General features: G+C 47.1%; 4 protein-coding genes across 7 annotated transcripts; 1 reads left to right on the forward strand and 3 right to left on the reverse strand.

Annotated features, from left to right (window-relative positions):
• Positions 1–2,670: 2,670 nt before the first annotated feature.
• On the reverse strand, positions 2,671–23,613 carry ATG14 (autophagy related 14). Its single transcript, XM_028728292.2, has 10 exons — positions 23,313–23,613; positions 17,363–17,425; positions 17,179–17,221; positions 15,843–15,924; positions 14,388–14,625; positions 11,592–11,821; positions 10,070–10,187; positions 8,173–8,263; positions 7,966–8,051; positions 2,671–6,032 (listed from the first exon to the last, which is right to left on the reverse strand). The coding sequence occupies exons 1-10, from the start codon at positions 23,588–23,590 to the stop codon at positions 5,723–5,725; spliced, it is 1,539 nt and encodes a 512-aa protein (XP_028584125.2). The 5' UTR covers positions 23,591–23,613; the 3' UTR covers positions 2,671–5,722.
• A 3,619-nt stretch (positions 23,614–27,232) lies between these two features.
• TBPL2 (TATA-box binding protein like 2) lies at positions 27,233–42,704 on the reverse strand. The gene is made up of 8 exons (XM_028728411.2): positions 42,677–42,704; positions 40,803–40,864; positions 36,218–36,624; positions 34,507–34,594; positions 33,804–33,895; positions 30,487–30,654; positions 29,338–29,432; positions 27,233–27,655 (listed from the first exon to the last, which is right to left on the reverse strand). The coding sequence occupies exons 1-8, from the start codon at positions 42,702–42,704 to the stop codon at positions 27,576–27,578; spliced, it is 1,020 nt and encodes a 339-aa protein (XP_028584244.2). The 3' UTR covers positions 27,233–27,575.
• Positions 42,705–45,478: 2,774 nt separating this feature from the next.
• On the reverse strand, positions 45,479–69,225 carry ACTR10 (actin related protein 10). The gene is made up of 13 exons (XM_028728473.2): positions 69,036–69,225; positions 66,719–66,791; positions 65,621–65,703; positions 64,009–64,117; positions 62,338–62,445; positions 61,001–61,068; positions 60,115–60,194; positions 58,258–58,293; positions 48,679–48,758; positions 48,506–48,579; positions 47,973–48,054; positions 47,389–47,590; positions 45,479–46,024 (listed from the first exon to the last, which is right to left on the reverse strand). Exons 1-13 carry the CDS (start codon positions 69,110–69,112, stop codon positions 45,843–45,845), a joined length of 1,254 nt encoding a protein of 417 aa, XP_028584306.2. The 5' UTR covers positions 69,113–69,225; the 3' UTR covers positions 45,479–45,842.
• A 7,223-nt stretch (positions 69,226–76,448) lies between these two features.
• ARMH4 (armadillo like helical domain containing 4) lies at positions 76,449–139,805 on the forward strand. 4 transcript variants are annotated; one of them, XM_028728570.2, is made up of 8 exons: positions 76,461–76,622; positions 86,846–88,166; positions 92,915–93,139; positions 107,538–107,762; positions 117,121–117,408; positions 129,926–129,957; positions 133,907–134,041; positions 135,168–139,805. In XM_028728570.2, exons 1-8 carry the CDS (start codon positions 76,608–76,610, stop codon positions 135,234–135,236), a joined length of 2,310 nt encoding a protein of 769 aa, XP_028584403.2. In that variant the 5' UTR covers positions 76,461–76,607; the 3' UTR covers positions 135,237–139,805. The 4 variants fall into 4 exon arrangements, 3 of the variants coding, with proteins under 3 accessions (XP_077774033.1, XP_077773975.1, XP_028584403.2); XM_077917849.1 differs by lacking the exon at positions 92,915–93,139 and having other exon boundaries at positions 76,458–76,622; XR_013390541.1 differs by lacking the exons at positions 117,121–117,408; positions 129,926–129,957; positions 133,907–134,041; positions 135,168–139,805 and adding exons at positions 109,027–109,960; positions 110,008–112,238 and having other exon boundaries at positions 76,449–76,622.
• The last annotated feature ends 2,584 nt before the right edge of the window (positions 139,806–142,389 follow it).

Below are 142,389 nucleotides of genomic sequence, written 5' to 3' on the forward strand. Positions count from 1 at the left end.
ACAATCTGTTTTGCCAGTTGAAAAGCACCTCAGGCAGCAGAGAGCCAATCTTCCAGTAGCAATGACACATCTGATGTAGATTTGCCCCTATCCTGGCTGGGGCTGATGGGAGTCGTAGCTCAACACATCTGGGAAAACCTATTTTGCATAGGCAGCCCCTGCAGGAGAGCACCTGTTTTCTTTGTACCCAGAGACCAGTACCATCATTCCATCTTTGAATTAGTGAATTTCAAAGCTTAACCACGTGCCGTGTGAAGTAGTCCCTTTTCCCCCTGTCCTGAAACTTCCAGCGTCTGGGGATTCCTCCCTGGAAGGAGACCCAGATGTGAAACAGCAGAAACTACCTCCAGGATCAGAGGCAACAGTTCTCTGGGACCTCAGCTGAAGATACCAGGGATTAACCCCAGGACCTTCTGCTTGGAGAGCTACAGCCAGTCCGATTGGTGGAAAAATCACATACACCTGCCCTTGCAGGTGAGAGCAGAATAAAACCATGAGATCAATAAATGGGTGGGGCTGCTTGACAACAGTAGTGACAAGAGAATTTTCCCTCTACACTGCAGGCTTTAGGGAAAAGGTGCGATTTGCCATTGACTTGGGAGGGGAGACAGAATTCCTGTGCGCTTGAGAGGGGCACATTCCACAAGTAGGCAGATCTTTCCCCATTTTGCTGCATCGCATAAAGGTAAAGGGACCCCTGGCCATTAGGTCCAGTCATGGCTGTCAGGTTTGGAACTTAACAGGTTAAGAAGTTCCCAGGATGCCTCAATTCTGACGTCAGCTTCTAGAAGCTGGGAGGAGTTTGGGAGGAGTTTTCCTCTTCTCCTCTGGTCTTTGAGGGAAAAAGACGTAGCCTGTAATGGCTGAAAGGAGCCCAGGAGATCTCTGGGGGAATGTCGGAATAAAGAGCTGAAATGGACAAACCTCGGACTCTGTGTGTTTGTCTGGAAGCTAAGTGAAGGACGTGACAGTTTATCACCGCTGTGTTTATCTCTGCTAAGGTGTGACTGGAGCTACCGGACGACGTAGCTGAATGGCGCAGCTGAGGGAAGCGCGCCGGACCGGGCTGCCATAAAAGCTAATTGAGGACCAATAAATCAATTAGCTGGGGTCCCAAATTACCAATTTCGCAACAATGGCTGACTCTGGGGTTGCAGCGCTCATCTCACTTTACTGGCCGAGGGAGCCGGCGTACAGCTTCCGGGTCATGTGGCCAGCATGACTAAGCCGCTTCTGGCGAACCAGAGCAGCGCACGGAAATGCCGTTTACCTTCCCCCCGGAGTGGTACCTATTTATCTACTTGCACTTTGAGGTGCTTTCAAACTGCTAGGTTGGCAGGAGCTGGGACCGAACAACGGGAGCTCACCCCATCTCGGGGATTCGAACCGCCGACCTTCTGATCGGCAAGTCCTAGGCTCTGTGGTTTAACCCACAGCGCCACCCTTGTCCCATTGAGTTGCATATGGTCTCCCAAGTTAGCCACAGAGGCATAAGGAGCTCTGATGGGACTTGACTTGGGTTATCAGAGCATAGATTTTCAACCTTTTTGAGTCCACGGCTCCCTTGACCCAACTACATTCTTTCTGGGCACCCCTGTGGGGCTCATGAGCCCAGTTACGTCACCCCTTGCCGGCAGAGCTGGCAGCCTCTCACCCTTTTTCAGACAACCTTGTGGAGTGTCCCCTCAGCTTCTCCCCTCCGGGCAGCTGCTGCTGCCCCAAAGAGAGGTGCCTCCTCATACTGCCCCATAGCAGCCTGGGAAGAGAAGGCGCCCAGCCTTAGTGGCCCAACAGAGACTGGCCAAAGGTGGGAGGCAGCAGTGACAGCGGCAGGGCTGCTGCAACAAACAGCTGTGCAAGCATTAAGAGGAGGGAGGGAAGAAAAGAGGGATGATAATAATAATATATTATTTATACTCTGCCCATCTGGCTGGGTTTCCCCAGCCACTCTGGGCGGCTTCCAACACAATATTAAAATACAGTGGTCTGTTAAACATTAAAAGCTTCCCTAAACAGGGCTGCCTTCAGATGTCTTCTAAAAGTCTGGTAGTTGTTTTTCTCTTTGACATCTGATGGGAGGGCGTTCCACACGGCGGGTGCCACCACCAAGAAGGCCCTCTGCCTGGTTCAATGTACCTTGGCTTCTCGCAGTGAGGGAATCGCCAGAAGGCCCTCAGAGCTGGACCTCAGTGTCCGGGCAGAACAATGGGGGTGGAGATGCTTCTACTGGACTGAGGCCGTTTAGGGCTTTAAAGGTCAGCATCAACACTTTCAATTGTGCTCAGAAATGTACTGGGAGCCAGTGGAGGTCTTTCAAGACTGGTGTTATGTGGTCTTGGCGGCTGCTCCCAGTCACCAGTCTAGCTGCCGCATTCTGAATTAGTTGCAGTTCCCGGGTCACCTTCAAAGGTAGCCCCACATAGATGCCAGTGTTGCCCGCAGCCCCCCTGACCATCACTCAAGGCACCCCAGAGTGCCACAGCACACTGGCTGAAAACTACTGTATTAGGGGTCACTTTTGTGTTCATAGCAGACACCCAGATGTATACAACACACAATACTGTCATCTTTGTAGTGTTCCTTAGAATTTTAGAAAACCTACGAGGATTCACAGAACTAGCCTCTCCCAAGTCAGAATGAATGGAACAATAAAAACCAAACCAGCCAACCTTAGGAAAACTCCTGTTAAAAGATTTATTGCAATAATACAATAAATTTTTAGAAAAACACACGCATCTGTTAGGTTACAACCCTACCTAGTGGGGCAAGTGGCGCAAGGTTTGCTGGAAAGGCAGCCAGGGGTTGGGGACCCTCAAACGTAAATCCCCCTCGGAGGGTGGAGAGCACTCATTTCAGAAGCTTCGCTCGGTATCTTTTGAGGCCACTGACCCCAAATGCGCAGCCTTGCCTCTGTGGCGCCACAACTATGACCCGCAAGATGCTCAGGCGGTTGTCTTCAGCCACAACAGTCCGCTAATGGGGAGCCTCTCTGCTCCTCGCCATTCAAGCAGAACACAATCACACCTCAATTGCACTAAAGTTTTGGGCACACACTCCCGGTTTCTCCACATAGCTATATATGTGTAAAAACATTTTTTTATATATGTGTGTGTATCTATATATACATATAAAACAAAAACCAACCGGAAAAAAACCATTGTTACAAAAAAAAAAAAGTGTTTCTGGAAAGGATTTGACACCCGAACATATTACAATCCTTGGGGCGCACCTTTGTGAATTCAGAGTGGATGCTACACTACGGCGCTAGAGAGGCATCATTTTAAGACAAAGAAATCAGGATTGACAAAAGGTTTGTGGTTTACTGGCATTTCCTATTAAGAGGGTTTCCCCTCTCTTCTTTTTTAAACAAACCATAAATAAGCAGCAGAATGGATGATGGGGCAGGGAAGGGAACATACGAGTTATATTTACAAGGGGGAAAGGGCCCAGCAGCTATGAGCCCAGCATTGAGCAGCCTAACTCCTTTGCAACTAATAAAGTGCCTTCTTTCACAGGACCTCCTTCCACACATATCGTTTCGAACACAGGAGAGACTCGCAGGGCAGTGTCCCACGCTGAGCATCCTTTGAGGCAAAGACAAGTGAGACCTGCACCACCCGGTTTCCCTCCGGTCTCTCGTAGCTGGACAAAACCTCACCGGGAGCCTGCGATGATGGAGCAGGCTGGATTACATTGCTGCTGTTCTTCTGCGTTAAGTCTTCGCGGGCTGGGAAATCCCGCCCGACGGGTTTAAAACTGGAAACACTGAACCGGTGGGATCTTTGGTTTATTAACAGAAATGCGCAGAACCCCACCTCCCGCGGGTACGTCTGCCACGCAAGGTTCCCCACGCCACCAACTTACACTCAACTCCAGGCCAAAGTGGGACAGGCAGAGAAACAGAGCAGAAACGCATCACAGAATCGAAACACCCAAGAGCCAAATATTCAGCACCAGCGGCTGGAACCCTCTCCTGAAGAACTGCGTAAAAGTGCAGAAATGCCCACCATCCCAGGCCTGTTATCACAGAGGAGGAAGCCTTTTGGCTGGCACGATCTTGGTCTCGGCATGTGTGCTACTCCACAGAAGCGGATGCCCGTAGGACTGCACCACGTGCACTCTGAATCATGGCAGGAAGCATCCTTGGGCTCACACTGCTGGGAGTGGCATGGGCAGGGAGGCTGCCTGCCTGCCTGGCACCTCTCCCCCAAGGTGCACACTTGGCACTTTAGGCCGCGGTGGGGTTGCAAGAGAGCAAGGGCAGCAATAGAAACCCACAGCCAACGTCTCCCTTTATTGTTCTGTAACGCATTGGGGGTTGGTACATCGTGCCACTAGATGCTGGACTTCAGTGTTCTCCAGTGAACTCAGGCCCAAATTTCCATGGGGGCGTGGGGGCACATGTCCCCTCCCCACCTGCCCTGCCTGACTTGCACCTTTTGCTCACTCATTCCTTGCCGAGTCTTGGCCTCCATGCACACAGGGCCTACGCTGTCTCTTATACACGGAGAGATGGATTTGCATGCTCCGAATCTCCACCCACTAAGTGCCTGAACCAGGACTGCTTTTCTCTAGGGGGCTGAACAAGGAAAGGGTGCATTGTCAAAAGCCTAATTCACGCCCCCACCCCAATTGCCAAAAGCCTGCCTAGTCAGAATATCAACCCAGGCTGAGGTCCGAGGGGCACTGTGCTATATCCAACTGGAAGCCGAACTGGATGCAAGAACCAGGAGGATTTCATGGGGTTTTTGACCAAGGAGGAACACAAGCCCCATTGCTCTCAAGCATGAGGAGCACAGGAAAAACAAGCCACATGGAACGTGGACCAAACTTCAAAACGAAAGTGCGGCTCCTTTGCACACAAAGAGGATTTGTGACGAGACAAACCTTATTGTAGCAGTAGAATTGCTCTGTATTGGCAAGTTATTACAGTCCAGGCTTTCTTTGGTGTCGGGCAGCCAGAGCATGAAGCCAGGGAACTGCAACTGGATCCATAAGAGCGTGCGCGCGCACACGCACACGCTCACACAAAGGCGGCATGACCTAACATCTATTTTCTACCCTTTAAAAATAAATAACCTATTGATATTGAAGAAACATGATGGTTTTCTGTATTAAAATTATGGCAACGGAGATCAGAGACCGCACAGAAATGCAGCAATCTGCACATCTTGCCAGAAGGCTCTACAAATGTGCATTTTGTGCTGCAAATTTTCTCCCCTGTGCACACTTTTAGAATAAACACACACACACAAACGTAACCCAAGAACCCTGCTGGGAACTAATCACAGGGGATGTGGTGGCCACAATAGTTTTCTCTTTCAGTCTTCATGCTTCAAGATATTTGCCAGGCCACATAACCCCAGATCTATCTCCTTTTTTTGTTTAAGGGACTAAACTAAAAAAGAAACTGAAGTTAACAGACAGGATCCTCCTCCTTTCACCCTCAGCGGAACACGTGGGACTCGGAAGACGCACAGAGTTCCGTTTTCAGGTGTCCAAAATGCGTGTCGAGAGAAAACAAGATGCAAGGTGACTGTCGCGCAGTCAAGCTTGGGCAGATTGAAAGCATCTTCCGGAGGGGAGAGCGTGTTACGCAATCAGAAGTCTGACCCTTGATGTTCCAGGCACTACTTAGCAGAATTGGGAAGGTTTACTACAGTGATGGTGGGCGGGATGTGGGACAGGAACTCCCCCCTGCCACAGAGGTCCGAGTGTCGCCCTAGCGATGTCCAGTGTACGCTTTGAACCAGGAGGTAACGGAGGCCGCAGCCGAGGAGATCATGCCTCCGGCGCTGCTGCTGGCGATGGGCTCCCGCGAGGCCAGCGTGCTCTGGCTCTGAAGCATCTCCACCGTCTGCGAGGGGATGTCGCAGAACCGGGGGCTGGGCAGGTTCTCCCAGTCCGTCCCCAGGTCCGTCTCTTCGTCGCTGACACGCTCGTCGCCGCTCTCGTCCGTTTCGCCGGCGCCGCTGGGGTCCACAAACTCCATCGAGTCCTCCAGGTCGGCGCTGATCTCGAACGGCCCGGACCTGCGGTCAGAAAAACGGACTCGGCTTACGGGGAAAACGACTCGCAAATTGGGACCGGCAAGAGGAACGAAGATACCTTTTGCAGGAGAATGGCAGAGCTTTGCTACACTTACAAACTCTCCAGAAGAACAAGGTTTAAACCGGGCACCCCCAAACTCGGCCCTCCAATGGGACTACAATTCCCATCATCCCTGACCACTGGTCCTGTTAGCTAGGAATGATGGGAGTTGTAGTCCCAAAACAGCTGGAGGGCTGAGTTCGGGGGTGCCTGGGTTTCAACTGACTGGTGGATCACTTAATAATAATGCTGTAAGCTGTGGTGTAGGGACAGAAATCCAGGTTCTCATAATATTTGGGAAGGTCTCCAGCGAAATTTGAAGAACACAAGTAAGGGAAAGGGTGTCACAGTCTAACCCTTTGAGGCCAGGATTGGAGCTGAAGAGAAACCAAAGGAACTAAGCTTGCTGGGGAAAGGCCCTAACCCCTCTCTACCATGGTGAACCACAGACACACTCTCATATTAAGGATACATTGCAGTCTGGCCAAAGGACCCAAGGGGGCTGGGGAGCAGGGCTGCAGAGGAGGCCTGGCCTGGGAACAGGGTGAGAGATATAGACTTGGATGGCTACATTCAGCCCCCAGGCCTGAAATTCGTCTCCCCTTCAGGTAGAAGGTCCGGCTCAGCTTGTGGATGCCAATTTCCCTCCAAGCCACAGAGGGTTGCTGCCAGCCAGAGCGGATTCTCCTAGGCTATGTGGACCGCTGCTCCAGTTCAGTATAAGGCAGTTTTAGTTGCTGAATTTGGCTCTCTGTTCAGTTGTCATGGTCATATTTCATAGCTCAGGGAAAGCTGAATTAGGAAAGGAGGCCCTGAGGGAGCAGAGGGAGGGAGGAGGTATCCTGGTGGCACAGGGATGGGGAATAATAATAATAATAATAATAATAATAATAATAATAATAATAATTTATTATTTATACCTTGCCCATCTGGCTGGGCCTCCCTAGCCACTCTGGGCAGCTTCCAAAAATATATATATTAAAATACTGTAATACATCAAACATTAAAAGAACGATGAGGGCGGAGACGCTCCTTCAGATATACAGTGGTACCTCGCAAGACGAATGCCTCGCAAGACGAAAAACTCGCAAGACGAAAGGGTTTTTTTTTTTTTTTTAGTTGTTTCGCAAGACGAATTTCCTTATGGGCTTGCTTCGCAAGACGAAAACGTCTTGCAAGTTTGTTTTCAATGCATTCCTATGGGAAACCGTGCTTTGCAAGACGAAAAATTCGCAAGACGAAAAAACTCGCAGAACGAATTAATTTCATCTTGCGAGGCACCACTGTACTGGACCGAGGCCGTTTAGGGCTTTAAAGGTCAGCACCAACACTTTAAATTGTGCTCGGAAACGTACTGGGAGCCAATGTAGTTCTTTCAAGACCGGTGTTATATGGTCTCGGCAACCGCTCCCAGTCACCAGTCTAGCTGCCGCATTCTGGATTAGTTGTAGTTTCCGGGTCACCTTCAAAGGTAGCCCCATGTAGAGCGCATTGCAGTAGTCCAAGCGGGAGATAACCAGAGCATGCACCACTCTGGCGAGACAGTCCGCAGGCAGGTGGGGTCTCATCCTGCGTACCAGATGGAGCTGGTAAACAGCTGCCCTGGACACAGATTTGACCTGTGCCTCCATGGACAGCTGTGAGTCCAGAATGACTCCCAGGCTCTGCACCTGGTCCTTCAGGGGCACAGTTACCCCATTCAGGACCAGGGAATCCTCCACACCTGCCCGCCTCCTGTCCCCCCAAAATAGTACTTCTGTCTTGTCAGGATTCAACCACAAGGCTGTGCCAGGCTTAGAAGTGGCACAGAAAGGGGACAAGGAGGGCGAGGTGGTGATGGCAGGGCGCAAAAAGAGGCTGGAAGCTGCCTCTTACCTTCCCAAATGTTCTGTCTCGGGGCTGACCAGGTACATCAGGTTCCTGAGTGTATGCAGAGGATGCAGGAGGTCTAAGTTTACGTGCTGGAAGAGGAAGAAAGCAGAACATCCATCAGGCAAAATGTGCTGAGACGAGGAAGGGAAAGTGTGAAGCCACACGAGAGGTTAAAAAAGAAAAGAAAAAGAAAAATTGCATTCACTGTACCTGAGAAAAGCAAAGGTAAAGGATATTGGCGTTCAGCTTTTTCACTGCCCACGTGAACTTCCTCCTGCTGAGGTTTTCCCCGCAGAACTCACTGCAAGACACGTTAAAAACACATGCACAAACTGAAGGGAGAGCTCTCAATGAAAGGATCCTCTCCTGTTTCACCGCCTTCCGCAACGCTAGCAAATCAAGCAAATCTTGGCAAAACGATGGCTTTTATTCGGCCAGTTGGCAGGAAAGGGAAAAGCGTGCATCTTGCCCATCTCCATTTCTGGAAGGAGGAAAAACTAACTGTTCGGGCATTTCTTCTATGCAGAAATAATAATAATAATGATGATGATGATGATGATGATGATGATGATAAATTTATTTATACCCCGCCCATCTGGCTGGGTTTCTCCAGCCTGGTAGGCTTCCAACAGAATATTAAAATACAATAACCTATTAAACATTAAAAGCTTCCCTAAACAGGGCTGCCTTCAGATGTCTTCTAAAAGTCTGGTAGTTGTTTCTTTGACATCTGGCGGGAAGGCATTCCACAGGGCGGGTGCCACTACCAAGAAGGCTCTCTGCCTGGTTCCCTGTAGCTTTGCTTCTCGCAGCGAGGGAACCGCCAGAGGGCCCTCGGCGCTGGACCTCAGGGTCTGGGCAGAACGATGGGGGTGGAGATGCTCCTTCAGGTATAGTGGGACGAGGCCGTTTAGGGCCTTCAAGGCCAGCACTAACACTTTGAATTGTGCTCGGAAACGTACTGGGAGCCAATGTAGGTCTTTCAAGACTGGTGTTATATGGTCTTGGCGGCCGCTCCCAGTCACCAGTCTAGTTGCCGCATTCTGGAAGGAATCCCTTCGAGAGGGGAAGGGTTAAGTCAAAGCTGCAGACCATGCCACCCAACCTGTATGCATTCACCTCTCTCTCCCTCTCTCTCTCTCTCTCTCTCTCTGTGTGTGTGTGTGTAGGTCCTGTTCAGTAAGCAGAGACCCATGACCGGGGTTTCCCAAACTGGAGTGGCCAGCTGGTTTTTTTGGACTACAACTCCCATCATCCTTAGCTAACATGAGCAGTGGTCAGGGATGATGGGAGTTGTAGTCCAAAAACAGCCGGAATCCCAGGTTTGGGAAATGCTGCACAAGAGGTCCCTCCCTATACCTAGAGGACGAACCCGGGAGCAGCTATTGGGGCTTTCTGTTTTCTGCGGGAGACTTATCAAATGCACAAAGAAAAGGTGAAATCCACGCTGCTCTCAAATATCTCCATTTTTGGCTTCCTCTCCGGTGCTACCACACGGGCCTTGGGGAGCTCAAAGTGCTTCACGAATACTCCCTTGCAATTGTTACAACGTGCAATTGTACGGCGAGTCCAGCTGTTCAGCTGCATTGGATCTACCCTGCAGAAAACGGGGTCTTTCCGAAACATTGCACACAGAAGAAAATCCCAGAGTGTAAACTGGGGTTCAGGGACTCGGGTGGCGCTGTGGGTTAAACCACAGAGCCTAGGACTTGCCGATCAGAAGGTCGGCGGTTCGAATCCCCGTGACGGGGTGAGCTCCCGGTGCTCGGTCCCTGCTCCTGCCAACCTAGCAGTTCAAAAGCACGTCAAAGTGCAAGTAGATAAATAGGTACCGCTGCAGTGGGAAGGTAAAAGGCGTTTCCGTGCGCTGCTCTGGTTCGCCAGAAGTGGCTTAGTCCTGCTGGCCACATGACCTGGAAGCTGTACGCCGGTTCCCTCGGCCAATAAAGCGAGATGAGCACCGCAACCCCAGAGTCGGCCACGACTGGACCTAACGGTCAGGGGTCCCTTTACCTTTAAACTGGGGTTCATGCACTTATAGACCTGGTGCTCAAAACACACGATGCCCCCCTCGCGCTGCCCGCCGGGTTATTCCAAGACAACTTGCCTGTTGTACAGCTTCTTGGGAAGGTTAACGTCAAGTATATGCGACAAAATGTTGACAAGCTGAGTTGCATAGCACAGGGCAGCACTGATGGTGTAAGCAGGGTTGTTATGTTCCATGTCTGGAAGGGAAACAACAACAACGGGGCCCCCCATCAGTAGGTTGTAAAAGGGCTCTCCCCCCAGGAGTATCAACTATATACATCTCCCCAGGAAACAGCCCCATCAAGAAGGGAGCCTTAGATTCCAGTGTAGCATAATAGTTAGGGTGCCGAACTAGGACCTGGGAGATCAGGGTTCAAATCACTGCTTGGCCATGAAGCTCAATTTTGGGCCAATAACTGCCTCTCAGCTCAGCCTGGCTTGCAGGGGTGTTGTGGGGATTAGAGAGGAGGGGGAGAACCACGTAGGCTGCTTTGAGCTCCTTGGGAGAAAAGGGTAGGGTATGAATGCAATAAACGAATACAGTGGTACCTTGGTTCTCAAACACCTTGGAACCCAAACACTGAAAACCCAGAAGTAAGTGTTCTGGTTTGCGAACTTTTTTCGGAAGCCGAATGTGCCTTGTTTTGAGTGTCATGCTTCTGTTTTGAGTGTTATGCTGAGATCTGTTTTGCTATTTATTTTGAATTTTGTGGCTTTTTTTGTTTTTGTGGCTGTGTGGAACCCAATTCAGCTACTGATTGATTGTGTGACTGCAGTACATTGTTTATTGCTTTCATTTTATGGATCAATGGTCTCATCAGATAGTAAAATTCATGTTAAATTGCATTTTTAGGGGTTGTTTTTAAAAGTCTGAAACGGATTAATCCATTTTGCATTACTTTCTATGGGAAAGCGTGTCTTGGTTTTGGAACGCTTTGGTTTTGGAACGGACTTCCGGAAGGGATTAAGTTTGAGAACCAAGGTACCACTGTACGGAGGGGTAGAGATGTCAGGGAAGCACATAACCTGCACATAACTTCAACTCACTTTGTCCATGGCTGTGATGTGAACCCTGAATTCTGCCCAGCTCTATCTCAGGGCCCCTAGGACTTTTGCTTCCACACACCCACGGACAGGACACAAACAAAAATTAAAACTGTTTCACGAAAGGGTGTATGAATTATTTATCTTCTCTGAACCCCGAGTCACAAATCCCAAACCCCAGTTGACATTTTTGCTGCCGTTCCGGCTTCTGAGAGTTCTGCAGGCGAGGGATTTGCCGGCATGTTGTCACAACCACGCTGCCAAGAAATTTGCTCTGCCTTTTTTTTTTTCCAACCAGGAAAAAAAGGAAAAGGAAAGAAAGTCAAGATTCTTAGGGAGTTTAATTCTCTGCCTGTGCTCGACAGCTTTGTGTGGCTGCAGAATCGCAACCGACGGGGGAGTCCTGCTGACACACTCCCAGGCTTCCCCAAATTCAGTCTAAGTTATGTGCTCTGCGTTGATGTTAACCACATAATCTGAGTGAAGGAATGAGCAGAGGCTTACTCCCAGTGAGTTTAACTTCAGCCCGGCCACAGGCTCTGTGGAATTTTTTTTACCTGGCCCTTGAGTGGTCTTCTTCTCTTCCACCCAGTTGTAGTAAGCAGAATAATCTCCGTTGTTGGGAAGGGTGATCCAAGGCCCCGCGATGCCTATGCTGGTGTCTCCGTTGTGGTCGTCACACACCCATCGCCCGGACAGGTAGGTGGTCCTCCTGGCTTCCGCAAGCTTGCTCACAGTGCTAGAAGTCATGGCGTTGTCGCTCTCGGACGACATGTCTGCGGGGTCCCTGGAATAAAGGCAAGATGCTGAATGGCGGTCTCTAAGGAAGGATATAGGGACGCGGGTGGCGCTGTGGGTTAAACCACAGAGCCTAGGGCTTGCCGATCAGAAGGTCGGCGGTTCGAATCCCTGCGACGGGGTGAGCTCCCGTTGCTCGGTCCCTGCTCCTGCCAACCTAGCAGTTCGAAAGTGCATCAAAGTGCAAGTAGATAAATAGGTACCACTCCGGCGGGAAGGTAAATGGCATTTCTGTGCGCTGCTCTGGTTCGCCAGAAGTGGTTTAGTCATGCTGGCCACATGACCCGGAAGCTGTACAGCCAATAAAGCTGTACAGCCACATGACCCGGAAGCTGTACGCCGGCTCCCTTGGCCAATAAAGCGAGATGAGCACCGCAACCCCAGAGTCAGCCACGACTGGACCTAATGGTCAGGGGTCCCTTTACCTTTTAAGGAAGGATATAGCCACCCCCACTAGCAGCTGCTACTGGTGTCCCCTCTGTGAACTGGGGCAAACTGTGCTCAAGGGGCTCAGAAACTGTGCAGAAAGTACAGAAATAAATGAACTCCTTGGGACATCGTCCCAGGAGTCCAGCTTTTCCTCTAAAAAGCAGGAAAAGAAAACATTGTGGCTAAAATTAAGCACTTTGCTTTCAGTGGAAGAAATAAATCCATGCTAACATCATCTCCCTTAGGCAGAAAGTGATTAAAATTTAACATTTAAGGAATTAGCTTCGGTCAAAGAAAAGCTGAAAACAGGCGTAAGACAAACAGGTGTTGAGGCTGCAACCCCAAGCAAACTAATTATCCCCACCCAACCAGCCACCTAGAAGCCACCCTTTAGACCACGCAGGGTAAAATGGAGGAAAATTAAGAACCACGCATGTCCCCTTGAGCAGGATAAGCCTATATGGGATAGCTCAGTCGGCAGAGCATGGGACTCAAGCCCTGCACTGAACAAACAGATTCCTGCACTGCAGGGAGTTAAGACTAGAAAGCCCTTGTGGTCCTTTCCAACTCTACAATTTTTTATTATTATAATACAGTCGTAACTTGGAAGTCGAATGGAATCCGTTCCAGCAGCCCGTTTGAATTCCGAAACATTCAGAAACCAAGGCGTAGCTTCCGATTGGTTGATGGTTGTGCAGGCGTGCCAGAAACAATAGCAGAAGCTGCACCGGACATTCAGCTTCCAAAAAGACGTTCGGAAACCGGAACACTCACTTCCGTTTTTTGATCGTTTGGGAGCTGGAACGTTCTGTTGGGACATTGCCTACGTGCTTCTGTGCAGCTTGGCAGAGTGAGCAATTAGTAAGTTGGCCGAAGGCCAGGGAGACTGAGCAGGGGGAGTTTCTGCCTGGAGATATGGGAGCCTTGGATACAGCTCTACTGTTGGAGGAGGTCGCCCATATAGACAGAATGACCCATGACTTCTCTCTGTGTGTAGGAGTGTCTTGGAGTGAGTTGAAGTTTTGTTGAGAGAGAGTTAAGATCCCTATCTGTAACTCGTATATAGTAACTTGTGAGTCTGCTGCTGTACACAATAAATCTCTAAGAAACCAAGTTACTAGTAGGCAGCATTTTGTTCCTGATCATCCTGCCAACTTGCAAACAAACGTTTCCAGAAAGTCTGCGTACGTTCTGCAATTTTCAACACCTTCAACTCCCAAGGCGTTCGGGAGCTGGGGTATGACTGTAATAATATTATTGCCTGTATGCAGCCCATCTATCTGGGTTGCCCCAGTCAGAATTCTTTGATCCTAGGATAGAAAGTAGTGATGTATGGAAGTGAGAGCTGGACCATCAAGAACGCTGATCGCCGAAGAATGGATGCTTTTGAATTCTGGTGTTGCAGGAGACTCTTGAGAGTCCCATGGACTGCAAGAAGATCAAACCTATCCATTCTTAAGGAAATCAGCCCTGAGTGCTCACTGGAAGGACAGATCCTGAAGCTGAGGTTCCAAGACTTTGGCCACCTCATGAGAAGAGAAGACTCCCTGGAAAAGACCCTGATGTTGGGAAAGATGGAGGGTACAAGGAGAAGGGGACGACAGAGGACGAGATGGTTGGACAGTGTTCTCGAAGCTACCAGCATGAGTTTGACCAAACTGCGGGAGGCAGTGGAAGACAGGAGTGCCTGGCGTGCTCTGGTCCAGGGGGTCACGAAGAGTCGGACATGACTAAACGACTAAACAACAACAAAGATAGAAATGTAGTAACTTTTTAAAAATGAAGCTGTAACTCCCACTGCGGCTCAAAGGGACTTTCACCCAAGTAAACGTGATTCTGGTTTGGGTACAAACTGGGTGACGTCAGGAGAGGGTAAGGACCATTTCAACACAACCCCTTGTCCCCATATTCCCATGGCCTTCCAGTTGCCACCAGGTTTCCTGCCCACAGCTTTGCAGCCAGATGAGCATGGATCTAAGTAACAAAATTATTATTACTACTAAACCCCACAAAAGAGCACATGTATGCCTCTCGCCTGCTGCATCTTGCAGACCGAGGAAGTGAGCACTGCCACCCAAGCGGGCAGCTCACCCCACTGGCTCGGCAGCTGCCCCTTCCTTCCCTACCTCATGCCAATCTTCACCTCCTCGATAGGGAAGATGACGGAGGTGAGTTCCAGGACATGCGAGCGCCGGAGCCCTGCAAGGTGCTCGTGCTGGCTCCTCAGGTCGTAGTTCCTTTTCTCCACCAGCTCTCCCAGCTTGCGGTTGTGCCTCTGGATCTTCTCCTTCTTCTCCTGATGCCGCTGTGCCCTGCGGTAGAGCTTCTGGTTCTCGTCCTTAATTCGGAGAAGCCACTCGGAGTCTGGGGCAGAGTAAAGGCAATGGTTAGCTTTCGGGGTGGAACCGTCGTTTCTTCAAACTGGTGCTGCAACCGGCTCATTCTTTCGATCAGAGATGGCCAGTCCTAGGCAATAGCTTTGATTTATAGCTTCAACTTTCCCAGCTGTTAACTTGTGATTAATGAAAATGGGTTAGTTACATTGTTCTAGCAGGGGGGACACAGGTGGCGCTGTGGGTTAAACCACAGAGCCTAGCCAATCAGAAGGTCGGCGGTTCGCATCCCCGCGACGGGACGGGGGGAGCTCCCATTGTTCAGTCCCTGCTCCTGCCAACCTAGCAGTTTGAAAGCATGTCAAAGTGCAAGTAGATAAATAGGTACCTCTCCAGCGGGAAGGTAAATGGCGTTTCTGTGGGCTGCTCGGGTTCGCCAGAAGCGGCTTAGTCATGCTGGCCACATGACCTGGAAGCTGTACGCCGGCTCCCTCGGCCAATAAAGCGAGATGAGTGCTGCAACCCCAGAGTTGGCCACGACTGGACCTAATGGTCAGGGGTCCGTTTACCTTTACATTGTTTCCCCAACTTGCTTCCCCAGCTGTTGTTGGACTACAGCTCCCATCATCCCTGACCACTGGTCCTGCTAGCTAGGGATGATGGGAGTTGCAGTCCAACAACTGATGGGGACCCACTGCTCTGATGGTTATAACTGGTTGCTTGAACCACTTTATGCCAACTGAAAGGGCCCCCTCAAACGTGCCCAATGCTATTCCGCTACTGCGGATTGCAGGGGAAGACTGACAAACGAAGGCCAAACTTTCTTTCGGGGAAGTTGCCCGCCATTACTGATCTTATCATCAAAGAAGCCCAGATAAGCTTCTGGGAAATGCTAAGGTCACATAGCATGCTTTGCAAAGCCGTTCAGCTATGGGAACAGGAGTGCCCCAGATAGAGTCTGCCAACGCTTCTACTGAGGAAGAAGAGGAGGAGTTTGGATTTGATATCCCCCTTTATCACTAAGCTAAGGAGTCTCAAAGTGGCCAACAATTTCCTTTCCCTTCCTCCCCCACAACAAACACTCTGTGAGATGAGTGAGGCTGAGGGACTTCAGAGAAGTGTGACTGGCCCAAGGTCACCCAGCAGCTGCATGTGGAGGAGCGGAGACGCGAACCCGGTTCACCAGATTACGAGACTACCGCTCCTAACAACTACACCACGCTGGCTCCCAGCACGAGCATCACTTACTTCGTGCCATTTCTTCGTTTTCCTTGCAGATCGTTTGCTTCAGCTGCTCAACCCTCATTTTGCAGGACATTATTTTCCACCTCTGAAAGAAACAGAGCAAGTAGAGGAGCTGCCCCCAAATCCACCACCTCAACAGCCTTAATCAACCTATCAGTTTCGTTTCAGGGCCCAAAGGAGCAGCACCTATGATAGGGCTATTTATTATCCCCTGAACTGCACATTGCAATGTTTTCAATCAAGAGGCTTCTAGGTATAAACATTAAATTACTGTGACCCAGAGTAATCCTGGGGCTGGCTGAGTGTGGTAATTCAGTGCGAGAACAGCACTTTTCGCTTTCCCCAAAGGCGTTATTATTTTAGAGACAAGTGAGACAACAGATAAATCTATTCTCTCAACCAAATTCGCCTTCAGCAAAAAAGTTATAGGTCTTGCTTATCTGCAAGCTATTTGGGCACTGCCTTGGAAACAGAAAGACTGGATGGAGGCTAGAACAGACAGACACTTTTACAGCTTCAGAATAAAAAAGAAATTCCAGCCAAAGTAGCTGTAATTAAGTTCTGTCTTTCTTCCAATGAACTCAAACCATTGCACATGGTCCTCTTCCAGTTCCTGCTTTCTCCTTGAATCAGCCCTGAGAGGTAGGTTAAGCTGGGAACGAGTTTGACTGACCCAAGGTCACCCAACTGGGCTTCTTGGCTGAGTCGGTATTTGAACTCAGGTCTCTCGTGTCCTAGTCCTACACTTTAAACGCTACATTGCACTGGTGGAAGCATAGGATAAAAGCAACTCTCCTTTAAGGGTACCCGATCACCCCTTTTAAAATGTAGGTTTACTTTGGCAACTGGTAGAGCATGAGCCTCTTAAACTCAGGGCCACGGGTTCAAGCCTCAAGTTGGGCAGAAAGATTCCTGGACTGCAAGGGGTAGGACTAAATGACCCTCGAGGTCCCTTTCAACTCGAGAATTACAGGACACTGTGCTCTGTAATAGGTTTGTGTTTATCCTTCTCTGAAATCATTATTAAATGCCCCAAAGGGAGCTGAGGTTTAGGGATCAACCTTACAGGGTTGTTGCATGGCTTACCAAGATAATGTGGATGTTGTGCTTCGAACACTTGGGAGGGAGGAAATGTTATATAAATGCAAAATATTACTACTGGACTGAAGCTGGTGCCCCACGGTACAACCCCACACTCCCCTGGGTATGCATGCACAAGAGACCCACAAGGGCAGGGCTGATATGCGGTTCCTTCTCATGTGAAGAAAACAGCGCGGGTCTACACTGAAAAGTGGCCACTGCACTTCAATGTGAACTGGAAGACTTCCACAGGACTCACCAGCTGGTCAGTTATCCATTTCCCCTCCATAGCTTTTAACAACCTACAAGAAGGGGAGCGGAAGGAGCAGAAGATTAGCTGGCAACCAGAACCACGCTTTCAGCAAACATCAGAGGTTCGAAAGACGATCTGCCTGTGCTTTAAGCCAACCAAAGCAGGTAAAAGAAACTGAACTGGGACTTACTGGGACTGGAATTCGTGCTGCTTGTTTCTAAGGTGCTTCAATCTCTCCTTCTTTTCAGAAAACCTGGAAAAGAAAGAAGTTCAAAGTTGTGGAAGGTGAAGATCTACTGTTTGATGGACCAGCCTATGTGTTTGTTTTTTAAATATCCATACAGCACTATGAAATTTAGGTGCTTTATATACCTTTATATACCTAAGGGACACGTGTGGCGCTGTGGGTTAAACCACAGAGCCTAGGACGTGCCGATCAGAAGATTGGTGGTTCGAATCCCCACAACGGGGTGAGCTCCTGTTGTTCGGTCCCTGCTCCTGCCAACCTAGCAGTTCAAAAGCACGTCAAAGTGCAAGTAGATAAATAGGTACCGCTTCAGCGGAAAGGTAAATGGCGTTTCCGTGCGCTGCTCTGGTTCGCCAGAAGCGGCTTAGTCATGCTGGCCACATGACCCGGAAGCTGTACACCGGCTCCCTCAGCCGATAAAGCGAGATGAGTGCCGCAACCCCAGAGTCGGTCACGACTGGACCTAATGGTCAGGGGTCCCTTTACCTTTACCATATACCTTAGCAATAGCAGAGCACCAACCTCATCAACTGAAGGAGTAAAAAGATGGATGCAACAATTTCAGACATTTTAATCAGTGTTAGGAAACTCCCAAGTGCCAGGCACATTTTGCGACTGGCACGGTTCCACTTGTGACCACGTGGAGATCTCTGGACGGAAGGTTCTGCGACTGACATCTCCATCTGGCTGAACACTCCAGCTTTCTTAAGCAGGTAAGCAAAAGAGCTTGTTTGTTGCGCTGGTCTCCCACCTTTTTCTCCAAGGAGTACATGGTTCACCCTCTTCCTCAGTTAACCCCAACAACGACCCTGCGAGGTAGGTCAGGAGGTTGCGACTGGCTCCAAGGTCACCCAGTGAGCTTCACGGCTGAGTGGGGATTTGAACCCTGACCTCCCAGGCCCTAGTCCAAGCACTATACCACCCTGGCTTCCTACAGTACTTCTACTATTCGGCAGTTATATATATTAAGTAGGTAAACAAATATGAGGAAAGCAAAATGTCACTTAGGGAAGGATCTGAAATATTTTCCTTGATGCTTGAATTTGTTTTATTCTGAATTGTTTTATTGGATGTTTTAATGTGTTGTAAAGCGGTATAGAAATGAAAAGAAGAATAGTAGTAGTAATAATATAGAAAAGGCACCTAGATATTCTGTTGTGGCGACCATAGCCATGGTTTAAGGTTCCATTTGGTGATTAGCTTATATATCTGAGTTTCTAACACTGTTTAGAGTGTTTTGGGCACAGCTGTTCGGCTTAACTTAGACCAGGAGTTTGATGAGGGGCAGCTTATGTTTCACTGGAAGACTGCCAGCCAACTTCTGACAGGTCACCTCAAGGCTGACCGTGGCCTGAACCTGCCAGATAGTCCTCATGTTCTTGAGAAGGACCAGGATAAGATATGTGCTATATCATTCAATGCACCACCCATGGGATTCTGGCCAAAATAGTAACACCACAAGACTGCGGTCAGGCCACACATGACCTAAAAAAGTGATGAGCTGTTAAGCCAGCCACATATAATATAATCATTTGGAAAGAGATGTGCACTCAAAGGTATACTGATGGCAACTATTGGTTAAACAATTTTGCACCCTTCTTCCCTTCTGTTTCTTTATAACATTGGTATACTGTATTTAAATTTATTAAGTGGTATTGTGTTTTCATCAACAGTAATTTCTGCTCATTCTTGGGAAGAAGGTCCCAAATTCCTACAATTTCCCTATCCTACAGCATCCCCCCCAGCCCCCCCCCCCACAGTCAACAGGAACAGAAGGGGGGGGGCACAGAGGGGAAAAGGAGAGAGGCAGGGAAGCCTGAGAATTGAGCCGCACACCTTGACAAAAGCATAAAAACAAACATAGCAAACATAGCCAAAGAAATAAAATACAAAAAGCAGTAACCAATCTAAAATGTAAAACAGAACTAAAGGAGCCAGGTATAAATTAGAGGAAAAGCCTATGCAAGTTTACGCAGAAACAAGCTTCACTATGTTCAGATTGCACAATCCTACACAGTGTAGTAATGCCCAATGAACCTACCAGGGCTTACTTTGGAGTAAACTTGCATAGGAGCACATTTAAACATTTTTCCGGTTTCCAAAAGATGCTGAACATTTTCCAGTACAGTGGTACCTCGGGTTAAGAACTTAATTCATTCTGGAGGCCTGTTCTTAACCTGAAACTGTTCTTAACCTGAGGTACCACTTTAGCTAACGGGGCCTCCAGCTGCCGCCGCACCACGATTTCTGTTCTCATCCTGAAGTCAAGTTCTTAACCCGAGGTACTATTTCTGGGTTAGCGGAGTCTGTATCCTGAAGCGTCTGTAACCTGAGGTACCATTGTAAATGCAAAGTAAGAAACACAAAACACTTATTGAAATTCATTTCTTTTTTTAAAAAAGAAATCTTCCACTACTAACAGCCCATTCTGCTGCTTCTCATGCCAGACAGAAACAAGTCACAATCCCTGGCTTAATTTTAAATCTGAAATTGAAACAGGAAATGTGATTTGTTTCATCCTCAAGGAAACCACAATCTGTAGCCAAAATCTGTTCTGAAGGGCACCAGATTGGCAAAGACTGCTTTAGCTATTATGTTACGCTATTTTTGCTAGCTCCTGGAAATAAGTATTTCCACCCCACCCCCCGCAATGTACAGTGGTACCTTGGGTTACAGACGCTTCAGGTTACAGACTCCGCTAACTCAGAAATAGTACCTCGGGTTAAGAACTTTGCTTCAGGATGAGAACAGAAATTGTGTGGCAGTGGCAGCGGGAGGCCCCATTAGCTAAACTGGTACCTCAGGTTAAGAACAGTTTCAGGTTAAGAACAGATCTCCAGAACGAATTAAGTTCTTAACCCGAGGTACCACTGTACTTCTCAAAACTATGACACAATGCTCAAAACACCCTGCACAAAACAAGGAGCAGGTTGCCTTTGTTTTCACTAACGGCAGGACTTCCTGCCAAACCGTGACTCATCACCGACAATTAAATGTTAACCAAGCTCGAACTTCTTAACAAACAAAGTGTTGGAAGAACGTTTCCTGAAACAAACACTGCATTTCAGCATGAAGCATAATTCAGGAGCAGACTAACAATGAGGAAATATAAATCCTATTGAGATCCAAGTGACTCAAACTTCTGTGAAGTTAAGAGTTGAGAAGCGGGAGTTACGACAGCTATGCTATGTACTATTTCGCTCTTGTGACTTCTTCCTGTTTACAAAAACTGTGAATCACCCATGACATATGTGAAATCATAAATATGATTTATTTTAATCATACACACACTCTCTCTCTCTCTCTCTAAAGGAACAGGTAGGTAACTTGGGGTGCTCCTGGATCCACTGCTGTCGCTTGAAACCCAGGTGGTCTCGGTGGCAGAGAGTGCTTTCTGCCACCCTTGGCTGCTGGCCCAGCTGGGCCCTTATCTGGACACAGCCTAACTTCTGTGGCCTAAGCTCTGGTAACCTCTAAGTTAGATTACTGCAAAGTGTTAAATGTGGGGCTGCCTCTGAAGACGGTTCAGGAACTTCAACTGGTGCAAAATTCAACGGCCAGGTTGCTCACCAGAGCGAGAGGAGCTGAGCATATTACACCGATCCTGGCCTGGACTGCCAATTAGTTTCTGAGTCCTAATCAAAGTGCTGGTGCTGACCTATAAAGCCTTAAATGGCTCAGGACCTCATCAAGGGCCCTTCTCTATGTCCGCCGCCCCCTTCTCAAGAGGTTCAGAGGGCAACAACATGAGAACATGTCTTTTCTGCGGTGTCCCTGTTTGTGGAATGCTCTCCCAGAGAAGCTCACCTGGTGCCATCATTACATGTCTTTAGGCGCGAGTCTTTCCCAGCCCTACCTGAAAATGCCAAGGATTTTATCCTGGGACCTTCTGCATGCAAAGAAGATGCTCTTCCACTTATCTACTATGGCCTATCAAGGAGGGTGTTGGGACTACAGAGCTAACAAAAAAACCCTTGAATTCTATGATACAATATCTGGTCTTGTGTCTTGCTTAAGATGCAAGGCAGAAAGTCAGCTACAGTTCCTACCATTTAGAAGAGAAAGGTTTGATACTCAACCTGACAGCTTGCTTAAATTAACAAATGTGTATGGTCACCCACGGTCATGTAAAGAGCCGTTTGTCCCTGTTACGGCACTGGAGGAATCAAACACCGGGGCAAGTACTGCCAGAAGAATCGGGAAACAATACCACCACCCTGAAGAGGACTTTATGCTGCCAGACCAGGCTGGGTTTCCTTCAGTGCTAGCAACGTAAGAACAGTACCACTGGATCTGACTGAGTGCATCCTGTTTCACACCGGGGCAAGCCAGATCCCTTTCAGAAGCTGGCCGTGAAGATCATGGACCACTCCCCCAAGGTTTGCCCCCGCTCCCACCAACAGATGCCCACAGGTACACTGAACCACCACAGGTAAGCTGTAAGTTGCCCTGGGCACGAGAAAGCAACTAACAAAATTTAATACACAATGACAAGTTTACAAGACAGGAGTCTTGGACTCATAAATCACAGAACTGGAAGGGACCCCGAGGGTCGACAAGTCCAAGCAACTGCAATGTCGGTATCCTGCCCACCAGTATCCCTGGGTGGGCTGGAACCAGCAGCCTCCTGGTTGACAGCCAGACACGCCAGCCCCTGAGTGGCTGGCGAGGTCTATTACCTTGACCTCAAGGGGCAGTGTCCACCTGTCAGCACCGAGCCGCAGGAGTGCCTTTGAGCATGTGCAGAAAGCCGGAGCCACTTATAGACAGTGGTACCTCGGGTTAAGTACTTAATTCATTCCAGAGGTCTGTTCTTAACCTGAAGCTGTTCTTATCCTGAAGCACTTTAGCTAATGGGGCCTCCCGCTGCCGCCGGAGCACGATTTCTGTTCTCATCCTGAAGCAAAGTTGTTAACCCGAGGTATTATTTCTGGGTAGCTATACTTTTCCCAGTAGTGATGTATGGAAGTGAGAGCTGGACCATAAAGAAGGCTGATCACCGAAGAATTGATGCTTTTGAATTCTGGTGCTGGAGGAGACTCTAGAGAGTCCCATGGACTGCAAGAAGATCAAACCTCTCCATTCTGAAGGAAATCAGCCCTGAGTGCTCACTGGAAGGACAGATCCTGAAGCTGAGGCTCCAATACTTTGGCCACCTCATGAGAAGAGAAGACTCCCTGGGAAAGACCCTGATGTTGGGAAAGATGGAGGGCACAAGGAGAAGGGGACGACAGAGGATGAGATGGTTGGATAGTGTTCTCCAAGCTACCAGCATGAGTTTGACCAAACTGCGAGAGGCAGTGGAAGACAGAAGTGCCTGGCGTGCTCTGGTCCAGGGGGTCATGAAGAGTCGGACACAACTAAACGACTAAACAACACTATTTCTGGGTTAGCGGAGTCTGTAACCTGAAGCGTCTGTAACCAGAGGTACCACTGTACAGTGGTAACTCAGGTTAAGTATTTAATTCGTTCCGGAGATCTGTTCTTAACCTGAAACTGTTCTTAACCTGAAGCACCACTTTAGCTAATGGGGCCTCCTGCTGCTGCCGTGCCGCCGGAGCCCAATTTCTGTTCTCATCCTGAAGCAAAGTTCTTAACCCGAGGGACTATTTCTGGGTTAGCGGAGTCTGTAACCTGAAACGTCTGTAACCTGAAGCGTCTGTAACCCGAGGTACCACTGTATACACTTTCTTTATCCTGGATAAAGCCTTAACCGCAACCGGGCCCCCACCTGGGAGGCTGAGGTGAAAGGGGGGCTGCCGAATTTCCGGCTTGAGGAGCCCCCTGAGGAGAAGCGCAGCCAAGGGGCCCAGAGACCCCGGGGAAGGGGGGAGGGAAGGGGAAGAGGAGGGAGGGGAAGGGCCTGTCCGCCCTCCTCCTCCGAGGCACCCACCGCTCCGAGTCCCGGCCGTCGAAGAAGACGAAGTCCCCCCCGCGGACGCACTTGGCGCAGGTGAGGCGGCGCCGCGTGGTGTTGCAGAGGGGGCAGCGCTCCACCGCCACGTACAGGCCCTCGGCCCGGGACTCCGACTCGGCCCCGGCCTCCGCTCCCTCGGCACTGGCGGCGGCGGGGGCCACGACCCCGGAGGGCGGCGGGGGCGGCGGGCGCTGCTGTTGCCGCCGCGGGCGCTGCGCCGGGCCCGTCCAGCCGCCGCCCCTGGGAGACGCCATGTTTGCCGACGGGCTCGCGGCGCCCGGCGGTCACGTGGGACTTTGTTTTCAATCCGGGGCATGATGGGAAACAAAACAACCAGCGGAGGGAGGGAGGGAGGGGACGCACGCGGGGGCGGGGCTTCAAGGGGAAAGGAGCGGCGGTGACGCATTACGCAGAGGCGGGGTGTCACGGGGGAAGCGGCTCTCATTGGCTAATCCCAGACGGGCCTACGGGCGGAGTTTAAAGGGGAAGGAAAGGTGGTGACGCATTACGCAGAGGCGGGGTGCAATGGAGGAAGCGGCTCCCCTATTGGCTAATCCCAGACGGGCCTACGGGCGGAGCTAAAGGGGAAGGAAAGGTGGTGACGCTCTGAGGAGGCGGGGGTTGATGCGGGAGAGCGGTTCCTATTGGCTGCCTCGCATCCCAATCCCAGGCAGGTGTGGGAGCGCAGCTAAAAGAGGAAGGAATGGAGGTGACGTATTTTAAGGGGCGGGGATGAATGGGGGCGGTGTTTGATGGGGAAGCGGTTTCTATTGGCTGCCTCCCTGCCCAATCCAAGGCCGACTCCGTTTCCGCTGGATTTCATTCTTACCCTCCAAGGATTTGGGAGTATTTTCACTTTTACTTATTGGGTTATTATTATTACTATTACTATTATTATTTATTGTATTTTAGTGTTTTGTTCGAAGCCGCCCAGAGTGGCTGGGGAAACCCAGCCAGATGGGCGGGGTATAAATAAATAAATTATTATTATTATTATTATTATTATTATTATTATTATTATTTCTCTGCGCATTTTTTTTTTGCATAGGGTTTAAAGGTTGCCGGCTGCCGAAAGGAGAAGCTGCCTTTGGAACCGCGGAAAATTAAATTTATGTGATTATGAAAGTTAAATATAAACTCAACGGCAGGCAAGGAGTTAAAAGGTTCGCGTTGGTTCGCCTTTGAAGCCGAATTTGTGAAATTCGCACTTGCAGGGACAACAGGAAAACCAAAAGGCAGCCATTCCATAGACAAAGGAGATGGTGTTGGACTTTCGGAGGAAGAGAGGAGAACTAGCCCCGCTGTACAAAGGGGAGGGCTGTGTGGAGAGAGTCTCTTCCTTTGAATTCCTAGGAGTTTATCTCAGTGAAGACCTTACTTGGAAAATCAATACAACCCAGGTGGTTAAGAAAGTCCAACAGAGACTCCATCTCCTCAGAGTATTGTGAAAGAATGATGTCAATCAACATTTGATGATCTCCTTCTACCGGTCCACAATAGAAAATGTCCTTTCATACTGCATCACGGTGTGGTATGCTGGTTTGACATCAACTGATAGGAAGTGCCTACAGAGGGTGGGGAGTGCAGCACAAGATATTATGGGCTGGATGAAATAGCGGAAGAACATTGCCTCAGGAGAGTGAGGAAACTTCTCAGGGATGATTCACACCCTGGCCGGCACTTTCTTGATCTCCTGCTCTCAGGCAGAAGATATAGAAGCATGATTAGTCGTACCAACAGGGTAAAGAACAGCTTCTATCCGTGGGCTGTTAGGCTGCTGAATGAAAAGATAACAACAGGGCAACTGACTTTCGGGTTTGGTGGGTGTGCGTCAGTAAACGAGGGGAATTAAGACTAAGAGAGCTGAGTGAGGGGTGCTTGTGTAATCTCACTGTATACAAGTTGTACAAGTGACAATAAAGTATTTCGATTTCAATTCTCTGACATCTGCAGTCATCCGGATTTTACCATGTACAGTGGTACCCCGCAAGACGAATGCCTCGCAAGACGGAAAACCCGCAAGACGAAAGGGTTTTCTGTTTTGGAGGCGCTTCGCAAGACGAATTTCCCTATGGGCTTGCATCGCAAGACGAAAGCCCATAGGGAAATGCTGGCGGTCGGGAGCAAAGACTTTCGCCCACAGCCGGCCTTCAGAAGAGGACCTCTTCTGAAGGCCGGCGGGGGGCAAAAGTCTTTGCTCCCCCCCGCCTGCCTTCCCCCCGCCTGCCGGGGCGATCTTAAAATGCTGGCGGGCGGGAGCGAAGCGTTCGCTGCCGACCCCCAGCATTTTAAAATCTCCAAGGGACAGCAGAGAAGTCTCTGTCCCGGGGAGGTTTTAAAATGCTGGGGGTCGGGAGCGAAGCGCTGCCGACCCCCAGCATTTTAAAATCTCCCCGTGTCCCGGGAAGGTTTTAAAATGCTGGGGGTCGGGAGCGAAGCGCTGCCGACCCCCAGCATTTTAAAATCTCCCCGTGTCCCGGGGAGGTTTTAAAATGCTGGGGTCGGGAGCGAAGCGCTGCCGACCCCCTGCATTTTAAAATCTCCCCGTGTCCCGGGAAGGTTTTAAAATGCTGGGGGTCGGGAGCGAAGCGCTGCCGACCCCCTGCATTTTAAAATCTCCCCGTGTCCCGGGAAGGTTTTAAAATGCTGGGGGTCGGGAGCGAAGCGCTGCCGACCCCCAGCATTTTAAAATCTCCCCGTGTCCCGGGGAGGTTTTAAAATGCTGGGGGTCGGGAGCGAAGCGCTGCCGACCCCCCTGCATTTTAAAATCTCCCCGTGTCCCGGGAAGGTTTTAAAATGCTGGGGGTCGGCAGCCCGACCCCCAGCATTTTAAAATCTTCCCGGGACACGGGGAGATTTTAAAATGCTGGGGGTCGGCAGCGCTTCGCTCCCGACCCCCAGCATTTTAAAACGCTGTTCCGAAGGGGGGGGGGTGGGGACACCTGCCCCAGCCGCCCCACTTCGGAAAGCTGTTCCGAAGCGGGGAGGGAGGGCGGGGACATCTGCCCCAGCCGCCCCGCTTCGGAAAGCTGTTCCGAAGCGGGGAGGGGGGGCGGGGACACCTGCCCCAGCCGCCCCGCTTCGGAAAGCTGTTCCGAAGCGGGGAGGGAGGGCGGGGACATCTGCCCCAGCCGCCCCACTTCGGAAAGCTGTTCCGAAGTGGGGAGGGGGGGCGGGGACACCTGCCCCAGCCGCCCCACTTCGGAAAGCTGTTCCGAAGCGGGGGGGCGGGAACACCTTCTGAAGGCGGGCGGGGGCGAAAGTCTTTGTCCCCCCTGCCTGCCTTCCCAGGGGCTTTTAAATCGCCTCGGAGAGCGGAGAAGTCCTCCGCTGTCCCGGGGTTTTTTAAAATGCTGGGGGTGGGAAGAAAAGCCCTTGTTCCCCCCCCCCAGCCTTCAGAAGAGGTCCGGGGACAGACTGTCCCCGGACCTGGTCTGAAGGCGGTTTCCCTAGGAATGCATTAATTGATTTTCAATGCATTCCTATGGGAAACCGTGCATCGCAAGACGAAAAAACCGCAAGACGAAGAGACTTGCGGAACGAATTAATTTCGTCTTGCGAGGCACCACTGTAGTTTCCCAACCAACGTTGTCAGCAATATGCTAATGACACACACCTCTGCCTCTCCTTTATAGGACTAAATGCTCCGTTTTCTCTTTCCCTGCCTCTTTCCTTGCAACAGTGGTGTGGACAGACATATTTAAGACCGTGTTCATGGAAGACAAAGATACTCAGCTATGAGTGATCGCCAAAGAAAAAGACGACCTACTGAACTGATGCGCTAGAACCAGACCAGTCGAATGGGTCTCCTCTAAGACTAACATGCAACTTCAGCCAATGTGGCTAGACTACATATTGTTTAACGAATAATTAAAAAAAACAACCCAACCCAGTACTTTAATAGTGTGATTTATCTTTATTTTAGACAAAAACACATTTTAAAAACGGGGAACATTTCGATTTCAACAGTATTCCAAGACGCTAACCCGTTCCCTAAAGCATTCTTACAGAACTAGTTTTTCTATTTCATATCTCTTTTATCACATTTCACACTGTTCAAAATTCATACCCTTTTTTCTATAAGGAATTCACAAGAAGAAGAATACAATGAAACAGACTGACGGCATCAAACTAACAGAGGATTAGAGGTATTTGACTGTCAACAGTCAATCTGTGTGTTTGAGAATTTTGTACTTGATGCTAAAACTCACCTAAACTATACAATTTATCAGAAGAAAATTAAGAAGCTTTCTTAAAGCCCTTGAGGATTGGATAGATGTTTTCAAATGCTTCATATATTTCAGAACGGTATTTGGCACCTAGGAAAAATGGTTTTGAAATGAGCATTAATAACATTCATAAGAAATGAAATGAAGTTAGGAGCAATGCCCTAAAAATGTTCTCTGCCAGGAGAGTAAAGTTGAAGGGGAAAATGGGGGGAAATTTTCCATAGCACAGCCCTTTTGAACTCCGTTATCAGAGTGGGGTGGTTTTCAATCACCTCCACTAGACTGGTTGAAAAGCCTACCATAGTAGATGACACCTTCCTTCCTTGTCAGTTCCTGGCTTATAATGTTAATTACCATGTCAGTTTGGACAAACTGTTTTTCTAGCTCAGCATCTTGCACCTGGCCTGACCTGAGACAAATCTATCTTACATTTATTTTCCCTAGTTGCCACCACAGCATTCCGATTGGGTTCGTTTTTCTTAAACCTGTCATCTATCCATTTCAATGAGAAATCAGTAGTTTTTTATTAAGAATTTACACTGTTCACTTTCCCCCTAAAACAGCTATCCTGTTTCCCGCTTCTCACATGTGGTATGTATACACACACACACACACACACACACACACACTTATCCTATCACCATTATGTATCTTGTAATGTACGCTAGAGGTGCCTGGCGTGCTCTGGTCCAACAATAACAATGTACATATTATATATTATGTTGTTGTTGTTTAGTCGTTTAGTCGTGTCCAACTCTTCGTGACCCCATGGACCAGAGCACGCCAGGCACTCCTGTCTTCCACTGCCTCCCGCAGTTTGGTCAGACTCATGTTACATAATTTTACATAATATATAATAAAATATTACATAATAAAATAAAATTACATAAAATTATATATTATGTAAAATACGATACATATTATGTATTTACATACAGCGGGTGGCGCTGTGGTCTAAACCACTGAGTCTTGGGCTTGCCGATCGGAAGGTCGGCAGTTCGAATCCCCGTGATGGGGTGAGCTCCTGTTGCTCTGTCCCAGCTCCTGTCAACATAGCAGTTCGAAAGCACATCAAAGTGCAAGTAGATAAATAGGTACTGCTTCAGCGGGAAGGTAAACAGCGTATCTGTGTGCTGCTCTGGTTTTGCCAGAAGTGGCTTAGTCAAGCTGGTCACATGACCCGGAAAAACTGTCTGCAGACAAACGCCGACTCCCTCGGCCAGTAAAGCGAGATGAGCGCTACAACCCCAGAGTTGTTCACTGCTGGACTGTCAGGGGTCCTTTACCTTTACCTTTAATATTTTTGCAGGATTCAGAAAAGGACCTTAAATTCTTTTCTTCCTTATAGTTTTAGGGCAGAAGTGATGCTTAAAATGCTTTTCACATTTCACACACCAGTAAACCAATATCATCACACTACACTGATCTGGGTGTAAAGCTCAGCAGTTGGGCTCTCTCTCTCTCTCCTGCATAAACTTTCACAAGCAATGCATTCCAAGCATAAAAAAATAAAATGAAACTGTTCTTAGGCTGCAGTCCAATACCACTAACCTATGCATAAGCCCTGCTGAATTCAGTGGGACTTCTGAATAGATAGGTATCACACGGTGCAATTTTAGTAGAACAAATGTAAGATGTCTGATTTTACAGCTCCCATACGTTTCAGCAGGGCTCACGCTGGAGATGTTTCCGACAGATTGTGCCTATAGACTTTTCCTCCCCTTCACATTCAAACTCCTAGGTCGATAGTTTGTGCTGTATATATCACTTACCAGTTAATACAACTTTTCCAGACACAAAGATAAGCAATACAATCCGTGGTTTGACCATTCGATAAATGAGGCCAGGAAACAGTTCTGGTTCATAGCTGTTTAAGAAAGAATTAAAATGCATGAAGTTAGAAAGTCATTTGACATTGTATGTGACTAATGGGAGAGTTTTATGTGACTTTGGGGTTTAATGCATCAGAGGGGAGGGGTGAGATATCAAAAGAGCATCTACCCTCTTTGAAAGGAAAAGGGAGGAAGCAGCTTCTGAAAAGGTCATGAGGGACACAGGTAGTCCAGGTTAGCAGAGCCAGCAAGCATCAGTGTGGAATTACGTGAGAGGATACAATATCAACACCAGGCTATGATCATATGACCGCTTACTCAAAATCAATTGCACGCCGCAATGATACAAGCCTCCATTCACAAGCAGTGTAAATGGGGCTACGTGGGGCTACCTTTGAAGGTGACCCAGAAACTACAACTAATCCAGAATGCGGCAGCTAGACTGGTGACTGGGAGCGACCGCTGGGACCACATAACACTGGTCTTGAAAGACCTACACTGGCTCCCAGTACGTTTCCGAGCACAACTCAAAGTGTTGGTGTTGACCTTTAAAGCCCGAAACGGCTTCGGCCCAATATACCTGAAGGAGCGTCTCCACCCCTATCGTTCTGCCCGGACGCTGAGGTCCAGCTCCAAGGGCCTTCTGGCGGTTCCCTCCCTGCAAGAACCAAAGCTACAGGGAACCAGGCAGAGGGCCTTCTCGGTGGTGGCACCCGCCCTGTGGAACGCCCTCCCGCCAGATGTCAAAGAGATAAACAACTACCTGACATTCAGAATACATCTTAAGGCAGCCCTGTTTGGGGAAGTTTTTAATGTGTGACATCTTAGTGTATTTTTGGGCCTTTGTGGAAGCTGCCCAGAGTGGCTGGGGAAACCCAGCCAGATGGGCAGGGTACAAATAATAAATTATTATTATTATTATTATTATTATTATTATTATTAAGCAGCAGAGGACTAGAACGTGATCTTGCCCCGAGGGCAAAGTGCTCCTTGGTTTGCAACACCCACAAGCTATTTCCAGCATCTCCCCCAAAACAGGAAGAGCAAATGTTCTGCTTTCCTTTCCAACAGCGGCATGGATAGACGTACCTACTGAACTGCTGATGCGTGAGAACCAGGCCTTCGAGCCGGATGGGAAATCTCACATCGCAGCTGCCCACCATGTTCTGTATTTTGAAATCCAGGAACTTAGCAGGGAACCCAAGCTTCTGCACCACACGGGCGTATTTCCGGGCCGCCAGCCGCGACTGTTCTTCGCTGCAGGTTCACACACACAAAAAAGGGGGGGGGCAGAAATCCAGCCACCAAAGGTTTGAGGCATAGCTGTCAACTTACAGATTTGAAAATAAGGGACCAGCAGCCTTGAAAATAAGGGATCAGCAGCCTCGAAAATAAGGGATCAGCAGCCAAAATAAGGGATTTTAGTCAGCCAGCAGCCAAACGAAGCCTCAAGCGGTGGTTCCCATGGCGCAGCAACCCGGCAAAGGGGATGCAGCAAGGAAAACCACCGTCACCTCTCCGCTGGGAAGTGCTGAGCAAAGGCGAGTCCCCAGGCAACGCGGCTGATTTGATTGGCACAAGGCATGCAAGCTCCACCCCCCAGTCGTTCTTAGACTCCTTATTGGGTGAGCAACGCAGCCAACCAACACAGTTGGAGCCTCCCTCCTCCCTAGCCAGCAGGGAGGGAGAGGAGCTGCTTCCTTTGAAACCCGGGAAATTTAAGGGACATCATCAATAAGGGACAGCAGCGGGACACGGCGCTGGGAAAAGGGACTGTCCCGCCAAATAAGGGACGCTTGACAGCTATGGTTTGAGGAGGGCTATAGGTTGGTCTGTGCTTGGCAATGGTTCCATCAGGTTACAGCAGAAGGGAGAGAAGCCAAACAGGAGCATCATCTGCTTGGCTGAGAAGCCAGCTCTATCAGGCTTCCCCTCCAACAGCTGTCATTGGACAGTGCACCTTCCATCAGGCTGCTGCAGAGGGAATCAAGGGAGCAGGGCCGCCCCATTGACTCTGCTGACAGACTGCAACTTTTGACTTCTCTCCTTGAGCCATTTCCCATCCCAGCTGGTCTAGTGGCCTGAGTTTGCTCCCTGCTCCCCGTTAAGTGGGGTTACCTTTGAAGGTGACCCGGAAACTGCAATCAATCCAGAATGTGGCAGCTGGACTGGTGACTAGGAGCGGACGCCGGGACCACATAACACCAGTCCTATCTGCATTGGCTCCCAGAACATTTCCAAGCACAATTCAAAGTGTTGGTGCTGACCTTTAAAGCCCTAAATGGCCTCGGTCCTGTATACCTGAAGGAGTGTCTCCACACCCATCGTTCAGATCACTGAGATCCAGCGCCAAGGGCCTTCTGGCCCTTCCCTTACTGTGAGAAGCCAAGTTACAGGGAACCAGAGAGAGGGCCTTCTTGGTAGTGGTGCCCGCCCTGTGGAATGCCCTTCCTTCAGATGTGAAGGAAATAAGCAGCTATCTTCTCTTTAAAAGACATCTGAAGGCAGCCCTGTTCAGGGAAGTTTTTAATACTTAATGCTGTATTGTTTTTAACACTTGATTGGGAGCCGCCCAGAGTGGCTGGGGAAACTCAGCCAGATGGGCGGGGTATAAATAATAAATTATTCTTATTCTCATTCTTATTCTTATTCTTATTCTTAGGAATTATTTAAATCAAAATGAAAAATAACTCTGTATATGAATTGTTGCAGCTGCAACTTTGGAAAATTCAATTGAAGCTAAGCAAGAGGAACAGAGAGCCTAAGAGATGATAATCAACTTAGAATGTCTCTCTGCAAGCTTGCACGTGGAGTGTTAACTTAGATCACATGAGAAAGGTATTGGGTTGCAAATCTCCATTTTGTGTGAGTTGGTCTTTGCTCTCTCCCTGGAAGCAGCTAGAGAGAAAGGTGTGCAATTGATTCTCTCCAGAAACGCAGCTTCAGAGTATAATACAGGCTATGGGAGAGGCAGAGCTTTGTTTTCAGCTCTGGGTGAAGTAATTTCATGTTTCTAAGATGTTTAACCTTTGCGTGGACAAGCGTATGATACTATGCAATAATTTGGGTGTAACATTACTGTTGCAAGTCTGTTTTGCAACAAGTTCTATTGCTAAAGCTTTTGAACCGTATTTTTGGACTGGACAATTCTTATTTCAAGAAGGGTCCATTTTTATTCACCCTACTGCTTCCAAATGCACAATATCAATAATGCCCCCCCCCCAATAAATCTCTTTTCCTTTTGGCTCATTTCCTTTATATTGTGGTCCTGAGGGCAGAGACAGGCTTGTTAGTGACATTTGCAAGGTACTCTGGGAGCCTTTTTCAACCACACTGCGAGGTAAAATTGCTTACAAGCAAACAAAATGATTCCCACATTATTCCTGTTGTTCCTATTTATTTATCTGTCAGGACAGACCCTATTTCTTGGTACTTGTTCAGAGCACTTGGAAAGTTATAACTGGGGCCTGAGAATTGGGGTGTTGCAATCATGTCTCTGTTTTCTTCTGTGAATTGTGCAATGTAAACATTATTCAAATCAAACGAATCTGTATGTGCTGACTTTCAACCATTTATTACAGGCTTTCTGCTATCCTTTGGGAGGGGCAGAGAACTATGTGAGCAGTGAAAAGCCCCCCCCCCCTCTAACCATTGTATATCCTACTAATCGCAACCCGGCCTCCAGTATTTCACTTGCATCACCCACAACACTTCCAACCCTTATATTACAGGGTCAGATTTAAGGTGCTGGTTTTGACCTTTAAAGCCCTTCACGGCCTAGGACCCTCGTACCTATGGGACCGCCTCTCCCGGTATTCCCCACAGAGAGCCTCAAGGTCCATAAATAGCAACACCCTAGTGGTACCGGGCCCTAAGGAAGTCAGATTAGCCTCAACCAGAGCCAGGGCCTTTTCAACACTGGCCCCGGCCTGGTGGAACGCTCTGCCTCATGAGACCAGGGCCCTGCGGGATCTGATCTCTTTCCGCAGGGCCTGTAAGACAGAATTGTTCCGCCTGGCCTTGGCTTGGAGCCAATTTAATTCCCTCCCCCTCTTTCTTTTTCCTTTCTCCTCCTGTGATGAGGCTGCATTTTAATATGTTAATGTTTCAATATTTTAATGTTGTATTTTAATCTTGTTTTTAAGTTGTATTCATTTCAACTTGTTTTTATTATTGCTTGTTAGCCACCCTGAGCCCGGCCTTGGCTGGGGAGGGCGGGGTATAAATAAAAATTATTATTATTATTATTATTATTATTATTATTATTATTATTATTTTCAGAGTCACATGGCTAGGCAAAACATATTTAAAAGGAAGGAGAGAAAGAAAGCTAAGATTTGCAGAAAGCTCAATCCTGCCCGCCATGTCAGTGCCCCGTTTATTCTGGGTTCATAGCAAAGCCCTACCTTTTCGCTCCTGTGCAGACCATTTTGCCGGAACTAAATATGAGGGCTGTTGTCCTGGGTTCTCGAATTCGCATGATCACAGCAGCAAACCTCTGAAGTTCAGGAAAAAAACAGATTACCACCTTGCGAATCTGTTTTAGACAAGTGCCTCTGGCAGTATCTTACGAAATACAGAGATTCGACCCGACAGGTGCACTCTGCGCATGCTCATCCTTCTCATTTCTTGCAATGGAGGAATCTACACGACCTGTTTTCCACAACCCCTTTCTATTATTACATTTATATGCCACCTGTTCTAGCAAGGAGTTCAAGGCTGTGTACAAGGTCGTATTCCTCCCCAGTTCATCCTCACAAGAAACCTGTGACGTAGGCTAGGCTGAGAGATAGTGACTGGCTTAAGGTCACCCAATGAGCTTCATGGCTGGGTGGGGATTCGAACCGTGGTCTCTCAAAGTCATAGTTCAACATTCTAGAATTGGATGAGACCATGACGGTCGTGTACTCCAACCTTCTGCAATGCAGCAATCTTTTGCCCAACGTGGGGTTCAAACTCATAACCCTGAGCTTAAGAGTCTCATGCTCTACCGACTGAGCTACCCCAGCATCTCCGTCTCTAGAGTCCACCAAGTCTGAGCCCAACCAGAATCTCAAAGGGGAACAATTTCTCAGAGGCATGGCACCAAACAGCTTCTCTGGGGCTTACCTTTGGATTGAATTCTGCATTCCTTGCTTGAAGGGCGATGTTCTTGAGGTCCAGCTTACAAGCCAAGTTTACAGTGGCCACTATATTCCTAGGAGAACAAGGGAGAAACATTGCACATTTAGGATTTCATTTACGAGGGGATACAACAGACTGACAAAGGTGCCTTTAGTGCTTAGAAGTGGCGTGGATATGTTCATGGGATGCATCACAGCAAATCTGCCATTCTTTTCAGTACTGAGCCATAAATTGAATGTCCATCATACTCCTCCTCCTCCTCCTCCTCCTCTTCTTATTTCTAGATGGAATTGGTTCAGGGAAATCAACCAACATCTGTTGGGATTGCATAAATTTTACCTTGCTAGTTTGGGAACATTTACACGATACAGTGGTACCTTGGTTTAAGAAAAATCTGGTTTAAGAACAATTCGGTTTATAAACTCTGCAAAACCGGAAATAGTGTCTTGATTTGAGAACTTTACCTCGGTCTAAGAACAGAAGCCGAACGGTGGATGGGGAACCGGCGGCGGGAGGCCTCATTAGGGAAAGTGCGCCCCGGTTTAAGAACGGTTTCAGTTTAAGAACGGACCTCCGGAACGGATTAAGTTCGTAAACCGAGGTACCACCGTACATTCAAAGCACGTCCAACGCACATTTTAAACATAGTACCTGAGAGTTAAAGATAAGCAAACACGAGCGAAGAGAATGTGTTGCCATTGCTTAGCAACCTGGAGGCAGGCTCCCACTTACTCAGGGAGAAGGCACCCAAGTGGCTAGTAGTAGTAGTAGTAGTAGTAGCAGTAGTAGTAGTAGTAGTAGTAATAGTAATACCCTGCCTTTTTCCCTGATGGGGACAAAAGGTGGCTTCAGATAAAAATAAGAACCACCAAAAACATAGAAAAATAACAATTAAAAAAAACAATTAATGATTTGCTGGATAAAAGCAACCATGGTAAAGGTAAAGGTAAAGGGACCCCTGACCATTAGGTCCAGTCGTGACCAACTCTGGGGTTGCGGCGCTCATCTCGCTTTAGTGGCCGAGGGAGCCGGCGTACAGCTTCCGGGTCATGTGGCCAGCATGACTAAGCTGCTTCTGGCGAACCAGAGCAGCAACGGAAACACCGTTTACCGTCCCGCCGGAGCGGTACCTATTTATCTACTTGCACTTTGACATGCTTTCGAACTGCTAGGTTGGCAGGAGCAGGGACAGAGCAATGGGAGCTCACTCTGTCGCAGGGATTCGAACCGCTGACCTTCTGATCAGCAAGTCCTAGGCTCTGTGGTTTAACCCACAGTGCCACCCGCATCCCAAAAGCAACCATATTTCAATCTATTGATTTTGTACTTAATACACATATAAGTTTAACCCACCAGGGGGCACTATTTGTGTAGAAAGCTAACTAGAACTTGTTGAAACAAAATAAAAAAATTCCCTCCAGTAGCACCTTAGAGACCAACTAAGTTTGTTATTGGTATGAGCTTTCCTGTGCTTGTTGGTAAGCCTCTGTGTTTAAGTTAACTCCACCCCTTAAAAGCTGAGCCATTTGTTGTTTGCTGTTCTCTCCAGACGAGATGTCTGCTATTTCTCTCCTATCTCCACTCAGCCCATAAAGAGTTCCTGCATAAATAAAGCCTTTGAACTCTACAAATTACACGAGTGACTTTCAATCTAAGTCACCCAAGCTTCAAGGCGTTCTAACAGGAATGAACCTACTGCAACTGTGGGACGATGCCAGAAGAACCTTCTGAAGCAGAGGCCATGGGGGTCATCAGGTTCATGGGAAGACAGGTCCCAGAGGCATCGGGCATCCCAGAAGAATCGGGCGATGGTTGAGTTGCGTTTTCATCCCTCTCTCGGGACAGGCCATTACCATTCAGGAAGATACCACTGTCTTGCGATCCTGACTGAGAGCCGTGCTGCTCTCCCAATGCCATTGCACGGCCCTCATATTTGTTATCCGGGCTTAAATAGTCAGGCAGGAAGCTGAGGTCAATCGAGAAGTTGTGGGTCTGGTCAGGCGGAGAATGGAACGATGCCCCCTGGTAGGAGGAAGGAGGCAAGTCTGCCGCAAAGGGGCTCATGGGAGCAGACACTTGCGGGCTGGACGGTGGAAAGTTATCCTATCACAACACGGGAGAGAGAAAAAACAGTCACCACACTTCTGCGTTAATAGGACATAAGAAGAGGCTGCTGGACCCATCTAGTCCAGCATCCTGTTCTCACAGTGGCTTGCCTGTGGGAAACCAGCAGGCAGGATTCGAACACAAGAGCATCTCTCCACTTCTGTGGGTTCCAGCAACTGGGATTCAGAAGCTTTGCTGCAACTGTGGAGGCAGAGCCGAGCCATTGTGACTAGCAGTTGCCAAAAGCCCTTCGCTATAGGTAAAGGGTAAAGGGACCCCTGACCATTAGGTCCAGTCATGGCCGACTCTGGGGTTGCGGCGCTCATCTCGCTTTATTGGCTAAGGGAGCCGGCGTACAGCTTCCGGGTCATGTGGCCAGCATGACTAAGCCGCTTCTGGAGAACCAGAGCAGCGCACGGAAACGCCGTTTACCTTCCCGCTGGAGAGGTACCTATTTATCTACTTGCACTTTGACGTGCTTTCGAACTGCTAGGTTGACAGGAGCAGGGACAGAGCAACGGGAGCTCACCCCGTCGCAGGGATTCGAACCGCCGACCTTCTGATCAGCAAGCCCTAGGCTCTGTGGTGCAACCCACAGCGCCACCCGCGTCCCGCCCTTCGCTATAAATTGGTCCAATTCTCTTTCAGGGCCATCTAGATTGGCATCCATCACTGCCTCTTGTGGCAATGAGTTCCATAGTTTAACTGTGTACTGCGTGTTTTCTTTGATCTGTCCTGAATTTCCCCACCATTCTGCTTCACTTGAGGTCCATGGGTTCTATCTAGTGTTAGGAGCAGGGGAAACCTTTCCTCTACGCCAGATCCCCCCAAAATAATACGTTCAAAGTACTCTGCACCAACAGAGGACCACAATTCGAGCAAAGCCATGGCTTTTTCCTCACAGGGCCATGTTTACTGGATAGAACCCACTGTTGGTGGATCTCAACCAAACCTCTCTGCTACCGGCTGCTTAGTCCGTGTAGTCCAGGATGACAACTCAGGAACATAACTTGCCAAACAGTAACTTGATTTGTATTTGCTTTTATTATATACAGAGTATAGCACAGCTTGGGGGCCGCGGGTGGCGCTGTGGGTTAAAGCCTCAGCGCCTAGGACTTGCCGATCATCAGGTCGGCGGTTCGAATCCCCGCGGCGGGGTGCGCTCCCGTTGTTCGGTCCCAGCGCCTGCCAACCTAGCAGTTCAAGAGCACCCCCGGGTGCAAGTAGATAAATAGGGACCGCTTACTAGCGGGAAGGTAAACGGCGTTTCCGTGTGCTGCGCTGGCTTGCCAGATGCAGCTTGTCACGCTGGCCACGTGACCCGGAAGTGTCTGCGGACAGCGCTGGCCCCCGGCTTATAGAGTGAGATGGGCGCACAACCCCAGAGTCTGTCAAGACTGGCCTGTACGGGCAGGGGTACCTTTACCTTTACCTATAGCACAGCTTTGTACAAGTTACTGTATGCACAGACTCAATTACTCTACACACCAACCTCTGAACTCTGAGATAGGAATTTTGAGGTCTTAGATATATGGTAATGTTCATAAATGTACCAACCAAGCACGTACATAGATCAGCACAGGAAGACCGACCTGGAACCATTTTGACTCCTAAACTGAGCAAATGTTTTCTCTGCAAGGTCAAAGTGGGAAACCTCCCCATTGTCTCTTTCCTCACAAATCCTGTCTTAAGGGCACATTTAAGATATGAATAGGGTGCGAGCCTGTGATATGGCCCAGGAACTAAGTATTTATCATTACAAAAGACTGGCCAGGCTCCCCAGGCAATCCAATCAAGTAATCTGCCAGACAGGAGAAAAACAACATTCAAATTTCTGTTTAGACTGCCTTTCCTGTGATGTATGTATGATGTTTCTGGAGGTGGTCTTGATCTACAGGGTGGCAATTTCAAAAGTCTTTATAAGGCCTTGCATGCCATTTTTCGTTGTCCCTCCTCCTCTCCTGCAGGTGAGGGGAGCACCCTGTTGCAACAGTTCAATAAAGATCAAGCTTACTAGCTGCTTTGCTTCTCAATATTCTCTGGTTGGCCTCTGTTATTCTCTCCTACCAATAGGGAACCTATGTAAGGACTCTATATGGGCTCTTGGATACCCCATAAGGGAAAAGGGGAATTTTTGTTTACAACAACTCCAACACCAAACTACTGTGTCATGCTGCTTATAAGGGAAAACTTTTAGCCAATCACCACCTGTTGCTAGCATAGCTGTCAACGTTTCCCTTTTTTAAGGGAAATTCCCTTATTCCGAATAGGATTTCCTTTAAAAAAAGGGAAAAGTTGATAGCTATGGTTGCTAGGCTTCCCTGTCTCCAAGCAGACTTCCTCACTTACTCTGGCTTCACTTGGCTTCTTGCCAACTCACTAATTGTCCGCTTCAAAGCTGCTGTTTCTCACAAACCTCAACACCCACAGCTACTGGGCATGTATTCAGATTCTGGGCATTTATTCCGATTTGATTGCGGGGAGGTTAGATGGTGTTGTGTCAAAGCAAGCGCTATCCCACACATTCCGGCACACTTTCCCTTCTTAGAACGTCCACCAAGACTCAGACTCAGCTCGCTATCTGCAATTTGGGAATACGGTAATTAGATTTGCCCACCTTACTTAGTCATGTTCATAGCTTAGTGGTGCAGCACATACTTTGAATGTCAAAAGTCCCAGGTCCAATCCCTGATGGATGACTGGGGCAAACTCTTTTATTATTATTATTATTATTATTATTATTATTATTATTATTATTATTTATTGCAAAACATACAACACAAACAGAAAAAAACAATACCACAATGACAACATTAGTTGGCTACACATCACCTAACATCACACATATTTTTGACTTCCGAATCCCCTCATTGTGCTTTCTAAATATTCTTAACCTATACGCACTTCCTAGTATATCTATTACACCTCAGGAACAATTTTTTACATTTATAATTCTCTTTAATATTCAAGACTCAATCTATACCTGTCAGGAGAATTGCCTTTTCACAATACTGTTTTAAATATTCTTTCAATATTGTCCGTTCTTTGCTCACTTTCTGATTTGAGTTTCCTCTTATTCTCCCAGTCATTTTCGCAAGTTCCAGGTATTCTATCGTCTTCACAGTGGCGTAGCGTGGGGGGTGCAGGGGGGGCCGGCTGCACCGGGCGCAACATCTGGGGTTAGGGCAAATCCACAGGTTAGGGGGTGCAAATCCACGGGTTAGGGGGCGCAAATTACTTGCCTTGCCCCGGGTGCTGACAACCCACGCTACGCCACTGCGTCTTCACCTGCCAGTCAAGCTTTGTAGGAATTAAGTCACTTTTCCAATTTTTTGTTACCAGAGTTCTGGCCGCTGTGGTTGCATACATAAAGATTGTTCTAAAGTTTTTTTGTATTTCAGTGGACATAATGCCCAACAGAAAGCCTTCTGGTTGTTTTTTTAAAGGAGAATTTAAAGATATTTTTAAGTTCGTTGTATATTGTGTCCCAAAATTCTCGTATCCTCACAGATCCCGCCTGGGACTGGGACAAACACCTTGCCTTAAACCCTGCTACCTTCTGGGCCACATGAACCAATAGGCTGAATCAATATAAGGTATACAGTGGTGCCTCGCAAGACGAAATTAATTCGTTCAGCGAGTTTTGTCGTCTTGCGATTTTTTTCGTCTTGCGAAGCACGGTGTCGGGAAAGTTTTGGAAAAGCTTCAAAAATCACCAAAGTCTTTAAAAACCTCAAAAAAGGCTACCACACCTCGTTCTATGAGTTGCTCCTCGAAGTCAAGTCGCAACTGTATTAATGGTGTTAAGAAAAAGGAAACAAACTTGCAAGACGTTTCCGTCTTGCGAAGCAAGCCCATAGGGAAAATCGTCTTGCGAAGCAGCTCAAAAAACAAAAAACCCTTTCGTCTTGCGAGTTTTTTGTCTTGCGAGGCATTCGTCTTGCGAGGTACCACTGTATTCCTATGTTCCTAAATGCTAAGCAATAGGAGCAGAACAGAAATAATATGATCAGAATCCATCAAAATAAATGTGGAAACAGCACACTTGCTCTACTTGTTCCAATAGCGTGACTGGGAGTTTTGCTAGTTCCACAGTAAAAAGCGGATAGCCACCTTTTACTAAGGCCTGCAGGTATTCCTTGACTCTGATTAAGCCCCAATATCCTTCATTTTACCTGGCCTGTACACTGGTCCAGGTAGTTTTCCAGGGATAAATCCTCATCCATGCTTGGTTTCCCTATTCCACAGAAGAGCAGGTCAACAGTTTCCAGTTATAGTATCGATGGAGAAAGAAGCTGGAAAGTGCTGTAGCAACCTAGAGATCATCTCTCCAGCTGGTGATGTTGGGAGTAAATGACTACAGGTGAGTTGAATTAAGAAACCCCCTTAATTGGAGAAAAGGGAATCAGGTGGTGTAAGAAAGCCTGAGCAGCTATTCACTGGGAGATTTCTCCTGACTGCTCTCTAGATCTGTTGGTATATACAGGAAAATCTCACAGGCTTACCCAAGCAAAGCTGTGCTGGTCATACTATAACACCTGACTTCCATTTGACGGTGTGCAACAAGAACTTGAGTCACACAAAGGCTTCGAAATTAAACTGGCTTCAAAAGACGCAACTTTCCCCAGTGTAGCCTGGGAATTGTAGTTCAATGAGCCCCTTTACATCACTGCAACAACCTCCAGCATTTCTCCACGGGGAGCCAAATAGCTAAAACAGGCATGAAAATAGCTTGTCTGTGAAAAAACGTGTCTGCTCAGAGGCTGGTTCATGGGCATTTGCTAATGTGTTTGGGTATAAAAGCATGCATCTCAGCACATGTATGTTCATGTACGCTACTACAGCAGCAAAAATGTTAATTGCCTCCAAAGTGGAAAGAAGCAGAAGTCCCAGCAAAGGAAGAATGGATACAAAAACTTATGGAATATGCAGAAATGGCGAAATTTGCTGGAAGAGTAAGAAATCAAGATACAGCGGTACCTCAGGTTACATACGCTTCAGGTTACATACGCTTCAGGTTACAGACTCCGCTAACCCAGAAATAGTACCTCGGGTTAAGAACTTTGCTTCAGGGTGAGAACAGAAATCGTGCTCCGGCGGCGCAGCGGCAGCAGGAGGCCCCATTAGCTGAAGTGGTGCTTCAGGTTAAGAACAGTTTCAGGTTAAGTACAGACCTCCGGAACGAATTAAGTACTTAACCCGAGGTACCACTGTAACAGTTTTTTAAATAAAAGAATGGAAATGGTTGAATATTTCCAGATAAAATGATTGTAAAATTAGTGAAATGTATAAAATCAGTGAAATGTATGAAGTTGGAAAGTATAAATAAAAAAATATTTTAAAAAAGCATGCATCTCAGCGGCAGGATCATTTTGGACATGGCCTGCTGGAGAACAAGGAGAGGCTTTGTCTTGGGTCACATCCACACCAGAAACAGGCAGCCCTGTTTAGGGAAAGTTTTTAGTATTTGATGAATTATTGTATTTTAATCTTTTGTTGGAAGCCGCCCAGAGTGGGCGGGGTATAAAAAAAGCCAGATGGGTGGGGTATAAAAAATAAATTTATTATTATTATTATTATTATTATTATTATTATTATTATTATTATTTTCAAGAACATGGCTCCTCCCCAAGTGCTCGGAGCTGTAGTTCACACCCCTCACTGAGCTACAATTCCCAGCACCCTTCACAAACTAGTTCCCAGCCCTGTGCTTTGGGTGTATGGCTTTGCCTGCCTTTCCTCTGTTCCTCTGGAGATCTTTGAAGGTGATGAAGATAGCCAGCTAAAGCTGTGGTACCAGTTGGAAGACTGATCGTCTCCCAGAGCACTTCAACAGAAGGAAAAGAGCTTAGGAAGACACCCACAAAGCATTAAACATGTGGCATGTCAGGTTAGCAGAACCCAAGCGCAGAGGTCGAGTCTCCTTTTCAGCACGGTGCAGGCTGAATAGAGACGTCTTGGGATTTGTTGGGGTTAAATGTGTTCAAAAGTAACAGACCATCAAGCTGGACTTCCATTTTAATCTGTGGTGGTGAACGTAGGAAGGTACCTTCCACCGAGTTACACCATAGGCACATGGTCACCTTCTCACCAAGCTGCTTGGCAATAGTCTTGTAGCCCAGTCCAGCCTTGTGCAGGTCTACAATCTTGTCCCCCTGACATCCTTGGACGGCTCTTTGGTCTTGGTCATGGTGGCTACTTTGGAATCTGCTGGATTGATTGCTTCTGTCGACAGGTGTCTTTTGTACAGGTACTGTTAACGAGCTGGGATTACAGGTAAGACCTCTCCCTTACAGCAGGTGCTTCTAATCTCAGTTTGGAACTTGCTGCCAAGGAGTGTGGTGGAGTCCCCTTCTTTGGAGGTCTTTAAGCAGAGGCTTGACAACCATGTCAGGAGTGCTCTGATGGTGTTTCCTGCTTGGCAGGGGGTTGGACTCGATGGCCCTTGTGGTCTATTCCAACTCTATGATTCTATGATTTGTTACATACAGTGAAGATACCAGGTAGCCTGACATCTGGCTGGTCGATAGGGGATCAAATATTTATTTCACTCATTATAATGCACATCAATCTCTGACTTTTGTCTTCTGGGTTTCTGGGTTCCCCCCCCCCCCCTGTTGTTATTCTGTCTCTTTTGTGTGCATGCACACTTCTTCAGAACAAACTTAGTTGGTCTCTAAGGTGCTACTGGACAATTTTCAAGTTTTTTTTATTTATTCAAACTCTTGGACTACACCGAAATGGCAAAACTGACCAGAAAACTCAGGAACCACGAAGACCAAAACTTCAATAAAGAATGGGAAAAATTTATAATTTATCTTGGAGACCAAGCAGATGAAAACATTAGCAGAATTGCAGGAACACTTGTAATGTAGCAAGTACTATGGAGATAATGGAGTTATATAAAATATGGACAATTGAAAAAATATGCAGTAGAACAGGTTAAAAATAGGACCTATGGAGGGGAAGGTGAGAAGTCCAGAGATTTGGAGAAATCTCTAAATGTGGATGTGCTGTATATGGTTGTATTGTTATAATTTTATACTTGTAAAATCAAATAAATATAATTTTTAAAGAACATTTGCACATGCTAATTTATACATAGGTGCATATATGGAAATAAGTTATGATATACACAGAAACACATCTCACCCTAGCCAGGAAGACGGCGATGTGTGATGTGTGTGTCTGCTCAATCTGTTGTCTAGGTGCTCACTGTTGATGGGCAATTTCCAAGGTCCCTGCCCTATTCCCTTATTCTTTATATTTAAACTATTCTTTATCTTTGAACTGGACTTTGACCAGAGCTTCCTTTGAGCAGAGGATGTCTTCAAATCAAGGATTTCCATCTGTAAAGTAGGGCACATGGCCACCCAACCTAGCAAGAAAAGGATGGTTACAAGGGCCCTAAGGAGGTCAGACTATCCTCCACCAGGGCCAGGGCCTTCTCAGTGATGGCTCCGACCTGGTGGAATGCTCTGTCCCACGAGACCAGGGCCCTGCAGGATTTAATCTCCTTCCATCAGGCCTGTAAGACAGAGCTATTCCGCCTGGCCTTTAATTTTAATTCAGCCTGATCTTTTATTTCCCTTCCCTTCCCTCCCCCTCCCCTTTTATGAAGATCACCCGCTCTGAGACCCCACAGCTAATTCTCCCCGGCCTCCTCGCTGGCCCAAGTAGGACCAATTCAGCCAGCTAGCCCTGGGGATTATCTAATTGATTTTTATTGTTATTCATGTTTTTATACTGTATTTTATGCTGATTTTATAATTAAGTGTCTTAAATTTGTTGTTAGCCGCCCTGAGCCTGGTTTTTGAACTGGGAAGGGCGGGGTATAAATAAAAAATTATTATTATTACAACAACAATGGTTGCCTCAATCCAAAAGGTCCCTCAGGTAACTCTGAGGTGACTGTCAGCAGGCAGAGATCACTATGAGGGACTTTGGTAGTGAGCAAGTGAAAAAAGACAGTACTGTTTGATATAAAGAGAGTGTTTTCTGGTACCTTAAAGACTAACAAATGTACTATGGTGTAAGCTTTTGAGGACTCAAGACCATTTCATCCGATACAGAGGTGTAAGATTTCACTTCAAGCCTTTGGCAAAGTAGGCCTGAGAACACAAAAAAGACTCCAAAAGGGGGGGAACTTCCAGAGGGATAGAAGTGTTAATCTGTGCAGGAAAAGCAAAGTCTTGTAGCATCTTTAACCAATTTATTATGGTGTAAGCTTTGGGATGCCTGCTTCTTGGGAGAAAAGCAATGATGAACCTAGACAGCATCTTAAAAAGTAGAGACATCACCTTGTCAAAAAAGGTCCGTATAGTTAAAGCTATGGTTTTCCCAGTAGTGATGTATGGAAGTGAGAGCTGGACCATAAAGAAGGCTGATCGCTGAAGAATGGATGCTTTTGAATTCTGGTGCTGGAGGAGACTCTTGAGAGTCCCATGGACTGCAAGAAGATCCAACCTCTCCATTCTGAAGGAAATCAGCCCTGAGTGCTCACTGGAAGGACAGATCCTGAAGCTGAGGCTCCAATACTTTGGCCACCTCATGAGAAGAGAAGACTCCCTGGAAAAGACCCTGATGTTGGGAAAGATGGAGGGCACAAGGAGAAGGGGACGACAGAGGACGAGATGGTGGGACAGTGTTCTCGAAGCTACCAGCATGAATTTGACCAAACTGCGGGAGGCATTGGAAGACAAGAGTGCCTGGCGTGCTCTGGTCCATGGGGTCACGAAGAGTCGGTCACAACTAAACGACTAAACAACAACAACAAAGCTTTGGGAAACAAGAGTCAGCTGCACGAAAGCTTACTCTAGGAGGATGGGTGGAGAAAACACACACGCACAAATACTGATAAATTGCACATTTTAATGAACTACTGTAAAATAAAACGTTACATTGAGTTTGGCCGAGAACACTGGAAGTGTGGTTTCAGGTTCTGACAAGTTTTAGAATGCTTTAAATAACAGCAAAGGTTGAAAGCTCAGGCCCTTGTAATGACTGTACATATAAATAAACATTATCACTGGGGTATCATCTTAAGTTGGGGAAGCGGAAGTGGCTGATAGCTTGTCTACTGCTCCAGAATTGGACCCTGGCTGGCTTGCTTGAATGTGTGCTTCCAGCTCCATCACAGTCCATCCTCAGGAGAAGGGAAGAAGGGAGGGAGGAAGTGCCACAATGCAAACAAGACCCATGTCTCAGCCAGACTCCTACTTCTCTGTGGAAAAGGCCCTTTTCATCAGGGGCGGGGGTGTTTTCCCAACATCAAACATCATTTCCAATGGAGGATTATTGAGGCAGCACCAGTCAGGGATGCGGCCTGTCTGGTTGTAGTATTCTTTCGACACAGAACGACTGCCCAGGATGTCTTGGAGGGCTCCAAAGATTGCTCCTGTAACACGGAACAGAAAGCAGGAATTAGAGACTCTTGGGACAAGAAGCATTTGTTTCATTGGGCTTCATTCGAACTTGGGCAATGCAGCACCTCTGGATCGATCTTCGTATGGACTCAGGGCTGGAGTTGTTGCTGTTGTTGTTGTAGTTGTTATTATTAATTGAATTTATATACCGCCCTAAACCCGGAGGTCTCAGGGGTCTCACATAATAATAATAATAATAATAATAATAATAATAATAATAATAATAATAATAATAATAATAATTTATTATTTATACCCTGCCCATCTAGCTGGGTTTCCCCAGCCACTCTGGGCGGCTTCCAACAGAACACTAAAATACAATAACATATTAAACATTAAAAGCTTCCCTAAACAGGGCTGCCTTCAGATGTCTTTTAAAAGTTTGGTAGTTATTTTTCTCTTTGACATCTGGTGGGAGGGCATTCCACAGGGCGGGTGCCACTACCGAGAAGGCCCTCTGTCTGGTTCCCTGTAACCTGGCTTCTCGTAGCGAGGGAGCCGCCAGAAGGCCCTCGGAGCTGGACCTTAATGTCCGGGCAGAACAATGGGGGTGGAGACACTCCTTCAGGTATACTGGACTGAGGCAGTTAAAGGTCAGCACCAACACTTTGAATTGTGCTCGGAAACGTACACACAACGTAAAAGATCACAATGTATAAAATCAAAGTAAAAACAATAACCCAATTGTTGGGATGCAGCCAACGAAACAGGGGGAATTTGCCAGCCCCCAGCTGGCCCCAGATCACCGACCGGTAAGCTGGGCGGATCTCCAGTCCTTGGATCAGCATGAAACTGCGACCCACAGCTTCAGAAGCCTTCAGAAGCTGGAGCACCCACACTCAGCAGAGTAAATAACACTGCGCAACAGAAGTGGCAGGAGACGGCTGCGTGAGCATATTTACAAGCTGTTTATTCATCGTACATCAGGACGAAAGGAAAAACATGTCTTCTCCCCTTCATTTCCAAGCAATAGCTATACACAAAATGGAAGTTCCCAGCAAGCTGTGCTGGAGTGTAAACAGACATGTGACATACAACAATCCACACATCTGTTCTTAAAGTGGAAAAAGAATATCCTAACACCCATAATGCCCCCCCCCAAAAAAAAACAGAGCCACATTTTAAAAGGGTACAGGATGTTGATCAGCTCAACCAAAGGCCTGGTTAAAAAGGAATGTTTTTGCCTGGCGCCTAAAGGTGTATAATGAAGGCACCAGGCAGACTTCCCTGGGGAGAGCATCCCACAGACAGGGAGCCACTGCAGAGGAGGCCCCGTTCTCGAGTTGTGAGCCCCTCAAAGAATCCCAAAGTTAACTCACAGATGTCTCAGACTTACCTCCTAACCAGGCCACGCAGTTGGGCTTGGCTGGTGGCGTGTGCACTCGGAAGGTCTTGGATGCCAGCGTCTCCTTATACTTGGGCTTCTCCACCAGGTGCCTGATCTCTGCCATTAATCTGTGCAGGAATCCTGGCAACATGGCGGTGCCGCCAATCACCAGCAAGTTCTCAGCCAGCTGCTTCCTGGTGTCTATCGGGCACTGGCAGAGAAAGGAGGGAGAGAAAATGATTCACTCAGGCCACGGGCTCAACAAGGGCTGGTGTGCAGCTTGCAGGTTCACCACAATGTCCCTGTGTGTTTAGCGATATAGTGATCTGGGGGGGGGGGGGGGCAGGGAGGGAAAGTGGGCAGCAGATGGCAGGGAGTGGAGCAGATCAACCAGAGGATTGGCAGACAACATGACTGAAACTGCGTGGCTGCCAGGAGGTTCACTGTAGCTTTGCTAAGGAAGCTTATCTTCTGCTCCTGGACAGAAGGGCCAGCTAGTTTGCAGGGTGAGTGCGCTCTGTATGGTGGGGGTGCGAGATTCATCCCTGGCGGAGTGGGAGGAACCAAGAGAAGAAAATTGCCAACCACGGTACCTCAACCAGTGAATCCAGGATCAAAGTGGCCACCGATTTTTCTTCGTTGTCCTGCTCAAAGAGTATTTCGACGACAGAATCCCTGTTGGAAAGAAGCAAACGGAGGCTTTGAGTAATCCAGACTTAGAACAAGGGATCAGAAGACGCCACCCAACTCCTCCCAGCTGAAAAACCGAAGGGGCAAAATTGACATTAGGACACCCCCACAGGGCAAAGTTTGTTGCTCCTTCTGTTTGGCTATGCGGGATTACAAGGCTGCCGGCTGAGCCGTCAGGGATGACAATGTTTTGGATAGCAGCCGCCACATTTGCACAGCAGGGGGTTGGACTCAATGGCCCTTGTGGTCTATTCCAACTCTATGATTCTATGATTCTAAGTCAAAAGAGAGCGGCGTTTTTCTATCTCTCTCTCGTACTACTAGAACACAGGATAAAACTACCGTATTTTTCACTCCATAAGGCGCACCGGACCATAAGGCACACCTAGTTTTTAGAGGGGGAAATCAAGAGAAAAAAATTTATTTTTTATCTAACCTGATTGCTCCGTTCACGTGCAAAATCTTCTCCCCGTCCAACGGATAGTCCACGTCTGGAGGTGGAGTGGGGCGCTGCAATAGAAGAGAGGCTGTCAGAAGGCGAAAAGCGAAAGAGAAGGCAATCAAGTTCATTCTTATTGAATGGGGAAATCCAGCTCCTTCCTCACATACCTCAGCGCTGCCGTCGAGGTTGAATTTCGCCGCCTGGATTTTCAGCCCCCGCTGGAGGTCGCTCACGAAACAGGTGCGAACTTTGGAGACGAGCAGAAATGGTTTCAGAACTGTTCTCAGCCTAACAGTCTATACCAGTGGCTCTCAACCTGTGGTTCCTCAGTTGTTGGACTACAACTCACAACTCCCATCATCCCTGAGCTCTGGCCTTGCTAGCTAGGGATGATGGGAGTTGTAGTCCAACAACATCTGGGGACCCACAGGTTGAGAACTGCTGGTCTATACAGTCCTTTTAATGGGCGTACGGATGGGAGGTTGCCTGCTCTTAGCATGTCGCTTGAGGACCAGGTGGCCTCACTGTTGCAATGTGCCTTCCATCAGCTTCGGCAGGTGGCCCAGCTGTGCTCATATCTGGAGAGGGATAGCTTAACTTCTGTTGTCTATGCTCTGTATCCTCTAGGCTGGATTACTGCAATGCATTTATATATGGGGCTGCCTCTGAAGATTCTTCAGAAACTTCAGCTAGCACAGAATTCAGCAGTCAGGTTACTCACTGGAGCAGGCCGGTTTGAGCATATTACACTGAGCAGGGTGGAAAAAAACCAATGATTTTATATATATATATATATATATATATATATATATATATATATGCAGGTTTTGGTGTCCTCGGGTATCTTCCCGTGTAAAAGTTGGGGTGTCTAGGCGACGTTTCGACGAGGTCTCACTCGTCATCTTCAGGCAGGTGCTTTCGGCTTCTTGTTACTGGAACAGAGCAGGATCTCAGTGTTTGAGTTCCTATAAATACTGTTGAGGAGGTGTGGCCTCCAATGTTTTGGGCAGAGAGGAAGTTCCTAGGCTAGTGTGCCTTTTCTTCTTTTGTTCCTTAATTGCTTGAGGGATATCTTGAGTGATTTCTTGAGTGATATCCTGAGTACCACTTAGGTGGGTCATTAGGTGTGGATTAGTTGCTAAAGCCTTTGTGTCTTGACCTCTTGAACTTTGTGAAGAGTTTTTCTGAGAAGATGGGTGTACTACATTTAGTTGTGCTCTGGCTTGGCTTCGTGTATAGGGGCGAGCTGTGGTTTTGTGGCCTGTGCCAGCCAGATCTGTGTAGGGATTGCAGGGGGGTGCAGCATCCGGAGGTGCCACCATGGTTTGGCTACTGGATGGTGTCTGTAATTTATCTGTGGAGAGGGTCTGGGTTTGGGTCTGGTGTGGTTGATTGGTGATGGCGTTCTGTGTGCCTCTGGATCTGGTGTCAGTTTTTGTGGGGAGGGCTAATTTCCAGATGTCTGGAAATTACAAATTACGACACCTTTGTAATTTGGCCACACGGGAAGGAAAAACTGGACAGCTTCCTCACACATCTCAACAGCCTACACCCCAAAATACAATTCACTATGGAAATAGAAGCCAACAACCAACTCCCCTTTCTTGACGTCCTAATCTACAAAAAACCTGATGGCTCCCTAGGACACACTATCTACCGGAAAAAAACACACACCAACCGCTACTTACATGCACAATCACACCACCACCCTGCACAAATAAACTCCGTAGCCAAGACTCTCATCTCCAGAACCAAACGCCTGGCTGACAAAGACCACTTGACAACTGAGTTACAGAATCTCTCAAATGTGTTAATTGCCAATGGATACCAGCAAAACAGGGTTACGAAGCTAATCCAAAAAGAAACACCCCCCAAAAACCAAGACACAGAAGAAAACAATGGCATGGCCCTCCTTCCTTATATCAAGGGCACTACAGATAAAATTAGCAAAATCCTCCATAAACACAATATCAAAACAGCCTTTTGCGCCAACCAAAAAATAGCCAATATCCTCAGAAACCCCAAGGATAAAATCCAGTTGGAAAACCAAGGGGTCTATGAAATACCCTGCAAAGTCTGCCCAGCCACGTACATTGGACAAACAAACAGACGAATAAATGCACGTATCGCAGAACACAAGAATGCCGTCAAAAAAGAAGAAAAAACTTCCTCTCTCTTCCAACACATGAAAGAAACAGGACACGAAATTAATTTTGCAGATTCCAAATTGCTCTCTAACATGGAACATCACCACAAGAGAATAATCATGGAAGCCATCGAGATAGAGAAACACCCTCACAACATGAACAAGCGTGACGACACATCCCGCTTGCCAGACATCTGGAAATTAGCCCTCCCCACAAAAACTGACACCAGATCCAGAGGCACACAGAACGCCATCACCAATCAACCACACCAGACCCAAACCCAGACCCTCTCCACAGATAAATTACAGACACCATCCAGTAGCCAAACCATGGTGGCACCTCCGGATGCTGCACCCCCCTGCAATCCCTACACAGATCTGGCTGGCACAGGCCACAAAACCACAGCTCGCCCCTATACACGAAGCCAAGCCAGAGCACAACTAAATGTAGTACACCCATCTTCTCAGAAAAACTCTTCACAAAGTTCAAGAGGTCAAGACACAAAGGCTTTAGCAACTAATCCACACCTAATGACCCACCTAAGTGGTACTCAGGATATCACTCAAGAAATCACTCAAGATATCCCTCAAGCAATTAAGGAACAAAAGAAGAAAAGGCACACTAGCCTAGGAACTTCCTCTCTGCCCAAAACATTGGAGGCCACACCTCCTCAACAGTATTTATAGGAACTCAAACACTGAGATCCTGCTCTGTTCCAGTAACAAGAAGCCGAAAGCACCTGCCTGAAGATGACGAGTGAGACCTCGTCGAAACGTCGCCTAGACACCCCAACTTTTACACGGGAAGATACCCGAGGACACCAAAACCTGCATTCCTGTACCCGTGAAAATCTACGAAAGCAAATATCTCACCTCTACGGGGAGGAAACCTTCCAGCTGACAAGAACCTACGAGAAACTAGAAATCCGAAGAGCCACCATCTTATGTGATCTCTTGTTCCTACGCAACTGCCGAGACAACAACTTAATTCCCACAAGCTTCCAACTTAAATTCCACTCTAAAACCCAAGCTACCGAAAGGATCCTGAAACGAACTGAACTATCCCTAATCAGAAACGAACTACACAAGAAAAGATACCTACTAAACCAAACCAACAAAGATCTGCTCACTCTTCACCTCAAACTCTGTAACAAAATCCACCCTGCACTCTGGGACAAATGCAAACAACTAGCCGTCTGGAGAGCTGAAACGGAGACCTCACATAAGACAGACACACATACCAACAAACTCCACAAACTAGAGAAACGCCAGAAGCCCAGCCACCCTCCACAACAACCCATGAAACAAACAGTACATAACATATCAGACAGGATCCTCACCTCAACTGAAACCAAAGTACTCTCCAAAGGTTTCAACTTTGCAGTCGCCCCGAGACGCATCCCCACGGAAAACATCATATGCGGAGTCGAAGCTAGCCTAACCAAAATCAACCCAGATGAAGCCAATAAAATCAGACTTGAAGTCACCAACATCCTCTGCTCCAGCAAACCACCCAGAAGCAATTTACACAAAGAAGAACAGAAAGCACTCACCAACCTGAGGAAAGACAACAACATAATCATTCTCCCAGCAGACAAAGGTAATGCCACTGTTGTGATGAACACATCGGACTACCAAGCAAAACTATCAAATCTACTCCAAGACCCTACCTACCAACCTATAAAAACAGATCCCACCACCTACCTGGAAAAAACCACCAAATCCAAAATAAAAGCCTCTCCTATCAGTGAAGAAATCCAGCTAAGAATCATCCCCAGAGAAAAATCATCCAGATGCCCCAAACTCTACGGCCTCCCCAAGATACACAAAGAAGGAACACCACTCAGACCAATAGTCAGCTCCATAGGCTCACCTCTACAAAATCTCGCTAAATTTCTTGCCAAGCAACTCCAGCCCTATGCAGAATCCATCTCTTCACACGTTCCAAACTCCTTCCAGTTCATAGAAACAATAAAGAAGCAAAACCTACATCCCAATGACCTACTTGTGAGCTTCGATGTTGTATCTCTCTTCACACAAGTGCCCATTAATGAAGCCTTGACAGCCATTCAAAACAAATACAATCCCCCCGAATACATCTTGGACCTGACCAACCACTGCCTAACCAACACGTACTTCATCCACAATGGACAAAGATACAAACAGATAGAAGGAGCACCTATGGGATCACCCCTCTCACCGGTCATCGCAAACCTGTACATGGAACACTTTGAAACCAATGCTTTAGACAAGTCAGAACACAAACCCAAACTTTGGCTCAGATATGTTGACGACACCTTTGTAATTTGGCCACACGGGAAGGAAAAACCGGACAGCTTCCTCACACATCTCAACAGCCTACACCCCAAAATACAATTCACTATGGAAATAGAAGCCAACAACCAACTCCCCTTTCTTGACGTCCTAATCTACAAAAAACCTGATGGCTCCCTAGGACACACTATCTACCGGAAAAAAACACACACCAACCGCTACTTACATGCACAATCACACCACCACCCTGCACAAATAAACTCCGTAGCCAAGACTCTCATCTCCAGAACCAAACGCCTGGCTGACAAAGACCACTTGACAACTGAGTTACAGAATCTCTCAAATGTGTTAATTGCCAATGGATACCAGCAAAACAGGGTTACGAAGCTAATCCAAAAAGAAACACCCCCCAAAAACCAAGACACAGAAGAAAACAATGGCATGGCCCTCCTTCCTTATATCAAGGGCACTACAGATAAAATTAGCAAAATCCTCCATAAACACAATATCAAAACAGCCTTTTGCGCCAACCAAAAAATAGCCAATATCCTCAGAAACCCCAAGGATAAAATCCAGTTGGAAAACCAAGGGGTCTATGAAATACCCTGCAAAGTCTGCCCAGCCACGTACATTGGACAAACAAACAGACGAATAAATGCACGTATCGCAGAACACAAGAATGCCGTCAAAAAAGAAGAAAAAACTTCCTCTCTCTTCCAACACATGAAAGAAACAGGACACGAAATTAATTTTGCAGATTCCAAATTGCTCTCTAACATGGAACATCACCACAAGAGAATAATCATGGAAGCCATCGAGATAGAGAAACACCCTCACAACATGAACAAGCGTGACGACACATCCCGCTTGCCAGACATCTGGAAATTAGCCCTCCCCACAAAAACTGACACCAGATCCAGAGGCACACAGAACGCCATCACCAATCAACCACACCAGACCCAAACCCAGACCCTCTCCACAGATAAATTACAGACACCATCCAGTAGCCAAACCATGGTGGCACCTCCGGATGCTGCACCCCCCTGCAATCCCTACACAGATCTGGCTGGCACAGGCCACAAAACCACAGCTCGCCCCTATACACGAAGCCAAGCCAGAGCACAACTAAATGTAGTACACCCATCTTCTCAGAAAAACTCTTCACAAAGTTCAAGAGGTCAAGACACAAAGGCTTTAGCAACTAATCCACACCTAATGACCCACCTAAGTGGTACTCAGGATATCACTCAAGAAATCACTCAAGATATCCCTCAAGCAATTAAGGAACAAAAGAAGAAAAGGCACACTAGCCTAGGAACTTCCTCTCTGCCCAAAACATTGGAGGCCACACCTCCTCAACAGTATTTATAGGAACTCAAACACTGAGATCCTGCTCTGTTCCAGTAACAAGAAGCCGAAAGCACCTGCCTGAAGATGACGAGTGAGACCTCGTCGAAACGTCAGCCACCCCAACTAGACACCCCAACTTTTACACGGGAAGATACCCGAGGACACCAAAACCTGCATTCCTGTACCCGTGAAAATCTACGAAAGCAAATATCTCACCTCTACGGGGAGGAAACCTTCCAGCTGACAAGAACCTACGAGAAACTAGAAATCCGAAGAGCCACCATCTTATGTGATCTCTTGTTCCTACGCAACTGCCGAGACAACAACTTAATTCCCACAAGCTTCCAACTTAAATTCCACTCTAAAACCCAAGCTACCGAAAGGATCCTGAAACGAACTGAACTATCCCTAATCAGAAACGAACTACACAAGAAAAGATACCTACTAAACCAAACCAACAAAGATCTGCTCACTCTTCACCTCAAACTCTGTAACAAAATCCACCCTGCACTCTGGGACAAATGCAAACAACTAGCCGTCTGGAGAGCTGAAACGGAGACCTCACATAAGACAGACACACATACCAACAAACTCCACAAACTAGAGAAACGCCAGAAGCCCAGCCACCCTCCACAACAACCCATGAAACAAACAGTACATAACATATCAGACAGGATCCTCACCTCAACTGAAACCAAAGTACTCTCCAAAGGTTTCAACTTTGCAGTCGCCCCGAGACGCATCCCCACGGAAAACATCATATGCGGAGTCGAAGCTAGCCTAACCAAAATCAACCCAGATGAAGCCAATAAAATCAGACTTGAAGTCACCAACATCCTCTGCTCCAGCAAACCACCCAGAAGCAATTTACACAAAGAAGAACAGAAAGCACTCACCAACCTGAGGAAAGACAACAACATAATCATTCTCCCAGCAGACAAAGGTAATGCCACTGTTGTGATGAACACATCGGACTACCAAGCAAAACTATCAAATCTACTCCAAGACCCTACCTACCAACCTATAAAAACAGATCCCACCACCTACCTGGAAAAAACCACCAAATCCAAAATAAAAGCCTCTCCTATCAGTGAAGAAATCCAGCTAAGAATCATCCCCAGAGAAAAATCATCCAGATGCCCCAAACTCTACGGCCTCCCCAAGATACACAAAGAAGGAACACCACTCAGACCAATAGTCAGCTCCATAGGCTCACCTCTACAAAATCTCGCTAAATTTCTCGCCAAGCAACTCCAGCCCTATGCAGAATCCATCTCTTCACACGTTCCAAACTCCTTCCAGTTCATAGAAACAATAAAGAAGCAAAACCTACATCCCAATGACCTACTTGTGAGCTTCGATGTTGTATCTCTCTTCACACAAGTGCCCATTAATGAAGCCTTGACAGCCATTCAAAACAAATACAATCCCCCCGAATACATCTTGGACCTGACCAACCACTGCCTAACCAACACGTACTTCATCCACAATGGACAAAGATACAAACAGATAGAAGGAGCACCTATGGGATCACCCCTCTCACCGGTCATCGCAAACCTGTACATGGAACACTTTGAAACCAATGCTTTAGACAAGTCAGAACACAAACCCAAACTTTGGCTCAGATATGTTGACGACACCTTTGTAATTTGGCCACACGGGAAGGAAAAACTGGACAGCTTCCTCACACATCTCAACAGCCTACACCCCAAAATACAATTCACTATGGAAATAGAAGCCAACAACCAACTCCCCTTTCTTGACGTCCTAATCTACAAAAAACCTGATGGCTCCCTAGGACACACTATCTACCGGAAAAAACCACACACCAACCGCTACTTACATGCACAATCACACCACCACCCTGCACAAATAAACTCCGTAGCCAAGACTCTCATCTCCAGAACCAAACGCCTGGCTGACAAAGACCACTTGACAACTGAGTTACAGAATCTCTCAAATGTGTTAATTGCCAATGGATACCAGCAAAACAGGGTTACGAAGCTAATCCAAAAAGAAACACCCCCCAAAAACCAAGACACAGAAGAAAACAATGGCATGGCCCTCCTTCCTTATATCAAGGGCACTACAGATAAAATTAGCAAAATCCTCCATAAACACAATATCAAAACAGCCTTTTGCGCCAACCAAAAAAATAGCCAATATCCTCAGAAACCCCAAGGATAAAATCCAGTTGGAAAACCAAGGGGTCTATGAAATACCCTGCAAAGTCTGCCCAGCCACGTACATTGGACAAACAAACAGACGAATAAATGCACGTATCGCAGAACACAAGAATGCCGTCAAAAAAGAAGAAAAAACTTCCTCTCTCTTCCAACACATGAAAGAAACAGGACACGAAATTAATTTTGCAGATTCCAAATTGCTCTCTAACATGGAACATCACCACAAGAGAATAATCATGGAAGCCATCGAGATAGAGAAACACCCTCACAACATGAACAAGCGTGACGACACATCCCGCTTGCCAGACATCTGGAAATTAGCCCTCCCCACAAAAACTGACACCAGATCCAGAGGCACACAGAACGCCATCACCAATCAACCACACCAGACCCAAACCCAGACCCTCTCCACAGATAAATTACAGACACCATCCAGTAGCCAAACCATGGTGGCACCTCCGGATGCTGCACCCCCCTGCAATCCCTACACAGATCTGGCTGGCACAGGCCACAAAACCACAGCTCGCCCCTATACACGAAGCCAAGCCAGAGCACAACTAAATGTAGTACACCCATCTTCTCAGAAAAACTCTTCACAAAGTTCAAGAGGTCAAGACACAAAGGCTTTAGCAACTAATCCACACCTAATGACCCACCTAAGTGGTACTCAGGATATCACTCAAGAAATCACTCAAGATATCCCTCAAGCAATTAAGGAACAAAAGAAGAAAAGGCACACTAGCCTAGGAACTTCCTCTCTGCCCAAAACATTGGAGGCCACACCTCCTCAACAGTATTTATAGGAACTCAAACACTGAGATCCTGCTCTGTTCCAGTAACAAGAAGCCGAAAGCACCTGCCTGAAGATGACGAGTGAGACCTCGTCGAAACGTCGCCTAGACACCCCAACTTTTACACGGGAAGATACCCGAGGACACCAAAACCTGCATTCCTGTACCCGTGAAAATCTACGAAAGCATATATATATATATATATATATATATATATATATATATATATATATATATATATAATGGATTTTTTAAAATTTAAATTGGATTTTTTAAAATTTAAATCGGATTTTTAAAATTTAAATTGGATTTTTAAAATTAAATGCTTTTGCAGGGAAAATCATTCTAAAGATAGTTTTCTATTTAAGTTACATTATAGTCCAAAGGCTATTCATCAGGAAATAAGGATTTGTTTTAAGTTTTTTATGTGTGCTAAAACTCAGTTGTTGTTGTTGTTTTAATTGTTTAACCACATCAGTTAACAAACATGGATACATATGCTATAATGTTATTGTTTTAGTTAAATAAATTATTTAAATAGTTATTAAGGAAATGATTACTTTTCTCCTTCGAATAAAGTACAGCAGAAAAGTTGTCCAAATACAGTTAACTTATTAAACCTCACAATAATTTCATAATTATCTGTCAATGCATTTCTAATAGTATAACCAAATCAGTAATTTTTGGTATGACTGTAAATACTACTCTGAAAAATTATTATTCAAAAAATGAAACCTTTATCTCGTTGTAAATATTAAGATTATACCAGCAAGAATGAGGCAATCTATTAAAATCAAGGCAATCCATTTTAGGAATGGTTTGCTCCCTCCACTGAAATGGAAGGTGGAAATTGCCTTGCGAAGTTTACAAATCTGCGCTCCCTTTCCTGGGAATAAGTCCCACTGAACTCAACCTTTCTCCAATCTATTTCATAGCTCCAAAGATGGGGATTTCTGGATGAAAGGAAAGCAAAGATTTGTATGAAGGCAGCCATCTTACCTTTGATGTCTTCTACAATGTCTTCTGGAACAGAACCTAAAATACAGGATTATGATGATGATGATGATGATGATTATACCCCACCCTTTTCCCTTACAGGGACTCAAGGCGGCTTACAGATAAAATAGGTTTTGCTCAAACAGCATCAACAGAACTGTAAGCACCCAAAGACAGAATGCACTTAGAATTTAGTACAAATAAGCGGAAGAATCCTTCAGAATAATCCAATTATTAAAAACACATACAGTGGTGCCTCGCAAGACGAAATTAATTCATTCCATGAGTTTTGCTGTCTTGCGATTTTTTTCGTCTTGCGAAGCACAGTGTCGGGAAAGTTTTGGAAAAGCTTCAAAAATCACCAAAGTCTTTAAAAACCTCAAAAAAGGCTACCACACCGCGTGCTATGAGTTGCTCCTCGAAGTCAAGTCGCAACTGTATTAACGGTGTTAAGAAAAAGGAAACAAACTTGCAAGACGTTTCCGTCTTGTGAAGCAAGCCCATAGGGAAAATCGTCTTGCGAAGCAGCTCAAAAAACAAAAAACCCTTTCGTCTTGCGATTTTTTTGTTGTCTTGCGAGGCATTCGTCTTGCGAGGTACCACTGTATTCTCTGCAGCAACAAGACAACTGCAGTGTGTGCAACTTTGCGCCTCATGCTGCAGACACCTGATAACAGCCCCCCCCCCCAATTATGCAGCAGAGCAGGAAATATTGTTGCTGAATATTGTCCTCAGGCCCAGTTTGAGGCTTCCCAGAGACCGCCATTGTGAGAAAAGGATTAGATGATCCTTTGGTCTGAAATAAGCAAGAGAAAAAGTCCAGAAGGGCTCTTTTATGTTTTCAACCAACATGCTCATGGTTGGAAACCAACAGATTCAGTAATGCATGTGGATCACTGCTTCTTAGGGGCAATAAAAATTCATGAACCATTTCTGACACTCCCTTTTCTAACTTGAAAAGGTTCGCTTTCTACTTTTCTTGTAGTAACAATAATCGGATGGGAGGTGGAAAATGAGCGAGGTCCCAACTAAAGAAGATTGGCAACTTAAGCCGATGGAATATGCACAGATTGCAGACTTAACATATACAGGTGCAACTCGAAAAATTAGAATATTGTGGGAAAGTTAATTTATTTCAGTAATTCAACTTAAAAGGTGAAACTAATATATGAGATAGACTCACGACATGCAAAGCGAGATATGCTTCTACTTCTCAGAGGTCCAATATTGCTCTATTTGCAATCCTTGTTTTGCTGATTTCACTTAATATTCTAATTTCCTGAGATAGTTAATTTGGGGTTTTCATCAGCTGTACGCCATGATCATCACAATTATAACAAATAAAGGCTTGACATATCTCACTTTGCATGTCATGAGTCTATCTCATATATTAGTCTCACCTTTTAAGTTGAATTACTGAAATAAATGAACTTTTCCACGATATTCTAATTTTGGGAGCTTTAGCTGTAGAATAAGAGAACAAGAAGAACACACGTTTAAAGAAGATTGTAAAACGTTTACTGTATATATGGAAAATAATTGTGTACAGATGAAAATGCTGGCAGCATTAAGATTAATTCAACAGTGTAAATAATTTTTGATGGATGTAATAATGGAAAATTGGTATAGTTTTTGTAAAATATGCAGGGATTTAAGATATGCAATCTGAACCACGGAAACAGAAGGGAAGTCATTGATATTTCAAGTATGTAAAATGTTTATCTGAAATTGTAAAACAGAAAATTTAATAAAAACTGTATTTTAAAAAAATTGAATGGGAGGAGAGGGGATTTAGCCCATTCTCCTCTGAACAATTCCAATAAGCAACACCCGCCTCTCATTAATTGTAATAATAGTTACCCATCACCGAGGGAAGGCTCTGTCCTTTGGTGGTTCCTGTATCCACAGTGCTTTGCTCCAGCAGCTGGTACTCCAGTTCTCTAAAGGATTGCAAAAAAGGTGATTTAGCAAAAAATAGCATTCAGGCAACACGATGCATACGCACAACAAGCCATTTCCAACTTTCTGTTCCTAGTATTTATGAGACGGACAGTGGCTCACCGCCAGGCAGTGTTAACTATTCCACAAAGGCCTGCAAGGCAACTGGAGGATGCTCACACATTTCAGATGTCATGCTTGGAGGACTGGTGGAAAATCTTTCTCCTTATGAGCAGCAAAAAAAAAAGCTAATGCTATTCTAGGCTGCATCAACAGAAGTCTAGCGTCCAGATCAAGGGAAGGAATAGTACTGCTCTGTTCTGCCTTGGTCAGACCACACCTGGAATACTGTGTCCAGTTCTGGGCGCCACAATTTAAGAAGGATATTGACAAGCTGGAATGAGTGCAGAGGAGGGCAACCAAAATGCTAAAGGGTCTGGAAACCAAGCCTTATGAAGAACGGAAGGAGGAGTTGGGCAGGAGGAGACTGAGAGGAGATATGAGAGCCATCTACAAATATCTAAAGGGACGTTCACGTGGAAGATGGAGAAAGCTTGTTTTCTCCTGTTCCAGTGGATTCAAATTACAAGAAAGGAGACTAAACATCAGGCAGAGCTTTCTGACAGTAAGAGTTGCTTGGCAGTGGAATGGAAGGTTGTGGACTTTCCTTCTTTGGAGGTTTTTAAGCAGAGGCTGGCTGACTATCTGTCATGGATGCTTTAGTTCAGATTCCTGCATTGCAGGGGGTTGGACTAGATGACCCACAAGGTCCCATCCAACTTTGCGAAAATAATTGCTGTCAACTTACTTGTGAATGGCTTTTCCTCCCAATGGTAGCGCCCCCCAGCAGTTCAGAACTGGAATTCCTTCATAGATCTGCAAGCAGCTAAGGATGTTTCATGAATAGTAAAAACAAAAAAAAATTCCTTCCAGTAGCACCTTAAAGACCAACTAAGTTAGTTCTTGGTATGAGCTTTCGTGTGCATGCACACTTCTTCAGATACACATGAATAGTATTTATGATAAACCAACCAGGAATAGTATTTATGATAAACCAACCATGAATAGTATTTATGATAAACCAACCAGGTACAAGAACCACACTTACGCACCATCTTTCTAACAGCTGCTTCCTTCTCCATTCAGTCAAATGACAAGTCAAATGGGCCAAAGAGGCAAGAAGACAAACTTATATTGTTTGGCTCCAAATACCACAGCCCTGAGCGCTCCAAAAGCTTGAGAAATGTCTTTTGGAGGGCTGGATGCAGTCCTGTGACACACTATCTTTTTGTTTTAGTTACAGGTAGGTAGCCGTGTTGGTCTGCCATAGTCGGAACAAAATAAAAAAATTCCTTCCAGTAGCACCTTAGAGACCAGCTAAGTTTGTTATTGGTATGAGCTTTCGTGGTCTTACAGGAAAAAGCAAGGGGTGAGATGGCCGAGATGGCTTTATCATGTATAATGAGATAAGAATCCAATGTCTCTATTCAGACCAGGTCTCTCCATGGTTTTAAGTTTGGTAATAAGTTGCAATTCAGCAACTTCTCTTCCCAGTCTATTTCTGAAATTCTTTTGTAATAAGACAGCTACTTTGAGATCTTGTATAGAATGTTCTCCTATTTTTAGCCATCTCACCCATTGCTTTTTAATGTAAGCCCAACTGCAGTCGTTAACAGTCGTCAACAGGTTTACCACACCTATCAGCCAATCCCACCACCCTTCTGAGTACTACCCCTCCCCACCCTCTTCCTATATATAAGGGTCTGGTGACTTCTGTTTCAGTGTATCTGAAGAAGTGTGCATGCACACGAAAGCTCATTCCAATAACAAACTTAGTTGGGCTCTAAGGTGCTACCGGAAGGATTTTTTTTATTTTGTTTCAACTATCTTTTTGTATTCACGATATGGAAAGGGGGAGAATGTGAGACAGAAAGGAATGGAATTGTGATGAAAGCATGTTGCAGAAGCAAGTGTGACCTCATAAGGCCAGCATGGGTAAGAATCAAGGGTCTTCCGAAAGTTTGGCAAAGACAGACATGAGACAAGCAGGCCTCCCGTTGAGTAGGTTGACTGTGCGAGTTCGATGCCTTGATTAATGTTTTCCTCCTGAAGTAGTGACACCGGAGGGTAAAAAAAAAAAGATACAGGGAGCACCATGCTTTCTGTATAGCCACAATCCAAGACCATAGCAGAATTGATCCCAAGGGTCAGGAGAGACATCAGGTGGCCTGGGGCAAAGAGCACCGAAGGAACCTGGAAGGAACACAGAGGTGACAAGCTGAACACATTGCAAGAGAATTTAGAAGGTCTGGAAGCATCAAGCACCTGCCTTTCTGAGGCAACTGGCAGCTAAGGTTCAAAAGGATATGGGCTTATAAAACTCTAGAAATTTCTATACAGTGGACGCTCGGGTTGCGAACGTGATCCGTGTGGGAAGCACGTTTGCAACCTACAGTGTTCGTAACCTGCCGCGCCGCGTGTGCGCACGCACGGGTTGCGATTTGGTGCTTCTGCGCATGTGCAAGCACCAAAACCCAAAGTAACCAGTTCTGGTACTTCCGGGTTCGGTGTAGTGCGCAACCCAAAATCATGCAACCCAAAGCGTGTGTAACCTGAGGTATGACTATAGTACCATATTTTACCATCTTGAGCTCTCATGTTCAAATAACCATCATGCAGTGAGACAGGCTACTGCTTTTCCCTTTAGATGTATTTGAAAGAGAGAGCTAAGTCCCATCTGCATGATACATTTAATGCAGCACCACTTTAGACAGCAATGGTTTCCCCCTAAGAATCCTTGGGGCTGTAGTTTTCTATGGGAGATGGGAGTTGTTAGGAGACCCCCATTTCCCGCACAGAGCTACAATTCCTAGAATTCCCTGGGAAGAGTGATTGTTAAATCACTATGGGAATTGCACCCACATAAAACTACATCTCCCAGGATTCTTTGGGGGAAGCCGCCAACATGTTTAAAGTGGTAGGACACTGGGTTGGACATATAGTGCAGATGGGACCTTAAGAGCGTTTGTAGCCTGGGGTGCTTATGACACCAAGTTGGAGAAAGCTGCCCTTGTGATAACAGAGCTGGGCTTTTGGACTGGTGGCGCCAGTGTTGTGGAATGCCCTCCCTGCCGAAATATGAGTGGCCCCCATCGGTATTGGCATTCCGCCGGCTCTTGGAAGACACAGCTGTTTAGACAAGCATTCCCCTGATCTCTTGACCTGAAGATCCTGTTTTAACCACCGTGCTGTTTCAATGGGCTTGCTGCATATTTTAACTATGGATATTCATTTTAATGTTTTGATCGAATTGTGTCTTTTGATTATGTAGATGGTTTTATATTTGTAAATCATCATAATAATTCAGCACTCCTCTGCAGGTGCAAGGGCTCTGATGTATACACAAATCTCCCCGTTGCTCACTAGAGCTTCCTCTTTCCTTTGACTAGCTCTGCGAATACCTGTCTGCCCTGCCTATTCAGCTCAGTATGGAAAACTTTGCGAGTGAGGATGCTCCATAAGGACCACTGGGGCAGATAGATGGTTCTAGGCTGCACCACCCAGCAGGTTCATGTTGGAACTGAGAAGGCAGGTGTCCAGCACCTGGCCATCCTGCTAAACTCCATTTTTAAGGGGACTGCTTTGCAGGTGCTGCCGTGGAACTGAACCGAGATCCAGGCTTTGGCCATTATTCAACTGTTAATACAGCAGCTACTGAAAAGCCCAGGTGAGCTCAACAGCTGCTTTCCCCACCAGCAAGCCAAGAAACCTAGACAAGTAGACAGGCAGCTGCAGCAGACGTCTGGAATGTATTACCTCAAAGTATTTGAACAAAACCCTTGTAAGCGTCTCTCTGAAATGGGAAGGGCACAGTACAGACTCCACAATCACAACACGGCGGTCTCGGGGGTTTACCAGCAAGTGCCTGAAAAGTGAATGGATGAGACCAGAAAGCAGAATCAACAGCTGGCACCTCTTCTTGTAAAATAAATCACCCCCGGTCAAGACTGGTGATTTCCATAGTCACTCAACATATGCTGCAATCCATTGTAAAGCTATATGGGATTCAATCCCTTCGAACACAGTGGGACTCACTTCATTGTAGACAGGACTGCACAGCTAATTAACAAACCAACGGGAGCCAGAAATAATGTTGTATGGATGGGACTGGAATGGAATGGGAGAGTGGGCAGAGTCACATGTTGGAACGATGCCTCTTGGCACAGAAAAATATGAGGAAGGAGACCCTGCCTTCCCTTACTTACAGGCCGGAAAACAGATTATGTTGCTCTTTAAAGTTGCTATGACCTTTCTGAGACAGGACATTTTCCTCATTGTTTATGAAGAGCTTAATTCCAAAAGGTGCTTAAGTCAATTTTGACAAAAAACCCAATTTTGACCTGTAGATGTTGCCGTGAGTCCTACCAATACAAAGTAAAAAATCTTGTATAAATTTAGGGCCCATGTCATTATTAGCAAGCCTTGACAATCGTGTTTGCATTTAAAAAAGGCCCTAACCAGAAATAATTTTCTTCCAAATGGAATGCTGGTCAAAACTGACTCAAGCCCCTTTTGGAATTAAGCTCTTCATAAGGCATGGGCGGAGAAACTTTGGCTTGTGGGCCGAATAAGACCCAGCACTGGTCCCAATATGGCTTGCGAGGCAGTCGCCCCTACCCAAATCATGCCCACCTGCCCCACACCTTATATCATATGCAGCAATGCACAGATTTTGCCACGAAGGAACAATCAGGACTTCCAAATGAACTCCTGAAAGCTAGTTTACTAGCAGGACTTGCTGACTGATCGACTCTTGACAGTGAGCCAGATTTAGATTAGCTGCACTATGGAGTTTCTAGTAGGAAACTCCCTAGTGCTGTCGAGGTGGTTTGCTGCCTGGGTTTGCTGCCTGCAGGAGTCTGTTATTTTGTCTTCAGACACATTTTGGGTTCAAGTTGCATTGCAGATGGACATTTTTCTTCTAGAAACACTGTCGTTGTGATGTCAGGTGACTTGACAGGTGACTGGCTTGCAGGGGACGGGTGGGTCCAATATTATCCAGTTTCCAATTCCTGATACAAGGTTCCAGCCCATTCTGGCTTAGTTTAACGTACAAGCCAAAGCACAGAATTCCTGTGTCTTAGGCTACGTATGATTCAAAGAGTCCTGAAGGTCAGAATGGTCTTTGAGGTGCCTCTTACCTGTTTTACACAGACAATCTGAGCTCAACACTAAGAGCAGCCACCTCCCAATTCTGGGAGCCTCTTCACAGATGCAACACCAAATTATGTACAATTCAAATGCGGATGTAGACTTTATAATGCTTGATACAACCATTATGGTACTGTATTGCAACAGGATACCTAAGCAATCCATTTCCTAGTCAATCACTTGTTAGAGGAAAAGTCATTACAGCGGCATATCCTACCTGAAGTATAGCATGTGGATGAACTCCTTCAGGTACGAATATAACTCCTCTGTATTGATGTTGTATTGAACAACTTTGACAGGCTGTGAAAGAAGTCCATTTGAAACAGTTTTAACATCGTCATCACACATACTGAATTAGCTTCAAAAATAACAACAGGTTTCTTTCTCGATAGTTGTAATCTAGTGGGAACCTAGTGAACTTTTTCCTGTGCAAGACCCCTATGCAAGCAGCCCAATACTGGTCTAGCTAACAAAGTGCCTCCTCCTCAGTCTCTCTCTCATCTCCTAGTCCAGTCCGCCTTGCTTAGGGTAAGATGCCATCCAATGTCACTACTGCCACCCGACAACTGGTGTTTAGCTAGGAGGATTATTCGCAAGACCCCAGAGAGCTTAAGCACATCCTTCAACCCCTTGTATTTATGGCTACAGCAGTTTAAGAGCACATGACGTCATCCTATCCTATGAGGAGGTCTCAGCAACTTACACAGAAATGCAGCATCACTTGTCCCAGTAATTATACAGATATTGATAGAGAAGGTATTACATCAGTCATCCTATCCTATGAGGAGGTCTCAGCAACTTACACAGAAATGCAGCATCACTTGTCCCAGTAATTATACAGATATTGATAGAGAAGGTATTACATCAGTCATCCTATCCTATGAGGAGGTCTCAGCAACTTACACAGAAATGCAGCATCACTTGTCCCAGTAATTATACAGATATTGATAGAGAAGGTATTACATCAGATAAATCTGTCGAACACAGGACTTATTTCAACTTATTTCAAAAATAAGGCCCAGCCATTTTTTATGTTTTATTTATTGTAGATGGATGATGGCGGGATGTTTTCGTTAATGAACTCAAGCAACCAAAACAACTAAATCTTGCTTCCCTGTCTTTCCTCCATTTCGTTCCCAGCGTTGAACTTCAGATTATAATCTTCTCAGGACACAATAACAATAATACTAAAGAAAAATTAATGTTAGCGTTATAGAAGTTGCCACAGATAAAATACCTTAAATGGATTTGCATTCAATAAGCTTTTAATATACAGCAAAAGTCAGCCGTTTAAACAAAAAAAAGGGGGGCCTACCTTTGAAATTCCAGGTTTCTTTATTTCGCTAGGGATAACACATCTTGGCCCTGTTTCGCCTGCAAAGCCACACCTGGAATTTTAAGATTGAATAGTAAATGTGTGTATTTCTATAAATATACCAACCCATTCCAAAGAACTTTGTCTGGATTGGCAAGAGAAGAAAATGCTTTTAGCCAGCAACCCACAGTGTCTTTGGTAAAGGCAGCAGAACTCGTTTTTTTTTTAATTTTGGAGAAAAGGCGAGTGAGAGGCAGCGTGATAGAAGTTTGTAAAATCACATTATGGCGTTTTGGAGAGCGAGCATGCGAACATACATACATGCATCAATTTATTTGTTGCTGTTTTTTAATAATAATAATTGAATTTATATACCGCCCTATACCTGGAGGTTTCAGAGCGGTTCACAGAATAGAATCAAAATATAAAACCACAAAATACATATCATCTCAGGGTGATACTACTACTACTGCTAATAATAATAACAACAGGTACAGTGGTACCTCGCAAGACGAACGCCTCGCAAGACGGAAAACCCGCTAGACGAAAGGGTTTTCCGTTTTGGAGGCGCTTTGCAAAACGAATTTCCCTATGGGCTTGCTTCGCAAGACGAAAGCCCATAGGGAAATCTCCGGGGACCTCTTTTAAATGCTGGCGGTGGGGAGCAAAGCCTTTCCCCCCCCCCTCCGGCCTTCAGAAGAGGTCCAGGAAGGCTGGCGGGGGCCGAAAGGCTTTGCTCCCCACCGCCAGCATTTTAAAAGCAGTCCGGGATAGCAGGGAAGCGCTTCCCGCTATCCTGGACGGCTTTTGAAGGCAGGAGAGGTCCGCGAAGCCTGGGCGCGCTGATCTCAGCGCGCGCAGGCTTCGGCATGCCGGCAACTCTCCACAAGCAGCGGCAGCGCTGCCGCTGCTTGCGGAGAGGTCCGCGAAGCCTTGGCCGGACAGCTTTTGAAGGCAGGCGGGGGGGAGCAAAGACTTTCGCCCCCGCCAGCCTTCAGAAGAGGTCCTGGACCTCTTCTGAAGGAGGGTGGGGGGCAAATGTCTTTGTCCCCCCTGCCTGCCTTCCCGGGAGAGCGGAGAAACGCCGCGTGTTTCTCCGCTCTCCCGGGAGGGCTTTTAAAGGCAGGCAGGGGGGACAAAGACTTTCGCCCCCCGCCAGCCTTCAGAAGACCTCTTCTGAAGGCTGGCGGGGGGCAAAAGTCTTTGTCCCCCCTGCCTGCCTTCCCAGGGGCTTTTAAATCGCCCCGGACAGCGGAGAAGTCCTCCGCTGTCCTGGGGCGATTTTAAAATGCCGCCCGCCAGCATTTTAAGATCGCCCCGGACAGCGGAAAAGCCCTCCGCTGTCCCGGGGTTTTTTAAAATGCTGGGGGTGGGAAGAAAAGCCCTTGTCCCCCCCCCCCAGCCTTCAGAAGAGGTCGGGGGACAGACTGTCCCCGGACCTGGTCTGAAGTCGATTTCCCTAGGAACGCATTAATTGATTTTCAATGCATTCCTATGGGAAACCGTGCATCGCAAGACGAAAAACTCGCAAGAAGAAAAAACTTGCGGAACGAATTAATTTCGTCTTGCGAGGCACCACTGTATTAATATACCACCTTATACCCGGAGGTCTCAGGGCGGTTCACAGAATAAAATCAAAATATAAAACCACAAAATACATAATCCAAATAAAAGCAACAGCCCAATAACCCCCCTCCTTTACTTAGTGCCCTTTTTGATTCATTTGAATGAAAAGCGGCCTAGAAATAAACCAAAACCAAACCAAAACCAAATTTCCAGGTCTGCGACATCCCTCCTGGGAGTAAATAGGAGCGAAAGGCAAAAATATGACATCATCTTGCAAAAGGAGAGACGTCAACACATCACGTAGTTTTGTGTTTATATCTTGTATTTTTATGCTGTGATCTGCCCTGAGATCTATGGATCAAGGGCGGTATAAAATATTATTATTATTATTATTACAGTGATACCTTGGGTTAAGTATTTAATTCATTCCGGAGGTCCGTTCTTAACCTGAAACTGTTCTTAACCTGAAGCACCACTTTAGCTAATGGGGCCTCCCACTGCCGCCGTGCGATTTCTGTTCTCATCCTGAAGCAAAGTTCTTAACCCGAGGTACTATTTCTGGGTTAGCGGAGTCTGTAACCTGAAGCGTCTGTAATCCGAGGTACCACTGTGTTGTTATTATTATTAACGGGAGGGGGCGGAGAGGGCAATAACAACAACAACAAATAAGCGAGAGGGGGGCGGGGAGGGTCGGCGACGCCCAGAGGAAGAAGGAGGCGGGGGGGGGAATAAATCGAGGGACGCCTCTCACTTGGTGAAGGCCGCGCCCAGGTCGATCACCACCGCGGTCTTCTCGCCGCCGCTCCCGAGGCCCTCGTAAAGCGGCATCGCGGCGGCTGCTCTCGGGACGACGACGAGGAGGAAGAAGAGGAGGCAAAACCCCAATAAATGCCAGTTTGGGAAAAGGGGAGGGGGCTTTCTTCACCGGGTGGCGCGCTGAGCTGAATGGCTGGCGGGGCGGGGGCCTTTCGCCTCAGCAGGCGCGTTTCAGGCTGCCCCACATGCCGCCTGATCCCGGGGGTTATTTATGACGCCCTCGTTTCTTTCCGCACGTCTTCTCCTTAACTCCACAGAGTTGTTGTTGTTTGTCTGAAGAGCCACAAGCGCCCCTCGTTTCTCCTCGCCGCCCCTAGGTTCGGCAGGCAATGCGGGAGACACCCCACCGCCGTCGCTGGGCGAAGAGTTGAGGCTGGCGGCGGAATGGGGAGAGTAAAGGGGGCACAGTCTAACGAAGTGGAAGCCACATTTCCGGGTGTCGTTGGGATGCTCGATAGGAAATCTCCCACTTGGGTGTCAAGGCTGGTGGTGCATTCACACGAGCTAGGGGGGCTGCCGTTTTGAAATCCCTTCCACAAGGATGAAGAGTGGTCATTAAATATACTTTTGATGATAAATGATTGAAACTGCAAAAGAACAACAAAGCTAACCATTCCCTGACGTCTTTTTAGGGATGCTAACTACAACTGATTGGTTCAAAAGTGGGAAAGGTGTAAGACAAGGCTGTATATTGCCTCCCTGCTTATTTAACATATATGCAGAATGCATTATGCGAAAGGCTGGGCTGGATGAATCCCCAGCTGGAATTAAGATCGCCGGAAGAAATATAAACAACCTCAGATATGCAGATGACACAACCTTGATGGCAGAAAGTGAGGAGGAATTAAAGAACCTTTTAATGAGGGTGAAAGAGGAGAGCGCAAAATATGGTCTGAAGCTCAACATCAAAAAAACGAAGATCATGGCCACTGGGCCCATCACCTCCTGGCAAACAGAAGGGGAAGAAATGGAGGCAGTGAGAGATTTTACTTTCTTGGGCTCCATGATCACTGCAGATGGTGACAGCAGCCACGAAATTAAAAGATGCCTGCTTCTTGGGAGAAGGGCGATGACAGGCCTAGACAGCATCTTGAGAAGTAGAGACGTCACCTTGTTGACAATCATCATCATCTTGGTTGTCCTGTTCTTACTATTTTCTAGCTCTAAGATATATCCTTGTTTGAGATGACCAGAACTGTGCACACTATTTCAAGTGTGGTCTCACCAACATATTTGTACAATGGCATTACGATATTTTATTTCCCTTTGTTGTTGTTGTTTAGTCGTTTAGTCGTGTCCGACTCTTCGTGACCCCATGGACCAGAGCACGCCAGGCACCTCTGTCCTCCACTACTTCCCACAGTTTGATCAAACTCATGCTGGTAACCTCGAAAACACTATCCAACCATCTTGTCCTCTGTCGTCCCCTTGTCCTTGTGCCCTCCATCTTTCCCAGCATCAGTGTCTTCTCCAGGGAGTCTTCTCTTCTCATGAGGTGGCCAAAGTACTGGAGCCTCAGCTTCACGATCTGTCCTTCCAGGGAGCACTCAGGGCTGATTTCCTTCAGAATGGATCGGTTTGATCTTCTTGCAGTCCATGGGACTCTCCAGAGTCTCCTCCAGCACCATAATTCAAAAGCATCAATTCTTCGGCGATCAGCCTTCTTTATGGTCCAGCTCTCACTTCCATACATCACTACTGAGAAAACCATGGCTTTAACTATACGGACCTTTGTTGGCAAAGGTTTATTTCCCTAATGATCCCTAAAGATTGAATGGTCTAGTGGCTGTCCACTACAACCCCAGGGTCTTGTTCCTGGTCAGTCACTGCCAGCTCAGACCTCAGGAGTATATATGTGAAATTAGGAATTTTTTGCCCTGATGTGACCCCTTTGCACTTGCTTATATTGAATTGCCTTTGCTATTGTACTGTCTATTCACGCAGTAGGAGATATCATTTTGGAACTCCTTGCATTCCTGTTTTAACCACCTTGAATGATTATGTTGCTGGCATCCATCTGTCCGGAGAGACAATGGAAGAGTGTGCCCTTGCGGGATGAGGTCAAACTGAATGGTTACGTACCATGAGCAAAACTGAAAGGTTTGAGAAATTTGCCCTTGGCAGATCGAGTATTTGAAGAATAGGGTGGGATAAGGATGAAGAGAGTTAAGAATACGGCTGGAGATTATTGAAGAAACTCTCAGGATTATTAGAATCACTTTCTCATGGAAGGATGGGCAGATAGAAAATTTCATTTTTCATTTTTTCCCTCATTTCTCTTTTAATTTGTACACCGCCTTTCTATATTACTACAGTGGTACCTCGGGTTAAGTACTTAATTCGTTTCGGAGGTCTGTTCTTAACCTGAAACTGTTCTTAACCTGAAGCACCACTTTAGCTAATGGGGCCTCCTGCTGCCGCTGGGCCGCCAGAGCACGATTTCTGCTCTCATCCTGAAGCAAAGTTCTTAACCCGAGGTAATATTTCTGGATTAGCGGAGTCTGTAACCTGAAGCGTATGTAACCTGAAGCGTATGTAACCTGAAGCGTATGTAACCTGAGGTACCACTGTATACGCAAGGTGGTTTACAAGCTGAAGAAACAACAAATTAGACAGCAAAGATCACACACCTAATAACAATCTGATCCAACACAGAAAAGTCAGAATAGAAACATAACTTTAAAAGAAACAACTTATATCAAATAAAGCAATATTCAGTCATCCATTAGAATATAATAGTAAACAGTAAGATTAAATATCAGCAAATAATAATTAAACAGTTTATACTTAACAATTACAATAAATAATTACTAAACTATAATCAATAAAAATAATGGCAAAATTTATACAATGGCACTTCATGGGACTTATCCAATAAAGCTGAATAGTGGAAGATTCAAGGTGGACAAAAGGAAGCATAGTAAACTTGAGACTTAACACGCATTTAACTTTGTGCATTCAGTTTTACGCGCTTGGGAAAAACATTTTAAAAAAATTAAAAGGGGGCAGAATATGGGTGGGTATCCAGGGAAAAATTACTTTGGCAACCACCTGCCACTGACCGCCAGGTGTTTTGACTATATGGCTTTTGGCACAATCCCTTGAACGTAATCCCTGCATAAGTTACGGACTCCCTGTGCATTTTCACACAGCACATAGTTAAACTAGGCAATTTGCTCTCTCCAGGGGATTTGACAAATGCAGGGAAGAAAAGGCAATTGGTGGTTACTACTTGCCATTTTGGCCATGTGCATCCTACATATAAGCTTCAGTATCGAGTAGAGGAAATACTGTATTTTTTGCTCTATGACACACTTTCCCCCTCCTAAAAAGTAAGGGGAAATGTGTGTGTGTCTTATGGAGCGAATGCAGGTGGGAGGCTCTGCTCAGCGCTCCCTTTAAAGAGCCGTGTGGAGCGCTTGTGTGGCTCTTGGGGGCTTTTCCCCGAGGAGGGAGAAGGGCTGCCCTTCTCGCTCCTCGGGGAAAAGCCCCTAAGAGCTGCACACATGCTCCACGCGCTCTTTAAAGAGAGCACGGCACCTGGGGGAGCTTTCATCTCCCTGGCCAGGGGAGAGGCTGTGCGCGGCTATCCCATAAGCCAGAACAGCAAGAGGCTATCCCAGAAGGCAGATCCCTCTTGCTGTTCTGGCTTCTGGGATTCAGAATATATTTTTTTCTTGTTTTCCTCCTCCAAAAACTGAGTGCGTCTTATGGTCTGGTGCATCTTATAGAGCGAAAAATACGGTAAATGTAATAGTTGCTGGGAAACAATGTGTGAGAAATATTGCACTCGTTTCCCCCTTGTGAGCTTTTCGAGAGGGCTCTGTCTGCCCTGCTGTGGTAAAGGAGATGCTGAACAAGATGGACCACTTTTTATCTCATCCCACGGCTCTCCTTAGGCACAGTCTGATATTGTTTCCATTAGCATTAATTAATAGGCTGGCCTCTTGAGGTGCCCTTGAGAACATCTCCTTGGGTCAGCTTTCCTTCTTCCTCCTTTCCCCTTACTTTTCCCCCCCCCCATTGCTGTGCTTGTCTAATTTTGCAACTCGCTATGTAGGACAGGGAGAGGAAGGAGATAGCTCAGTACTGCAGGGAACTGACAGATGGTGGTTTAAATTTAAGTTGAGACGCTACCGTGCGGTGTGACTTTTTCAGCGGGTTCCCTCTACCCCCAAGATTTATTCTCTTTACTTCCGAGCACTTATTTGCTCCATTGATTTATGTACACTCTTAACAGACTCTCTGACAAACCCTGGTTAGCCCTGGAAAGCGTAAGGGTATTTCCCTTCCAGGCTTCCTTCCCAGAATTGCAACTTCTTCGTGTGACCTTGGCTAGTTCAGCGAGAATATCTGGGTATTTCTTTTTACTCAGCAGTTCTGCCTCCCAGGTTGTAACTGCTGACTTGATTCACACCAAGTAAAATATTTTCTACTTCCATCAGCGCTGGAGAGATCAGGAGCGGAGCTGGACTCTGTTCTTTTGGGGTCAAACAAAAATGGAAATCTCAAGAACACCCACCTGCCGTGCCACAAGGGGGTGGCCTGGGCAGGTATAAACTGGCTTGCTGGTTCTGCTTCGCTGCTCGTGATGTTCTTGCGGAAATCATTAAGAGAGAAAATCCAGGTGAGCTAAAGGAAAATTACATGTGTATTGTTATGGATGGAAGGGGAAGGGAGACACAAGGTGAGGAGTTGAGTGAGGGCTGTAGCTCACTGTAAGGTAAAGGTAAAGGGACCTTTGACCATTAGGTCCAGTCGTGGCCGACTCTGGGGTTGCGGCGCTCATCTCGCTTTATTGGCCGAGGGAGCCGGCGTACAGCTTCCGGGTCATGTGGCCAGCATGACTTAGCTGCTTCTGGCGAACCAGAGCAGCGCACGGAAACGCTGTTTACCTTCCCGCCGGAGCGGTACCTATTTATCTACTTGCACTTTGACGTGCTTTCGAACTGCTAGGTTGGCAGGAGCAGGGACTGAGCAACGGGAGCTCACCCCGTCACGGGGATTCGAACCGCTGACCTGATCGGCAAGCCCTAGGCTCTGTGGTTTAACCCACAGCGCCACCCGTGTTCCTTGTAGCTCACTGTAAGGAGGCAGCAATTTCTGTTCTGACCTGCATTCATCACAATCAGCGCCGTTTTCCGTTCTGCTGCAGTTTGGTTTCCATCAAATACTGTGTTATATGTATTGCCATCCCCTACCTAAAGTTAAGGGACGCGGGTGGCGCTGTGGGTAAAAGCCTCAGCGCCTAGGGCTTGCCGATCGAAAGGTCGGCGGTTCGAATCCCCGCGGCGGGGTGCGCTCCCGTTGCTCGGTCCCAGCGTCTGCCAACCTAGCAGTTCGAAAGCACCCCCGGGTGCAAGTAGATAAATAGGGACCGCTTACTAGCGGGAAGGTAAACGGCGTTTCCGTGTGCGGCTCTGGCTCGCCAGAGCAGCGATGTCACGCTGGCCATGTGACCCGGAAGTGTCTGCGGACAGCGCTGGCCCCCGGCCTCTTGAGTGAGATGGGCGCACAACCCCAGAGTCTGTCAAGACTGGCCCGTACGGGCAGCGGTACCTTTACCTTTACCTAAAGTTAAGTGATGCAGATTACATAACTATTTATGTAACCGATGTAACTTACATTCATTACAGTGTAATGGAAACTTCTAAACAATGTAAAAGAAAGTAATTGCATATATTCTGCACACTTAAATGGCTCAGGGCTGCAATACCTCAAGGACCAACTCTCCCCATATAAACTGACCCAGACCTTGTGATCATCATCTGAGGCCCTTCTTCTACAGCCTTTTAAATGTGTGTGTGTGTGGGGGGGAGTTATTATTTCGTTTTACTTTCGTTTTAACTATTTATTTTGAGCTCCTGTCATGTACGGTATTTTTATCTTGTGAACCACTCTGAGATCTCCGGATGCAGGGCGGTAAATAAATTAAATAAACAAATAAATAAATAAATAATAGTAATAATGTGAAAAAACAACAATCTGAGTGAAAACCAATCGCGTTCGCTTATTGAATTCTGTTCCTGACCACAGACGAACATGCGAACTGCAGCTGTTTCTGCGTCCTTTTCTCTCAGAATTCTCCAGTGGTCCTGATCACTGGTAGAGCCCACCCTTTGCATCGAGAAACTCTCAAGTTCGATCTCCTGGTAAGCGCACCTGGATGGAGGCTGCACACCTGTAATTCATCGTGGGGTGCATCGAATCCAGGAGGAAGCCATTGTTTCTGTTATTATTGTGGTAGTTGATTTGTCCATCCGGCATCCTTCTACGGCAGGGGTCAGCAAACCTTTTCAGCAGGGGGCCGGTCCACTGTCCCTCAGACCTTGTGGGGGGGCCAGACTATATTTTGAAAAAAAATAAAAATTAACAAATTCCTATGCCCCACAAATAACCCAGAGATGCATTTTAAATAAAAGCACACATTCCTTTTTTAAAAAAATGATATTAATTAAACTTTAACAATTACATAAAAAAGAATATCAAACAATAAAAAGTTACAATACTTCAAAAATAAAAAATACAATAAAAAACAACAATACAAAACAATAAGAAAGAAAAAAGAAAAACATTTAAAAAGAAAAACATTTAAAAAAGAAAAAAAAACCCATCCAGTATTTTCATGTCTTTATCTTTCATTTACTTGTTTCCTTGACTTCCTCACACCTCCCTTTTTTGTATTCTAATTCAATTAGTTGTTTCAGCAAGTCCTTTCCCTCTTTCTCAGATTTTGTTCCATAATTTATCTTAACGCAATTTAACCTTAGATTTTACACCTTGACCCGTTAACAATCTATTCTTACTTAATTCTTTATAACATTTCTGCTAAAGCCTAAAAGCACACATTCCGCTCATGTAAAAACACCAGGCAGGCCCCACAAATAACCCAGAGATGCGTTTTAAATAAAAGGACACATTCCGCTCCTGTAAAAACACGCTGATTCCCAGACCATCCATGGGCCGGATTGAGAAGGCGATTGGGCCACATCTGGGCCTTAGTTTGCCTATCCATGTTCAAGGGTCTCAGGTAGGAGTCCTGTCCTTCACCTGCACTCTGCTCCTTTAGATGCTGAACCTTCTACATGCCAAGCAGGTGCCCTAACTCTGAGCTATATGGACCCTCCCTTTTGCAACCCAAGCGTTTTTTTTAGACTTGAAAGTGCTGTCCAAGCTCTTGCTATTTATGCTTCCACTGGAGGAACCTGCTGGCGTGAGGAACACCCCCCCCCTTCCAACTCCTATAAGCACAGCACAGGTCTGCGGCTGGTGGGCGGGGCGAAGGAGGGCCCCCATGGGTGGGAGTCTTGCTACTACCGCCAATCCCCGAGCCAGCGAGGAGGAGTGGCAGATGAATATGAAAGGCAACCTCTTCCTTCCCCTCCCTCTTCTCCTTTCCTCCTCCCAGTCTCTCCTGGCCATGAAGGCAGCAGCAGAGCAGCTGGGAGGAGGATGCTGAGGACCAGCCCAGAGAGCATCTTCCTGGAGATGCTGCTTAGCTGAAAGGATGGAGGGCGCTCAGGTAAGGCAGGGATGCTACAGAGGCTGCCCTGTTTCCTGGCAACGAGGGAGAGAAGTCTAGGTCCGAGGGAGGCCGGGGGGGGGGATAACTTGTCTGCAGAGAGACTTCTCCCAAGTCACTTTGCCCAGTCGCAGCTAAAAGATCCCTAGATAAGGGATGCTCGCTGCCCTGGGGTTTTTGAGGGCTGGGGATGGAAGGAGGCCTTGATGGGAAGATGCACGGTCCTTGCCACTTGCAAGCCTTGCATTCCACAAGAACAGCAGCAGACCTTCTTTGTGTACTGTTTCAGCAAATGGAGGTTTGCTGCCTCTGCCTCTGCCTGCCTTTTGTTTGGGGATTTGCTTCCCCCATCCCTCCACCTCTCTTTCTCTCCACCTCTCTCTCTCTCCCCTTTCCTCCCAAGTTTCTTGGGCACACAGATCGAATTTCCCCCTTCGATTCATGGCTTTGATTTCATTCATTTCCCTAGCTCTCCAGACTTTGGAGCAAGAGCCTCGTTGTGGAATTCCCAAGGTTTAAACGATTGCAAGAAAGGGATAGGGAAAAAAAAGAGAGATGAGAATTGCAAGCCTTTCTTTGAACTTTTTGTGCGTCGCAGAAATACCTCTGAAGGTTACCGTCTGCTGCTGTCCTTACAGCTCCTTTCCTTAGAAAGGAAAATAATAATAAAAATAAGTGTTTGGCATTTAATGTTCAGAACAGCCACAGGGAATTGGGTTTATTCGGAGATGGAAGCGAGCTGGTGGGGGAGGAGCGAAACTTCAGACCATTTGCCATTTGTCTGCTGTGCAGAGATGCTACAGCCCACTTTAAAAATAACATAAGGCGGCACTCTGGTGCAATGATATATAACAAGAGACACATGCTGTGATCTTTGCAGACGGGGTGTTTTGGAGGAAGGGACGGTCATTTTCGTGTGTGTTTTAATTCATAAAAACCAACAGATCTGCGTCCCGGAAATTTAAGGGCCCATCTGTTTCCCCATAGAGAAATAGCTAAGTGGATTAGTGCTGTTTGCATGTATCGCTGTAGCAAATGGATCGCCAGATTTTGGAGAAGGTTGGAGGAACAGGGAGGCGAGGCCTGCAAAGCTAGCCACAGATTCACGCTTTTAAAAAAAGCAAACAATTTTTTGGGGGGCGGGGGCACCTGTGCCCAACCCCAGATCTGATGCCATCAGTGCTGACAGGTTCGGTGAACATAAGCTGCTAGCCATGTGTTGGTCCCAGGCCCATGCAGAAAAGGAAGGTTTTTTTAGCCCCTGGTTTGTGCTCTGTGTTTGGCTTAGCTGTGCAGCCCTGAGATAATAGGATTGAGGTTGAATCCTGACAAGACAGAAGTACTGTTTTTGGGGGACAGGGGGCGGGCAGGTGTGGAGGATTCCCTGGTCCTGAATGGGGTAACTGTGCCCCTGAAGTACCAGGTGCACAGCCTGGGAGTCATTTTGGACTCACAGCTGTCCATGGAGGCACAGGTCAATTCTGTATCCAGGGCAGCTGTTTACCAGCTCCATCTGGTACGCAGGATGAGACCCTCCCTGCCCGTGGACTGTCTCGCCAGAGTGGTGCATGCTCTGGTTATCTACCGCTTGGACTACTGCAATGTGCTCTACATGGGGTTACCTTTGAAAGTGACCCGGAAACTACAACTAATCCAGAATGCGGCATCTAGACTGGTGACTAGGAGCGGCCGCCGAGACCATATAACACCGGTCCTGAAAGATCTTCATTGGCTCCCAGTACGTTTCCGAGCACAATTCAAAGTGTTGGTGCTGTTTTTGAGACCTTTAAAGCCCTAAACGGCCTCGGCCCAGTATACCTGAAGGAGCATCTCCACCCCCATCGTTCTGCCCGGACGCTGAGGTCCAGCGCCGAGGGCCTTCTGGCGGTTCCCTCATTGTGAGAAGCAAAACTACAGGGAACCAGGCAGAGGGCCTTCTCGGTAGTGGCGCCCGCCCTGTGGAACGTCCTCCATTCAGATGTCAAAGTGATAAACAACTACCTGACATTCAGAAGACATCTTAAGGCAGCCCTGTTCAGGGAAGTTTTTAATGTGTGACATCTTAGTGTATTTTTGGTCTTTGTGGAAGCCGCCCAGAGTGGCTGGGGAAACTCAGCCAGATGGGTGGGGTACAAATAATTAATAATAATAATAATAATAATAATAATAATAATAATAATAATAATTTTCTTTTGTCTGTCTGTCTCTCTGTCTCCGTCTCTGTCTCTGTCTGTCTCTGTCTGTCTCTCTCTCTCAAGCTGAAATTACATACCCTCTAACATCTTGAGTCCCAAAACCGGGGTGCATATCTTCCCGCCCAAGATCACAGAGCCCCAAAGATGCACTTTTTGGGGTTATGCTTTCAGGCGCTCCAAAACATAAGATTGCAGCCCCGAAAGAGAGCTTTTTCCTTGGACGAGATCTAGGCACAAAATAACACAAAATCGCAGCACCCAAAATGGCCACCTTGTTTTCGTGCGAGAAAGCAGGACGCCCTGGTTTTTTTCCACAGCACTTGCGGGGTATGAAATTAGTTTCATACTGCATACTTCTTGATCACGCTAATTTCCTGCTTTTTCTTCAAGGTGTCCAAATTGTGGAGGTTGATGCCATATTATCTTCTCAGCAACCCTGCGAAGCGGACTAGGTTGAACAGTAAAGCTACCCAGTGGCGTAGCGTGGGGGGTGCAGGGGGCCGGCCGCACCGGGCGCAACATCAGGGGGGGGGCGCGCTTGCCGCCTCTGGAGTCGCCGAAGAGCCTCGGGCGCAGGCTGTAGCAGAGCCCCATGTCTCGCGGAACCGACAAGCTGGCAGCAGCTCTCAGCGCTCGCCGCGGTCCCCGCACGTCAGGGCCATGGAGGGCGCACCAGGCAGCCCCTCCTCACAGCCCCGCCGCTGCTGCTGCAGCGGCTGGGGCATGTTGCATTTTCCTCGCCTCTCTGCCCTCCTCCTCCGGGCAAGCGGCGTCGTTTGGGCGGCAGCGCCAGCGGCAACTCGCCTCAGATCACCTGACATGGACCCGCTGCCGCCGCCGTGGCTACCTTACCGAAAATACCCCAGCCCAGGTATTAGGGGTTAGGGGGCGCAAATTACTTGCCTTGCCCCGGGTGCTGACAACCCACGCTACGCCGCTGAAGCTACCTAGCAAAGTAGGCCCCATCTTCTCCATACATTTAGAGCAACTTTAAACAGCCATGGCTCCTCCCCCAAAGAATCCTGGGAACTGTAGTTTGTTAAGGGTGCTGAGAGTTGTTAGGAAATCCCTTTGTTTCCCTCATGCTGAGAGTTGTTAGGAAATCCCTTTGTTTCCTTCACACAGCTATGATTCCCAGAGTGGCTTCCCAGGGAACTCGGGGAATTGGAGCTCTGAGAGGGCAATGAAGGGGTCTCCAAACAACCCCCGACACCCTTAATAAACTACAATTCCCAGGATTCTTTGGCGCAAGGGAAAGCCATGACTGTTTAAAGTTGCTTTTAGATGCATAGTGCAGATGGGGCTTAATGCCCCCGATTTCACTCAGGGAAGGTTTGTGTCTGACTGGGGACCTGAGCTGGACTCTCTTTGTTCAAACAGAACATTAATCTGAAGAGGTGAGGAACTTTTGTCAGTCTCAGGATATCACAAGTTGGTAAATACAATACAGTGCCGTGCAAGAAAAAAAATAGTCTGGTAAGACTGCTGTCTGGAACGATTAAAGAAAACTTGTAGTTTATTGCTCTTAGCAAAGAAAGACATTTTTATACATAGTGAAATATACTTGGAGTCGAGAGTGGATTTCATGCTTTTTATTCAGCTCATGGTGGTGAGGAGGAATGAAAGTTCCCTGCTTTATATACATCATATACATTATATATTATCTGCTTTATATACATTATTTACACAATGGGCTGCACGTGATTGGCTAATTCCGGGATTCTCCTGTAGGCCAATCGGGTTGTGGATTCACTTCCACCTGGAGCTGGATTGGGTGGCTCCTGCAGGCCAATCAGACTGTTGCATTCTGGATCCTATTGTTCTAGGACCAATCAGACTGCTGCATTTTGGATCCTATTGTTCTAGGGCCAATCAGACTGCTGCATTTTGGATCCTATTGTTCTAGGGCCAATCAGACTGCTGCATTTTGGATCCTATTGTTCTAGGGCCAATCAGACTGCTGCATTTTGGATCCTATTGTTCTAGGGCCAATCAGACTGCTGCATTCTGAATCCTATTGTTCTAGGGCCAATCAGACTGCTGCATTTTGGATCCTATTGTTCTAGGGCCAATCAGACTGCTGCATTTTGGATCCTATTGTTCTAGGGCCAATCAGACTGCTGCATTTTGGATCCTATTCAACTCAGTACATAGGTTTTCACATGTGGTCAAGTCAGAGCAAAGAAGTTAACACAAACACATGCTAGCTCAGTGGTGTCCAAACTTTTTTCAAAGAGGGCCAGACTTGATGAAGTGAAGGGCCATGAGGGCCAACCAAAGTTGTTTACTTTTTTTAGGATTGAAGTTGTTGAGCTTTTTTTATGATTTTACCCCAAAGTTGTTGAGGAATAAACAGACACACGGACCAGATTACAGTGGTGCCTCGCAAGACGAAAAGAATCCGTTCCGCGATTCTCTTCGTCTAGCGGTTTTTTTGTCTTGCGAAGCAACCCTATTAGCGGCTAAGCGGATTAGCGCTATTAGCGGTTTAGCGGCTTAGCGGCTATTAAAGGCTTAGCGGCTTAGCTGCTAAAAGGCTATTAGCGGCTTAGTGGCTTAGAAAAAGGAGGGGGAAAGCGGGGAAAAAATCGCAAGACTAGCAAGACGTTCCGTCTTGCGAAGCAAGCCCATAGGGAAAATTGTCTTGCGAAGCAACTCAAAAACGGAAAACCCTTTCGTCTAGCGGGTTTTCCGTCTTGCGAGGCATTCGTCTTGCGGGGCACCACTGTATACAGACCGGCGGGCCGGATTAGGTCCCCAAAACAAACTCTGGACATGCCTGTGACACCGACTGACTTAGAGAATAAGCAGGAGGAAGCGAAGTAAAGGAAGCGATTTGCTTCACCAACAATTAGTTATGAAGAAAGGAGGAATCGGTGAGGAGTAGCAGGTTTTCTTTCGATCCGTTGCCCCTCCACTGGTTCACGTAGCTTCTTACAAGTGTTGTTGATTTACTCTCAAAGGAGGCAAAGTCCCCGAACGCTCAGTGTCTCCATGCCCTTAAAAAAAACCATAGCATTGTTGTATTGCCTTGCTGTTGCGATGCATTGATTATCCGGGATTCAAAGAACCCCTCTTTTTGTGTGATAAACCTTTTGCTTCCTGTGAGGCCGGGAGCAAAACTTCAAATCGTGTAATGATTCCTTTAAAAAGAAATAAATAGAAAAGCAATCTGGGGAGCCTGCAGTTTTAAAGAGTGAGAAACAGCGTGTGTGTGTTTGTCTGTTTGTGTGCATGCGGAGCTGCTTAAATTTTCTCCCCGCCATTCATTTCTGGTCAAATAACTCCCCTCCCAATATCATTCCCTGCTGCTGGGTTTAATAATAATAATAATAATAATAATAATAATAATAATAATAATAATAATTTATTTATACCCCGCCCATCTGGCTGGGCTTCCTCAGCCACTCTGGGCAGCTTCCAACAAAATATTAAAATACCGTAATACATCAGAATACATTCTAGCTGCTTATTCAACTTGTAATTGTGCAGGAGGAGTGGATATGTCCCGGGGAGGGAGATTTTGTGTATCAAAATAGCTTACCAGTTTAATAAACGTAAATCTGCCCTTATTCCCTTATGGGGGACACAAGAGCCCTTATAGAGTTCTTTGCAGGTTCTCCATCGGTCAGAGAAAATAACAGAGGCCAACCAGAGAATATTGAGAAGCAAAGCAGCTAGTAAGCCTGATCTTTACTAACTGTTGCAACAGGGTGCCTCTTCACACATGGGAGAAGGATGAGGACGCAGAACAAAGGTGTGTCCCCCCTTATATAGACATTTTAAATTGCCCGCCCCGGAATCCAAGACCACCCCCCAGACACATCATACCTACATCACAGAAAGGGCGGTCTACAACAGAAATCTGAGTGCGTTGTTTACCTCCTGTCTGGCAGGTTACCTGTTAATGCTTACTTGATTGGATACCCTGGGGAGCCTGGCCTGTCTTTTGTAATGACAAATACTTAGTTCCTGAGCCAGGTCACAGGCTCACCCTATTCATACACAGGCATACCCTTAAGACAGGATTTGTGAGCAAAAAGACAATGGGGAGGCTCCCCCACCTCCTCCCTCCTTGCAGAGAAAACATTTGGTCAGTTTGGAAGTGAAAATGGTTTCAGGGCGGTCCTCCTGTGCTGCTCCAGACATGTGGTCCACACATCTACGTATGCGCTTGGTTGGTACATTTATGAATATTTATTATATATATAAAAAAGACCTTAATTTTTTTATTTCACCAGAAAGGGGTTAAGCACATTCAGCTCCTGTTATCAGCTCAGAACGGCAGCTTTCCAAGGCTGCTTCGCAGACTGTCTCGCCAGAGTGGTGCATGCTCTGGTTATCTCTCACTTGGACTACTGCAATGCACTCTATGTGGGGCTACCTTTGAAGGTGACCCAGAAACCACAAATAACCCAGAATGCGGCAGCTAGACTGGTGACAGGGAGCAGCCGCCGAGACCATATAACACCAGTCTTGAAAGACCTACACTGGCTCCCAGTACTTTTCTGACCACAATTCAAAGTGTTGGTGTTGACCTTTAAAGCCCTAAACGGCCTCTGCCCAGTATACCTGAAGGAGCGTCTCCACTCCCATCGTTCTGCCCAGACACTGAGGTTCAGCTCCGATGGCCTTCTGGTGGTTCCCTCGCTGCGAGAAGCCAAATTACAGGGAACCAGGCAGAGGGCCTTCTCGGTAGTGGCACCCGCCCTGTGGAACGCCCTCCCACCAGACGTCAAAGAGAAAAATAACTACCAAGCTTTTAGGTAAAGGTAAAGGTAAAGGTACCCCTGCCCGTACGGGCCAGTCTTGCCAGACTCTAGGGTTGTGCGCTCATCTCACAAGCTGCATCTGGCGAGCCAGCGCAGCACACGGAACGCTGTTTACCTTCCCGCTGGTAAGCGGTCCCTATTTATCTACTTGCACCTGGGGGTGCTTTCGAACTGCTAGGTTGGCAGGCGCTGGGACCAAACGACGGGAGCGCACCCCGCCGCGGGGATTTGAACCGCCGACCTTTTGATCGGCAAGCCCTAGGCACTGAGGTTTGATCGGCAAGCCCTAGGCCCCCGGCCTCTTGAGTGAGATGGGCGCACAACCCCAGAGTCTGTCAAGACTGGCCCGTACGGGCAGGGGTACCTTTACCTTTACCTTTACCTTTAACGTAACGTAACGTAACGTAACGTAGTGATAATAAACATTCAGCCAGTAACTTAAAGGGCTTGTTTGTATGGTTCAGTCCAGAACAGAATGGTACAGTCCTCTTCAGTCTGTAGAAATCTGATATGCAGGAGAAATTATCATTATTAACTTGCCTGTTTATAAGATTACTTACCTGCCATTTGCCTTAAGGTACCAGTAAGGGTTGCGAGTTTACAACAGAAAACCTAATAAAAGAGTTGATGGATTATTAAAAAAATAAAACAAAGCAATTCCCAACAAAAGCAGCACAGTATAGGTTCAACGAAACAGAAAAGGTAGGTGCCACAAAATTGCCCGTCTAAGGGCACAACTGAGTGTCTTGTGAAGTAGAAAAATCCCTCGCACGTAGAAAGCTAGCCTCTCCTGGAGAAGTGTCTTGGCCTGACCTTCTCCCTGATGTGCTAGTTTTCCACATGCAAGGAGATTTCCTATTTTTCTTTTTATGGAGGAGACGCACCTTCTTAGTATGTTTGCATTTAAATTTCTCCCACCTCTCATCTCTTTGCAAAGCAGCTGCCCCAGGATTAAGGGCGGAAGTATTGTAGCACGGTTGGGATGCTTTAATCGCTGCACCTACCAGTGTCCCTGACTGAGGCTGGCACCACAGGGTGGCGCGTTAAGAGATGACAGCTGCCAGCTGTTTGCAGTTCTCTCCATCAAGCCTGCCAACAGGCTGTCATGTTCCTTGAACTTCAGGGATGGAGGTGTTTGCGATGAGCAGAGCAAGCATCTGCGATCATCATGGGCACCTAGTTCTGACAAATGGCGGCCAAACCTTTATCCCAGCTTCCAAATCTGCATCCTTTTGGTGGCATATCTGAACTGTATTGGGCCTTAAATAATGAGGCCCAATAATTGGGCCATGCTCAGCAGGGTTAATCAGTGGCGTAGCGTGGGGGGTGCAGGGGGGGGCGGCCGCACCGGGCGCAACATCTGGGGTTAGGGCAAATCCACGGGTTAGGGGGCGCAAATCCACGGGTTAGGGGGCGCAAATTACTTGCCTTGCCCTGGGTGCTGACAACCCACGCTACGCCACTGGGGTTAATGGAAGCAGGAGTCTGAAATGTGTGTCAATATATTCTTAGCAGTGGGATTTATTTTATTTCTAAGCGGCATACGAAAACAGTAAAAATATCAGTGTTGTTGTTTAGTCATTTAGTCGTGTCTGACTCTTTGTGACCCTTTGGACCAGAGCACGCCAGGCACTCCTGTCTTCCACTGCCTCCCACAGTTTGGTCAAACTCATGCTGGTAGCTTCGAGAACACTGTCCCACCATCTCGTCCTCTGTTGTCCCCTTCTCCTTGTGCCCTCCATCTTTCCCAACATCAGGGTCTTTTCCAGGGAGTCTTCTCTTCTCACGAGGTGGCCAAAGTCTTGGAGCCTCAGCTTCAGGATCTGTCCTTCCAGTGAGCACTCAGGGCTGATTTCCTTCAGAATGGATCAGTTTGATCTTCTTGCAGTCCATGGGACTCTCAAGAGTCTCCTCCTGCACCATAATTCAAAAGCATCAATTCTTTGGCGATCAGCTTTCTTTATGGTCCAGCTCTCACTTCCATACATCACTACTGGGAAAACCATAGCTTTTACTATATGGACCTTTGTTGGCAAGGTGATGTCTCTACTTTTTAAGATGCTGTCTAGGTTTGTCATTGCTTTTCTAAAATATCAGTAAAAGCATTTAAAAACAAATATCTGAAACATTTGTTTATTTGTATTAAAATCAAGCCAGAAGCTAAAAGCCAGATTAAAAACTCATGGCTGCATTCTTTGTCTGGGAAGGCAGCCTAAACAAAAATGTTTTCAGCAGGTGCCGAACCTGAAAAGGACTCTATAAGGGCTCTTGTGTCCCCTTAAGGGAATAAGGGCAGTTTTTCGTTTATTACACTTGTGAATTGGCGGTTTCAAATTAAACTGAGAACTTAAGAACATAGTGCTGATCATGCCAAGGTTGCAGGTTCAATCCCTGTATGGGACAACTGCATATTCCTGCAAGGGGTTGGACTAGATGATCCTCAGGGTCCCTTCCAACTCTGATTCAATGAGTCTGTGTGGGCAATCTATCCGGAAGATAAATGGTATTTCGAGGAGCTTGTGATCTAACATGGTTGCCCTTCCTGCCTCGGTTCCTTTCCCTTCTTATCTCTTGTAACCTTCTTTGATGGCAAGATCAATCAATCCTAATCAATCGGGAGGTAAATTGATAGTGCTGGGTACCTTCTTTGATGTTGGACATTGTTTTGAGAAAGTGAGGCATTGGGAGGGGGTGGTCAGTTTGGGAGTCAAAATGGTTTCAGGGCTGTTTTCCTGTGCTGCTTCAGACATGTGGTTTATATATTTATGTACGTGTTTGCTTGGTACATTTATGAACATTTATTGTATGTATATAGGGACGCGGGTGGCGCTGTGGGTTAAACCACAGAGCCTAGGTCTTGCCAATCAGAAGGTTGGTGGTTCGAATCCCCGCGACTGGGTGAGCTCCCGTTGCTCGGTCCCTGCTCCTGCCAACCTAGCAGTTCAAAAGCACATCAAAGTGCAAGTAGATAAATAGGTACTGCTCTGGCGGGAAGGTAAACGGTGTTTCTGTGTGCTGCTCTGGTTTGCCAGAAGCGGCTTAGCCATGCTGGCCACATGACCCGGAAGCTGTACACCGGCTCCCTCGGCCAATACAGCGAGATGAGCGCTGCAACCCCAGAGTCGGTCATGACTGGACCTAATGGTCAGGGGTCCCTTTACCTTTACCTATTATTATACCTATTGTATAAGACCTTAACTTTTTTATTTTAAGAGCTTAACTGAACTGAGAGCTCTCTTTTGCTTCTCGCTTCCAGGTCTTGCTCCCCGGCACCATTTGCTCTCCCCGTTCCCCTGCATGGCGCTCCGCCGGGATGGGCCCCCATCCGATGGGTTTCCCTGTCTGCCTCTCCCTCTGCCTCATCCTGCTCAGCTCCTGCAGCCCGCAATGCCTCGCTTTTTGGGAGGCGGAGGGGCGGCCCGCGAGACAACTACTCCAGGCCTTTCCGGAAGACCCCGGAAACGTGAGCGTCCCGGGTCCAGAAAGCCCCTTCAGCTCACCTGCGCAAGCAGCCGGCAGTGCGGCTTCCAGAAACCTTTACGAAGGCGCCACAGCTGAGCCGGCCGGGGAGCCGTTAAACACCGCCACCACCATCAAAGCCACGATGCCAACCAGCCTGGATGCTCAAAGTCCTTCTGGACACCAGGGTTTGGATGTTGATGCCACTGCCTCAACCCCAGAGGTGGTTGGCAGTGAGCAGCAGTTGGACCCCAGTGTGCCCAGTAAGGAGCTGGGGAGCAACGGGCAAAGCAAAGTCCTGCTTGCCCCGGTTGTGACAGCTCCAGACCCGAACGCCAGGGGTGATGGGCTCAGCACCACCGCAGGAGTGCTGGTGGAGGGTGGCAGGGCAGGAGACGGGCTTGCGTCAATGGCGGACGTTTTCGCACCAGGCGTCTTGGAAGGAGGCAGAAGCGCCACATGGCGACCGGCCACAGAAGAAGCGCCCATTTCCGAAACGATAGCCAGCAGCCGCTCCGTGACTCCTTCCCCTCCAGTGGGTCAATACGTTGATTCTGATCAAGGGCCGGACAGAGACGACCCCTCGGTTTTGAGTGGCACAGAGGGTCCTGTCTTGGCTCCGACTGACGCTGCCTCGGGTTTGCAAAAGGGGATCTCCACGGATCGGGAGCTCTTGGAAGGCGTTCCTGGTGCCGCGGCAACTGTCACGCCGCAAAGCGACGACTGGGATGATACAAAATTTGGGCCCGCCAGTCGGGTGGGTGCTCTGGGACCCATGGCAGAGCTTTATCCCACCGTGGGGGGAGAGGAAGAGGAAGATGATGTGAAGAAGGCTCTGCCGCCGAGATTATCGGCAGCCGCGGCGAAAGGAAGCGAGAATGTTCAGACCGGGTTGGGCCTCGCGTCCGCAGCAAGTGGGGAGCCCACCTCGCCCTCTGCCAGCATGGATCCTGCCCATATCGCTGACCCGTCAGCGAAACCTGCAGCCCCCTCTGGGAGCGCAGTGGAAAATGGAGACCCCGTTGCCACTTCCCGTTCCAGATCCGTCGCAGAGACCACCGCTACGACGGACGCGACCAAATCAGATGTCTTCCAAACCCCGAGAGATTCATCAAGAGGTAAATAAATTCCTCCTTTTGCTTTCAGTTTATTTGGTATGCGTCCCTATGACCCGGAAACTGTATGCCGGCTCCCTCGGCCAATAAAGCGAGATGAGCGCTGCAACCCCAGAGTCGGCCACGACTGGACCTAATGGTCAGGGGTCCCTTTATCTTTACCTTTGCCCTATCCTGCCTTCCCTTCAAGCTGCTCAACGGGGCATACACAATCCTGCCCCCCTCCCCATTTTATCCTCACACCAGTCCATTGGGATGGGTTATGCTGAGCGGCGGTTACTGGCCCAAGGTTGCCCAGTGACCTTCATGGCCGGGGGGGGGAGAGGATTTGAACCCTGGCCTTTCAGGTCCTCATCTAGCACTCTAACCATTACACCACACTCCTCCTCCTCCTTGGCAGTTCCTTTTTTCAAGAAGGGCTTGGAATAAAGAGCCATTGGCGCGAGAGGACTTGGCCTACATTGCCATCAGGCAATGAGATCGCCTCCTTGGGACGCAGGTGGCGCTGTGGTCTAAACCACTGAGCCTCTTGGGCTTGCCGATCAGAAGGTCGGCAGTTTGAATCCCCGCGACGGAGTGAGCTCCCGTTGCTCTGTCCCAGCTCCTGCCAATCTAGCAGTTCAAAAGCACACCAGTGCAAGTAGATAAATAGGTACCGCTCTGGCGGGAAGGTAAACGGTGTTTCCGTGTGCTCTGGTTTCCGTCACGGTGTCCCGTTGCACCAGAAGCGTTTTAGTCCTGCTGGCCACATGACTTGGAAAGCTGTCTGCGGACCAATGCTGGCTCCCTCGGCTTGAATAGTGAGATGAGCACTGCAACCCCATAGTTGCCTTTGACTGGACTTAACCATCCAGGGGTCCTTTACCTTTTTTTATCTGCACTTTGGAACTCCCTGCCTGTTGATACCAAGGAGGTGTCTTCAGTGTGCCCTTTCCGATGCCTGTTAACAATGTTTTTGTTTAGGAAGCCTGCCTAGATTTTGCGAAAGCTGACATGTGTTTTAATCTGTTTTTAGTCTATTGTAGTTTTTAAAAATATAAAATTCTGGTTGATTTTATTGCTCTTATCTGTTTTGTAAGCCGCTTTGAGGGTTTGTTTGATTTTTTTACATTCAAGTGGCATATAAATTTTATGAAATGAAATTTGTTGAGAGTAGGATAAGTGATGTTTGATGTTTGAAGCTCAACATAAAAAAAAAAATGAAGATCATGGCCACTGGTCCCACCACCTCCTGGCAAATAGAAGGGGAAGAAATGGAGGCAGTGAGAGATTTTACTTTCTTGGGCTCCATGATCACTGCAGATGGTGACAGCAGCCACAAAATTAAAAGACGCCTGCTTCTTGGGAGAAAAGCAATGACAAACCTAGACAGCATCTTAAAAAGCAAAGACATCACCTTGCCAACAAAGGTCCGTATAGTTAAAGCTGTGGTTTTCCCAGTCGTGATGTATGGAAGTGAGAGCTGGACCATAAAGAAGGCTGATCACCGAAGAATTGATGCTCTTGAATTATGGTGCTGGAGGAGACTCTTGAGAGTCCCATGGACTGCAAGAAGATCCAACCTCTCCATTCTGAAGGAAATCAGCCCTGAGTGCTCACTGGAAGGACAGATCCTGAAGCTGAGGCTCCAAGACTTTGGCCACCTCATGAGAAGAGAAGACTCCCTGGAAAAGACCCTGATGTTGGGAAAGATTGAGGGCACAAGGAGAAGGGGACGACAGAGGATGAGATGGTTGGACAGTGTTCTCGAAGCTACCAGCATGAGTTTGACGCAACTGCAGGAGGCAGTGGAAGACAGGAGTGCCTGGCATGCTCTGGTCCAGGGGGTCACGAAGAGTCGGACACGACTAAGCGACTAAACAACAAAGGATAAGCGGTGTTAGGTTTGCATTCTACAGCTCCCAGGATTCCTGATGCCTTTGCAGGAAACAGAGACTGGTAAATAGGATTGCCAGGGCATATATTTTGCTTCCCCTAAAGTTTCATTCCCCTGGTTCCCAAAGAAGAGGCAGGGGAGCTTTCAAAATTCTGGCAAGTTTGCACTTTTAGCCGGCTGCCACAATCAGATGCTGGTCTGGCAGCGGGAGGAGGAGGAGATTTTTTTGACCTTCAGGCTCTGCATTCTGCATTCTGCATTGATTTTATTGCTCTTATCTGTTTTGTAAGCCGCTTTGAGGGTTTGTTTGATTTTTTTACATTCAAGTGGCATATAAATTTTATGAAATGAAATTTGTTGAGAGTAGGATAAGTGATGTTTGATGTTTGAAGCTCAACATAAAAAAAAAAATGAAGATCATGGCCACTGGTCCCACCACCTCCTGGCAAATAGAAGGGGAAGAAATGGAGGCAGTGAGAGATTTTACTTTCTTGGGCTCCATGATCACTGCAGATGGTGACAGCAGCCACAAAATTAAAAGACGCCTGCTTCTTGGGAGAAAAGCAATGACAAACCTAGACAGCATCTTAAAAAGCAAAGACATCACCTTGCCAACAAAGGTCCGTATAGTTAAAGCTGTGGTTTTCCCAGTCGTGATGTATGGAAGTGAGAGCTGGACCATAAAGAAGGCTGATCACCGAAGAATTGATGCTCTTGAATTATGGTGCTGGAGGAGACTCTTGAGAGTCCCATGGACTGCAAGAAGATCCAACCTCTCCATTCTGAAGGAAATCAGCCCTGAGTGCTCACTGGAAGGACAGATCCTGAAGCTGAGGCTCCAAGACTTTGGCCACCTCATGAGAAGAGAAGACTCCCTGGAAAAGACCCTGATGTTGGGAAAGATTGAGGGCACAAGGAGAAGGGGACGACAGAGGATGAGATGGTTGGACAGTGTTCTCGAAGCTACCAGCATGAGTTTGACGCAACTGCAGGAGGCAGTGGAAGACAGGAGTGCCTGGCATGCTCTGGTCCAGGGGGTCACGAAGAGTCGGACACGACTAAGCGACTAAACAACAAAGGATAAGCGGTGTTAGGTTTGCATTCTACAGCTCCCAGGATTCCTGATGCCTTTGCAGGAAACAGAGACTGGTAAATAGGATTGCCAGGGCATATATTTTGCTTCCCCTAAAGTTTCATTCCCCTGGTTCCCAAAGAAGAGGCAGGGGAGCTTTCAAAATTCTGGCAAGTTTGCACTTTTAGCCGGCTGCCACAATCAGATGCTGGTCTGGCAGCGGGAGGAGGAGGAGATTTTTTTGACCTTCAGGCTCTGCATTCTGGAGCAACTGCTGCCGCTGTGGAATTTTTCCTGCAGGGAGCACAGAACTTCTGCAGCCTTGATCCAGTGTTTTTTGGCTGTTCCTTTGCACTGCAGTGAGCTAGTTTGGGCAGGCCCAGGTTCTGGCGGCGGCCGGCTGCTTTGACGGAAATGTCCCCAAAGGAAAAATGGGAAAAAACCCAGAGAAAGTGTCATTGCAGGAGGGGAGCCTTGGTCGCGCAAGGCTCTGATGCAGCTGTAGAGATGGCAATCGCTGCCATCTGTCTAGCTCTCGTTTTCCGGAGGGGAGGCCGGGTGATCAATGGAGACCATGTGGGTGTGAGGATATTGGAACATATCCGGCTCGGCTCCTGCAATGAACGGCTGTTTCTGCGGCGGGAGGACTAGGTCAGCAAACGCTTGCTGCAAGAAGAAAAAAGGGAGAAATTCCTGCCAACTTCTTGCACATGTTGTCTCCTGTACAATATGCATAGGGGATAAAATTGAACCCGGAAGAACCCTACATTGAAGGCTTCATGCGGCTGAAGAGCACTCCACAAGCTGCTGCTTCCTTGGCAATCACTTGTAGCCGAGTAAGATTGTCTTCCATAAACACAGGTTTAGCAGTGAGTCCGTAAGTGACTGTGGAGGCCAGTTCTGGATCCACATGTCCTTCCACAGTGGGGACATTGGTTTCTGGTGGGAGTTGATCACAGTGTGGATTTGCCAAGCGTGCCTTCGTCTTCGCACGTTTCTTCCTTGCGTCCTGAGTTCGAGTGTCTTCAAAACCCATGACACCTTTGGTAAAGGCTGTTCTCCAGTTGCAGCACTCGCAGGCCAGTGTTTCCCAGTTGTCAGTGTTTATACTACATTTTTAAAGATTTGCCTTGAGAGAAGAAGAAGAGTTTGGATTTGATATCCTGCTTTATCACTACTCGAAGGAGTCTCAAAATGGCTAACAATCTCCTTTCCCTTCCTCCCCCACAACAAACACTCTGTGAGGTGAGTGGGGCTGAGAGACTTCAGAGAAGTGTGACTGGCCCAAGGTCACCCAGCAGCTGCATGTGGAGGAGCGGGGAAGCGAACCCAGTTCACCAGATTACGAGTCCACCACTCTTAACCACTACACCACACTGGCTCTGTTTAAGCCTCTTTTGTTGACCACTGGCGCTACGCTTTCCATTTTTAAGTTCGGAATAGAGTAGTTGCGCCCCAAGTGTTACCTTCTGGAAATGTCTATCCAAGTAGGACTGGAACTACTGCAAAATGGTGCCACCCACCCCCAGTTCGGACGGCCGCTCCAGAAGGATTCGATGGTATTGAAAGCCGCTGAGAGGTTGAGGAGAATTAACAGGGACACATCATACAGTTTCTGTGCCAAAACTGGCCTAAACCCTGACTGGAATGAACCTAGGAAATCAGTTTCCTCCAAATACATTTTAAAAAGAATAAAAAATGAATGAATGAATGAATGAATGAATAAGGATGCTCTCAATGCATTTGGCTTTCCAGTAACAGATATTTTATCTTCTTCTGTGTTTCCCACCCCACACCCACCAGGCGTTACTCCTGGGGCAGCAACATCCTTCCACGAGGCGGGTGCCGTGCTTCTTCCAGCTGCGACACAAGGCGACTTTAGCACCCAGGAAGCCGCAGGGCCAGAGAGAGGGATGGAGGGAGAAACACCAACAGTTTTCGGAATCTCCCAGCTGCCGGAAGACTCTGTGTCTGCTGCTTCCCCCCTTGGCACCAGTTTGCCTGTACTTAAAACACCGGATGCAAAAGGTTGGTAGGCTCTTCTTTCTTTCTTCTTGGCCGTGACTCCATAATAATAATAATACAGTGGTACCTCGGGTTACATACGCTTCAGGTTACATACACTTCAGGTTACATACGCTTCAGGTTACAGACTCAGCTAACACAGAAATAGTACCTCGGGTTCAGAACTTTGCTTCAGGATGAGAACAGAAATTGTGCTCCAGCAGCGGGAGGCCCCATTAGCTAAAGTGGTGCTTCAGGTTAAGAACAGTTTCAGGTTAAGTACGGACCTCTGGAACGAATTAACCCGAGGTACCACTGTATTACTTTTATTATTTATACCCCACCCATCTGGCTGGGTTGCCCCAGCCACTCTGGGCAGCTTCCAGTACAGGCAAAAACATGATAAACCAGCAAACATTTTTTTAAAAAATACTTCTTGATACATGGTCCAGCCCACAGCTTGTGTTATAAGAAAAATACTGTTCGCTTTCCCTTATGGGGTATCTAAGAGCCCATCTAGAGTCCTTATGTAGGTTCTCTATCAGTAGGAGAAAATAACAGAGGCCAACCAGAGAATTTTGAGAAGGAAAGCAGCTAGTAAGCCTGATCTTTATTAAACTGTTGCAACAGGGTGCTCCCCTCTCACACGCAGGAAAGGAGGAGGATCCAGAACCAAGGTGTGACCGCCCTTATATAAACATTTTAAATTCCTTGCCCTGGAGCTCAAGACCACCCCATAAACATCTTACATACAGAAAGAGGTGGTTTGAAGTTTTGATGTTTTGAATTATTCCATAAAGTTTGTCACGTTGTAATTGTTTCTGGCCATTGTATTACTTTTGATATTGCTGACTCATATTTTGCAACACAGGGGTTTGTTTACTCATTAAAGAGTAAACTCAAAAGAGTTTTTCGACAGTGGAACAGACTCCTTTGGGAGGTCACCTGCCATGATGCTCTAGTTGAGATTCCTGCATCGCATGGGGTTGGACTAGATGACTCTTGGGGTCCCTTCCAACTCTATGATCCTGCACAAGAGGTTGTTTCCTACCTCTGCCAATAATCAATATTCCGTCCCCACTGAGCATGCTCAGTTCTTGTTGGGCTGTTTTGAGGGAGTTCCTCCCCTCACTCTTTTAGGGTGTTTCTCCTAAAGATTTTGTGGTACTTCTGCAAGTCTAGAGGTCCCTGCCATCTGCTGATAACTGCGAGCCAGATCCTTGTACAGTGGTGCCTCGCAAGACGAAAAGAATCCGTTCCGCGAGTCTCTTCGTCTTGCGGTTTTTTCGTCTTGCGAAGCAAGCCCATTAGCGGCTTAGCGGCTTAGCGCTATTAGCGGCTTAGCGGGTTTAGCGGATCAGTTGATAAGCGGCTTAGCGGCTTAGCGGATCAGCTGATAAGCGGCTTAGCGACTTGGGAAAAAGGGGGGGAGGAAAAAAACCCTGCAGGAACTCGCAAGACATTTTCGTCTTGCGAAGCAAGCCCATAGGAAATTCGTTTTGCAAAGCACCTCCAAAACGGAAAACCCTTTCGTCTAGCGGGTTTTCTGTCTTGCGAGGCATTCGTCTTGCGGGGCACCACTGTATCCTGTGCCCCTCGTGCGCTACCCTTGACAGGTGCACCGGGTCACGCCGCTGCCAATCATCTTAGCATCCCGACGATGTCATGTGAACCGTTTTCCTTTTTTTTTTTTTGCACTTAATTTATTTATTATTAATGTTGTGATACATATATGAAATCTTTACATATTGATACATATACATTGTATTCGTAATACTACTACTACTACTACTACTACTACTACTACTACTACTACTAATTTATTATTTATTCCCCGCCCATCTGGCTGGGCTTCCCCAGCCACTCTGGGCGGCTTCCAACAAAACACTAAAATACAACAACCTATTAAACATTAAAAGCTTCTCTAAACAGGGCTGCCTTCAGATGTCTTCTAAAAGTCTGGTAGTTTTCTCTTTGACATCTGGTGGGAGGGCGTTCCACAGGGCGGGCGCCACTACCGAGAAGGCCCTCTGCCTGGTTCCTTGCAACTTGGCGCTGGACCTCAGTGTCCGGGTAGAACGATGGAGGTAGAGACACTCCTTCAGGTATACTGGACCGAGGCCGTTTAGGGCTTTAAAGGTCAGCACCAACACTTTGAATTGTGCTCGGAAACGTACTAGGAGCCAGTGTAGGTCTTTCAAGACCAGTGTTATACGGTCTCGGCGGCCGCTCCCAGTCACCACTCTAGCTGCCGCATTCTGGATTAGTTGTAGTTTCCGGATCACCTTCAAAGGTAGCCCCAAGTAGAGCGCATTGCAGTAGTCCAAGCGGGAGATAACCAGAGCATGCACCACTCTGGCAAGGCAGTCTGCGGGCAGGAAGGGTCTCAGCCTGCGTACCAGATGGAGCTGATAAACAGAATTGACCTGTGCCTCCATGGACAGCTGTGATTCCAAAATGACTCCCAGGCTGCGCACCTGGTCCTTCAGGGGCACAGTTGTCCCATTCAGGACCAGGGAGTCCTCCACACCCGCCTGCCTCCTACCCCCCAAAAACAGTACTTCTGTCTTGTCAGGATTCAGCCTCAATCTGTTAGCCGCCATCCATCCTCCAACCGCCTCCAGACACTCACACAGGACCTTCACTGGTTCCGATTTGAAAGAGAGGTAGAGGTGAATTCGTAAATTCACATTTTCACATTTCTTTATGTACCAACATTTATCCATTTCTTATCTCTTGCCCTGTGTCTTCCCTCCACCTGTGACTTCCTTGTTATCATTTTGTAACTTTATTATTGAGATTGTAATTTTGTATCTTAATAATTAAACATTCAATCTTAGTGAACTGTTTCCCTTTCCCTGCGCAGTTTGAGATCCAGTGGTGCGGGCAAAGTGACAGCCCGTTGCAACCACCAGCTGTCAGCTGATTTTATGCGCCGGCAGAAGTTCTGGCCTCTGCAGGAACTGCCCTGCACACCTGACATCATACAGGATGTCATAAGTAAAGGTGAAGGGACCCCTGACCATTAGGTCCACTTGTGGCCGACTCTGGGGTTGCAGCGCTCATCTCGCTTTATTGGCCCAGGAGCCAGCGTACAGCTTCCGGGTCATGTGGCCAGCATGACTAAGCCACTTCTGGCAAACCAGAGCAGCGCATGGAAATGCTGTTTACCTTCCCGCCAGAGCGGTACCTAATTATCTACTTGCACTTTGACGTGCTTTCAAACTGCTAGGTTGGCAGGAGCAGGGACTGAGCAACGGGAGCTCACCCTGTCGTGGGGATTCGAACCGCTGACCTTCTGATCGGCAAGTCCTAGGCTCTGTGGTTTAACCCACAGCGCCACCCACTGTCATGCAGAGGGCCAAATAGGGAGTCTGGTGCATCGGATTAGGCCCAAGGGCCAGAGTTTCTGGACCACTGATATAGGATGTAGTCCTATTCTCAGCTCCTGCTTCCATTTGCATGTTCCAAGCTATAAAGGCAGAGGATCCAACTGAGATCTGAGCTCGCATTTCAGCCCAGCGCATAGCTGTCAACTTACAGATTTGAAAATAAGGGGCCAGCAGCCTTGAAAATAAGGGACCAGCAGCCAAAATAAGGGACCTGCAGCCTCACCTGTTCCAGGCACTCCAGTCTTCCTGTCCTCCTGCAGTCTGGTCAAACTCATGCTGGGTAGCTTCGAGAACACTGTCCACCAACTTTGTAACCAGAGGTTCAACCGAATAGAATCTGATGTTCAGTTTCAGTTTCAGTTTCTGTTGATTGGTTCTCGTGGGAAACTTGCAGATTCTGGCTTCTCACAGTTGGCTCGGGGTAGTGTCAATTTACTCTTGGCAGAAAGCCCAGGTCTGCTTGACCTAGAAACTGCTTACTCTGATTGGTTAACGACCAGCACTCAGCTCTGTTATCAAGGGATTGCTAGCTCAGTTTGATGTGAGGTGTGTTAGGAGTAGAAGTGCTGTGTATGGTTTTGAGAGAGAGAGAAAGAGAGGGTTTATTTTGCTTTTATTTCTATGCAGAAACTCTGCTGGTTTTATTTTCTCCTTTTAATAAATCCTGTAAATAGTTATTCTGAGTCTAGCTGACTAGTCATTACTGCCGCAACTAGCTTCTTCGCTGTGCAGGAAAACTCTGCTACGTTTGGGCTAAAGCCAATAGGGCTATGCCTGACACTTCAAAGTTCCATGAGGTTATGGGCATTGTGCTGCCAGCCTGAGTTGCGGTGGTGTCAGCATCAACGGCGTTGGTTCCAGTAGTTCCAGAAGTTGTTGTTCCTGCTGGTGCAGCAGATGGACTCTGGCTGGTTCCTGACCGTGGTGAGCTGGTGACGCAGCGGACACAAGGACAACAGCTGCAGCGTGTGAGTGCTGGGTGCTGTGGTTCCTGTTCTTTCTCTCGGTGGTTGTGAGTAGCTGGTTCCGGGTTCCAGGGACATCGCTCTCAAGATGGCCTCACAACCAGTTCAGATGGCTTTTGAGCGTCTGAATGACTCCAATTACTTGCTGTGGTCGGAACGCATGCAGGCAGTGCTGCAGAGGGATCGTCTCTGGCAAGTGGTGAGTAAGTTTCCTGCGAAGCCTGATGATGAAGACCTCGATAAAGACCAAAGAGCAAGGGCCACAATTGTCTTGGGGCTGGAAGATTCCCAGTTGCCGTATGTGAGGGGAATCAAGACAGCTAGAGGTGTGTGGCAAGCACTTAAAGAACTCCATGTGCGTGAGACAGCGGTTTCCAAGCTGTTCATTCGCAAGGCATTGTACAAGGCAATGTTACAGCCTGGGGTTACAATGCAGGAACACCTACACAGTTTACAGTTAAAGTTTACTGCGCTACAGGAAAGAGACTGTGCGTTAGACCAGCAGGAGAAGGTGGCTATTATTTTGAGTTCTCTCCCGGAAAGCTGGGATAATTTAGTTTTGTCTCTAGAAGGCATGCAGGAGCGTGATTTATCCGTCAGCTACGTTACTGGGCGTTTGATTGAAGAATGGCAGAAGAGGCAAGAAAGGTCGGTGGCTGCAGAGGCTTCTACAGGTGGGCGGTTTGGAAGGAGTTCTCATGCCGTGCCAGAGGTGAAGCAAGAGCAGCGTACCGGTGAGGAGTCAGCGTTTGCTGTTAGGCGTTGTTTCCGATGTGGGTCCTCAGCGCATCTAAAACGACAATGTCCGGAGTTGGTCAAGTCTCAGTTGCCGGTGCAGGAGCAGAGACGAGATCAGCAGCAGCAGCAGCGAAAAAAGAAATTCTTCAAACGAAAACAGTCGGCTCAGCTGGTGACCGGCGAGGTCAAGATTGCTGATGAGAAACAAGCGGTCTGGGTGGTCGATTCGGGAGCATCTCGCCACATCGTAAATACAGATGAATTGTTTGTTTCCAAGAACTCAGCACAGCGCAGCCAGGTGGCTCTAGCAGACGGAAGTACTTCCGAAGTGATTTCGGGGGGTGCAGTTTTGTTCCTTGTCTTCGTGAATGCCTGCAAAATGTACTTTGTGTGCCGTCATTAAGGAGCAATCTGATGTCTGTAGATTGTTTGCTAAAAGCTGGGTTTAAAGTGTATTTTGAAGGAGACAGTTGCATCATTAAGAAGGCTGGTGAGATTTTAGGCACTGCTAAGTCAGAGGGAGGCTTGTTTTGGCTTAAAGCAGGTCCTCAAGTTGCAGCAGTAGTCAGTAAATCTCAGCCTGCAGTGAATAACAAAGCTATACATGACAACTGTGTGCACTTATTGCATAGGAAAATGGGGCATGCTTGCTGGAAAAGTGTACTAAAAATGTCTGAATTGGCTGATGGGGGTAATTTAAAGAGTTGTAACAAGTACCTTGATTGTAATGTGTGTAAAAAGGTTAAAACCCACAGAGTCTCTTACCCCAGAAGCGACAGAGTTAGTGAGGCACCGCTACAGCTGGTTCACATGGACGTAATTGGTCCATTTGCTGTAAGCAGGGGTGGATCACGCTTTTCATTAACAATTGTGGATGACGCCACGCGTTACTCCTGGGTTTTTCCCATGAAGAATAAGGGTGACGTGTTCACTAAGTTTAAAGGCTGGGTGGCATCTGTGGAAAGATTTCTGTCCATTAAACTTAAAAGGATTCAGACGGACAGAGGTGGCGAATTTATGTCAAATGCTTTTAAAGATTGGTTACAAAAGCGTGGCATTGGGCATAGAAAAACGAACGTTTTTTCCCCAGAGGAGAATGGCGTTGCAGAGCGAAAAAACAGATCTTTACAAGATATGATGTTTGCCATGCTTGATGATGCTGATTTGCCCATGTCTTATTGGGGGGAGAGCATGCTCACCGCGTGTTATCTCCAAAACAGGCTCTTTCATCAAACAATAGGTACAACCCCGTACTTTAAATTGTTTCAGAAAAAACCCAAAATTGACCATTTGCATGTGTTTGGATCAAAAGCCTGGGTATTAATTCCGAAACAAATGAGGAAGAAGGGAGATCCTAAGACCAAACAGTTAGTGTTTGTGGGTTACCAGGAGCTGGGAAAAGGTTTCCGTTTTGCTGAAGGGACAAATGGCATTGTGATCTCCAGGAATGCCAGTTTTTGTGAACATAGTGGCTGGGAGAGACTACATGCCAATACTGAGGTTTGGTTTGAACCTTCCCAGGAGCTTCATGACTCTGAAGGTAAACACAGGGAGTCAGAGTCTGAGGGGGAGGAAAGTTCAGATAAGAGCTCTCAGGAAAGTGAAGTTAGCCAAAGACCAGTTGCTAAGCAACAAAAGAGAGGTCGTAGTTCTGAGGAGGAAAGTGGGTCAGAAGAAAAATTTTCTCCCAGAAGATCTAAAAGACAAAACAAAGGAGTGCCTCCGGTGCGTTTTTCCCCAGATACTGCAAATGTGTTTAGTGTAAGTGCAGAACCCAAGAGTTTTCAGGAGGTGTTAAAGTTACCAAAAGAGGAGGCAGAGCGCTGGAAACAGGCAATGGAGGAAGAGATGTCCTCTCTGAATGAGCACAAGGTTTTTACACCAGTAGCAGCGCCTGAGGGGGCAAAGATTGTAGGCTGCAGGTGGGTGTACAAACTTAAACCTCTGGTGACAGGAGAGTACAAATACAAAGCTCGTTTAGTGGCTCAAGGATACTCTCAGAGGCCTGGAAAAGATTATGACGAGACTTTTTCCCCTACTGCTAAGGGGGACAGTGTAAGGCTTATTTTAACGCTTGGAGCAAAGAGAAAACTCCTGTTAAACCATTTTGACATTCAGACTGCATATTTACATGCATCAATATCAGAAGACCTGTATCTAGCCGAACCGCCTGGTTATGAGACAGGTTCCAATAGAGTGTTAAAATTAAACAAAGCTCTATATGGTCTCAAACAGGCTGCAAGATCTTGGAACAAATGTTTCCATGAGGCCTTAGTGTCATTTGGTTTCAAGCAGAGTACAGCTGACAATTGTGTTTATGTACGTGGTACAGGCAGTGATCAAGAGTTTTGTCTGATTTATGTAGATGATGTTTTGTATGCCTGCAAAACAGATAAACAAACTAAAAGGTTTGCAAAGCAATTGTCCAGTAAGTTCAAAGTGAAAGACTTAGGCCCGGTTAGGACATATCTAGGGTTGGAAGTGTGCTGGGCCCAAGATGGCAGCTGCCTAATTAGTCAGCAGAACAAAGTTAAACAACTACTGACTACATACAGAATGCAGGATTGCAAAGGGGCAGCGGTGCCTATGGATCCAGGTTTCATAAAAACACTTCATGTAGATGAGAGTCCTGAATTTGAACATCCTGATGTATATCACTCTGTAATTGGAAGTTTATTGTATATAGCACAGTGGTCCAGACCTGATATTAGCTATGCAGTAGGCATATTAAGTAGATTGGTCTCAAGACCCACACTAAATGCCTGGAAAGGGGTAAAACAAGTTCTGAGGTATCTCAAACAGACAATTGGCTATATGTTACAATTAAATTCTTCAGAGGATGAAATGTTGAGTTGCTACTGTGATAGTGACTGGGGAAATTTGCCGGATAGAAAATCTGTCACAGGACTAGTCATAATGGTCGGTGGAGCTTTAATCAGCTGGCGGTCACGCAAGCAAGACGTTGTAAGTGTGTCATCAACGGAATCAGAGTACGCCGCATTGAGTGAATTGTGCAACGAGGTGATTTATTTCAAGCATTTGTTAGCAGATTTAAATGTAAATTGTGGAGAACCAGTACAAGTTTACATTGATAATCAAGCTTGTATAACTTTAAGTAAAACAGAGGGTTTCAAATCACGTTCCAAACATATCTCTGTAAAATACCAAAATGTACGTTGCTGTGTACAAGACAATGTAATCACCTGTACTTATGTACCAAGTGAAGAAAATGTAGCAGATGTGTTAACTAAACCATTGGCAAAGGTAAAGAACAAGCGAATGTGCAAGGGTTTAGGTTTGCTGGAAAAATGATCTTCTACATAGGTGTATTTGGTGTTAATTGTTCAGCAGAATCTGTGAGGGGGTGTTCAGTTTCAGTTTCAGTTTCTGTTGATTGGTTCTCGTGGGAAACTTGCAGATTCTGGCTTCTCACAGTTGGCTCGGGGTAGTGTCAATTTACTCTTGGCAGAAAGCCCAGGTCTGCTTGACCTAGAAACTGCTTACTCTGATTGGTTAACGACCAGCACTCAGCTCTGTTATCAAGGGATTGCTAGCTCAGTTTGATGTGAGGTGTGTTAGGAGTAGAAGTGCTGTGTATGGTTTTGAGAGAGAGAGAAAGAGAGGGTTTATTTTGCTTTTATTTCTATGCAGAAACTCTGCTGGTTTTATTTTCTCCTTTTAATAAATCCTGTAAATAGTTATTCTGAGTCTAGCTGACTAGTCATTACTGCCGCAACTAGCTTCTTCGCTGTGCAGGAAAACTCTGCTACGTTTGGGCTAAAGCCAATAGGGCTATGCCTGACACTTCAAAGTTCCATGATCTGAATCACATGCACAAGGCCTATGCAGCCTCAATTTAAGATGGCTCCCCGGCCTGGCTTTGCACTGCAAAGTTTGCAGCAGCACGTGCAACAAAATGGCGTCCAGCATTCAAAAACCCCCTCAGCTTGCATTAACTAGCCACACACAAGGCATGCAAGCTCCACCCCCTAGTCGTTCTTAGACTTCTTATTGGGTGAGCAACACAGCCAAGCAACACAGTTGGAGCCTCCCTCCTCCCTGGCCGGCAGGAAGGGAGGGAGAGGAGCTGCTTCCTTTGAAATTTAAGGGACATCATTTAAGGGACATCTATCAATAAGGGACAGCAGCGGGACATGGCGCTGGAATAAGGGACTGTCCCTTCAAATAAGGGACTTGACAGCTATGGCCCAGCGCCTTCCCCAGAGGTTTGGTTCGCTTTGCCTCGCGGTGCACGAAAACGGAACCCTTTGTGTTTTTTTTTAAAAATAATTTTTATTAAGTTTCTTACAGATATAACACATCACAACAAAAGAAAAACAGAGAAAAAACAAAAGAAAAAAGACAAGATAAACAAAAAACAAGGTACCTAAATACCTAAACAACCTAATCACCTAAACAACACAAATTAATTATTATTTAGATTTCTAACCCCATAAACATATTTTGGGCTTTCTCTGAGCCCTCCCATCTGAATTTCCTTGTAATTAAAATGTAGCAGTTTTCTGGCATTTTTTTTAAAAAAAACAGTATTCCAATTAAAATAAAATTTCTTAACTTTCCTTTAGGTTCTAAATCTTTTTACGAAAACACTTTGGAGAGGGAAAATTTAAAAACCAAGGGGAGCATCTTTCTTACCGCGCTGCTAAAATATTTAATAGGGATGCATTTATAATTAAGCTTGCTGGAAGCAAACTAATTGCGTGGGGACTCTGATGGTAATCTGTTAGCAATGGGCCCTTGGTGTGGCTCAGACCAGCTCCTTGGGATCACCACGAAGAAGACTTTGAATAATAATAATAATAAATAATAATAATTTTTTATTTATACCCTGCCCATCCCCGTTTAAAAACTGGGCTCTGGGCGGCTAACAGCAAATATAAAACATGGATTAAAATGCGACTTGAAAACAGCATTAAACAGCATGAAGTACAACATAAAATGCAGCATCAATATCAATAAAATTCAAAAATTCAGGGGTCATTTTTTTGAGGAGGGGGAAACCCAGTCAGTAGACATCAAATGATCACCAGGGCTAACTGGCCAAGTTGGTCCCACTAGGGCCAGCAAGGAGACCAGGGAAGAATTTAAATGTGGGGTCCCAGAAAGGGTTTCTTCATAGAAGAGGAAAGGGGAAAAGGGAATAGAGGATCAGGCTAATTCAAATTGAAGGCCAGGCGGAATAGCTCTGTCTCACAGGCCCTGTGGAAGGAGATCAAGTCCTGCAGGGCCCTAGTCTTGTGGGACAGAGCATTCCACCAGGTCGGAGCCATCACTGAAAAGGCCCTGGCCCTGGTAGAGGATAGTCTGACTTCCTTAGGGCCCGGGACCTTTAAGCTATTATACAGTATTCATTTGAAGGCATTTACACACACAGACCCTGATGTTGGGAAAGATGGGAGGGTACAAGGAGAAGGGGACGACAGAGGACAAGATGGTTGGACAGTGTTCTCGAAGCTACCAGCATGAGTTTGACCAAACTGCGGGAGGCAGTGGAAGACAGGAGTGCCTGGCGTGCTCTGGTCCATGGGGTCACGAAGAGTCGGACACGACTAAACGACTAAACAACAACAACAACAACAACAACAACAACACCACACACACACACACACACACACACACACACACACACACACAGTGTTTACAAGTGAAAATCCCCACAGGGAGCTGGGTAATAGCCTCTACCAGGACTCACAGCTGGAGCGTGTGATTCCTGGTGCTTTGACCCCACTTTAGAGATAAACTTTGTGGCTCATTCCATGTTCTTTTGGCAGTTAAACATTGTGTTTCCTGCATATAAAAGCAGTTCTGGTGTGTTTTAAAAACTGCGTCCTACCCTATCAGCATCTTATCTTTTTGCTTGTCATAGAACAGGCACCCCCAAACTCAGCCCTCCAGATGTTTTGGGACTACAATTCCCATCATCCCTGACCACTGGTCCTGTTAGCTAGGGATGATGGGAGCTGTAGTCCCAAAACATTTGGGGATGGCTGTCATAGAAGCATAGAATGATAGAGTTGGAAGGGATCCCGAGTGCCATCTTGTCCAACTCCCTGCAATGCAGGAATCTCAACTAGATCATCCATGGCAGGTGGACACCCAACCTCTGCTTCAAAACCTTCAAGGAAGGAGATTCCACCTTCTCCTGAGGGAGACCGTTCCCCTGTCGAACAGCTCATACTGTTAGAAATTTCTTAGAGAGATAGATAGATAATTTTCATGGAACTTTGAAGTGTCAGGCATAGCCCTATTGGCTTTAGCCCAAACGTAGCAGAGTTTTCCTGCACAGCGAAGAAGCTAGTTGCGGCGATAATGACTAGTCAGCTAGACTCAGAATAACTATTTACAGGATTTATTAAAAAAAAGGAAAAAAATAAAACCAGCAGAGTTTCTGCATACAAATAAAAGCAAAATAAATCCTCTCTTTCTCTCTCTCAAAACCATACACAGCACTTCTACTCCTAACACACCTCAACACCAAACTGAGCTAGCAATCCTAGATAACAGAGTTGAGTGCTGGTCGTTAACCAATCAGAGTAAGTAGTTTCTAGGTCAAGCAGACCTGGGCTTTCTGCCAAGAGTAAATTGACACTGCCTTGAGTTAATTGTGCGAAGCCAGAATCTGCAAGTTTCCCACGAGAACCAATTAACAGAAACTGAACAAATTTATTACGGTCAGAGACCAGCTTATAAAACACACTTGGGGGTACAATCCCAGAAAGAGAACAAACAGTTAAAACAATGTACAACAATAAATTTAAAATTTATAAATGCAATAAGCATGTTGTTGTTGTTGTTTAGTTGTGTCCGACTCTTCGTGACGCCCTGGACCAGAGCATGCCAGGCACTCCTGTCTTCCACTGAGAGAGCCAGTGTGGTGTAGTGGTTAAGAGCGGTAGATTTGTTATCTGGGGAACCGGGTTCGCGTCTCCGCTCCTCCACCTGCAGCTGCTGGGTGACCTTGGGCCAGTCACACTTCTTTGAAGTCTCTCAGCCTCACTCACCTCACAGAGTGTTTGTTGGGGGGGAGGAAGGGAAAGGAGAATGTTAGCCGCTTTGAGACTCCTGAAGGGGAGTGAAAGGCGGGATATCAAGTCCAAACTCTTCTTCTTCTTCTTCCACTGCCTCCCACAGTTTGGTCAGACTCATTCTGGAAAAGCCTCCAAGAGCCGCACACACACTGCACGCGGCTCTTTAAAGGGAGTGCTGAGCAGAGCCTCCTGCCTGCATTCGCTCCATAAGACGCACACACATTTCCCCTTACTTTTTAGGAGGGGGAAAGTGTGTCTTATAGAGCAAAAAAATACGGTATATGTTTATGCCTTTATTTTTGGCGACTCACTGGTCCCAAATTTTTTTGCTCCCTGTTCCAGCCATTTTGGGATGGCAGCCACAGCACTTTTATCAAGATACGCATGCCGGCAGCTCATTCTTTATCCCCCCTCCCCTGAAAAAAGCACCACTCAAATCACTAAAGGAAATTAAAAGAAGATAAATGCCGCAAACAAATAATCTGTCTGGCTGCTGCTCAGAAGAGAATGCCAGACTAGGCAGGACAGCTCAGCCCTGAACCAGGACGACTGACTCATAATGATGACAAATCCTTTGGGAGAATACTTTGTTCCTAAACTCTAGTATGGCATAAAGTTGCCTTAGTTAATAGCATCTGTGGGATGTAATCCACTGAGAGCAGTCAAGTATAACATTCCTTGTAATGCTTGAGAAGACATGCCGGGTAATGTTTGGTCCAGCCAGTCAAAAACTTCCTGTTTCGTCCTGGCTGGAGCATCCTTCCTTTGCATGTGACTAGAGGTGGGCGTGACCTTACCTGTCCAGGTAACAAAAGGACAAGTCAACCAGCACGCTCTCCCTCTTTTTCACTTCCTTCTTCATTTGACCAGCTTCTTAGCTAGGAATGCTGTGCTAGCTTCTCAGCTAGCAGAAGCACTGGGATTATTCCCCCATATGGGGTAGATCCACATGTACATATTTGTAACTAAGTCTGCCTTCAGGAATCCAACTGTGAGCTGATGTGAGTAAACTTCTTTTATTGACTTTGAATAAGACTGCCGTGTCTTTATTCTTTTAAGAGTGATTAAAGGGAACTTTAAAGGTGACAGCAGCCACGAAATTAAAAGACGCCTGCTTCTTGGGAGAAGGGCAATGACAGGCCTAGACAGCATCTTGAGAAGTAGAGACGTCACCTTGCCAACAAAGGTCCGTATAGTTAAAGCCATGGTTTTCCCAGTAGTGATGTATGGAAGTGAGAGCTGGACCATAAAGAAGGCTGATCGCCGAAGAATTGATGCTTTTGAATTATGGTGCTGGAGGAGACTCTTGAGAGTCCCAGGGACTGCAAGAAGATCAAACACATCCATTCTTAAGGAAATCAGCCCTGAGTGCTCACTGGAAGGACAGATCGTGAAGCTGAGGCTCCAGTACTTTGGCCACCTCATGAGAAGAGAAGACTCCCTGGAGAAGACACTGATGCTGGGAAAGATGGAGGGCACAAGGAGAAGGGGACGACAGAGGACGAGATGGTTGGATAGTGTTTTCGAGGTTACCAGCATGAGTTTGACCAAACTGCGGGAAGTAGTGGAGGACAGAGGTGCCTGGCGTGCTCTGGTCCATGGGGTCACGAAGAGTCGGACACGACTAAACGACTAATCAACAACAAAAAGGGAACTTACCGGGAACATACAATTCAATACTGAATTGTATAATAGCGAGAGGCTCACACAAGCCTGCAACCAGCTATCTGCTGTGCATGTATGGAAGGGGAATGTAAACTCTGCTACATAAAGAAACTTGCCAATGCAAGTTAGGAAGGATATTAATAGACAACATAGCCTCTTCTGCCACCCTGGATGTTGCTTGTGATGCTCTTGGGCTAGTTTGTGCTCATTATCCTTTTTTTTTATTTATTTCCAAAACCGAAAAATTCCAAAAATTACAAACATCAAATTCAACATCCATATTCCTTTTCTAACATAAACCTACTACATAATTAACTAAATTGAAATATACCTAATTACTCTAAACTTCTCTTTGCTGTATACAAACACAGCACAGTTAGAAATTTTATGTTAAAGCTTTTATATTATAAATAATATTTCAAATTCCCCTATATCCCCTGTTCCCCTTGTGCAGGTGTAAGCAAGGAAATACTAAAAGAATCGGCTGAACAATGATTAAACTATATCAACACAACAAGACAGAAGAAGTAAAAATAAAAATGAGATCACACATGGGTTTGCACTCATTATCCACGTGGGTACCAATCTCCTGTTTTCTCTTCCTCTTGCACAGGGCCCGTCACTGCCCTTAGCGGAGAGGAGGAGGAAGATGTTTCTGTTGCCAGCTCTCCTGCAACTCTGGGGGACCGGAGAGCGCAGGACGAAGGGATTCTGGGAGCGACTGAAGCCATGACAGTTCCGCCGACCTTGGCATCCTTGACGAAGAGGACCACTGTCCCAGCCACGCACCGGATCACCACGGCTGCAACCTATGAGCTGGATAGGCTGGAATCAGAAGGTATCTATGTTAAGGCCTCTGGTCTCAGCACCAGATCACCTGCACTACGTGCAGAAGGTCCCTGGTTGAGTCCCCGTTAGCATCTGCAGGTAGGGCTGGGAGAGATCCTCCTGCCTGGAGAGCCACTGCCAGTCAGTGTTTTGCAAACTTGGTTCCCCAGCTACGGTTGGACTACAACTCCCATGACCCCTGCTAGTTGAGGATGATGGGAGTTGTAGTCCAACCACAGCTGGGGACCTAAGTTTGAGAAACACTAGGTGGACAACACTCAGTCTGGTGGACCACTGGTTTGACTTCGGTATAAGGAAGCTTATCGTGTTCCCAGGTCCAGTACAATCGCCGTTAACTTGTGTGTTTTGACTTTGCACTGGTTGAAATTGTCCAGATTAAATTAAATGCTCTTTTTGCGCTGAGTTTTCCTGGTGTGGAGCGAGCTTTTGAACTCTCCTCCTTGCTTACTGCGCAGGGGGTTGGACTCGATGGCCCTTGTGGTTTCTTCCAACTCTATGATTCTATGATTCTAAGTCCCGCTCAGCGCGGGGGCACTGGGATGCTCTCGCGAGATCTCACAGGAGCTCGGACAGCCCCCGTGAGATCTCGCGAGAGGAGCATCTCAGAGCCCCTGTGAGGCATTCCCAAAGTAAAGGAAGGGTTGAACTCTGATTAATAAGAATACACACAGAGGCTTGAACCAGCAAGACTCTGGGAAGGGTGTGTATAATTGTCTCTCTGTGCCTGTCCCACTCTACCCCTCGGCCCAGGTCTTTTATTCACAAAAGAACTTTTTACAGAGTGTTCGTAAGAACCAATCAGATTTCTTCTGAGCGTTTCTACACACCCCCGTGGGGAGAAAGTTAAACTATAAACACTAGTTAGGCATACATACTCTGGAGTAAATGAATGAAACTACAAAGGAGTGTATTCAGCAACCCCGGAGGTCATAAACAATCAATACACATGATAAGAAGGATGGCCAGGAGGACAGTGACCATTATCACCTTAATGTGAAACCTGTTTCCTGGCCCTAAGATCAATATCCTAAGATTAACAATCAGAAAAGCCACATTGACAAAACTGCCCAGTCTTTGAGGACACAGGACGCCTGCCTGTCTAAGTGTGTACGTGACTTGTGAAGAGAGAGAAATGGAACAGGGATGCAGGGGTGCGGATTGATCAAGAATCATATCAAAATAGTTTAAACCCAGTCAACCCAGTCATTGCTGACACAGATGGCTTACTCTATATCTGTTATAATTCCTCATAGCAATCCCACCTGATCACTACACCCCTGTGCTTCAAAGCTCTCTGCTTTGCTTTGGAGGTAAAGACCACTCAGAATGCTGGCTCTGGAAGGTAAGAATGCCTGACCAGGACAGGACAGTAGGGCTTACATTTTGCACCCAGAAGGTACACATAGTTAGACCCTGGTGCCTCCAGCCGAACGGATCAGGGAGTGGCTGATGGAAAACACCTCTGTTGGTTAATGTGTGGAGAAGTGATGGATAGTTGTCGAAGGACCCTGTGTGAGAGGCAGGGAAGAAGAGATCTCCTGGCATGGGAGGATGGGAGAAGAAAGGTGAGAGCTGGTGGGGTCCACCTTCCTCTGCATGGGACAAGTTAAGATGGGATATCCCGTATTTTTCGCTCTATAGGACACACCCGACCATAGGACACACCTTGTTTTAGAGGGGGAGAACAAGAAAAAAAAATTCTCCCCCTCTCTGCTCAGCACCCCTTCAGCGAAGCCGCAGGAGAAACGGAGCCCCTTCCATTTCTCCTCCCGCTTGGCTGAAGGGGCGCTGCACAGCTCTCCCTCTCTGCTGAAGCCAGGAGAGTCTTGCTCTCCCGGCTTCAGCAAAAGGAACCCGAGGCCTCCGGAGCGCAGCGGGAATTCCCGCTGCACTCTGGAGGCTTCAGGCGGCTATCCCTGAAGCGTGGAGAGCGAGAGGGGTCGGTGCGCACCAACCCCTCTCGCTCTCCAGGCTTCAGCGAAAGCAACGCGTAGCCTCCGGAGCGCGGAGGGAGCGCTCCCTCTGCGCTTTGGAGGCTTCGCGTTGCTATCGCTGAAGCCAAGGAGCCTGCATTCGCTCCATAGGATGCACACACATTTCCCCTTAATTTTTGGAGGGGGAAAAGTTACGTCCTATAGAGAGAAAAATACAGTAGCTATTAATGATAAGTCAACAAGTGCCATTAAGGTAAGACAGGGAATATGCAGGAGAAATGATTTTGAGGAGATATGGAGGGTGTTTGTGGAATTTGTACTGTTAAAACGGAAAGGGGTCAAACCATCGCAAGAGGTGTTGAAATTTTGGGAGTTTGCATAGTTCCAATGGAACGGTCTCAGACAGTGGGTGCACATTTTTATTCTTATTTATTCTTATTACTTTGTCAAAATAAAAGAGTAATATTAATATTAAAATAAATAAAATAAAAGTTAAGATTTATCTGCGAAAGAGGATCCCACCCCCTTTTTATGTTTTTGTCTAGATTAGTTGCTCTTTTACTGTAATATATTAGGAAAGGTCTTAATCAAAACTTATATTGATAAAGGGATTTAACAGGAAATAAAGTAGAAGAAACAGCTGAATCTTCTAGTGGCCCATCTAGTCCAGCACTTGGTTCTCACAGAGGCCAACTAGATGTCTGTGGGAAACCCAAGCACCAAAGAAACTCTCTTGCTTTTCAACCGTAGAGGCGTAGGATCGCCATCCTGGCTAGTAGCCGTGGGCAGCTTTGTCCTCCCTGATTTTGTCCAGCCCACTTTTAAACTATCCACGTTGGTGGTCATCCCTGTGGCAGGGAGTTCCATAGTTTAACTATGCACAGCATTCCTAGTTTTACTGAACCACCATTCGTCTCTACCCAGTTGAGTCTCCTCCTCCTCCTCCTTTGGCGATCACTCATAGCCAAGTAAGATTGTCTTCCATAAACACAGTTTTAACAATGATGTCACGGTCTGGTTCATGGGCAGCCGAAGTCCCTGCAGGGGACATCAGGACCGGGGGCAAGATGGCGGGGTGGGAGCAGGAACGCTGGTCCAGAAGCCAGGAGTCAGGAAGCCAAGAGTCCGAGGGTCAGAGAGCAGGGAGACAAGAAACCAAGGGTCCAAGGGTCCGGAAGCAAGGAGTCACGAAGTCAAGGGTCTGAGGATCAAGAAGCAAGGAGTCACGAAGTCAAGGGTCTGTGGATCAAGAAGCAAGGAGTCACGAAGTCAAGGGTCTGTGGATCAAGAAGCAAGGAGTCAAGAAGCTGAGGTTCAAGGACCAGGAAGCAAGAAGCCAAACGCAGGAAGCGTGTTGCTGTGGCAAAGAACCGAAGGGAAATGCTGACCTTATATCCCTTCCTGGCTCTTGTCACCAGGGACTGTGAGTTACCAAGCGGCCTCACCTGTGAGACCGCTCCTTGCCTCTTCAGAACAAACTTAGGAAGGCTCCAGTCCTGCAAAGTCCTATTGGTCACAGGGCCTGGCTCCTGCATGCACACCTGACAAATGAGTCCGTAAGTGACTTCACACGTTCTGGATCCACACATCCTTCCACAGTGGGGACAGTAGGTTTCCAGGTAGGAGTTGATCACGGTGTGGATTTGCCAAGCGTGCCTTCCTCCTAGCACGTCTCTCCCTTGCGTCCTGAGTTCGAGTGTCTTCAAAGTCCATGACACCTTTGGTAAAGGCTGTTCTCCAACTGGAGCGCTCGCAGGCTAGTGTTTCCCAGTTTCCTCTTTTGTTGACCACCAGCATTACGCTGTCCATTTTAAAGTTTGGAACAGGGTAGTTGCTTTGGAGTAGTTGGGACGCGGGTGGCGCTGTGGGTAAAAGCCTCAGCGCCTAGGGCTTGCCGATCGAAAGGTCGGCGGTTCGAATCCCCGCGGCGGGGTGCGCTCCCGTTGCTCGGTCCCAGCGCCTGCCAACCTAGCAGTTCGAAAGCACCTCCGGGTGCAAGTAGATAAATAGGGACCGCTTACTAGCGGGAAGGTAAACGGCGTTTCCGTGTGCGGCTCTGGCTCGCCAGAGCAGCGATGTCACGCTGGCCACGTGACCCGGAAGTGTCTCCGGACAGCGCTGGCCCCCGGCCTCTTGAGTGAGATGGGCGCACAACCCTAGAGTCTGTCAAGACTGGCCCATACGGGCAGGGGTACCTTTACCTTTACCTAGTTGCTTTGGAAGACGATCATCAGGCATCCGCACAACATGACCAGTCCAACGGAGTTGATGTTGAAGAATCGTTGCTTCGACCCTGGTGATCTTTGCTTCTTCCAGTACACTGGCATTAGTTTGCCTGTTTTCCCAACTGATGTGTACATTTTTTTTGAAGACACCAGGAATCTTTTGAGGAGTTGGAGATGGGATTTATAAGTGGTCCATGTTTCGCAAGCATACAGTAAGGTTGGTGGTACAATAGCTTTGTAAACAAGCAGTTGAGGAGAACTGGGGTGGCCAGGGTGGAAACCTGTTGTGGTGCACGACTCCCCCCCCCCCCAAAAAAAAATCCTGGCCACAGTGGCTGCAGCGGCAGCTTGAAACATCTGGAGAGCACTGAGTTGGGGAAGGCTGAGCCCAGTTCCTGCTCTTCACAGCTGTGCTACATCAGCTCTTGTTTACAACATGTTCACCAGAACGGTGTTATGAAAGCTTTTACCTGCCTGGGTCCTAGTGGGACAGATAGACTATGAATCATGGAGAGAGAGAGAGAGAAATAGGACATTCCAATTATGATTTTCCTTGCTTGAGGGTAAGACTGGACTTGTTTCCTGCTTGTTCTTCCAATTAGCAATCACTCCTTGGACTGCAGGCTTGTTCCTTTGATATAATAACCAGCATCCCATTTGGGCTCTTATAATTAATGTGCTAATGGGCTTCTGAGCAGGATTCGTTCCAAGGACTGGTTTCTCCCAAGCAACTTATTAAGAACCGCTGCAGCCTAATGGGAGGTTTGTGGCTGTGTGTGTGTGCTGGAAGCAGTAATGCTTCTGAAAACTGTTGCTGGAAACACTGGGAAGGGAGCGTGGCTGGGGAAACCCAGCCAGATGGGCAGGGTATAAATAAATTATTATTATTATTATTATTATTATTATTATTATTATTAGTGTGCTATTATTCAAAAGGGACGCGGGTGGCGCTGTGGGTTAAACCACAGAGCCTAGGACTTGCCGATCAGAAGGTTGGCAGTTCGAATCCCCATGACAGGATGAGCTCCCGTTGCTCGGTCCCTGCTCCTGCCAACCTAGCAGTTCGAAAGCACATCAAAGTGCAAGTAGATAAATAGGTACCACTGCAGCGGGAAGGTAAACGGTGTTTCCGTGCGCTGCTCTGGTTCGCCAGAAGCAGCTTAGTCTTGCTGGCCACATGACCCGGAAGCTGTCTGCGGACAAACGCTGGCTCCCTCGGCCTATAGAGCGAGATGAGCGCGCAACCCCAGAGTTGGTCACGACTAGACCTAATGGTCAGGGGTCCCTTTACCTTTACCTATTATTCAAAAAGATAAGAACCCATAATAAACAAACAACAAATAAAAAGTATCTGGATAGGCTTGTCTAAACAAAAATGTTTTCAGTAGGCACCAAAAAAGAGCACAGTACAGGTAGGGATGTGGGTGGCGCTGTGGTTCGAGCCTCTTGGGCTTGCCGATCAGAAGGTCGGCGGTTCGAATCCCCGTGACAGGGTGAGCTCCCGTTGCACTGTCTCAGCTCCTGTCAACCTAGTAGTTTGAAAGCACACCAGTGCAAGTAGATAAATAGGTACCACTGTGGCAGGAAGGTAAATGGCGTTTCTGTGTGCTCTGGTTTCCGTCACGGTGTTTCGTTGCATCAGAAGCGGTTTAGTCTATGGACAAACGTTGGCTCCCTCAGCCTGAAAATGCTCCTATCATCGCCAGCCAACACAGCCAGTGATCATGGATGATGGGTGTTGTAGTCCAACAACATATTGTGAACCGCACTGAGATCTGTGGGTGAATGGTGGTATATACATTAAACAAACTAGCAAACAAATGTGGGGGGAGCACAAATGTTCCCCCTCCAATTCTACATGAATCTACATATGTGTCTCAACAGAGGCTTTCCCATGGGGCCTCTCGATTTTTCCTTTTTTTAAAAAAAAGTTGCAAAAAGTAAGAACATTTTTGTTCTGAATGCAAATAATTGGGAGGGAGATGCATGTATATGAAGAGAAAAGAATTAGAAGGCCATCAGAGCCCTAATTACAAACTGTTTTCCAAAAAGCAAACATTCTGCTGATTCTCTGCAGTGCTGTTGAAAATGAAAATGAGTTTGCAAAGAAGGTCGTTTGGCTCAGCAAACTTCTACCTTCTCTCTCTCTCCCTGCATTTTCAAACAGCACCCAAAGAAACCCAAACTTGCGTGAAAGGCAGGGTCTTGTGTGATATAGGAAAACTGCCTGATACTGCATCAGACCATTGTCTAATCTTGCTCAGGACTGTCTGAACTGACAGCGGCTCCCCAGGGTGTCAGGCAGGGAATATTTCCCAGCCCTACCTGGAGATGAGGGATGCAGTTGGCGCTGTGGGTTAAACCACAGAGCCTAGGACTTGCCAATCAGAAGGTCAGCGGTTCGAATCCCCGCAACGGGGTGAGCTCCCGTTGCTCGGTCCCTGCTCCTGCCAACCTAGCAGTTCCAAAGCACGTCAAAGTGAAAGTAGATAAATAGGTACCGCTCCGGTGGGAAGGTAAATGGCGTTTCCGTGCGCTGCTCTGGTTCGCCAGAGGTGGCTTGGTCCTGCTGACCACATGACCCGGAAGCTGTACGCCGGCTCCCTCGGCCAATAAAGCGAGATGAGTGCCGCAACCCCAGAGTCGTCTGTGACTGGACCTAATGGTCAGGGGTCCCTTTACCTTTACCTACCCAGAGATGCCATTGAAGATTGACCTTCTGCAGTGAGCTTCATGGCCAAATAGGAATTTGAACCCTGGCCTCCCAGATTCTCCTCTGGTGCTCTAACCGCAATACCACACAGCCCCTCCTCTGGCGAATAACCCCTGCATGCAAATCCGAATGAACACACAAGCTTTGTGGCGAGAAAATCAGGATGAATATTCAGTAAAGGAGGTTGTTTTAAGGAACCTTTGGCTCAGTCGGCAGAGCACAAGACTCTTGGTCTCAGGGTTGCGGGTTCGAGACCTGCGCTGGGCCAAAAGTTTCCTGCGTTGGACTAGGAAACCCTAGTCCAGCTCTACAATTCTATGGTTCCGATTTTGTTGCATTTCTGCCTGCAGTTACCGTATTTTTCGCTCTATAGAATGCACTTTTCCCCTCCTAAAATGTAAGGGGAAATGTGTGTGCGCCTTATGGAGCGAATTCAGGCTGCGCGGCTAAGCCAGAAGCTAGAACAGCAAGAGGGATCGCTGCTCAGTGCTCCCTCTTGCTGTTCTAGCTTCTGGCTTAGCCGTGTGCAGCCTCTTCAGGGCAGGGGGAGCCTACACCCCGCTGCCCTGAAGAGGCTGCGCAGCTATCCCAGAAGGCAGAACAGTGAGAGGGATCGCTGCGCAGCGCTAACTCTCGCTGTTCTAGCTTCTAGCTTAACCCCTCAGTCCCTTCCCCCACCTCCCGGAAAAGCCCCCAAGAGCTGTGCTCCCTTTAAAGAGCCACATGGAGCATGTGTGCGGCTCAGGGAAAAGCCTGCAAGCGCCGCACACAAACTTCACGCGGCTCGTGAAAGGGAGCACTGAGCAGAGCCTGGGATGCATACAGGCTCTGCTCAGAGCTCCCTTTAAAGAACATTTTTTTCCCTTGCATTCCCCCTCTAAAAACTAGGTGCGTCTTATGTTCAGGTGCGTCTTATGGAGTGAAAAAAACCGGTAGGTGACGACAACTTCTGCGCTGGCGGAACTTTATCTGGAAGACTGCACTTCTTCCCGGTGACCAAGAGATGGCAGTGTTTCCTTTTGTTTCTGTGCAATTTAATCAGGAGCAGAGCATTAGGGCAAAATGTTTTAGGAGAAAGCAGAGCCATTCTGCATAGAATCGTAGAATTGTAGGTTTGGAAGGGACCCTGTAAAGGTAAAGGGTAAAGGGTCCCCTGACCATTAGGTCCAGTCGTGACCGACTCTGGGGTTGCAGTGCTCATCTCGCTTTATTGGCCGAGGGACACCATCGACCATAACATTCTTCTGGACCGTCTAGGGGAGCTGGGAGTTGGGATATACTGTTTTACAGTGGTTCTGTTCCTTTCTCCTGGGCTGTGTCGAGAAAGTGGTGGTGGGGGATGAGTGTTCAGACCCCTGGGCCCTCACTTGTGGGGTGCCTCAGGGTTCTGTCCTCTCCCCCATGCTTTTTAACATCTAGAATAGAATAGAATAGAATAGAATAGATTCTTTATTGTCATTACACAAGTGCAACATTGCACAAGTGCAACGAAATTGGATGCCATCCCTTAAAAACAACAAAAGCAAAACAACAACAACAACCAAACAAACCACATTCCAGCCACACCCACACCAACACCCATCAAACTCCCAGGTCACACTATCGAGTTACAGCATTCAAAAAGGCCACAGCTCTTGGATAGAAACTGTTTTTCAGTCTATTTGTCCTTGACTTGATGTTTCTATATCTCCTGCCAGAAGGCAGTAGTGCAAACAGACTGTGTCCCGGGTGAGATGAATCCTGCAGGATGTTGTTTGCTTTCCTAAGACAACGGGAACCGTACAGTTCTTCCAAAGATGGGAGAGGATGACCAATAATCCTTTGGGCTGTGGTTATGACCTTCTGGAGCACCTTCCTCTCCCTAGCTGTACAACTGGAGAACCAAGCACAAATACAGTATGTAAGAATGCTCTCTATGGAGCCTCGGTAGAAGGACACCAGCAGTCTCTCACTCAGATTGTTCTTCTTTAAAAGTCTGAGGAAATAAATTCTCTGCTGGGCCTTCTTCACCAGAGCAGTGGTATTTGCGCTCCAAGTCATGCCCTGATCGATAGTTACTCCCAAAAACCTGAATTCTGCCACCCTCTCCACCCGTTCCCCGTTGATATACAAGGGCTGAATGTCCGCCTTTTTACATGGAGCTGCTGGGAAAGATCATCAGGGGGTTTGGGCTGGATGTCTACCAGTACGTGGATGATACCCGGCTCTACCTCTCTTTCAAATCGGAACCAGTGAAGACGGGGTATAAATAATATATTATTATTATTAATTATTATTATTATCTGTTCTGGATGCTGTAACCGAGATTCCTGCATGGCCTCTAGCACAACAAAATGGTCATCACCCGTCCAGTCTTTCTGCATAGATGCTGTTCCACTTTGCTGCGGCCATCCCTCTCGTGGACTCTGGTTATATCAATGGACCGCTGTGTCTATCTCAATATTGTGCTTGTTCTTCTCTCTCCTGCCTTTCTAGAGGAAGAGGAGGAAGAGGAGGAGGAGGAAGAAGAGGAGGAGGAGGAGGAAGAAGAGGAGGAGCCGGAGGAGGAAGCAGATGAGGAAGACGATGGCAACGAAGAGGAGAGGGACCCAAATTCCATGGACGAAAGCTTGGACGAAGACGCCAACCTGTCCAGCTTCACTCTCCCTTGGGAGACATCTCAGGAACCCCTGGAAGGGCTCGAAAACCCAGCCGGGGAGCTCTCTGGGGTCTCCTACCAAGTGCCGAGCGCCATCGAATGGGAACAACAGAACCAAGGGCTAGGTAAGCATCATGCGTTGTCTGCGGCGGCGGGCAAGTTTTGCGGCAGCGATCCCTCCCAGTACTTTTCTGAGCACAATTCAAAGTGTTGGTGCTGACCTTGAAAGCCCTCAACGGCCTCGGTCCAGTATACCTGAAGGAGCGTCTCCACCCCCATCATTCTGCCCGGACGCTGAGGTCCAGCGCCGAGGGCCTTCTGGCGGTTCCCTCACTGCGAGAAGCCAAGTTACAGGGAACCAGGCAGAGGGCCTTCTCGGTGGTGGCACCCGCCCTATAGAACGCCCTCCCATCAGATGTCAAAGAGAAAAATAACTACCAGACTTTTAGAAGACATCTGAAGGCAGCCCTGTTTAGGGAAGCTTTTAATGTTTAATAGGTTATTGTATTTTAGTGTTTTGTTGGAAGCCGCCCAGAGTGGCTGGGGAAACCCAGCCAGATGGGCGGGGTATAAATAAATTATTATTATTATTATTATTATTATTATTATTGAAAGTTTGCCGGGGGTGGGATTCATTCTCGCAAACTGAGCACCCGCACCCCAAAACCCCGTTGTAAATGTTTCAGGCAGCAGCTCAGAGTTAAGCCAGATATTTGGCTGTGTAGGCGACCGACACCCTGTTTTGCACCCTGACAGAAACGCCTTTCCAGTTTAGGGAATTTGACCTGCTGTGATGTTTGCTTTGCACTGGGACCACATTACAGGTGTTTGGAGCCTGTTTTGGGGGGATTCGGATTTGGGAAGACATCTAAATATGACTGGGTAAACCTGTCCGTTCCAGTCTATCATTTCCCCTCGTTTTTTTAAAATATTAAACCATGCTTCTAGGGTGTTTGTGCACAAGGCAGCAGCCAAGAAGGACTTCCAGTGTTTGGACCACTGTTCTGTTTGTTTTCTTTTTCTATTTCCTATTTCTCTTGGCATTTTTAACGTTCATAAAAAGCTGGGGGGAGGGGTGGAGGCGGTGTGGAGAAAGAATTCCTTTTCATTGGACTGAGAGGGACACAAACAGGAAGGGGATAGTCAGAGGAGGGGAGTCACTGCAGGAAAGGCAGGGTTGAAAGGATCTCCCAGGTGGGAGATGAGAGGGTCTATATCTCTGTTTGTGGATAAATGACAGGATATATATGATATAAGGGATGCGGGTGGCGCTGTGGGTTAAACCACAGAGGACTTGCTGATCGGAAGGTTGGCGCTTCGAATTCCCACCACGGGATGAGCTCCTGTTGCTCGCTCCCTGCTCCTGCCAACCTACCAGTTCGAAAGCACATCAAAGTGCAAGTAGATAAATAGGTACCGCTCTGGTGGGAAGGTAAACGACGTTTCCGTGCGCTGCTCTGGTTTGCCAGAAGCGGCTTAGTCATGCTGGCCACATGACCCGGAAGCTGTACGCCGGCTCCCTCGGCCAGTAAAGCGAGATGAGCGCTGCAACCCCAGAGTCGGCCACGACTGGACCTAATGGTCAGGGGTCCCTTTACCTTTACCTATATATGATATAAAGAGAATGAAGGGCCTTATAGGTATTTCCCCCCCATCTTTTTTCTCTTGCTTTTATATCTTTTGGTTCTTTTTAATATTCTTGTTAAAGGGCTCCCGCTGCTTGCGGAGATTTGCTCAGCTCAGCGCGTCCAGGCTTCGCGCACCTCTCAGCAAGCAGTAGGAGTGCTCCCACGGCTTGCAGAGAGCTGCCTGTTTGGGGGCTGGGGTCGGGGGGGGGGGCGCCTGGGAGGGAAAAAAAATCCCCCCCTTTATTCCCCCCCCCAAAAAAAACTGGGTGCGCCCTATGGTCCGGTGCGCCCTATGGTGCGAAAAATACGGTAGTTTGATTCTTACTGTATTTTACATCAAAAATTGCCAATATATATATCTTTAATGGAAAGAGTGAGGTGGAATAATAATAATAATAATAATAATATCGGAGGGAGGTGGTCCTTGAGTTATTTGGGTCCTGAACTGCACAAGGCACAGGGCAAAATGTGGGAAATAACATCAACAGCAGCAACAACAACAACAGCAATAATAGGGGAATGTGGTTCTTGAGTTATTGGAGTCCTGAACTTCACAAGGCTTTACAGGTCGAAACCAACACTTTTAATTGGAAACTAACTGGTAGCCAGTGCAGTTGCGCCAGGAATGATATTTAAAAAACCAGAACAGAAATAGGAGCACTATGTGTGATGTAGCTGTCTTGCGAAAAGTCTTCGTAGCAGCACAAACATCAACACACCACGTTCCTGTCGTCACGATACCTTCCTTCCGTTTATGATATTTTGCCCTTTTTGTGTGAAAAGCTTGGAAGGGGTGGGTGGGCCATCTTGAGAGGAAGGGATATGAAAGCCTTTCTTTTCAGTAAACAAATCAATCACATTTTGTTTGCCCTGAGACCCCGAGAGAGGGTAGCGCTGGAATCCATTAGGAAAAAAAATAATGTACGGAACCGTGTAGTTCTGGGTTTCCAATAACAGGATAATTGCCTCTGACCTCGAGCGGCCGTTGCCTTTCAAAACTTGGAGATCGGCATTAATCAGCAGGGGGAATCAATAGAGCGGGTCTTTCCAGAGAGGTCGTTCTGGCATTGGTACCTGATAAATAGAGATCAAAGCACATCCCAAGCTCCAAACTGTTTCCCATTAGTCTATTAGCAATTTGGAACCACCCGACATTTTGCTGTCAGCAGCGGCTGGGCAAGAAGGTTTATTGATCCGTGGGGATCGTGGCACAGTCTCCTCCAACCTGGTGCCCTCCAGCTGCCAAGAAGGACATTGGAAAGCTGGAAGGTGTGCAGAGGAAGGCGACCAAGATGATCAAGGGTCTGTGAAATATACTCGGAGTCGAGAGTGGATTTCATGCTCTTTATTCAGCTCATACCGGTGAGGAGGAATGGAAGTTCCCCAAGAATGTCTGCTTTATATACATTATTTACACAATGGGCTGCATATGATTGGCTAATTCCGGAATTATCCTGTAGGCCAATCAGGTTGCGGATTCACTTCCACCTGGAGCTGGATTGGGTGGCTCCTGCAGACCAATCATACAGCTGCATTGTTCTTGGACCAATCAGACTGCTGCATTCTGAATCCTATTGTTCTAGGACCAATCAGACTGATGCATTTTGGATCCTATTGTTCTAGGAGCAGTCAGACTGCTGCATTTTGGATCCTATTCAACTCAGTATATAACAGTCTGAAAGCCAAGCCTGATGAGGAACGGTTGAAGGAGCTGGGGATGTTTAGTCTGGAGAAGAGAACACATAGTAGATAGCCATCTTCAGGTATCTAAAGGAGGATGGAACAAGCTTGCTTTCCGCTGCTCCAGAGGGCAGTGGATTCAAATTACATGAAAGAAGAGTGCAACTAAATTCAGGGGGGAAATTCTAGCAGTAAGACCTGTTTAATAGTGGAATAGTCTCTCTCAGGAAATTGTGGGGTCTTCTTCCTCGGAGGTTTTTAAGCAGAGGCTGGAGGGCCACTAACTGCATATGATTCTATTACTGCAGTATTGCGAAAGAACGATGTCAATTAACATTTGATGATCTCCTTCTACCGGTCCACAATAGAAAGTGTCCTTTCATACTGCATCACGGTGTGGGACGCTGGTTTGACATCAACTGATAGGAAGCGCCTACAGAGGGTGGTGAATACAGCACAAGATATTATGGGCTGGATGAAATAGCAGAAGATCGTTGCCTCAGGAGAGTGAGGAAAATTCTCAGGGATGGTTCACACCCTGTCCGGCACTTTCTTGATCTCCTGCCCTCGGGCAGAAGATATAGAAGCAGGATTAGTCGCGCCAACAGGGTAAAGAACAGCTTCTATCCGTGGGCTGTTAGGCTGCTGAATGAAAAGAAAACAACAGGGCAACTGACTTTTGGGTTTGGTGGGTGTGCATCAGTAAACGAGGGGAATTAAGACTAAGAGAGCTGAGTGGGGGGAGCTCGTGTAATCTCACTGTATACAAGTTGTACAAATGACAATAAAATATTTCAATATCTTCAATTTCCCATTAGCCCCAGCCCAGCTTAGCTTGTCCCCTAGCTCCTAATCATGGACTCTGTTGTTGTTGTTGCTGTTGTTGTTGTTGTTGTTGTTGTTGTTGTTGTTGTTCTTCTTCTTCTTCTTCTTCTTCTTCTTCTTCTTCTTCTTCTTCTTCTTCGTCTTCTTCTTCTTCAAAAGTAAATCAAACAGATCAATGCAATAAAAATAACAGGCACACAAAAAAGCAGTGCAGGATATCGAGAGAGACTTAAGATTAGGTTTGTGGTGTGCTTAAAGACCATTAGGGAAACCAAATTTTACATCGTCCCAGTGCCGGATTTACGTATAAGCTAAACAAGCTATAGCTTAGGGCCCCACTCTCTTGGGGGCCCCAAAAAAAATTAAAGGAAAAAAAACACCACTGGATGTAGATTTCAAAATTGTATTTCAGTTCAACAATTACTTTGATAAAATACATATCTTGTTATGTGTGAATGGCTTTAGATACCTATTAGGTCCATCAATTACCATATAGCATATATTGAACACAAAAAACAGTGGCAATTGGTTGTTGACAAAGGACAGCTGGACATATAAAGGGCCTCATTACCTTCAGGAGGGAAGTTTTTTAATGTTTAAAGTTTTATTAAGTTTTTATATATGTTGGAAGCCTTCTTATTTTCTTATGGACTGAATTTCCCCCTCCCCACCCCTAATTGTTGCCTAAGATTCTTGTCTGCAGGCTAAGGCAACTAGAAAAAAGGAGCGACCACTTTTAAGGCTCTAGTCCTCAGCCTCTGATCTCAACGCAGTGCCGTATTTGCGCAGAAGCTAAACAAGCTATAGCTTAGGGCCCCACTCTCTTGGGGCCCCCCCAAAAAAATTAAAGGAAAACTGGATGTACATTTCCAAAATATAAGATAAAAAACCAATAAAATAAAACCTACATACAGCAACAGTGTTTGGTGTTGTGTCGGCTCCTATGATGTAAGTCATGGGCCCCGTCTGCTAGCCTGCTCCCTCAAATATCACTGGTTTGCTCCTTTCTATATATAGGGTGCCTACATTCTGCATGGACTGGTCACATGGCAACATGTGGCATGCGGCTGCAGACTGCAGTGCAGCACAGTTCCACACAGGTCAAGCTGTTGCACCTGTTATTTAATATTACAGAGTGCTTGCAGACTGATGATCGGGCAGCATAGACTAAGGGTATGAGTCTTATGCCTATTGGTTGATTTCATGTAATACATAATTAATTTATTTTGATCCCATTATAAAAATATTCATCTTTATTATTTAGTAGGCCTATACAGCGATACCTCTAGTTGTGGACTTAATCCATTTCAGGAAGCCGTCCGCAACTAGGGCGTCTCTTCTGCACATGTGCGCGGAGCGATCGAGTGCTTTTGCGCATAGCGTGCATAATGCTTCTGCGCATGTGTGCGTGGTGAACCCGGAAATAAACACTTCCAGGTTTGCCGCATTCGTAAGCTGAAAGTCCGTAACAAGAGCAAAATGCAACTAGAGGTAAAGGTGAAGGGACCCCTGACCATTAGGTCCAGTCGTGGCCGACTCTGGGCTTGCAGCGCTCATCTCGCTTTATTGGCCGAGGGAGCCAGCGTACAGCTTCCGGGTCATGTGGCCAGCATGACTAAGCCGCTTCTGGCGAACCAGAGCAGCGCACGGAAACACCGTTTACCTTCCCGGCGGAGCGGTACCTATTTATCTGCTTGCACTTTGACGTGCTTTCGAACTGCTAGGTTGGCAGGAGCAGGGACTGAGCAACCGGAGCTCACCCCATTGCGGGGATTCGAACCGCCGACCTTCTGATCAGCAAGCCCTAGGCTCAGTGGTTTAACTCACAGTGCCACCCGCGTCCCTGCAACTAGAGGTACCACTGTATTATTATTTACTCGTACAGTTCCCTATTACCCCGACTTGCTACTATAATACTATATATAAATATTATAATTATATTAAATATTTTACTTACTTATAAAGGCCCCCATTACCTTCAGTAGCTTAGGGCCCCATCAAACCTAAATCCAGCCCTGTATCGTCCTGTGGAGACCAGAGTCCTGCGTGTCTGTATTTGTCGTGTATATATAAGGTACAAAATGTAGTGAAATAGCTCTGAGCATGCAGATCTGAGCTTGTAGCGAGGGGGTTCAGGCATGTCCTATTTAGGTGAGTTCACATGGCGAAAGAGAACAGAAAAAGGAGGAAACGTAACTTCCTTCCTTCCAGGTGAGGGGCGTGGCCTAGTTGCGTCTAGGAATACACCTCTGTGGTCTTAACCCTTTCATGCATTAACTAGCTCCGTGCCCTCTGGTTATATTTGACTACCAATTTTCCACACGAGCTTCTGAATGACTCATGAGATATTAGCGACACTTTCACCTTTTTTTTGAAAACCAGATTTTCATTTTCCTCCGCTCAGTTGCGCAAACTCTGCTCTGGTTCATTATCCCCCATTATCCCTTTGAATCTTAATGAATAGCTGCGGTTGTAATTGCAGCCTTGGTGGGAAATGTCACATTAACACCACTCTGTGTTTACAAAGCCCCGGCGTTTCTCTAAACGGGGAAAGGTGGAATAATTATTGCTTTCACTCGGCCCCGTGACGGGTATGTTAAAAGCCGGCGCTCATGAGAGAGGAGCTTCCCTGTGATTAAGGGAACCAGGAAGTGTCTGTCAAAAGTCTGACACAATGCGTTGATAAATTGTTTTGCATGGTGTGTGGCCAGCATCCAATTAGGACCTGGGAGACATGGGTTCGAATCCCGCACTCAGCTGGGAAATTCATACGATGACCTTGAGCTAGACACCATCTCTCGGTTGCGACAGTAAGAACAAGGAGGGAGGGAACCAGGTACACCGCCTTGAGCTATCGGGAGGAAGAGTGGGATGTTAATGTAACAAGTAAATAAAAAGAATAATAAAATCATAGAATTGTAGAATGCAGGAATGTGCAGCTGTCCCATACAGGGATCGAACCTGCAACCTTTTTTTTTAATAAAAAATATTTTATTAAGAATTTTCTTGTTTTACAGAAGTGTAGTGCCTCGTATTTTTTTTCTTTTCGTGTAACATTTTTACAAATCCGTTTCATTTGTTGAGGCATTAGGGGGAGAAGAAAAAAAGAAAGAAAAAAGAAATGGGGGTGGGGAGTGGGAAGGTGGATAGGGGTTGGGTTGGGTGGCGGTGTTTCTATTATGTTTAATGCATGTAGAGTTTGGTGTCAGCGTTGCTTGTGTTGTTCACTTGTGTTCCTTTGGTGGTGAGAGAGGTTGGGGTTGGCCTAGGGTGTGATTGTTTGCTTGTGATTGGCTGTGGTGATCTTTGTTTTCGTGCGTGAGTGGGGTGGGTGGGTGTTTTGGATCAGGTTAGCCATATTGATTTGTATGCTGTTGGTGGATTATTGTCATTGTCCTGTGTATGTGATAAAGGGGAGCCATACCGGGGTGAAGGCGTCTTCTTCTGTTTGTCCCTGTGTCAGTTTCAGTTTATTAGTTAATTTTTCTAGTAGGGCTGTTTCCCATACTATTTGGTACCATTGGTCCATGCTTACTCCTGACAAGTCTCTCCAGTGTCTGGTTATGGTGTTTCTGGCTGCTGAGAGCAGGTGGGTTATGAGTTCTTTGTGGTGTAAGTGGGCATTGTTGTCTTGGAAGATGTTTAGTAGGGCCAATTCTGGGGTGATGTCTATTACTTGCTTAGTTATTTTACAAATTTCTTGTATGGCTGTTGTCCAGAATAGTTGGATTTTGGGACACTCCCACCACATGTGGAGGTGTGTGCCTGTGGAGGTGCACCCTCTCCAGCATTTTGGTGAGGTTCCTGGGTGTATTAGCGCTAGTTTCCTTGGTGTTAGGTACCACCTGTAGGCAAACCTGCAACCTTGGTGTTATCAGGACTACGATCTAACCCAGTGAGCTATCCAGGCTTCATGTAAAATGTAGGAAGGTTTTACTCAGTTGTCTTTGCTGTTTAAAATGTGTGGTGTAAGTGGTCATTATTGTCTTGGAAGGTGTTTATTAAGGCCAATTCTAGGGTGCTTTCTAATACTTACTTGGTTATTTTACTTATTTCTCGTATGGTTGTTGTCCAGAATAGTTGGATTTTGGGGCACTCATCTTTCCCTCACTCTACCTCTTTCCCCCTTTTCTTCCTAATGTCTCAAGAAATGAAACTGATTTGTAAAAATGTTACATGGGGGGGGGGGGGAATACGAGAGAGGGACATTGCACACACTTTTGTAAATCAACAAAATCTTTAATAATAATAAAAAATAAGTATACAGAATATTTTTATTTTTATTTTTAAAAGTACAATGAACCAATGCAGTTACAGTTCTGGAAAGCAAGTGAAAGCAATTGTAATAAAAAGTTAAATTTTTTTTTTAAAAAAAGTGTGGTGTTTCGCCCCCCTCCTTTCTCTCCTATCAGAAGGAGATTGCAAACCTAGATCGAAATCTCCGTTTTGCTATTAATCCAAAGCTGGGAGGTTAATATTCCCCCAAACCCTGTTAATCTTTTTAAAAAGTCGTCATTGCAAGTTGCCACGGTTGATGCCGTAAGTTATGGGCTTACTCTGCAGGCATGTCCAAAGTCCGTTTGGGGGGCCTAGTCCGGCCCGCCGGTCGATTTAATTTGGCCCCCGTGGCAGGATATGTCCCTGGGGTAAAATCCCCCCCCCCAAAAGCTCAGGAACTTCAATCCTTTAAAAGGTTCAACAGCTTTGGGGTAAAATTGTAAAAAAAGCTTAAGAACTTCAATCCTAAAGAAAGCTCAACAACTCTGGTCGGCCCTCACGCATGTTCACTCTTTGAAAAAAGTCTGGGCGTTTTATCTGAGAGAACAAATTGTCTCCCTACAGCCTTATCCCTGTTCCAGGTAACATATAATACCAGTTCTGCTTTTGTAAGAAATCGACCCCCACTTCTTCTTCTTTTCCCTGCGAAAGCCTGCTCTTTAAAGCTCAATTGGAGCAAACAGCAATCCGCAGAAAACCTGGGCGCTAAATGAACTGAATGCTAAAGAGCAGGTTTTTATGGGGAAAACATGGGGCACTGAATAACTGTGAATACTGGTCTACCTTAAAAAAAAAAATTAAGAAAGTTTGCTAACAGTAAACATCGAGGTAGCTTGTCATGTGGCTTTGTTTGTTCTGCCTCTAGCAAAATTCAGTTTTGTTCACGATCATGTTGTAAATTAGGACTTTAGCATTCGGGTGTTTTTTAAATCAGCGACTGGCTGGTGCCTAGCCAAGATTTCACACTGTGAAAATCTTGTTGTTATGGCTAATGGCTCAAACAGTAACACTGCACCGAACTGATCAAGGGGAAAGAATAAAAAAGCAGAGAGAAGAGAAAATAATATTAATAAGGGATCTTTCTGTCTAACAGGGAATGATGGCTTTTGTTGATTAAATCTAAAGTTTTTTCCACAATTCCTCTCTTAGAAAGGGCACCTGCTTGGGGTATTGAATAATAAGGAAACTGATTTCAATTAAATTGATTAATTGGAGAAAGGCAGTGACTAATACACTAAAAATGATTTTGTCAGTTGACTGCCCTATTGGAAAATGGATGTTCGAGAGCTGAGTCACACCTAATGAAAGCCGCCAGGGCTCATAGGTGTTTATAGGAATTGCAAATATTTTGTAGCCTGCGTTCTATTCTTTCATTTGATTATTTTCCAAAAAAAGAGAAAGCATTATTGGCAATTAATTAAGTTACACAAGAAAAATTATGTGCCGAAGAGGGACTTCCAGTTGAAAAAGACAAAACTTGTTCCTATAGCTACACGTATAATTAAAGACACTCGTCTTCATTGAAAAAAAACCCTATTAATATTCCGTGTACACAATTCAACAAATTATTAGATTTTGACCTGTGCAATCTCTGGAGCTGGGAGGATAGCTTCATATTTCGTTTTCCTTACTTTCTCATGCTTAGAAATATAGAAAATCTATTCCCTGCCCTAGGTACCCAGATCTTTTATTTTGACTTGGCAAGGCAGGTCCCTGCCAATTTTCATTTTAGCAGACAAGGAGACTGAAAACAAGAAAATGGGTCTGAGTTACAGAAGGGTGTTTAACCTCCGTTGTCAGAATGAGACTCTGTTGTGTTACCCCTGTGTCCAGGGCAGCTGTTTATCAGCTCCACCTGGTACGCAGGCTGAGACCCTACCTGCCCGCAGACTGTCTCGCCAGAGCGGTGCATGCTCTGGTTATCTCCCGCTTGGACTACTGCAACGCGCTCTACGTGGGGCTACCTTTGAAGGTGACCCGGAAACTGCGATTAATCCAGAACGCGGCAGCTAGACTGGTGACTGGGAGTGGCCACCGGGACCACATAACACCGGTTCTGAGAGATCTGCATTGGCTCCCAGTACGTTTCCAAGCACAATTCAAAGTGTTGGTGTTGACCTTTAAAGCCCTAAATGGCCTCAGCCCAGTATACCTGAAGGAGCGTCTTCACCCCCATCGTTCAGCACGGACACTGAGGTCCAGCGCCGAGGGCCTTCTGGCTGTTCCCTCACTGTGAGAAGCCAAGTTACAGGCCCTTGGAGCTGGACCTCAGTGTCTGGGCTGGACGATGGGGGTAGAGACGCTCCTTCAGGGATACTGGGCCAAGGCCGTTTAGAGCTTTAAAGATGATCCTCAAGGTCCCTTCCAACTACTTGAGTTGATGCCGCCCATCTGACTGGGTTGCCCCCAGCCACTCTGGGCAGCTTCCAGCAACGTCAAACATCACTGTGTCAGCAGTGGGGTTTGTGTGTGAAGTTTCAGTAGCCAAGGTATATATAATGCCAAGGCCGACTGAGCCTCTTGGGCTTGCTGATCAGGAGGTGGGTGGTTCGAATCCCCGTGATGGGGTGAGTTCCCGTTGCTCTGTCCCAGCTCCTGCCAACCTAGCAGTTCGAAAGCATGCCAGTGCAAGTATATACCATATTTTTTGCACCATAACACTCACTTTTTTCCTCCTGGAAAGTAAGGGGAAATGTCTGTGCATGTTATGGAGGAAATGCCTATGGGTGGCATGCCTACGGATTTTCCTCCTCTAAAAACTACGTGCGTGTTATGGTCGGGTGCGTGTTATAGAGCGAAAAATACGGTAAATAGTTACCGCTGTGGCGGGAAGGTGAACGGCGTTTCCGTGCACTCTGGTTTCTGTCACGGTGTCCTGTTGTGCCAGAAGTGGTTTAGTCCTGCTGGCCACATGACCCAGAAAGCGAGATGAGTGCAGCAACCCCATAGTTGCTTTTGATTGGACTTAACATGGGACGCGGGTGGTGCTGTGGGTTAAACCACAGAGCTTAGGACTTGCCGATCAGAAGGTCAGCGGTTCAAATCCCCACGACGCGGTGAGCTCCCGTTGCTCGCTCCCTGCTCCTGCCAACCTAGCAGTTTGAAAGCACAAAGTGCAAGTAGATAAATAGGTAACGCTCTGGCGGGAAGTTAAATGGCGTTTCCGTGCGCTGCTCTGATTCGCCAGAAGCGGCTTAGTCATGCTGGCCACATGACCCGGAAGCTGTACGCCGGCTCCCTCAGCCAATAAAGCGAGATGAGCGCCGCAACCCCAGAGTTGGCCACGACTGGACCTAATGGTCAGGGGTCCCTTTACCTTTAACTGTCCAGGGGTCCTTTACCTTTACCTGTAATGTCACCTGACTTCAGGTGAGATGCTTTTCATGCCCACATCTGTCAAATAACCTTCATAGTAGCACCCTGTGTGTGTGTGTGTGTGTGTATGTGTGTGTATGTGTGTGTGAATCATCTCTGATATCAACACCTGCCCCTTGATCAAAGCCTCTTGCCAGATAGAAGCTCATTGATTCTTCCCCGGAAAGGACAGCCTTTCATTTATGCGATCACAGCGGGAGTTCCTAAGGGGAGCCTCGCTTTATCTTCCGTGTAGGCTTAGCGAAAGGAACTCCCTCCGTTCCGTCGCTTTGATCGCTCGGAAAGTAGCACAGATGGTTTGTAAGTGCCACCAGGAAAGACGTTGCTAAGCTGGCAGGTGAGAGAAATCGTGGTTCAAAGCCCCCCACATCTGTTGCTGCTTGGGAGAGAAAATGGTTTTCTCCCTTTTGCACTGGTCTTCGCAGTTCGGCGCTTCTGCGCATGCGTGTGACGTCATTTTGCGCTTCTGAGCGGCGAAACCTGGAAGTAACCCTTTCTGGTACTTCCGGGTCGCCGTGGGACGCAACCTAAAAGAACGCAACCTGAAGCAAACGTAACATGAGGTATGACTGTAGAGAAGAAACTTTCATGGAATAAATTAATGCAAGAAGGAACTCTGCGTGCATGCCTATGATGTGCAGGGAGCGTGGCTGCAGGGGAGCTTGGCAGTGAGGGCAGGGGACCCCTTGACCTCCTCTCCCTACATTCCTTGAATCTAGATATGTGTAATCCCCACTATGCAAACTGCAGTAACTTTTAACAAAGCTGCTTTTCGATCTCACGCCCTGCTGCTGCTGCTACAGTGCTGTTCTAAGGTTTATGACTGCCACTAACGTTTATGTCGTTGTTTTTCTAGTGAGAAGCTGGATGGAAAAGCTGAAAGATAAGGTAGGGAGATCTTCCTTTGTCTCGCTTTGCGTTTGAAGGCAGGTGCTGTCTTTTGCTTTCGGAAACCAGGGTTCCCAAAGGGCGAAATTTGTGGTTTCTGGTTCAGGGGGTCCTTCTGGGTGGGCAGCTGAAGAGCAGATCATGAAGAAAGCAAACCAAGAACTCAGGCCAGTGTAAGTTTCAATAGTGGGAGTAGTCCCTACTCGCAAATCAATAGTCAATTGTCAAAAACTAATCCATTCAAAAGTATGTATTCTGCAGCAGCAAGAATATTATTGGCACAAAAATGGAAGCAAGAAGAATTACTGACGAAAGAAGAATGGAGGATGAAATTAATGGACTATGCAGAATTAGATAAACTAACGGGAAGGATTCGACATCTGCGGGACCAGAAATTCACAGAAGACTGGTGTAAATTTACAGACTATTTGAAAAGTAATTGTAATGATCAGACTACGTTTGTAGGTTTGCAAGAAGTTTTGTGAGGTGAATTATTGGAACTATTGCAAAAATGGATGAAGGGGAGGATGGTTAGTTAGGATAATTAAAGGCAATATGAATTTAAGAAATGCATAAGAAGTGGTTAAAATGGTGGATCATCAGAGGTGCTGATGGAAGTCCAAAAAATAAAATAAATAAATTGTATAAGTGGTGAAGTTTTGTGGTATTATAATTTATATGTTAAAATTAATAAAAAATATTATTAAAAAAACAAAAGTATGTATTCTGACAAGGATTACAAACTCAAATAGAGATTACAAACTCTAACAGAGATTACAAACTTAAACTCATAGAGATATGTGTAACATCATAATTCATTACAGAATTAGAGATAAGAGTTTATGAGTAGAGATAAGTTCATGTTAGTCCATAGTCAGATTCGACGTGGAGGTCTTAGTTTCAATCATTGAGCAAAGTCAGAAGTCGATTATGGATCAGAAACCAGGACAGGGCCCTGTTTCAATGTAGTCACCTTCATCAGCTATTGAAACTTACATTGGCCTGAGTTCTTGGAGACCAGATCCTGACATAGCTTTGAAGGATGGTAGTGATGACCTTCTGCTGTTTGCAGAAAATTGGAAGCACTGAATGCTCGGCTGGTCACTGGACCTCCTAAGCTTGTTGACCTCCATCCTGTTGCATCTGGATTGGACCACTTTCAGTCTCCTTCCTGGTTCTCAACACACGCAGCTCACAACCATGCTTCCATAGCAGCTGCTTTCTGAGAGTCTCTGGATTTGATCCTCCTCTCTGAGAACCAGAGAATTTTGACCTTGCCGGTCCTCAAGTCAGCTGCTCCCCATGCTGATCACAACTGATCAGAGTAACCCGAAAGACATCCATGCTGATCACCGCTAGCCAAAATGGAGAACGTTTGTGGTCCTTCTACTGCTGCTAAGGCCCCAAGTCCCATCAGCCACTGCCAACAGCTGGGAATTCTGGGATTTGGAGTCCATCAACACCTGGAGGACCACAGTTTCCCCACCCCCAGGCCAAGGGCTGTTTTGCACTTCATTTTGGCAACACACCATCTGTTGTGTTCGAACTGGTATTGATTGTGGGGTATTTATGGGAGGGCTTCAACATCGTGCTAAGATCTTCAATCTTGCTTGTCCCTCAATTTCCATCCTCTTGGCGTGTTACTCATCTCCGGGCTACTCCTGGTTTCACCACCACCACCACCAAAACAGCTTCCTAGTCTGAGCAGCGTTCCCATGTGCTGACATCCCTTCCTAGACTTGCCATTTTTTTTCTCCATTCTTGCTTGAACATCCACGATCCCATTCATCACTTTCAGAGGCAGCAGCACCTCTTGCTGGAAACAGCAGCAGGGGAGGGTGCTATTGAGCTCACGTTCCGTTTTAGGCCTTCCCAGGAGCATCTGTCTGGTTGGCCACTCTGAGAACAGGGTTTTGGACTAGATCAGTAAGCCTGATCTTTATTAAACTGTTGCAACACGGTCCCCCATTCCCCCCATGCAGGGAGGGAGGAGAGGAACCTAGAACGATGGTGTCCAAGCTTTTACATAGACATTTGAAACTGTCTCCCCTGTAGCTCAAGACCACCCCCCAAAAACATCACACATACATCACAGAAAGAGGTGGTCCCCAACAGAAATTTGAGTGTGTTGCTTCTCTCCTGTCTGCCAGGATATCTGATTGCCTTTCTGGGTAGCCTGGCCATTCATTTGAGATGGTAAATACATAGTTCCTGAATCGCTTACGCATATTGATAGTGTGCTCAGCTTAACACAGGGGTCGGCAAACTAAGGTTTGCGGGCCGGATCAGGCCCAATTGCCCTCTGGATCCGGCCCACGGACGGTGCTGGAATCGCCTCTTGGATCGTTGTGATCGTTCGGGCTGCGCCATTCTTTTTGCAATTTTTTTGGGGGCGCCATTTCTACCTCCCCCCACCACGGTGGCGCCTCCTCCCTCCCTCCTCCTGCCTTCTCCCTGCCCTATAGAGGAAGGGAGCTGGGCTTGGATTGGGGCCAGCAGCCAGCCAATCCGAAGCCTCGCCGCCCGTGCCCCCGGACCCGCCCACCAGCCTCTCCGTCCATGGCCGCCCTGTGGGCATCGTGACGGGTGCATCGTGATGGCAGCGTTGTGGGGCTTCAGCTGGAGCTGGGCACGCCTGCTGGCCCCATGCCTGGCGCCCGGGAAAGCTGCCACCACCTCCAGTTCCCAACCAGCGGTGGAGGAGGTAGGGAAGGGAAGTGAGGTGAGGGGCTGGGGGAGAGAGAAGCCCCCCACCGGCGCATGTGCGCTCCTGCGCATGCAGTCCGGCCGCCACAAGGTCTTTTTAAATAAATAAATAAATAAATAAATATTTTTTATTAGATTTTCCATTAAAAAAACATTTTTACAAAATTATACATCCATTTTTAACTTAAACCCTTTTTTCCAGAACTTCCCTCAGCTTGTCTGATAATTTTCCGTTTATTTTTTATCCTCGTCTCACATTTCCCAATATTATATTGCACTCAAATACTCTTAATCACATCGTATTTTTTAAACAATATTTCTAACAGTAATTTCACAGAGCTTCTTGAAAGCCAACGAACATTATTTGCTCATCACAGAAATTTTTGATATACTCTGTAAATTTCTTCCAGTCCTCGGAGAATCTCTGGGGGGGAGAGAAGCCCCCCCTCCGGCGCATGTGCGCTCCTGCGCATGTAGTCCGGCCGCCACAAGGTCTGAGGCGCGGTGAACCGGCCCCCTCCAAAAAAGTTTGCTGACCCCTGGCTTAACAGACACTTGCCAGACTGTATTTACAGGGAGGTGTAAGCCCCTACAGTCCAAAGACAATTGGAAAGATTTCCCATTTCCTTGCTTCTTGCAGAGAAATATTTGAGGTCAATTTGGGAGAGTCAAAATGGCTTCAGGATTGCTCTCCTGTACTATTTCAGACACGTGGTTTATGTACTTAGGTCTGTGTTTGCCTTGTACATTTGTGAACATTTCTTATATATATATAAGACCTTTTATATGCCTGTTGTCTTTGTCCATGGAGTTTTCTTGGCAAGGATACTGGAGTGGCTTGCCGGTTCCTCCTCCAGGTGGATCACGTTTGGTCAAAACTCTCCACGATGACCTGTTCATCTTGTGTGCCCTGCTCGGCGTAGTTCATAGCTTCTCTGAGTTCTTCAAGCCCCTTCACCAAGGCAAGGCAGTGATCCATGAAGGGGAAGAAGAAGACACTGATGCTGGGAAAGATGGAGGGCACAAGGAGAAGGGGGCGACAGAGGACGAGATGGTTGGATAGTGTTTTCGAGGTTACCCAGCATGAGTTTGACCAAACTGCGGGAGGTAGCGGAGGACAGAGGTGCCTGGCGTGCTCTGGTCCATGGGGTCACGAAGAGTCGGACACGACTAAACAACAACAACAAGACCTTAGAATTCCTATAACACTGAAGTGGCCTCTTTTCCCTCCCCTCTTCTGCAGGCTGGTTACATGTCCGGGATGCTGGTGCCCGTCGGAGTTGGCATTGCGGGGGCCCTTTTCATCTTGGGCGCTCTCTACAGCATCAAGATCATGAACCGCCGGCGAAGGAACGGCTTCAAGAGGCATAAGCGAAAGGTAGGCTCCCAATGCCCTCCCTCCCCCAGCTGCTCAGCCTTTGTAATTTCTGTGCCAGCGCCATGCACGCTGTGTGGCACCCAAGACACGGGGCCAAGCTGGGATTTCTGCTTCAGGTTTCATCACAGATCTCCCCGAAGGACCAAAGTCCATCTTCTTTGGCTCCCTAGCAGTCCTGTCCGATCCTAATAACAATAACAATATCAATAACCATTTATTATTATTTATACCCCGCCCATCTGGCTGACCTTCCCAGCCACTCTGGGCGGCTCCCAATTGAGTGTTAAAAACAATACAGCATTAAATACTAAAAATTTCCCTAAACAGGGCTGCCTTCAGATGCCTTTTAAAGAGAAGATAGCTGCTTATTTCCTTGACATCTGGTGGGAGGGCGTTCCACAGGGTAGGCGCCACCACCGAGAAGGCCCTCTGTCTGGTTCCCTGTAACTTGGCTTCTCACAGTGAGGGAACCGCCAGAAGGCCCCCAGTGCTGGACCTCAGTGTCCGGACTGAACGATGGGGGTGGAGACGCTCCTTCAGGTATACTGGACCGAGGCCGTTTAGGGCTTTAAAGGTCAGCACCAACACTTTGAATTGTGCTCGGAAACTGTTTCTGACCTAAAAAAGGTAAAAGGGACCCCTGACTATTAGGTCCAGTCGTGACCGACTCTGGGGTTGCGGCGCTCATCTCGCTTTATTGGCCAAGGGAGCCGGCGTACAGCTTCCGGGTCATGTAGCCAGCATGACTAAGCTGCTTCTGGTGAACCAGAGCAGTGCATGGAAACTCTGTTTACCGTCCCGCCAGAGCAGTACCTATTTATCTACTTGCACTTTGACGTGCTTTCGAACTGTTAGGTTGGCAGGAGCTGAGACAGAGCAACGGGAGCTCACCCCGTCGCGGGGATTCGAACCGCCAACCTTCTGATCAGCAAGTCCTAGGCTCTGTGGTTTAACCCACGGCGCCACCTGCGTCCCTGTTTCTGACCTACCCACCCCTTTTAAATGTGCCAACGTACCAGGCAGGGAGTTTGGAGGAGGGGAGGGGAACAAGCAAACGAAAGAAGGTTTCATTCCTTGTCGCTGATGTCTTCCCCTGCCTCTCTCTCTCTCTCTCTCCCCACCACAGCAGAGAGAATTCAACAGCATGCAAGACCGAGTGATGCTTCTAGCGGACAGCTCTGAAGATGAATTCTGAACCAGACTGCGGCGCCTCATTTCCTGCCCTCCCGTGACTTTTATTTCCTTCTCCCCCCTCTGTTTCCCTTCTTTCTTGTCGCCGAGGGAGGTGCGCAAGCGTTTCTGCTGCGCCGCCACAGAGGCCAGCCACCTTCCTCTCGCTCACGGGGCAGCGGTGCTTTTACACAACCTGCCCCTATAAGAGGAAAACACACACACACACCGATAACAGCATGCTGCAGCCCCAGTGTAACACACAAATATTGTTATTTTTAAAATACATGTATCTCTGTACGGTCGCGCACGTTCATTTTCCACGCAGGGCACGCCGTTCCGAATGCGCAGCAGGCAAAGGCGTGGACCCAAAAGACAAAGGACGTTTGTTGGGTGTTTTTATTCCATCTGCTGGCCGTCGTGCTGCCGTCCTTCTGGTGTGAGTCCCTGGAGAGGGCAAGCTTCAACCCAGATAACTCCTGTTTCTTTCTCTCTCTCTCGCTGGGGAGCAACTTCTGAATACGTTGCGTTACCTGAGCTGGAGTTCGCAGTTTCCAAAATTAGCTGCTCTGTTTAATTGATGAAGTGCCGCCCCAAAGCAGATCCCACCCCCATTGTTCAGGTAGGAACTAGGTAGAGTGATATGTAGATTAAGATACATATGTATAAGTGATACATATACATATGTATAAGTGATATGTAGATTAAGATATACCGAAGGCCCATACTAGATGTTTATGTGGGAGATACACTGAGGGCTCCCCCACTTTTGTAAACTGCAAAGCAGTTTCGGAGGCTGCAGTTCTGGGATCTATTGCAGGCAAAGCAGGTTCTCATCCACAGACCCCTTAAAAAATAATGATAAGGTCCTAGTCCTCATGTTTCTGAACAAAGGACTGATTGATGCTGCCTCCACTGGCTGGCAGCAGGTCTTGAACCTGGGACTTGCTGCATATAAAGCAGATTTTCTGCCGCTGAGCTACGCTCCTTCCCCAAATCTGGCAAGCTGGGAGCAGAGAATGGCAGGGGAAAATGCTTAACCCGTTTCCTTTCCGCTGGTTTCCGCCCCCTTCCCTCCCCCCAGCTGCTTTTTCACCCGTGGAGGAAAAAATACAGGACCCCTGCATCTTTTTCCTTGACAAGGGAAAAACAGCAGGGTGTGTGTGTTATGATGATTTTGAGTAGACAAACGGGAGGAAGGGGAAGGGTCAAGCATCCCCTCCGCTGCTTGTGCTCCTACTGACCTCTTGTGCTTCTAATGTATCCTAAGGTTTAGCCTTCTAAGCATGCCAGCCTCCATTGCAGAGCGGCTTATTTAAAGACACAGACAACCCATTGGTACATGGGGTTTTTCTGGGGCTTTCCCCCCAGCTGGAACTCGCCTCTCCCGTGTCGCCATTGCCATTATAATAGAACAAAGGAGGTATTCACGGTGAGTTCCAGAGCCTCTTTCTCTAGAGAAATAGCGCTGAGATTTTCTTCCCGTTGTGAATAGCAAGAACATGGGGTGCTGATTCTTTTTGGAACCACGGTGTGTGGGGTCCCTTTGCGCCCCCTCCATGCTCCCAGTGCATCAAGGCCCTCCCCTTGCCAGCTGTTGAGTTTTCTTTCGCCATGACAGCAGCGTGGTGTCAAAGTGCACGACAAACGCCACGTCTCGCTTGGCCCTGAGGTCACAACCCTGATGATGACGGTGCTGGGATCAATGCTGTCATGGGACACCCCCCCCTTTCCCCTGCGGCGGATGCTTCTGGTAAGGCAGCCCAACTCGTTAGCGGTATGCCGCCCGTTGCCTTGGGAACTGCCGGCCAAAGGCTTCTGCGGCCCGTCACCTGCAGTTGTGTAGTGTCAAATTCAGAAGCGCAGAGTTCCCTTTGTGATAGTCGCAGCCACTCACCCCTTCTGAGATTATGCAACCTTCTAAGAATATACAATGATATTATAATGATGAAAGAATAAGAATAAATAGAGATGCATTGCAGCGATCAATGCAGATCACCGTTGTTTTGCCTTTCAGCCAGATCTGCTATTTTCTGTGCACGTAAATATTTTGGACGGCTCCAATAACATCTTCCGTTGCGTTTTCTGTGAAGTTCCACGTAGCAGAAATTCCAAGCACGCCGTGTTGTTTTTCTGAAGCTGGAGCACCTTATGTTTTCAGTGCTCCTAAATGCTTAGTTCTGCAGCATGCAGAATCATTCTTTCTTGGTTCCTCTCCAGATTGACCCCCAGGAGCCCATCCTCAGTGGCCGACTCACATCCTTTCCCTTTGCTTGACTCCGGTCAGCACAGAGGGTGAGAAGATGTCTTCTCAGTGGATAAAAAGCTCTCCTTTTATGCTGATCGGGCAGCTCTAAGATGCTGGAGACAGGTTCTGCAGAAATAGCATCAGGTCTTTTCTTACACCTGGAGCTTAAATCCACGGCACTTTGCCTGGTGTAAATACACCCCACATGTGTTCGCTATCACTTGGAACATTACCAAGACTATGCTAATCTCTGTCCTGTTATTTCATGGGGCCTCCTTTATGGCTCCATCGAAATGGACTGGAGGAGGACACCTGCAAATAGTTGATGCCTTCAGCCTTGTGAAAGGTCGCCCAGGGCCCCCGACCACCTGAGAAGCAGCAGCCAGAAGGCGGCTTTTTGGGTTGTAGGGAAAGGGGAACGTGTGTTCTAGGTTGCTTTCTGGAGAGAAGCAGTTCAGCTGAATGAGCGTGAGCCCAAACAAGGCCCCAGGAAACCGTAACGTAGCGGAGGGGAAGCGGTTTCAAAAGCAAGACTGAAGTGGATCGGAGCTGGCTTTCAGGCTTCTAGTCCATCGTGAGTAATTCGTAGCGCTGCGCTAAAAAAAGGTATACAAGGGAGGTGGACTACATATGCCGAGAGCAGCTTCCCAGCCAAGACTGCAGGTGGCAAGGGCAAGGTGAAGCCAAGTGGATACTTTGCAGGGGTGTGGCGGTCGTGCATCAGACGGGATTGGTGGGTGCTGTTGGACTACAACTCCCATCACTCCCAGCTGGCTTAGCTGAGGAGTTGTAGTCCAGCAATATCTCGGCAGGCCAAGGTAAGCGGGACATTGCCCTGTTTGCTGTAATGGACCAACCTCTGCTGATAGGAAGGTTAGGACCAGGTTGTTTACCCCACACAGCTCAGCATTGTCCATCCCAGCCTGGTGCTCCCTTCCGACTGTTTTGGACTACAATTCCCATCAGCCCCAGTCAGCACAGCTGGAGGAGAGGCTACTAGGTTGGGGAGCTCTTGTCTTCCTCAACTGGCAGCTGCTCTTCGGGGTCTCAGGTAGAAGGAAAAAGGTCTTTCCCATCACCTGTTAACCGGAGTCATTTAGCTGAAGGTGGTTAGAGCAGAATCGGCAGGCTGGCCCAGGAATGGCTTAGAAAGCTACCGTATTTTTCGCTGTATAGGACACACTTTCCCCCCTCCCAAAATGAAGGGGAAATGTGTGTGCGTCCTATGGAGCGAATGCAGGCTTTCGCTGAAGCCTGGAGAGCGAGAGGGGTCGATGTGCACTGACCCCTCTCGCTCTCCAGGCTTCAGGCAGTTATCCGCAAGCCTTCTGAGCACGGCGGGACTTCCCGCCGGGCTCCAAAGGCCTGCGGATAGCAGCCTGTTCTGGGGGCTGGGGTCGGGGGAAGCTCGGGCTTCCCCCGCCCCAGCCCCACGCCCGGGGAAAATAAATAAATCCCCCCCTTTATTTCCTCCCTAAAAACTAGGTGCGCACTATGGTTCGGTGCGCCCCATGGAGCAAAAAATACGGTACCTTATGACCAGGATGGCCCATCCAGCTCTGTAATGCCCACACAGACTGGCAGAGGCTCTTTGGGGTTTCCCTAGCCCTACCTGGGACCTCATGCACACAAATCAGAAGCGCTACTGCTGAGCAACAGCACTTCCTTTAAAATTAATAGTAAGAGTCTAGTCCTCAAGGTTCTGGGGCTGATGTAAATTGGAACGGAAGCTGCTTTATCCTGAACCAGATCATTGGCTTAGTATTGTCCACACTGACCTGCCAAAGGAGATGTTCTGCCGTTGAGCGACTGTTTCTCCTGCAGCTCAGACCACCTAGGCTTTCCCAAACTTGGGTCTCCAGTTGGTTTTGGACGACAGCTCCCATCATCCCTGACCACTGGTCCTGCTAGCTAGGGATGATGGGATTTGTAGTCCCAAACCAGCTGGAGTTTCCCAAGTTTGAGAAACCCTGATCTAGGAAATCGCTAATGCCCACTGATATCTGAACCGTTCCTTGGTCTGGAATGGGATGCCTCTGAATATTTTTAATGTGGAAAGGCAAAAGAAAAGAAAGAAGAAAGTTCATGGCAAATGTATATCCCAACTAGCGTAGACTTTACATTTGAATTATGCAATGCCTACTGCAGTGGAGGAAGGATTCGAACAGCATGGGTGGGCGAGGTCCAAGGTCCGAGACCCACCACCGTCATGGAACTGCCTCAGGGCCTCGGGACGTGTCACTTCTGCCCGTCCCCCCCCTCTGCGGCGGGGATTTTAGTGACCTACCTCACAGGGTTGTTGTGAGGGCAAACAATAAAGCCTGACAAGCACTTGGCAAATGGAAAGGGCTTTCTGAGAGACGCGAAGCAGCGGCGCCACAATAAATGGATTTAGGTGTTGTTAACAGAAAAATCCGAGGGCTCCCTTGGACAAAAACAAAGACACCAACCAGGATTACTTGGAGCAAAACAGCAGCCTGTAGGCTTGGCCTTTATTGATCTGTTGCAACAGGGTGCTCCCCTCAGCCGCAGGAGAGAGGAGGGACCCAGAAAAATGGCATGCAAGGGCTTATAAAGACTTTTGAAATTGCCACCCTGTAGATCAAGACCACCCCCAGAAACATCATACCTACATCACAGAAGGGGTGTAACCTAAGACCACCCCTCAGATACATCACACCTACATCACAGAAAAGGCGGTCTAAAACAGAAATTTTAATGTTGTTTTTCTCCTGTCTGGCAGGTTACTTGATTGGATTGCCTGGGGAGCCTGGTCATTCTTTTGTAGTGATAAATACTTAGTTCCTGGGCTAGGTCACAGGCTCACACCCTATTCAAACACAGACATACCCTTAAGACAGGATTTGTGAAGGAAAAGACAATGGGGAGGCTTTTCCAGTTTGACCTTGCAGAGAAAACATTGCTCAGTTTAGGAATCAAAATGGCTTCAGGTCGGTCTTCCTGTGCTGATCTATGTACATGCGGTTATGAACATTACTGTATATCTAAGACCATAAAATTCCTATCACAATATCACGTGTGGAAATGGACACCGAGGGGAACGTCAATTTGGAAGGCGCAGTTTAAGGGGGCTACGTCAGCTGGTCTGGCTACAGCCAGTTATGTGAACACAAAACAACAAGCAACAATCCGCTCCATTGAGCAGGAAGAGGGTGTGGAAGATTAACTAGGTGGTTTCTGTTCCTGGAGATACTTCCATTCCTCTGACCAGGCCCTGGAAGTTGTCAAATGCAGGACTAGGGAACCTGAGACCCATAAGATCAGTGTTTCCCATACTTGGGTCTCCAACTGTTTTTGGACTACAACTCCCATCATCCGTAGCTAGCAAGACCAGTGGTCCAGGATGATGGGGATTGTGGTCCAAAAGCAGCTGGAGACTCACGTTTGGGAAACACTGCTCTAGAGATGTTGTTGGACTCCAAATCCCATCAGCCTCAACTGGCACGGCCAAAAGGCAGCCAGGGATGATGGGAGTTGTAGTCCAACTAACACCTGAAGGGCAAAAATGAGATTTCCTCATTTCTGTTGTGAAGGAAACCACCTGCTCCTCCTGAGCGATGTGGAAACGGTGACTCTACAGATGTTGTTGGACTCCTAAGAGGACACCAAGAGCTGGCTGGATCTGTCTAATTCAGCATCCTGTTGTCACAGTGACCAACCAGATTTCTGTGAGAGATCTGCAAGCTGAATCCGAGCAGAAGAGCAACTCTCCCCCCTGTGGTTTCCATATTGAGTTTTCCATATTTAATTACATCTCATTACACAAATCTATAACATGAAGCATTGCTCAGACACAGCACCGACTTCCTTCCCTCCCTCTTTCTGACTTCCAGACATCTTTTACTAAATTCTCGCCTTTCTGTAACCACTTTTTTTACCTTAAATCTTCTTTTTTAAATAAAAAATACCTCCTTATATGTAAATCAGTTCCTTATTTTCACATTACAAAGCATTTCAATTCAAACCTACAAACGTTTTCAAATGTTTACAATTTTCTTTTATATAGAATATAAATTTGCTCCAGTCCTTTTGAAACAGTTTGTTTCGCCGATTCTGGATTTTTCCTGTCAGCTTTGCCATCTCCACATATTCTACCATCTTTATCTGCCAATCTTCCAATGCAGGAAGTGCCTGCGAATTTGTCTAATCCTTTTTAAAAGCCATCCAAGTTGGTGGCCATCACTGCAAGTTTCATAGTGTGAAGAAGGACTTGCTTTTATCCATTCCTGAATCTTCCCAGACTCTGCTTCGCAGGGTGTCCAGGAGTTCTGGGGTTATGGAAGAGGGAATACCCCTCCCCCCCGTACAGTTGTTGTTGTTGTTTAGTCGTGTCCGACTATTCGTGACCCCCTGGACCAGAGCACACCAGGCACTCCTGTCTTCCACTGCCTCCCGCAGTTTGGTCAAACTCATGCTGGTAGCTTCGAGAACACTGTCCAACCATCTCGTCCTCTGTCGTCCCCTTCTCCTTGTGCCCTCCATCTTTCCCAACATCAGGGTCTTTTCCAGGGAGTCTTCTCTTCTCATGAGGTGGCCAAAGTCTTGGAGCCTCAGCTTCAGGATCTGTCCTTCCAGTGAGCACTCAGGGCTGATTTCCTTCAGAATGGAAAGGTTGGATCTTCTTGCAGTCCATGGGACTCTCAAGGGTCTCCTCCAGCACCAGAATTCAAAAGCATCAATTCTTGGGTGATCAGCCTTCTTTATGGTCCAGCTCTCACTCCCATACATCACTACTGGGAAAACCATAGCTTTAACTATATGGACCTTTGTTGGCAAGGTGATGTCTCTGCTTTTTAAGATGCTGTCCAGGTTTGTCATTGCTTTTCTCCCAAGCAGCAGGCATCTTTTAATTTCGTGGCTGCTGTCACCATCTGATTTGGTATGGGGCACCCCAAAAGCCAGCGAGGCA

The sequence above is a fragment of the Podarcis muralis genome, chromosome 1 (genome assembly GCF_964188315.1).
Source record: "Podarcis muralis chromosome 1, rPodMur119.hap1.1, whole genome shotgun sequence".
Lineage (NCBI taxonomy): Eukaryota > Metazoa > Chordata > Lepidosauria > Squamata > Lacertidae > Podarcis > Podarcis muralis.

Bases quoted from the DNA above. Each gene is read 5' to 3' on its own strand.
- ACTR10 (XM_028728473.2), bottom strand. From the start codon at position 69,112: ATGCCGCTTTACGAGGGCCTCGGGAGCGGCGGCGAGAAGACCGCGGTG. The intron at 64,118-65,620 runs GTAGGATATGCC...TTCACTTTTCAG, and splicing joins ATCCACATGCTATACTTCAG to GCACTTGCTGGTAAACCCCC. The intron at 58,294-60,114 runs GTAACTATTATT...CCTGTATTTTAG, and splicing joins GAGCCTTCCCTCGGTGATGG to GTTCTGTTCCAGAAGACATT.
- ATG14 (XM_028728292.2), bottom strand. From the start codon at position 23,590: ATGGCGTCTCCCAGGGGCGGCGGCTGGACGGGCCCGGCGCAGCGCCCG. The intron at 17,222-17,362 runs GTAAGTCCCAGT...CCCTTCTTGTAG, and splicing joins CAGCACGAATTCCAGTCCCA to GTTGTTAAAAGCTATGGAGG. The intron at 10,188-11,591 runs GTAAAAAAAATT...TTTCCCTTCCAG, and splicing joins GAAGACCACTCAAGGGCCAG to ACATGGAACATAACAACCCT.
- ARMH4 (XM_028728570.2), top strand. The intron at 88,167-92,914 runs GTAAATAAATTC...CACACCCACCAG, and splicing joins CCCGAGAGATTCATCAAGAG to GCGTTACTCCTGGGGCAGCA. The intron at 117,409-129,925 runs GTAAGCATCATG...TTGTTTTTCTAG, and splicing joins ACAACAGAACCAAGGGCTAG to TGAGAAGCTGGATGGAAAAG.
- TBPL2 (XM_028728411.2), bottom strand. From the start codon at position 42,704: ATGTGCCTATGGTGTAACTCGGTGGAAG. The intron at 30,655-33,803 runs GTAGGGCTTTGC...GTGAACCTGCAG, and splicing joins GTCTGCACAGGAGCGAAAAG to CGAAGAACAGTCGCGGCTGG. The intron at 29,433-30,486 runs GTACGTCTATCC...TTTCTTAAACAG, and splicing joins ACGCATCAGCAGTTCAGTAG to CTATGAACCAGAACTGTTTC.